At 37.7% G+C, this 144179-nt stretch overlaps 3 protein-coding genes across 3 annotated transcripts; all 3 read right to left on the bottom strand.

Moving 5' to 3' along the window:
* Positions 1-49704: 49704 nt before the first annotated feature.
* On the bottom strand, positions 49705-71597 carry LOC138311369 (uncharacterized). The gene is made up of 9 exons (XM_069252773.1): positions 71588-71597; positions 70562-70618; positions 68904-70173; positions 66936-67221; positions 63254-63449; positions 62824-62898; positions 61792-61875; positions 56086-56172; positions 49705-50661 (listed from the first exon to the last, which is right to left on the bottom strand). Exons 1-9 carry the CDS (start codon positions 71595-71597, stop codon positions 50426-50428), a joined length of 2301 nt encoding a protein of 766 aa, XP_069108874.1. The 3' UTR covers positions 49705-50425.
* An 8648-nt stretch (positions 71598-80245) lies between these two features.
* LOC138311373 (high mobility group nucleosome-binding domain-containing protein 5-like) lies at positions 80246-112078 on the bottom strand. The gene is made up of 6 exons (XM_069252775.1): positions 111709-112078; positions 98055-98906; positions 95038-95088; positions 94181-94243; positions 91817-91867; positions 80246-80442 (listed from the first exon to the last, which is right to left on the bottom strand). Exons 1-6 carry the CDS (start codon positions 112076-112078, stop codon positions 80246-80248), a joined length of 1584 nt encoding a protein of 527 aa, XP_069108876.1.
* On the bottom strand, positions 108314-138211 carry LOC138311374 (S-antigen protein-like). Its single transcript, XM_069252776.1, has 4 exons — positions 138175-138211; positions 127033-127509; positions 111709-112626; positions 108314-108392 (listed from the first exon to the last, which is right to left on the bottom strand). Exons 1-3 carry the CDS (start codon positions 138176-138178, stop codon positions 112082-112084), a joined length of 1026 nt encoding a protein of 341 aa, XP_069108877.1. The 5' UTR covers positions 138179-138211; the 3' UTR covers positions 108314-108392; positions 111709-112081.
* Between the last annotated feature and the right edge of the window lie 5968 nt (positions 138212-144179).

Genomic DNA, 144179 nt, shown 5'->3' with positions numbered 1-144179 from the left:
TATTAACATATATTGTATCTGTGATACATGTTTTCATGGAGAGCATTTAGAAAATTGTAATTTTTATATGTGATTGATGCAATAAAAATATTCAAAAAAAAGTACATCTCAGGCGGGGGGGGGGGGGTACCCTTAATGACGTCACATATACCAATGATGGGGAACCGCAGGTACCACATCTCACGTTATTCGTCTCATTGACTTGTAGCATAGTAAAACAATCTTCATTGAAACCAGAAAAATATGATATCACCGAAAGCATTGCTCCACTGACTGACATTTTAATAGTTAATCAGCCTTGATGATATAATTTAATACAAGGTTGTCATAATTTTTCAGATATAGAAAACGTAAAGCCATTATATATGTGTATCCATTTTTTTCATTATGATGCAAGTTTTAGATGAATTTCACATTAGACATTTGTCCTTTGAAATAACACACTTGAACAATAAAGAAGAAATTCAAATTATCTCATGAATTATGCAGTGTTTATGGTAATTTATGTCAGTGGGCGTGGTATGCTTCAGTGCCTCAATGCGTGGGATTTAGTTTTCTCGTCGATGGGTATCGAGCATAGCCACGTTGAATTCTTATGAATAGTGGCTTGGTACGAGATGTACACGCAACCTCAACTAAAATAAAGAAAATTACATCAATTTAAATTACTCAATCCTTATTAATTCAGGGGATTAGTGCACCTTCCTATACTGGGTTTGTACACTTGTTTATAATTTTTCGGTCCAATCATATTTTCGGTACTTAGTATCACTGATGAGTCCTAGATGGACGAAATAGAATTCTATATGGTGCAGTTGAATTTTTTTTTTGTTTTTTTTTTGGCGTAGTGTATCAATTTCCGAAATTATTTAAGGTGCCATTCACCTGTGTATATCTTTTGTTATATCTTATAGTAACGGTATCTGTAAGTACGGACGTCTACCATATATATGATGGGGCATGTACCAGATCTAGACTGTTACACAGGTTTGTGTATATAATAGAGGCCAAGTCATGGTTTTGAAACACAGACTTCAATCCTCTATGTCTCATACTGTTACACGGGTTTGTGTGTATGATAGAGGTCCAGTCCTCTGTAAACACAGACATCTACCCTATATATCAGATGTCACGTCTCAGACTATTGCACATGTTTGTGTGTATGATAGAGCTCCAGTCATCTGTAAACACAGACTTCTACCCTATATATCAGATGTCATGTCTCAGACTGTTACACATGTTTGTGTGTATGATAGAGGTCCAGTCATCTGTAAACACAGACTTCTACTTTATATATCAGATGTCACGTCTCAGACTGTTACACATGTTTGTGTGTATGATAGAGGTCCAGTCCTCTGTAAACACAGACTTCTACCCTCTATATCAAATGTCATGTCTCATACTGTTGTACAGGTTTGTGTGTAAGATAGAGGTCCAGTCCTCTGTAAACACAGACTTCTACCCTCTATATCAAATGTCATGTCTTATACTGTTGCACAGGTTTGTGTATGATAGAGGTCCAGTCCTCTGTAAACACAGACTTCTACCCTGTATCTCAAATATCATGTTTCATACTTTTACACAGGTTTGTGTGTATGATTGAGGTCCATTTTTCTGCACATACAGTCGTCTACCCAGTGTCTCATATGTCAAGTCTCAAACTGTTACACAGCTTTATATGTATGATAGAGGTCCAGTCCTCTGTAACCACAGACTTCTACCCTATATATCAGATGTCATGTCTCAGACTGTTACACATGTTTGTGTGTATGATAGAGGTCCAGTCCTCTGTAACCGCAGACTTCTACCCTATATATCAAATGCCACGTCTCAGACTGTTACACATGTTTGTGTGTAAGATAGAGCTCCAGTCCTCTGTCAACACAGACTTCTACCCTATATATCAGATGTCATGTCTCATACTGTTACACAGATTTGTGTGTATGATAGAGGTCCAGTCCTCTGATGTCATGTCTCAGACTGTTACACATGTTTGTGTGTATGATAGAGGTCCAGTCCTCTGTAAACACAGACTTCTACCCTATATATCAGATGTCACGTCTCAGATTGTTACACATGTTTGTGTGTGTGATAGAGGTCCAGTCCTCTGTAAAAACAGACTTCTACCCTATACATCAGATGTCATGTCTCAAACTATTACACATGTTTGTGTGTATGATAGAGGTCCAGTCCTCTGTAAACACAGACTTCTACCCTATATATCAAATGCCACGTCTCAGACTGTTACACATGTTTGTGTGTAAGATAGAGCTCCAGTCCTCTGTCAACACAGACTTCTACCCTATATATCAAATGTCATGTCTCATACTGTTACACAGATTTGTGTGTATGATAGAGCTCCAGTCATCTGTAACCGCAGACTTCTACCCTATATATCAGATGTCATGTCTCGGACTGTTACACATGTTTGTGTGTATGATAGAAGTCTGGTCCTCTGTAACCGCAGACTTCTACCCTATATATCAAATGCCACGTCTCAGACTGTTACACAGGTTTGTGTGTATGATAGAGGTCCAGTCCTCTGTCAACACAGACTTCTACCCTATATATCAAATGCCACGTCTCAGACTGTTACACATGTTTGTGTGTATGATAGACCTCCAGTCCTCTGTAACCACAGACTTCTACCCTATATATAGCTATATATCAGATGTCATGTCTCAGACTGTTACACAGATTTGTGTGTATGATAGAGGTCCAGTCCTCTGTAAACACAAACTTCTACCCTATATATCAGATATCATGTCTCAGACTGTTACACATGTTTGTGTGTATGATAGAGGTCCAGTCCTCTGTCAACACAGACTTCTACCCTATATATAGCTATATATCAGATGTCACGTCTCAGACTGTTACACATGTTTGTGTGTATGATAGAGGTCCAGTCCTCTGTAAACACAGACTTCTACCCTCTATATCAAATGTCATGTCTCATACTGTTGTACAGGTTTGTGTGTAAGATAGAGGTCCAGTCCTCTGTAAACACAGACTTCTACCCTCTATATCAAATGTCATGTCTTATACTGTTGCACAGGTTTGTGTATGATAGAGGTCCAGTCCTCTGTAAACACAGACTTCTACCCTGTATCTCAAATATCATGTTTCATACTTTTACACAGGTTTGTGTGTATGATTGAGGTCCATTTTTCTGCACATACAGTCGTCTACCCAGTGTCTCATATGTCAAGTCTCAAACTGTTACACAGCTTTATATGTATGATAGAGGTCCAGTCCTCTGTAACCACAGACTTCTACCCTATATATCAGATGTCATGTCTCAGACTGTTACACATGTTTGTGTGTATGATAGAGGTCCAGTCCTCTGTAACCGCAGACTTCTACCCTATATATCAAATGCCACGTCTCAGACTGTTACACATGTTTGTGTGTAAGATAGAGCTCCAGTCCTCTGTCAACACAGACTTCTACCCTATATATCAGATGTCATGTCTCATACTGTTACACAGATTTGTGTGTATGATAGAGGTCCAGTCCTCTGTAAACACAAACTTCTACCCTATATATCAGATGTCATGTCTCAGACTGTTACACATGTTTGTGTGTATGATAGAGGTCCAGTCCTCTGTAAACACAGACTTCTACCCTATATATCAGATGTCACGTCTCAGATTGTTACACATGTTTGTGTGTGTGATAGAGGTCCAGTCCTCTGTAAAAACAGACTTCTACCCTATACATCAGATGTCATGTCTCAAACTATTACACATGTTTGTGTGTATGATAGAGGTCCAGTCCTCTGTAAACACAGACTTCTACCCTATATATCAAATGCCACGTCTCAGACTGTTACACATGTTTGTGTGTAAGATAGAGCTCCAGTCCTCTGTCAACACAGACTTCTACCCTATATATCAAATGTCATGTCTCATACTGTTACACAGATTTGTGTGTATGATAGAGCTCCAGTCATCTGTAACCGCAGACTTCTACCCTATATATCAGATGTCATGTCTCGGACTGTTACACAGGTTTGTGTGTATGATAGAGGTCCAGTCCTCTGTCAACACAGACTTCTACCCTATATATCAAATGCCACGTCTCAGACTGTTACACATGTTTGTGTGTATGATAGACCTCCAGTCCTCTGTAACCACAGACTTCTACCCTATATATAGCTATATATCAGATGTCATGTCTCAGACTGTTACACAGATTTGTGTGTATGATAGAGGTCCAGTCCTCTGTAAACACAAACTTCTACCCTATATATCAGATGTCATGTCTCAGACTGTTACACATGTTTGTGTGTATGATAGAGGTCCAGTCCTCTGTAAACACAGACTTCTACTCTATATATCAGATGTCATGTCTCAGACTGTTACACATGTTTGTGTGTATGATAGAGGTCCAGTCCGCTGTAAACACAGACTTCTACTCTATATATCAGATGTCATGTCTCAGACTGTTACACAGATTTGTGTGTATGATAGAGGTCCAGTCCTCTGTAAACACAAACTTCTACCCTATATATCAGATGTCATGTCTCAGACTGTTACACATGTTTGTGTGTATGATAGAGGTCCAGTCCGCTGTAAACACAGACTTCTACTCTATATATCAGATGTCATGTCTCAGACTGTTACACATGTTTGTGTGTATGATAGAGGTCCAGTCCTCTGTAAACACAGACTTCTACCCTATATATCAGATGTCATGTCTCAGACTGTTACACATGTTTGTGTGTATGATAGAGGTCCAGTCCTCTGTAAACACAGACTTCTACCCTATATATCAGATGTCATGTCTCAGACTGTTACACATGTTTGTGTGTATGATAGAGGTCCAGTCCTCTGTCAACACAGACTTCTACCCTATATATAGCTATATATCAGATGTCACGTCTCAGACTGTTACACATGTTTGTGTGTATGATAGAGGTCCAGTCCTCTGTCAACACAGAAGTCTACCCTATATATCAGATGTCATGTCTCGGACTGTTACACATGTTTGTGTGTATGATAGAGGTCCAGTCCTCTGTCAACACAGACGTCTACCCTATATATCAGATGTCATGTCTCGGACTGTTACACATGTTTGTGTGTATGATAGAGCTCCAGTCCTCTGTCAACACAGACTTCTACCCTATATATCAGATGTCATGTCTCGGACTGTTACACATGTTTGTGTGTATGATAGAGGTCCAGTCCTCTGTCAACACAGACTTCTACCCTATATATCAGATGTCATGTCTCGGACTGTTACACATGTTTGTGTGTATGATAGAGGTCCAGTCCTCTGTCAACACAGACTTCTACCCTATATATCAGATGTCATGTCTCATACTGTTACACAGGTTTGTATTTATGACAAAGGTCCAGTCCTTTGTAAACACAGATTTCTACACTGTTTTTCAAAGTCATGTCTCATACTTTTACACAGGTTTGTATTTATTATAGAGGCCCAGTCCTCTGTAAACACAGACTTCTACCCTGTTTCTCAGTATGGGTTTACAAACCCTTTCTCCGATGTCCTTCAAGTTTTCCGTGGTCCAAACCGTGACCTCGGACTACCCCGTTACTTTAGCATTAGTTTAACCACCTCAAAATAGTTTTTTTGGTGTATTTAGTTCTTTAAAATGACACCACGTGGCGTATCGAAGATGAACAGAACACACACTTTAGTTTTTCAACCTATCCTGATTAGGTCCTCCTTCAAACACACTAGCGTACTATAGCGAGGACCATTTGTGTTCTAATGCGAGGACCACTTGTGTCCTAATGCGAGGACTATTTGTGTTATATTGCGAGGACCATTTGTGTCCTAATGCGAGGACTATTTGTGTTTTATTGCGAGGACCATTTGTGTCCTAATGCGAGGACTATTTGTGTTTTATTGCGAGGACCATTTGTGTTATATTGCGAGGACCACTTGTGTCCTAATGCGAGGACCATTTGTGTTATATTGCGCGGACCACTTGTGTTATATTGCGAGGACCATTTGTGTTATATGCGAGGACCATTTGTGTTATATTGCGAGGACCACTTGTGTTCTATTGCGAGGATTATTCGTGTTCTATTGCGAGGATCATTCGTGTTCTATTGCGAGGACCATTTGTAATATATTGCGAGGATCATTCGTGTTCTTTTGCGAGGATCATTCGTGTTTTATTGCGAGGATCATTCGTGTTCTATTGCTAGGGTCATTTGTGTTCTAATGTTAGGACCACTTGTAAACTTAAACTTTTTATTCTTGCTCCTTACCTGAAATATTCACAATATATAATAATCTTAGATGTATACTTTTTTTAATATTTAGATTTTTATTTATTTATTAATTATTATCATTTTTTTTGTTTTGCCGATATAATTTCCTATTTCTACCTATCTTCGCTTACTGTACGTGCCACTCTAAATACAATCTCTCTGTCTACCCCTCCCCTTTCTTTTTTCTCTCTCCGCTCTCTCTTTCTTTTCTGTTTTTTTTTTGTCTCTCTCTGTGTATATTTGATAGTATAATGTGTATGTGTGTGTATTTGAAGAGTGAAAGTGTCTCTGTGTGTCATGTCATATGTGTTTCAAAATTTGAAATAATAAAACAATTACAAAAAATATCATTTCTATTAGTACTGTTTATTTATATTATTATATGGTTTTTCTTCAACATATTTGAATTCAGATAGTTTCTAAAACTTTGTTATATATTTAAGCATTAAACTATCTTCCTATGGCATCTATGGTCTAAATTGATACCGGAGCTTTGCAGACAATCTTCATAATGCGCTCGTTTAAAAGTTGTCCAAGTTCAATTTACAACTATATAAGCAAACTTCAAAGAAACAACAGAGAAAGATTCATATTGTTTTAAAATATTTAATCTAATTTTATCAAGAGCATTAGTCAACTGTTAGAAGTTGTCCAGGCTTGGTACGTGGAACCTGCCCTAATGAGCCCAAAAGTCACACTTAGTGAACTAAAACATTTTTTTTTCTTCTCCAATTACAATTGATTTTTGAAATGAATGACTTTTTAAGATAGATCAAAACTAAATCGATGAATCATACATGGACGTTTTGTCGTTCTACTTAAAATAGAATTAGGTATAGATAATTAACTGTTAATTCAATATAAAATGTGATTAAAGTAGAACATTTTTGACATTCTTCTTACAATTAAACTAAGTATAGATAATTAAAAGGTAATTCAATATAAAACTAACTTAAAGTAGAGCATTTGTTACAAACATGTTACATACATAAACATGGATATTAAAAATTAAATCGAACTAATTACAGATATTTTATAAATTTGTTGAATTAAAAATGGACATATTGTTTTGGCATTCTACTTACAATTAAACTACGTACAGATACTTAAAGGGTAATTCAAAATAAAAATTAATTTGAGTAGAAGTTTTTTTTTATAAATATAGAACATACATAAACATGAAACAATCAGAACAGTCCTTGTCCTTCAATGACCACATGATAAACTCGAAAGTCTTATAATTGAATAAAGATGTAAATGTTAAAGTTTTCAATTTTGCACTGGATTTTTTTCAATCCGTTTTAAATGAATGAAAGTTTTTCTTTTCTATGCCCTTTTTGGGCAGTGCGTACGCGATCAGACAACTGCTTTGCTGTAGATTTATCCACCAAGGCAGTAGCCCAAAGACGAGCACAAATCGCTCTTCCCGTTATCGGTTCGTTGCCTTTTATTATATCCTTACTCCATCAACTGCGAGCTTTTTAATCTTGTGAATGCTCGCCGTGATGAGAAATTGGCTGGATAGGTACGGTCCTCCTGTTCTTCCTGTTGTGGTGGTACGTCTCTTTCCTCTGTGTCCGTGTGGTATTCCTGTTCATGCGTTACTTCTCCGTCCTCTCTCTTCTCTGTATCGATGTCTTTTTCCTTGGAGACTTCGTTTTTTGTGTGTCGTATTACTCTCATCTGTAGTGATGTCAGCTTCATCGTCTATTCCTAATTCTTTACTGCTTTCTATCCCGCTTTCCTCCGTACCTCTCCTTTCTAAGTCATCGACATTGCTGTCTTTTTTTTACTGTACACTTTTGCCTCTTTGTAGTCCATCTAGACTTTGTCGATTTTTTTCTGCAAAATGATAGTATTGTGAGATATTAAAGTGTGTATAAATTAGCTTTGCCCCTAAAGTTATGTTTATTATGCATAATGATGGAAAACAACGACTAAGGGGTATTGATGTTGCAAAAGTTACCTGAGCAAAAAGTACAGAGAGTTACAGTGAAAGGAGCACCCTCTGCTTGGTGTCCCTCGGGGGTCTGGTTTGGGCCCAAAAAAAAATCATATATTTATTAATGACCTGCCATCAGTTTTACAGTTTTCAATGTCGTTTTTATTTGCTGACGATGGCAAGTTTTGCAAACCCATAAATAACGTCCATGACTGTTTTCAACTTCAGTCCGATATTGACAGTCTATGATTGGTGTCAAACTTGGAAAATGTCAGTCAACGTCAAATGAGAAAAATACGATTGATTTTCCATATTGTGTGGGTCGACAAGCACTTAAAACGGAAAATTGTGTTAAAGATTTAGGTGTGTATTTCTTATTGTCCATTACTACATAGCCTAACCCTGGGTTTGAATAAGTTGCATTAGGATTTTTTTTATTGCCTATTACTACATAGTCTAACCCTGGAGTTAAGTTATGTTGCGATACATACTATCTCCATAATGCAACATAACCCAACCCCAGGGTTAGATCATGTGGCAATAGACCATAACAAACCCTAAAGCAACATAGTCTAACCCTGGGGTTAGGTTAGAAATTTGAATTCGTAGCATATTTGCAAATTCGCGGCTAGAAACAAAGAGGTAAAATTGTGCGAGTAACTATATATTCATTATTATTATGCACAAAAACAATTAAAACAACATTCAATTAGTTGATAATGCATTGTTTATGTCTAACCACAGTAATTTGCAATTCGTATCAAAACTGCAAATTATTTGCGGTTAGACACTCTTGATATTAAATTCACTACATTAACCATTTCGACGTAAACTGTGAAAATAAAACTTATGATAAGTTTCTTGTTGTTTTCTGTATCTAAACCTAATCGCGAAATTGCAAATATGCAACGAATTGAATTTGAAAAGTGTGTTTGTACAGGATGACTTGTGTTACAAAAAAGCCTTAAATATGTAATATACATGAAGTGTATAAATAATTACAAAGGGGATCGATAACTAATGTATATATTATCAGGGGAGGTGTATACATTACAGATGTAGTACACTTAGAGGAAAGGTCATAATGGGTGATGGGGTTCATTACATGTCTATACCGTTACCTAAGTACAGACCCTAGACTACAGGTAATATGAGTAAAACGCTGGTCCAGTGTTTTCGTACTGGACATGGGCCCAAATAAGGTAAAGAGTTTTTTGGGTCTTCTCAGAATCATAGAAAGTTGAGGATAAATAGAGGTGCGGGGGATAGGTGAGGAGAGTCCAGAGAATGATACTGAAATAGTGACTGGAGTTTTAGTACCAGTTAATACTGGTTCTGGATTATGAGATTTAGATAGAGACTCGGGCGGAACTAAGAAAGGATTCGGAATAACTGACAGACAAAGAGAGTGAAAGGGGCAATATGCGAACCACTATACGATCATGAAATGTGAATAAAACTTCGACCTTTAAAAAGACCTGGAGTATTTCATAACGCTTGTATTGGAATCAACTATGAGTGATTTTCCAGGTTATAATCACAATCACAATGGTCAATCACTGCCTAATCCACATAAAAACACAATTAAAAAACAAATAAAACATAATGATATAGAAACTGCTAACTATATACAAGCTAAACATAGCTTACACGAAACAACGATAGGTAATACATGGCAAAACGATGTTCCTATATATATCTATTTGTTGTAAATTGTTAGGTATACATGTACGTCAAACATAACAATTTGTAATGTTTCATTTAATTTTCTACATTCTACTTAGAGCTGAAATGTATTATTAGTGTTTTGTGCACTTTTTACGTCTAGGTAGGATTGAAATTTCATCGCTCGTACCTGGTCGAAGGCATCTAGTTTTCGACTAGGTACTGGTGAGGTGTATTTAAAAGACCCTTAACGCGCTTAACCATAAAATCACCATGGCAGACGCTATAGCATTTTTCCTTTACGACTCGTTTAGCGAATTCAATGAGGCAAACCTCTTTTGCTTCTACCAAGAACTCGACTATATGGATACCAGTATCCTTGGTTTTCACACCATAGTTCTCTACTCGTTGGCGACATAGACGACCTTGTAGAGTTTAATGATCACCGGCCACGGGGTCTCATGTACAGCCTGTACACTGTCCATGTAAATTACAATACATGCTGACAACCACTTGTAAAATGTTATTTGTCTATATGTTCTAGTTAGTTAATTTATTTAATTATGGCCCATAATTAGCCATGATGATTCCCTTCATTATACCCTACCAATCAGGTAGGGTTGAAATTCAATTTAAAGATAAGAACACAATACCAATCACACACACTACTCACATTTACCGTCTTCTGAGGCCCAGTTTGGGTTTACACACCCTTTCTCCGAGGTCCTTCAAGTTTTCCGAGGTCCAAACTGTGTCCTCGGACTACCCCGTTACTTGAGCATTGGTTTAACCACCTCAAAATACTTGATTCTGTGTGTTTTCGGTATATTTAATTCTTTAAAATGACATCACGTGGCGCATCGAAGATGAACAGTACACCAACTTTTTAGTTTTTCAACCAATCCCGATTAGGTCCTCCTTCAAACCCACAAGCGTACTATAGCGAGGGCAATTTGTGTTCTAATGCGAGGACCTTTTGTTTTAAGTTGCGATGATCATTTGTGTTCTATTGCGAGGATCATTCGTGTTCTATTGCGAGGATCATTTGTGTTACATAGCAAGGATCATTGTGGTTTGGTCTATAGCGGGGACCGTGTTTGGTCTATAGCAAGAATCATTTGGATATCCTATCAAGATCTTTGTTCATTTATTATAATGTTCTCTATTGCTTCCAAAATTCATAACCAGAACCCTATAATCTTAGAAACCCGAAAATCGACCTACATGAAAATCACTTGGGGTGTATATCTACCTACCCTTTCGGACCACCCAGAATCGATGCACGGGTCAAGTTTTTTTACAAAAAACGTTTCTAACTTTTTTTTATTTTCCGTTTGATTTCACAATCACAAAAACACATATGGGCAAAAAACCGCCGATTTTGACCAATATTTCAAACAGAGCTATAGAGAAAAGTAAACGGCACAGAAACATTTTCTACAAAGGGTTTGAAAATTTACGGTCTAACAATTATGGCAAAGGTTGATTTTTTATATAAAGCTGTTTTTTCGAGTTTTAATGTTTTAAAAATTATCTGTTGTTTTGCCACTTGCAACATAACTTTGAAATTTTGACACGTTTTCTTGCAATAACTTTTAAAGTTATGTTTTTTTGAACGTCCGTAATCGTCCTTAATGATGTGATTCGACAATATTTTGTTCACACTGTTAGAATTTGCCCTATATATATATACGTATATGAATACTTATGTCATAAAGGTGTTTTTTCCTTGATAATATATACATTATAGTAAGGTAGTCTATCGGTGTTATAGCTAGTTGTTTATTTACGATTTTGTATAACATGGTGAGTCTGGCTTTGGCCTTGCATTGTGAAAGTGGCTCCCAGTTTAGAGATTGAATCATACAATGTATATGTTACACAGCCAGGCTCCCTAGACCTGTAGTTGTTATGAGCAGAGTAGAGTGTGGGTCCAAACATGAAGAGGCATACTCGATATTAGGTCTTCCTAGGTTGCAGTATGTTTACACTTTGACCTGTTTGGAGAAAGATGACATGTTACGACGTAAGACGCCTAATGTATTGTTAGCATTACTTACAATGGAGCTGATGTGATTGCTCAAACTAAGGTCAGAGGAAATGGTGTCAAACAAGTATTTACTATCAGCTGCATTCGCTGGTACTTTAAAATGTAATTTTTAGTAATTTTGATTAGCTTGATTAGCTTTTTTGTGATGTTGATAATACAGCATTTGCTGGCATTAAATTTCATCTGCCATTTGTCTTCCCAAGTTTGGAGGTTGTCAAGGTAGGATTGTAATGCCTGGAAGTCTCCCAGTGATTTGATATTTTTGTAGAGGAGTTAACTATCTGCAAAAGGTTTAATGTCACATGACACAAAATCGACGATGGAGTAAGAGAGGTATGATCGCCTCTTAGGGTACCCCTGATAGAACTGGGGCCCCTGTAACATTGAAAATGGACCTCCGTTGAAAATTGACATATTGTTTTCTTCCATTTTCAATATTTGAATTGTGTGACAAAGCTTTATTTCTGTTAAACATCTTTTACATTCAGTGTCAATAGCATTTGTTAAATAAAATTGTAAACAAAAAGTGTCTACTAAATGTTTAAAAAGTATACCTCATGTTGTATTACTTCCATTGTTAATAACCTCTTGTCTCTATACTTCATTAATTCTATTCTCAACAATGTTATATGTATAACAGTCAGCGTAATTTTCATTCCAGAGGTATACTTATCCATTTTTTCTAGTTTTCTAGTTCATGTACATAATCCACTAATGATTAACTTCAATTATATTATCTAAACATACGTTTGAAATACAGTTAGAGGTACCGTTTAGTTATCCTATACTCCAAAATTCTTATTTTTCTGGGTACAAAGGTACCTTTCCTAATTCTAAATATACAAAATCATTACATGCTGATTTATTGATTCCAAGTACACTATTGCAATTCGAATGCACCTTTTCTACATCAGGAGCTGTATGATGTCTTCCAAACTTCACTTGCATATATATCCCAATATGCTATTAATATATGATTAAAGCATTGTGTCAACTTTTCCATTGTAATTAAATAACATTCCAAGATAAGTGAATTCGTCGACTGTATTGATATTAGAATAATTATATGTCCAGTGCTGATTATTTCTAAGTCTCCCTCCATTTCTAAAAATCATTATGTTTGTCTCCTTAATATTTAGAGTCAACTAACAATCCTTATTATATAAATATCTAACGTATCAATAATTTCTTGCAGAGACTAGGGCGACTCGGCAAGAAGAACTGTATCATCTGCATACATAATTAAAAACAAATTAATCAAACTAATTTCTTCTGATGGGGAGTTCTCTCTTTTAAAACAAATTTCACAATCATTAACTTATGAATTGTTACAGTACAAAATCGATGACAAAAGTTTTGGAATAGACTCTGAAAAAAATCCCAATCTAATTAAAATTAGATCTTCTATGTCGCTCTCCGTAGACCGTCCGCGGACCGTAATAAGACAAAGCAGTCTTTAGCAAGTTTTTGATTGATCGCTGGGGCACTAGCTTTTCTGTTTATGAGCTTATTGATATATTGAGTTTTTCAGGGTCCAGGTTCTATTCTGACTTTGTGTATAGCAGATCGTCTACCACTACAGATTCATCTGCCCCTGATGTCATTGGTTTTCAGTGCTTCAGTCTGAGAACTAATATTGCATTGAATGAATAGAGTACTTTGTGTAATGATCGGAAACATTATTAGCCTCTTTACTAAATTATGCGATATTTAATTTGCTATGGTGTTTATGCATTGTTACAGACTTCAACTTTACACTTAATTGCTTTTACATGTAGGTCACCTGAGACAAAGTTGATTTTGTTATGATCGAAATTTCCGATTGCATTTGAAAGCCTCATCGAATCACAAATTCTGGAAATATATTGACATAATTAGTTCTTAAATATTACATGGTAATAAATATCCAATAGTAGGTCTGTTTTGCATTAATATAATTCTGTTTTATTTACTGGCTCGCTGGTTGGCACGAAAGCATCAAAGTGTCTATAAAGGCAACCTGTCTATAGTGACCCCTTCAGTAGTCGTTATACACAGGTTTGACTGTAGTATGAATGTAATGTGCATTGTCTATAACTGCTTAATTAATGTTGTCTGTGATGTATATATATATATATATTCATATTTTTGTTTTTTTTGTAATTTGTTGATAATAAAAATTTTAACATGATATGAATGACAAAATGTGCATTTTTTTAAAGTGAATAGTCAGGCGAAATTCGGTAAAATGGAATAATTTCTTAGTAATAATAATAATTAATTTATATTACAGGAATCCTAAAACGTCCTCTCGGCTGGCTATGACAGCCTCGCTTTCAAAGCGTTAAAAATTCCTTTTTAGAATTGTGCTTAATTTACACGGGGCATTCCATAATTTCAATAATCAAAACTGGACAACGTAAGCAGAACTTGACTGTCGTTCTGATATGTAAGGACTTTTGGAAGACCAAGGAACACATGTTTTCTCTGCCCGACTATTCACTGAAATTTGAAATTTGTTCTTCAATAAAAGAACTCTCTGAATAAGGATGTCTGAGGGATTTACTTCCAGGTATCTTTGTTCATTGTTACTGACCAGATAAAAAAAACCCATAACTAGAGAACAAAGAATGCACAACATTAATTTTTTTTGTTTAGGGAACACAATATGCCTTAAATTATTGCTCGATTTATGAATTATAATGGTAATACAGAGATTACATAGAACTTTTAAGATGATAGATTCCTATTAGCATAAAGCATTCTTATGTCTTTCATATCTTTCTAAAATGGGAATTTGTGTCGCTTTTAGCTCCCAAATGGTAACATAAAATCACAAGAGTTTACGACACACAAGTCTCAATAGTTTAAAGAAGCACACGCTGCACCAAGTTATAAAGCTATATACTATACTACGTATATGAAAAAGCATACAGTATATTAAACATTCTTCGTTATATTAAAAATAAAGTAAATCGTCAGTCATTAATTAAAATTTACACAGCATTTATTAGGCCAATCTTAGAATATGCAGATATAATATGGGATAATTGCACTCAACAATCAAAAGACCTTTTAGAATCTGTCCAATTAGAAGCAGCCAGAATTATTACAGGACTTAGGTCTGGAACATCCCACAATAAACTTTATACAGTACTTGGATGGGAAACACTAACGGTAAGAAGACACAAACACAAACTAACAATGATGTACAAAATAATACATGGCCTATCACCACAATACTTACAAGATATCCTAAATCCTTTCATTAACAATCAAAACAATAATGGCTATGCTCTCAGACAAACAAGAATATTTAATCCACCAATATGCAGAACCAATAATAATTTTGATAGTTTCATCCCACTAATGTGTCGCACTATTAACACTTATGATAACAATCTCTTTAACTCTCCTTCTCTCTCAACCTTTAAACACCAACTTAATAAAGATGTCCCAGTTGAAATTGAATCAACCCAAATTTTTAAAACAGAAGGTGATAGAAGAGCTAATATTATTCTTTGTCAAGTCAGAAATTTGTGTAGTAATCTTAATTCCAACCCATATATTGACCATTTATCTGATGAAACATCTTGTGCTTGCTCTTTTGAAAATGAAACTGTATCCCACTACTTTCTCGAATGCCCTTTATATGACCAAAATAGACTTTCCCTGTTCACCTCCATTAGTAATTATGCAAACCATAACCATATTGATATCAATATTCTTCTTCAAGGCTGTCCTGACTGTGATGAAACTATAAACAGACAATTACTTCATGATGTTCACCTATATATTGGTAAATCAAGACGTTTTAATCTCTATATGATTTAAATTAGCCATGACATAAGCTTTTGAAAATAAGCTTTGGAAATTTAAAGAATTTTTTTTTTTTCAAAAAAAAAATTATGCAATGTTCACTATATAACATTTGAATAACACTGTATATATTCTACTCTAATTATCCTCTGAGAAAGATAAGTATTTTGTTGAGCATGGTTGTTCTAATAATGTTTCTTTGTTTTATTCTATATACATATTCTATTAAAAGTATATACATGTATATTTTTAAGAAAGTTAACAGTATTGAGAGCAATGACAAGTGTATATATATACACATGGACTGTTGGTCATTGTCTGTCAATAACTGAGTAACATGTGGTCTAATTAGTAATATAACATGTTCTTGTAATAAAATAATAGCTGTATTTATATTATGTGTGATGTGTGAATGGAGTATGCAAAAGAGTTATCTCCCTTTATTTGTTGTAAAATTTCATTTCAAAACTTAAATATAATATCTATAATTGATATAAGTTTAAACTATTACTTTTGCCACCATTGGAGAGAATTTATATAGGCTTTGCCTGTTATTTAATCCATTTGACTTGTAACATCTTTGTCAATAAAATTTGTTGAAATGAAATTGAAATGAACTATACCACTATCACCAACCACCTCACTTTGTCATCTTCACCATCTACTAATACGTGCAGCATTAGATTCACAAGCTGTTAAATCATCATAGAACAGTATACATCCATTCTGCATCATCACAGTGTGTTGCCTTTGTCATTATCAGACAGAAAAAGATATTCTGCAAATCTCAATTTTCCTCGAAAAGATTCAGTCTTGTATAACACAGGAAACTACAATTTCATACACAGGCGATCAATATTGCTTCTGTCATAACGGAGGGTGTTTTGTGGTCATCATAAATGCCCTGTTATCAGATCCTCTGGACTCGCATCAGTAGTGACTAGCATCAGGTGGTAGATTAGGAGCTTGTCAAACAATAGTTTCTGCACTAGCTGCAACATAGAAACCACAAATTTGACTTTAAAATTCAAAGCCGGATTGAATTCCAAGATTTGAACATTTCAGCTCACGTCCTTGTCGAATAGCAATACTTAACCATCAGCAATCAACACAGCATTTCCTCAAATGAAGCCATCAATTCTCACTTTATGCAACGGACCATCAAAAACAAAAAATGACAATAATTCAAACGAAATCACACAAACCGAAACAATTTCAGAAAGGGCTATTTATTACGGTGACTACATCGCTCCAACCATAATATATATAAGGCAACTACATTGTTAGACAACACTTACCGTTGTTTAAATCATCATCATTAAGGAGCATCGGCTCTGTCCCTTGCAACCGCTCCATTGTTTGATGATGGTGGACTAAAAAAGAAAAAAACAATCTACAAGTACCCATATGTGAATTAATATAAACCGACTATATTCTAACGATGCCTTCATTACATTACCACTGATGTCAACAAGATAAAAGAAGAGGCCCAGAGGTTTGTTTGTGTGCGTTTTACGGTTCATTGACAGCTATGGTCAGCCCAGGGATCCTTATCGCTCACCTGATTTATTTAGTAATTATCAAAAAAGTCTTATGATTTGAATCGGTCCCACCACATAGCATAGGAGTGTTACCCATCATAGGGATAATGAGTGTTAGCTAAGGCTTAATTTCAGAGAAGTTGTTTATCTGGTAATAGCCAGGTTGACCCCCTTTGGCCAAGCCCCTTAGGCCCATGGGGTACAGCCTTACTGTTTGCAAAATTTTTAATCCCTATCATATAATGATGCGACTGTTGGAATGTGTGTTTAAATATATATAAATGCTGTGTGAGTTCTCAGACTATCTGAAAACTTAACAGCTTACAATGCCTCAATTTAAAAATAGGCCTGGAATATTAAATACAGTATTTTGACGTTTCAATTTTTTTGTCATTAATTATTTTTCCTCTGTTTGAACCCTGCAATATACAACAATGTGCCTTTTAAATTTAAATATAAGGAAATACAGCACTGTTGATGTGCTTCATGAAATTTTGTTTATCTTTTTTTTTTTTTTTTTGTAATCAATATTAGAAAACAATAGAATGAATGACGTTTTATATTTTTATAAGAGTCATATATATAGTTATTTAAAAAATACTCCAATGGTTAATTAAGTATATATATAATTATTCATTTTTGAATGGATGTGAATGATTGGCATGTATAAAAATTCAAAAGCTGAATATAATAATATATTAGAGCGAGGTAAGTTGATGAAACTGGAGAAAAAAAAAGTAACACGGCATTTGTGTAACTGAATATTAGAATATGTGGAACTGAGTAGTCTCCCTTTTACTTATTTTACATGAGAGAAGTCTCCCCTGACATATTTACTGAAAATTAATTATACACTATTTAATGTAATTACATATATCAATTTATTTTGAAATGATATGAATGGATGAGATGTAATAACGAATAAATGATGAATATATCTTAAATTAATGTTAAAGTGGTGAAAGGTTGTGTTTCAAATTAATATAATTAATTTAAATATGGATAGTGGAGTGAGAATCCTTCTGTGAAAGGAAAACTTTCTTTCCCTTATATGGCTATTGTAATAACAAAAAAACTTTTTTAAACCGTGAAACAAATATGTGTGCTATCCAATGTTATATATTTGATATATAAGTTAGAAATCTTTGTTTAAAGAGGACTGGATCTCTATCATACAAACAAGCCTTTGTACCAGTCGGAGACATGACGTCTGATATATAGGGTAGAAGTCTGTGTTTACAGAGGACCGGACCTCTATCATACACACAAACATGTGTAACAGTCTGAGACATGACGTCTGATATATAGGGTAGAAGTCTGTGTTTACAGAGGACCGGACCTCTATCATACACACAAACATGTGTAACAGTCTGAGACATGACGTCTGATATATAGGGTAGAAGTCTGTGTTTACAGAGGACCGGACCTCTATCATACACACAAACATGTGTAACAGTCTGAGATATGACATCTAATATATAGGGTAGAAGTCTGTGTTTACAGAGGACTATTTCTGCTATCCAATGCTCATTTTCAGAGAAGTCGTTTGCATGAAAAACCAAAAGTGATCACTTATGACCCTACCATCAGGCCCCTGGGTTTATATGGATATAGCCAAATTGACTCAATGACAATTTATTCTTCCATACCACGGTACCATGACGAACTACAAAACGAAATTAATAATATCAATCTTACCTTCTGGCTTCAGGCAACGTTGATAAACAGCACTCAAAAGAAACACTAACGCAAACAAAAGATCAAAAGATAACGACGCATAAAACATAGTAAAACTTAAAGTATGAGACTGAAACACACAAAGAACACGTAATGAAAGCTGCAACAAAAAATACAAAACAAAAACAAAAACTTCGTATTTCTTCATGATATCTGAAAGAAGAAACATAAAGATCAATAGTAAAAATATAAAATTAGGCCAGTTAATGATCTCATTACTATCGTATACTAGATCACAGGAGTTTGACATTCTGTCAAAAGTTAATAGCATAATGTATTTATAAATACATTATATAAACCCAATCAAACCTCTTTAGCCAATAGAAAGTATTTATACATGTGATATATATTATTGACAGAATGGTTACATTCACATGTGTGTTAAACAAAATTTATGAAATGGCTTTATTAGACAGGGAAACACAGAGGTCATCTGATAAAAAAATGACACCTTTGAGTGAACCGGTTAATATACATGGGTTTATCAAGTTAATTAAATAGGGTAATAAATATATCCATGTAAAAATGTAAGTAGAATCATATGGGGATTAAAAGAATCATTCCCTAAAACCGGTGACAAAGCAGTAAGTGGTAGGAGATTGGTTGATGTTCTGTCAATATTTCACATGTTTGTTTGGGTTTGTTATTTTAACTTCCTATTAATTAACAGCCAGGGTCATCTAAGGACGTGCAAGGTTTGTTGGTGTAGGAAAGTCGTAGAATCAGGAAATCGTTTGCCAATATATTTACAATATTGCCAGTATTAACATTTGGACAAGTCTATTGCCAGATGATATTGCAAAAAGATCAAGATGAAAAATTTCGGTCAATATTTTCGAAAAAGTATTATGATTAGGAATGAAGTATTATTTTTTATCAAATGATTTGATCAATGGAAATAAATTCGTTTTTCTTTTAAGTTTTAAAGCACAAAACAGAAATATTCACAGTGAACTAAGACTAGCCGCTGAGGCTACTTACCGATTCTCAAAAATTCGTAAAATCTTTTGGATAATGTAATGATTATCCTAGAGAAATTTGAAAGTAAGTCTCGAGGGGTTCCGAATCAACTACAGTCATGGTCATTTCTATGTTTGAAATAAAAGCAAGGTCAAGGGGAAGAAACTTATGTCAGACAGAAACATTTTCATCAGACAAATATATCTTTGTGATATATAGGGTATGGCTGGACCTCTATCATAGAAGTCTGTTTTTACAGAGGCCTGGAGCTCTATCATACATACAAACATGTATAAGAGTCTGAGACATGACATCTGATATATAGGGTAGAAGTCTGTGTTTACAGAGGACGGGACCTCTATCATACACACAAACATGTGTAACAGTCTGAGACATGACATCTGATATATAGGGTAGAAGTCTGTGTTTACAGAGGACTGGACCTCTATCATACATACAAACATGTGTAACAGTCTGAGACGTGACATCTGATATATAGGGTAGAAGTCTGTGTTTACAGAGGCCTGGACCTCAATCATACACACAAACATGTGTAACAGTCTAAGACATGACATCTGATATATAGGGTAGAAGTCTGTGTTTACAAAGGACTGGACCTCTATCATACACACAAACATGTGTAACAGTCCGAGACATGACATCTGATATATAGGGTAGAAGTCTGTGTTTACAGCGGACTGGACCTCTATCATACACACAAACATGTGTAATAGTCTGAGACGTGACATCTGATATATAGGGTAGAAGTCTGTGTTTACAGAGGACTGGACCTCTATCATACACACAAACATGTGTAACAGTCCGAGACATGACATCTGATATATAGGGTAGAAGTCTGTGTTTACAGAGGACTGGACCTCTATCATACACACAAACCTTTGTAACAGTCTGAGACATGACATTTGATACATAGGTTAAAAGTCTGTGTTTTCACAGGACTTGACCTCAATCATACACACAAACCTGTGTAACAGTCTAAGACATGACATCTGATATATAGGGTAGAAGTCTGTTTTTACAGAGGCCTGGACCTCTATCATACACACAAACCTGTGTTACAGTCTGAGATATGACATCTGATATATAGGGTAGAAGTCTGTGTCGACAGAGACTGGACCCCTATCTTACACACAAACATGTGTAACAATCCGAGATGTGACAGCTGATATATAGGGTAAAAGTCTGTGTTTACAGCGGACTGGACCTCTATCATACACCCAAACATGTGTTACAGTCCGACACATGACATCTAATATATAGGGTAGAAGGCTTGTGTTTACAGAGGACTGGACCTCTATCATACACACAAACATGTGTAACAGTCTGAGACATAACATCTGATATGTAGGGTAGAAGTCTGTGTTTACAGAGGACTTGACCTCTATTATACACACAAACATGTATAACAGTCTGAGACATGACATCTGATATATAGGGTAGAAGTCTGTGTTTACAGCGGACTGGACCTTTATCATACACACAAATATGTGTAACAGTCTGAGACATGACATCTAATATGTAGGGTAGAAGTTTGTGTTTACAGAATACTGGACCTCTATCATTCACACGAAAATGTGTAACAGTCTGAGACATGACATCTAATATGTAGGGTAGAAGTCTGTGTTTACAGAATACTGGACCTCTATCATTCACACAAAAATGTGTAACAGTCTGAGACATGACATCTGATACATAGGGTAGAAGTGTATATAGGGTAGAAGTCTGTTTTTACAGAGGCCTGGAGCTCTATCATACACACAAACATGTGTAACAGTCTGAGACATGACACCTGATATATAGGGTAGAAGTCTGTTTTTACAGAGGCCTGGAGCTCTATCATACACACAAACATGTGCAACAGTCCGAGATATGACATCTGATATATAGGGTAGAAGTCTGTGTTTACAGAGGACTGGGCCTCTATTATACACACAAAAATGTGTAACAGTCTGAGACATAAAATCTGATATGTAGAGTAGAAGTCTGTGTTTACAGAAGACTGGACCTCTATCATACACTAACAAATGTGTATCAGTCTGAGACATGACATCTGATATATAGAGTAGAAGTCTGTGTTTACAGAGGACTGGACCTCTATCATACACACAAACACGTGTAACAGTCTGAGACATAACATCTGATATATTGGTAGAAGTATGTATTTACAGAGGACTGGACCTCTATCATACACACAAACATGTGTAACAGTCTGAGACGTGACATCTGTTATATAGGGTAGAAGTCTGTCTTTACAGCGGACTGGACCTCTATCATACACCCAAACATGTGTTACAGTCCGACACATGACATCTGATATATATAGGGTAGAAGGCTCGTGTTTACAGAGGACTGGAGGACCTCTATCATACACACAAATATGTGTTACAGTCCGAGACATGACATCTAATATGTAGGGTCGAAGTCTGTGTTTACAGAATACTGGACCTCTATCATACATACAAACATGTGTAACAGTCTGAAACATGACATCAGATATATAGGGTAGAAGTCTGTGTTGTCAGAGGACTAGATCTCTATCATACACACAAAAATGTGTAACAGTCTGAGACATAACATCTGATATATTGGTAGAAGTCTGTTTTTACAGCGGCCTGGAGCTCTATCATACACACAAACATGTGTAACAGTCAGAGACATGACATCTGATACATAGGGTAGAAGTCTGTATTTACAGAGGACTGGACCTCTATCATACACACAAACATGTGTAACAGTCAGAGACGTGACATCTGATATATAGGGTAGAAGTCTGGTTTTACAGCGGCCTGGAGCTCTATCATACACACAAACATGTGCAACAGTCCGAGACATGACATCTGTTATATAGGGTAGAAGTCTGTGTTTACAGAAGACTGGACCTCTATCATACACACAAAAATGTGTAACAGTCTGAACACATGACATCTGATATATAGGGTAGAAGTCTGTGTTTACAGAGGACGGAACCTCTATCACACACACAAACATTTGTACCAGTCTGAGACATGATATTTGATACATAGGTTAAAATTCTGTGTTTTCACAGGACTTGACCTCAATCATACACACAAACCTGTGTAACAGTCTGAGACATGACATCTGATATATAGGGTAGAAGTCTGTGTTTACAGTGGACTGGACCTCTATCATACACCCAAACATGTGTAACAGTCTGAGACATGACATCTGATATATAGGGTGGACCTCTATCATACACACAAACATGTGTTACAGTCCGACACATGACATCTGATATATAGGGTAGAAGGCTCGTGTTTACAGAGGACTGGAGGACCTCTATCATACACGCAAATATGTGTAACACTCTGAGACATGACATCTGATATATAGGGTAGAAGTCTGTGTTTACAGAGAACGGGACCTCTATCATATACACAAACCTTTGTAACAGTCTGAGACATGATATTTGATACATAGTTTAAAAGACTGTGTTTTCACAGGACTTGACCTCAATCATACACACAAACCTGTGTAACAATCTAACACATGACATCTGATATATAGGGTAGAAGTCTGTTATTACAGAGGCCTGGACCTCTATCATACACAAAAACCTGTGTTACAGTCTGAGATATGACTGGACCTCTATCTTACACACAAACATGTGTTACAGTCCGAGATATGACATCTGATATATAGGGTAGAAGTCTGTGTTGATAGAGGACTGGACCTCTATCATACACACAAACATGTGGAACAGTCTAAGACATGACACCTGATATATAGGGTAGAAGTCTGTTTTTACAGAGGACTGAACTTCCATTATACACACAAACCTGTGTTACAGTTTGAGATATGACTGGACCTCTATCATACACACAAACATGTGTAACAGTCTGAGACGTGACATCTGATATATAGGGTAGAAGTCTGTGTTGACAGAGGACTGGACCTCTATCATACACACAAACATGTGTAACAGTCTAGGACATGACACCTGATATATAGGGTAGAAGTCTGTTTTTACAGAGGACTGAACTTCCATTATACACACAAACATGTGTTACAGTCTGAGATATGACTGGACCTCTATCATACACACAAACATGTGTAACAGTCTGAGACGTGACATCTGATATATAGGGTAGAAGTCTGTGTTTACAGAGGACTGGACCTCTATCATACATACAAACACGTGTAATAGTCTGAGACATGATATTTCATCTATAGGGTAGAAGTCTGTGTTTACAGAGGACTGGCCCTCTATCATACACACAAACATGTGTAACAGTCTGAGACATGACATGTGATACAGGGTTGAAGTATGTGTTTACATGTGTTTACAAATGGCTTCATTAGACAGGGAAACACAGAGGTCATCTGATAAAAAATGACACATTTGAGTGAATCGGTTAATATAGATGGGTTTATCAAGTTTATCAACTAAATAGGATAATAAATATATATTCATGTAAAAATGTAAGTAGAATCATATGGGGATTAATAGAAGCATTCCCTAAAACCGATGACAAAGCAGTAAGTGGTAGGAGATTGGTTGATGTTCTGTCAATATTTCACATGTTTGTTTGGGTTTGTTATTTTAACTTCCTATTAATTAACAGCCAGGGTCATTTAAGGACGTGCAAGGTTTGTTGGTGTAGGAAAGTCGTAGAATCAGGAAATCGTTTGCCAATATATTTACAATATTGCCAGTATTAACATTTGGACAAGTCCATTGCTAGATGATATTGCAAAAAGATCAAGATGAAAAATTTCGGTCAATATTTTGGAAAGAGTATTATGTTTAGGAATTAAGTATTTTTTTTTTATCAAATGATTTGATCAATGGAAATTAATCCGGTTTTTTTTTTAAGTTTTAAAGCACAAAACAGAAATATTCACAGTGAACTAAGACTAGCCGCTGAGGCTACTTACCGATTCTCAAAAATTCGCAAAATCTTTTGGATATTGTAATGATTATCCTAGAGAAATTTGAAAGTAAGTCTCGAGGGGTTCCGAATCAACTACAGTCATGGTCATTTCTATGTTTGAAATAAAAGAAAGGTCAAGGGGAAGAAACTTATGTCAGACAGAAACATTTTCATCAGACAAATATATCTTTGTGATATATAGGGTATGACTGGACCTTTATCATACAAACATACCTGTGTAACAGTCTGTCTGAGACATGACATTTGATATATAGGGTAGAAGTCTGTGTTTACAGAGGACTGGACCTCTATCATACACACAAACCTGTGTAACAGTCTGAGACATGACATTTGATACATAGGGTAAAAGTCTGTGTTTTCACAGGCCTTGATCCTAATGATACACACAAACCTGTGTAACAGTCAAAGATATGACATCAAATATATAGGGTAGAAGTCTGTGTTTACAGAGGACTTGACCTCAATCATACACACAAACATGTGTAACAGTCTGAGACGTGACATCTGATATATAGGGTAGAAGTCTGTATTTACCGAGGGCTGGACCTCAATTATACACACAAACATGTGTAACAGTCTCAGACATGACATATGATATATAGGGTAGAAGTCAGTGTTTACAGATGACTGGACCTCTATCTTACACACACACATGTGTAACAGTCTGAGACATGACATCTGATATATAGGGTAGAAGTCAGTGTTTACAGATGACTGGACCTCTATCATACACATAAACATGTGTAACAGTCCGAGATATGACTGGACCTCTATCTTACACACAAACATGTGTAACAGTCCGAGATATGACTGGACCTCTATCTTACACACAAACATGTGTAACAGTCTGAGACATGACACCTGATATATAGGGTATAAGTCTGTTTTTACAGAGGACTGGACCTCTATCATACACACAAACATGTGTAACAGTCTGAGAAAAACATCTGAAATATAGGGTAGAAGTATGTATTTACAGAGGACTGAACCTCTATCATTCACACAAACATGTGTAACAGTCCGACACATGACATCTGATATATAGGGTAGAAATCTGTTTTTACAGAGGACTGGACCTCTATCATACACACAAACATGTGTAACAGTCTAGGACATGACACCTGATATATAGGGTAGAAGTCTGTTTTTACAGAGGACTAAACTTCCATTATACACACAAACCTGTGTTACAGTCTGAGATATGACTGGACCTCTATCATACACACAAACATGTGTAACAGTCTGAGACGTGACATCTGATATATAGGGTAGAAGTCTGTGTTTACAGAGGACTGGACCTCTATCATACACACAAACATGTGTAACAGTCTCAGACATGACATATGATATATAGGGTAGAAGTCTGTGTTTACAGAGGACTGGACCTCTATCATACATACAAACACGTGTAACAGTCTGAGACATGATATTTCATCTATAGGGTAGAAGTCTGTGTTTACAGAGGACTGGCCCTCTATCATACACACAAACATGTGTAACAGTCTGAGACATGACATGTGATACAGGGTTGAAGTATGTGTGTACATGTGTTTACAAATGGCTTCATTAGACAGGGAAACACAGAGGTCATCTGATAAAAAATGACACATTTGAGTGAATCGGTTAATATACATGGGTTTATCAAGTTAACTAAATAGGATAATAAATATATATTCATGTAAAAATGTAGGTAGAATCATATGGGGATTAATAGAATCATTCCCTAAAACCGGTGACAAAGCAGTAAGTGGTAGGAGATTGGTTGATGTTCTGTCAATATTTCACATGTTTGTTTGGGTTTGTTATTTTAACTTCCTATTAATTAACAGCCAGGGTCATTTAAGGACGTGCAAGGTTTGTTGGTGTAGGAAAGTCGTAGAATCAGGAAATCGTTTGCCAATATATTTACAATACTGCCAGTATTAACATTTGGACAAGTCCATTGCTAGATGATATTGCAAAAAGATCAAGATGAAAAATTTCGCTCAATATTTTGGAAAGAGTATTATGTTTAGGAATTAAGTATTATTTTTTATCAAATGATTTGATCAATGGAAATTAATCCGTTTTTTTTTAGTTTTAAAGCACAAAACAGAAATATTCACAGTGAACTAAGACTAGCCGCTGAGGCTACTTACCGATTCTCAAAAATTCGCAAAATCTTTTGGATATTGTAATGATTATCCTAGAGAAATTTGAAAGTAAGTCTCGAGGGGTTCCGAATCAACTACAGTCATGGTCATTTCTATGTTTGAAATAAAAGAAAGGTCAAGGGGAAGAAACTTATGTCAGACAGAAACATTTTCATCAGACAAATATATCTTTGTGATATATAGGGTATGACTGGACCTTTATCATACAAACATACCTGTGTAACAGTCTGTCTGAGACATGACATTTGATATATAGGGTAGAAGTCTGTGTTTACAGAGGACTGGACCTCTATCATACACACAAACCTGTGTAACAAACAGTCTGAGACATGACATTTGATACATAGGGTAAAAGTCTGTGTTTTCACAGGCCTTGATCCTAATGATACACACAAACCTGTGTAACAGTCTAAGATATGACATCAAATATATAGGGTAGAAGTCTGTGTTTACAGAGGACTTGACCTCAATCATACACACAAACATGTGTAACAGTCTGAGACGTGACATCTGATATATAGGGTAGAAGTCTGTGTTTACCGAGGGCTGGACCTCTATCATACACACAAACATGTGTAACAGTCTAAGACATCACACCTGATATATAGGGTAGAAGTCTGTGTTTACAGAGGACTGGACCTCTATCATACACACAAACATGTGTAACAGTCTGAGACATGACATCTGATATATAGGGTAGAAGGCTGTGTTTACAGACAACGGGACCTCTATCATACACACAAACCTGTGTAACAGTCTGAGACATGACATCTGATATATAGGGTAGAAGTCTGTTTTTACAGAGGACTGGACCTCTATCATACACACAAACATGTGTAACAGTCTGAGACATGACATCTGATATATAGGGTAGAAGTCTGTGTTTACAGAGGACTGGACCTCTATCACACACACAAACATGTGTAACAGTCTGAGACATGACATCTGATATATAGGGTAGAAGTCTGTGTTTACAGACGACGGGACCTCTATCATAAACACAAACCTGTGTAACAGTCTGAGACATGACATTTGATACATAGGGTAAAAGTCTGTGTTTTCACAGGCCTTGATCCTAATGATACACACAAACCTGTGTAACAGTCTATGATATGACATCAAATATATAGGGTAGAAGTCTGTGTTTACAGAGGACTTGACCTCAATTATACACACAAACATGTGTAACAGTCTGAGACGTGACATCTGATATATAGGGTAGAAGTCTGTGTTTACCGAGGGCTGGACCTCAATTATACACACAAACATGTGTAACAGTCTCAGACATGACATATGATATATAGGGTAGAAGTCTGTGTTTACAGAGGACTTGACCTCAATCATACACACAAACATGTGTAACAGTGAGACATGACATCTGATATATAGGGTAGAAGTCTATTATGACAGAGAACTAGATCTCTATCATACACACAAACCTGTGTAGCAGTCTCAGACATGACATATGATATATAGGGTAGAAGTCAGTGTTTACAGAGGACTGGACCTCTATCATACACACAACATGTGTAACAGTCTGAGACATGACATCTGATATATAGGGTAGAAGTCAGTGTTTACAGAGGACTGGACCTCTAACATATACACAAACATGTGGAACTGTCTGAGACATGACATCTGATGTATAGGGTAGAAGTCAGTGTTTACAGAGGACTGGACCTCTAACATATACACAAACATGTGGAACTGTCTGAGACATGACATCTGATGTATAGGGTAGAAGTCAGTGTTTACAGAGGACTGGACCTCTATCATATACACACAAACATGTGTGAACTGTCTGAGACATGACATCTGATGTATAGGGTAGAAGTCAGTGTTTACAGAGGACTGGACCTCTAACATATACACAAACATGTGGAACTGTCTGAGACATGACATCTGATGTATAGGGTAGAAGTCAGTGTTTACAGATGACTGGACCTCTATCTTACACACACACATGTGTAACAGTCTGAGACATGACATCTGATATATAGGGTAGAAGTCAGTGTTTACAGATGACTGGACCTCTATCATACACATAAACATGTGTAACAGTCCGAGATATGACTGGACCTCTATCATACACACAAACATGTGTAACAGTCTGAGACATGACATCTGATATATAGGGTATAAGTCTGTGTTTACAGAGGACTGGACCTCTATCATACACACAAACATGTGTAACAGTCTGAGACATGACATCTGATATATAGGGTAGAAGTCTGTGTTTTACAGAGGACTGAACCTCTATCATACACACAAACATGTGTAACAGTCTGAGACATGACATCTGATATATAGGGTAGAAATCTGTGTTTACAGAGGACTGGACCTCTATCATACACACAAACATGTGTAACAGTCTGAGACATGACATCTGATATATGGTAGAAGTCTGTGTTTACAGAGGACTGGACCTCTATCATACACACAAACATGTGTAACAGTCTGAGACATGACATCTGATATATAGGGTAGAAGTCTGTGTTTACAGAGGACTGGACCTCTATCATACACACAAACATGTGTAACAGTCTGAGACATGACATCTGATATATAGGGTAGAAGTCTGTGTTTACAGAGGACTGGACCTCTATCATACACACAAACATGTGTAACAGTCTGAGACATGACATCTGATATATAGGGTAGAAGTCTGTGTTTACAGAGGACTGGACCTCTATCATACACACAAACATGTGTAACAATCTGAGATGTGACATCTGATATATAGGGTAAAAGTCTGTGTTTACAGAGACATTGACCTCTATCATACACTCAAACATGTGTAACAGTCTGAGACATGACATCTGATATATAGGGTAGAAGTCTGTGTTTACAGAGGACTGGACCTCTATCATACACACAAACATGTGTAACAGTCTGAGACATGACATCTGATATATAGGGTAGAAGTCTGTGTTTACAGAGGACTGGACCTCTATCATACACACAAACATGTGTAACAGTCTGAGACATGACATCTGATATATAGGGTAGAAGTCTGTGTTTTCATAGGACTTGACCTCAATCATACACACAAACATGTGTAACAGTCTGAGACATGACATCTGATATATAGGGTAGAAGTCTGTGTTTTACAGAGGACGGACCTCTATCATACACACAAACATGTGTAACAGTCTGAGACATGACATCTGATATATAGGGTAGAAGTCTGTGTTTACAGAGGACTGGACCTCTATCATACACACAAACATGTGTAACAGTTTGAGACGTGACATCTGATATATAGGGTAGAAGTCTGTGTTTACAGAGGACTGGACCTCTATCATACACACAAACATGTGTAACAGTCTGAGATATGACATCTGATATATAGGGTAGAAGTCTGTGTTTAGCAAGGACTGGATCTCTATCATACACACAAACATGTGTATCATGATAATATAGGGTAGCAAATAATGTGTTTGGCAACAGGCACTGCCTATCATTACATCACAAATCCGGTATAGTAAATTATCAACAAATCTGATTTTAGGGAAACATTACATTATGAATGAATATTAGTTATTAGTGTACTCCCCAACATATGCATAGTAGAAAAATCTAAAAAAATCTTTTAGTTTCAGATATATATTCTGATATGCATTGCAATAAATATGTATTTTTTTCTTCATCACAATTGTCACAGCCATGCAGTAGAGTTTTTGTGTTAAAATGCGAGTGGGGGATATTAGAGTTATGTATTTTGGTTCTGAGTGATGATCTTTGTTCATTAAATAAAGGACATATGAAAAGATAGTGTTCGGCTGTTTCATTACCAAGGCCACAAGAACAAATTGGAGAATCTCTCAAATGATCGCGAAATAAGTCAGAATTTAGATTGCTAGAGGAATTTCTGAGCTGGCACAGAGTAATATTTATAATTCGAGAACCTTTGTTTATAAAGGTATTTGTTATATCAGGTTCCATTTTATTAATGTTAAAAAGGAGTGTTTTAAATTGTGCAACAGTATTAACATTCGATAAGTCAAAGTTTAAAGCGAAAGAATTAAATTCTCTAAAGGTACTTGGAAAAAAACTAGTATAGTAACTTGCAGTTCTGCACATAGGAATATTAAAATATCTTGTCATCCTTAGTGGATATCTCTCATTTTCAGGCTGATATAAAAATGGTTGTACAATTTCAATCAAATGCTGTGGAGCAAATCCACGGAGTATCTTAAACATAAGAATAAGTTTGTGTTTTTGACGCCGATCAGAGAGAGATTCCCAAGCTAGTTCTTTATAAAGTATATCATGGGAGGTACCTCTGCCTCTACCTCTGTTACAGTTTGAGACATGACATCTGATATATAGGGTAGAAGTCTGTTTTTACAAAGGCCTGGACCTCTATCATACACACAAACATGTGTAACAGTCTAAGACATGACATCCGATATATCGAGTAGTAGTCTATGTTGACAGATGACTGGACCTCTATCATACACACAAACATGTGGGACAGTGAGATATGACATCTGCTGTATAGGGCAGAAATCTGTGTTGACAGATGACTGGACCTATTTCTTACACACAAACATGTGTAACAATCTGAGATGTGACATCTGATATATAGGGTAGAAGTCTGTGTTTACAGAGGACTGGACCTCTATCATACACATAAACATGTATAACAGTTTGAGACATGACATCTGATATATAGAGTAGTAGTCTATGTTGACAGATGACTGGACCTCTATCATACACACAAACATGTGTAACAGTGAGATATGACATCTGCTACATAGGGCAGAAATCTTTGTTGACATATGACTGGACCTATTTCTTACACACAAACATGTTTAACAATCTGAGATGTGACATCTCATATATAGGGTAGAAGTCTGTTTTTACAGAGGACTAGACCTCTATCATACACACAAACATGTGTAACAGTCCGACACATGACACATGATATATAGGGTAGAAGTCTGTTTTTAGAGAGGACTAGACCTTTATCATACAAACAAACATGTGTTACACTTCGAGACATGACATCTGATATATAGGGTAGAAGTCTGTGTTTACAGAGCACTGGACCTCTATCATACACACAAACCTTTGTAACAGTCTGATACATGACATTTGATACAAAGGTTAAAAGTCTGTGTTTTCACAGGACTTGACGTCAATCAAACACACAAACATGTGTAACAGTCTGAGACATGACATCTGATATATAGGGTAGAAGTATGTGTTTACAGAGGACTGGACCTCTATCATACACATAAACATGTGTAACAGTCCGAGACATGACATCTGATATATAGGGTGGAAGTCTGTGTTTACAGAGGACTGGACCTCTATCATACACATAAACATGTGTAACAATCCGAGACATGATATCTGATATATAGGGTGGTAGTCTGTGTTTACAGAGGACTGGACCTCTATCATACACATAAACATGTGTAACAATCCGAGACATGATATTTGATATATAGGGCAGAAGTCTGTGTTTACAGATGACTGGACCTCTATCTTCCATACAAATATTTGTAACAATCTGAGATGTGACATCTGATATATAGGGTAGAAGTCTGTGTTTACAGAGGACTGGACCTCTATCATACACACAAACATGTTTAACAGTCTGAGACATGACATATGATGTATAGGGTATAAGTCTGTGTTTACAGATGACTGGACCTCTATCATACACACAAACATGTGTAACAGTCTGAGACATGACATCTGATATACAGGATAGAAGTCTGTGTTTACGGAGGACTGGAGCTATATCATACACACAAACATGTGTAATAGTTTGAGACGTGACATCTGATATATACGGTAGAAGTCTGTGTTTTCAGAGTTCTAGACTTCTTTAATACACACAAACATGTGTAACAATCTGAGACATGACATCTGATATATAGGGTAAAAGTCTTTGTTTACAGAGACATTGACCACTATCATACACACAAACATGTGTAACAGTTTGAGATATGACATCTGATATATAGGGTAGAAGTCTGTGTTTACAGAGGCCTGGATCTCTATCATACACACAAACATGTGTTACAGTTTGAGATATGACATCTGATATATAGGGTAGAAGTCTGTTTTTACAAAGGCCTGGACCTCTATCATACACACAAACATGTATAACAGTTTGAGACGTGACATCTGATATATCGAGTAGTAGTCTATGTTGACAGATGACTGGACCTATTTCTTACACACAAACATGTGTAACAATCTGAGATGTGACATCTGATATATAGAGTAGTAGTCTATGTTGACAGATGACTGGACCTCTATCATACACACAAACATGTGTAACAGTGAGATATGACATCTGCTATATAGGGCAGAAATCTTTGTTGACATATGACTGGACCTATTTCTTACACACAAACATGTGTAACAATCTGAGATGTGACATCTCATATATAGGGTAGAAGTCTGTTTTTACAGAGGACTAGACCTCTATCATACACACAAACATGTGTAACAGTCTAAGACATGACATCTGATATATAGGGTAGAAGTCTGTGTTTTCAGCGCTCTGGACCTCTATAATACACACAAACATGTGTAACAGTCTGAGACATGACATCTGATATATAGAGTAGACGTCTTTGTTTACAGAGGACTGAACTTCTATCATACATACAAACATGTGAAACAGTCTGAGACATGACATCTGATATATAGGGTAGAAGTCTGTGTTTACAGAGGACTGGACCTCTATCATACACACAGCCATGTGTAACTAGCTCTCCAGTTTCATATATTCTATAAAGCCTTTCAATCATTAAGGACAGTACATAAGTTTTAAAACGTGCAAACCTGGAATACCATTATTGTCATCATCAACAGTTTCATCTTCATCCGAATCACTGTCTCTGTCAGCCAAAATATTAGAGTCTTCCAGGTCTTTAAAAAACAACATTTTACCATCAATTAACAAGATGCCTATGTGTCCTACAGATTTGCTCACATTGATGTTTCAGCAACTACTAGTAAGACAATTGTATCTTTTGCCCTTTTGAGCTGAGCTCTGGTCCCAGGAGAGTTGGGGTTAATTACATTCATGCAAAATCTTGCTGTTCTCTTTCCCTCAAGATGTTTTAGATGTTTAAGCAATATATTTTAATGTAGAATAGTTAAAGGACTACATGTATATATGTATTATTAGGCATATATAGCTTCAAATCAACATATTCCATGTAGCAACCGGATTTATTTTTATTTAACACATGGATACATATGATGACAAAGTAGTGCCATACACCAAAATTGTGTATGACATCACACTTTTCTTCTTCTTCGGGGATAATGACAAACCTTCAAGATGAAGTTTATATGTCAAGCGCTGTTTGAATATGAATATATAGTTTTTTTTGTTTTTTGTTTTGTTTTTTTTCTTTCTAAAATTATGTACACAGTGTTATTTTTAGTTGTTTTGGTGGAATGTGAGTGCTATATTACGTGACCGGGATGGCAGATTTGAAGGAGTCCACAGTCTCTGAAGAGATGGTAGTTTGTGGTAGACAGTTCCAATTACAGATAGTTTGTGGAAAGAAGGAAAATATGAATCTTTTTTTGTTAGAATTTGCATGAAAGAGTTTGAGTTATGATGGCCAGAACGGGTCCTTGTTTGCCGTGGAGTCCGAATTTGTTGAGGGTATAGGGCTACATGATGATTTACTATCTTATAGAATAGGATAAGCCGGCTTTGAAGTCTACGGAGTTGTAGGGGTGGCCAGTTCAGGTTGTCAAGCATGTCTGAAACTGAACTGGTATTATGATAACGGTCGCATGTAAATCTTGCAGCACACCTTTGAACTTTCTCTATCTGATTTATCTGATTTGTAAGATATGGATCCCAGACTGATGAACAATACGTATACTCTAGTGTTGGACGAACTAAGGTTTTGTATGCGTGATCTTTAATTTGTTTTGATTTGATTTTCAGATTTCATTTCAAGAAGCCTAATGACTGGTTTGCTTTAAATGTAATAGAATTTATATGTTTGTCCCATGTTAGGTTGGATTAGACTGTTGGATTTGGCGAATCTGTGATTTCAAGTGTGTGGCCGTGGGGATGATAATAGGAGTTGAATTTTGCGTGTTTGTTTACTGTACATTTGTCTGGATAGAATTTCATGTGTCAATCGTTTTTTCATCTCGCTGCGGCATTAATGGCTTGTTGGAGTTTGTGTTCGTCGTCAATATAGTTTATTTGTTTATAGATCATACTGTCATCAGCAAAGAGGCGAAGGGTACTGTGTTTGTTGTATTCACTTAGGTTATTAATATAGATCAGAAAGAGAATTTGTCCGAGTACTGTTCTTTGAGGGACACCAGAGGTCACATGTAGAGTGCTGGATTTAATACCATTTAGGACGACAGTTTGAGTTCGGTTTGAGAGGAATGAATATTCAGTTTAGGGTTTGTGTATCGATGTCATAGTAGTTAATATTATAAAGAAGGTGAGGATGTGAAACTTAGTCAAATGCTTTCGCGAAATCCATTACTATTAAGTCAGCTTGTTTGTTTAGGTTTTGAGAATTTGAAAGGTCTTGAATGAGAGAAATGAGTTGGGTGTCGCATGATCTTTTTGCGCGGAAACCGTATTGAAAATCGTACAAAATGTTATTTGTCTCAAGGTGAGTCATGATGTTCTTGGAAATGATGTGTTCTAAGATTTTAATTAATGACATTGTGCTTATCCCCTTTTTGAACACAGGGCAGACATTTGCAGGTCTCCAGTCACGTGTTACTTCACCAAGGTTTAGTGATTTTTCAAAGATCAATTTAAGGATTTGAGAAATGGTAGTACTTGACTTAAGAGTTTTTCCATGGATTTCATCTTGGGCCAGAGGGTTTTCTAGGATTGATGCTATTTAGTAACTTGATGATGCCATTGTTTGAGATTGCTATTTTAGTCATGGTAGGATGATGACGTCATCAAAATGGGGGTTCTGCCATTTCATCCAAAAATCATGACAAAATGTGTGATTTTGGACAGGTTTTTTTTAAAAAATAAATATGAGCGCATGCATGTGCCATTATTAAATTTACGCAGAATGTGCTGATCACCATTACACACATTTGCACAAAATTTTATGATGGCACATGCATACTTTTCATGAAGCAATTATACTGAAAAAGTTGGCCAAATTAATAAAAAATGGTGGGAAATTGGAATTTGGCCATATACGTGTACAGAAATTTTACAACCCTTAAAATTTTGTTATTTCAGTCAAAAAGGCCCTGGCAAATAGTGCATATAGTCTAAAGTTTGCAAACATTTCTTGTTATATTTATAGCTTATAAAACCTTTTGTATCATGAAATAATACTTTTGTAATACTGCTTTCCAAATTATAATAGTTTTGGAAAACATTGCACCTTAAACGTTATACTTACCTTCTAATCATTTAGCTCAGACCACTTCATGAAGCGAATCTGAGCTAAAAAATTGGCAAGCATAAACCTTGCGGCACAATAACTCAAAAGACTTTATCATAAAAGTTCGATTGATTCACAATGAGAAAATCATATGATAAATTGATGTCAATTGAAATCAAATGTCATGTCACATACTTTTGCAGATTTATATGCATGATAGAGTTCCAGTAATCTGTAAACATTGACGTCGACGCTCTATATCAAATGTCATGTCTCACACTGATACACATGTTTGTGTGTATGATAGAGGTCAAGTCCTATGTAAACACAGACTTCTACCCTCTATATCAAATGTCATGTCTCAGACTGGTACACAGGTTTGTGTGTAAGATAGAGCTCCAGTCATCTGTAAACACAGACTTCTACCTTCTATATAAGATGTCCTGTCTCACACTGATACACATGTTTGTGTGTATGATAGAGGTCAAGTCCTATGTAAACACAGACTTCTACCCTCTATATCAAATGTCATGTCTCAGACTGGTACACAGGTTTGTGTGTATGATAGAGCTCCAGTCATCTGTAAACACAGACTTCTACCCTCTATATCAAATGTCATGTATCATACTGCTACACAGGTTTGTGTGTATGATAGAGGTCCAGTTCTCTGTACACACATACTTCTACCCTCTACATCAAATGTCATGTGTCATACTGTTACACAGGTTTGTGTGTGTAAGATAGATCTTCAGTCCTCTGACACCAAAGACTTCTTCCCTCTCTATCAAATGTCATGTCTCATACTGCTACACAAGTTTATGTGTAAGCTAGACCTCCAGTCCTCTGTAAACACAGACTTCTTTTCCCTTTACCTCAAATATTATATCTCATATTGTTAAACAGATTTGTGTGTATGATTGCGGTACAGTCCTCTGACAACACAGACTTCTACCCTCTATATCAAATGTCATGTCAGATACTAATACACAGGTTTTTTTGTGTATGATAGAGGTACAGTCCTCTATAAACACAGACATCTACTCTCTATATCAGATGTCATACCTCATATTGTTACACATGTTTGTGTGTATGATAGAGGTCCAGTCCTCTGTAACCAGAGACTTCTACCCTCTATATCAAATGTCATGTCTCACACTGGTACACATGTTTGTGTGTATGATAGAGGTCCAGTCCTCTGTAAACACAGACTTCTACCCTTTACCTCAAATGTGATGTCTCACACTGATACACAGCTTTGTATATATGATAGAGGTACAGTCCTCTATAAACACAGACATCTACTCTCTATATCAAATGTCGTGTCTCATACTGTAACACAGGTTAGTGTGTAAGATTGAGGTCCAGTCTTCTGTAAAAAGATGTCTTCACTTTATATCAAATGTCATGTCAGATACTGTAACACAGGTTTGTGTGTGTGATAGAGGTTCAGTCCTCTGTAAACACAGACGTCTACCCTCAATATCAAATGTCATGTCTCATACGGTAACACAGCTTTGTATATATGATAGAGGTCCAGTCCTCTGTAACCGCAGACTTCTACCCACTATATCAAATGCCATGTCTCATACGTATACTGTTACACAGGTTTGTGTGTATGATAGAGGTCCAGTCCTCTGTCAACACAGACGTCTACCCTATATATCAGATGTCATGTCTCATACTGATACACATGTTTGTGTGTATGATAGAGGTCCAGTCCCCTGTAAACACAAACTTTTACCTTCTGTATCAAAACTCATGTCTCATACTGGTACACAAGTTTGTGTGTTTGATAGAGGTCCAGTCTTCAGTAAATATAGACTTCTACCATATAAAATTGAACAGTTCGTAGGGCTGGCCCCCTGGGGCCAAACGGGGTCATTTTTGCAGTGCTGATATACATGTGATGGACTTTTTGTGAACTACTTGTCCGAATTCAATGACATTTCGCACAAAGAATCCTTACAACCATACATTGTAGGATATAAAATTGCACAAATGGTGGGGCCGTACCTCATGGGTCTGAGGGGTGGGGTTATAAGGGGCTAATTTTGCAATATTGAAATGATCGATTTCCTGTGAAGCACTGATCTGAATTCTATCAAATTTCCCCATAGAGCATCCTTACCGATATAGGATTGATTCATTTGAATAAAACTGATTGTCCTTACCCTTGCATATTATAGGCCAGATATCAGATGACCCTCTGGTAAAGTTCTTTCAATTTCTTTTGCCTTAATTGTAGGTTAAGATCATTCATCTTAAAAAACTTCTGAGTAGTACATCCCGACTGTGTGTATCAACCTGAATTCAATATTTATATATATATATAGAGGTTACACAATGAGTGGTTGTTGAATATTGAATTTATTCCACACGAGTGAGTTATTTTTTAAAAGTTACAAAAGACACAAGCTTTAGCGAGTGTCTTTTGTAATTTTTAAAAAATAACTTACGAGTGTTACCTGTTTCCACTACAATCATATTCGTATGAACACGGCGGATATTCGGCGGGGATACGGTAACGTGTATTTACCGAAATATGCAAATAAGGTGTAGTAATATTTTCATCAGCAAAAAAGACACTAATTAGTATTCAAAAGTCATCGTCTGATAAAGAATCCATATCGATATCAAATTCTTCTAATTGGGAACATCTTTGCGGTTAAATAATACTCATTTAACGTCTTATTGAGTTCAAATCTTCATAGTTGCTTCCAGAAAATAAAACTTAATGTCGGACTACATGTATAAATGTAATTTAGCATTCGCACGACACGGCATCGTCTATTTCCTGCCAGATAATCATCAAGCCATTACCATCAAGATAAAGTTCGTTTCATAGACGTTAAATCTACGAAACTCCTCAGTGAAATTCTTGTCCGTCAAGATGTATTATTGGTATAAGGTCACTTTAACCTGTATGAAAACGTCACGTATTTTGACACAACGACCACGACGCATACGTTTTCCAACACCAAAAATCATTTAAAATCCAAACAACACAACTAGATCCCACGGGGAACACTTCTGTCAAGTTTGGTAAAATTCCATTCATGACTTTTCAAGAAATAGCGATAACATATATCGTCAGTCAAATTCAAGATGGCCGCCTATCGGCCATATTAGATTTCAGGTAAGACTCAAAATTCATACTGCACAACTAGGTCCCATGAACTTTACCTTAAACAGCACTTTTAGGCGTCATATTGGGAGCAAGCCCTTGTGTATCTCATTAACTGTGACATGAAAACACTGTAAGTCAGAGATGTCGGAATATTGTTATCCATGAATGGGAAATTAACTATATCAAAGTTGAAATCATTACGACTGTGATAGAGCTTGGTTATCAGATATCCATGTTGGTCGTGTTGTAGTAATAGATCGAGCTGAGCAGATGAAGAAGACAAATCTGTAGTGTCGTTGTTACTAGTTCAGACGGATAAATATGATGGTCAATGAAAGGTTTATTGCTCAGTGACAAAACATGATCGATATATCTGAAAGACAAGAGATCCCAGAGGGATCTTGGCGCCCACCAAAGAATGATCTATGTCTGACAATGGAAAGAGGGATCTTTTCCCTGCTTTTCAAACTTTTTCAAACACACTACATATAAAATTTGAGACAGATCGCTATAGTACTTTCTAAGAAATAGTGGTAACAAACTTCAACAATGAAATCCAAGATGGCGGCAGTGCCACCATCTTCTTGACCTATCAGTTACAAAATGCAATATGCACAACTAGGGCCTTAGGGGGACCTACATATAAAATTAGAGAAGAATCCCTTCAGTACTTTCTGAGAAATAGCGGTAACAAACTTTAACTATCAAAATCCAAGATGGCCGCCTGTCGGCCATCTTGTTGACCGATCGGTCCCAAAATGCAATGTGCACAACTAGGGTCCTAGGGGAACCTACATTTGAAATTTGAGAAAGATCCCTTCAGTACTTTCTGAGAAATAGCGGTCACAAACTTTAACTATCAAAATCCAAGATGGCCGCCTGTCGGCCATCTTGTTGACCGATTGGTCCCAAAATGCAATATGCACAACTACAGTCCTAGGGAAACCTACATATGAAATTTGAGAAAGATCCCTTCAGTACTTTTTGAGAAATAGCGGTAACAAACTTTAACTATCAAAATCCAAGATGGCCGCCTGTCGGCCATCTTGTTGACCGATCGGTCCCAAAATGCAATATGCACAACTACGGTCCTAGGGGAACCTACATATGAAATTTGAGAAAGATCCCTTCAGCACTTTCTGAGGAATAGCGGTAACAAACTTTAACTATCAAAATCCAAGATGGCCGCCTGTCGGCCATCTTGTTGACCGATCGGTCCCAAAATGCAATGTGCACAACAACTGTCCTAGGGGAACCTACATATGAAATTTGAGAAAGATCCCTTCAGTACTTTCTGAGAAATAGCGGTAACAAACTTTAACTATCAAAATCCAAGATGGCCGCCTGTCAGCCATCTTGTTGACCGATCGGTCCCAAAATGCAATATGCACAACAAGGGTCCTAGGGGAACCTACATATGAAATTTGAGAAAGATCCCTTCAGTACTTTTTGAGAAATAGCGGTAACAAACTTTAACTATCAAAATCCAAGATGGCCGCCTGTCGGCCATCTTGTTGACCGATCAGTCCCAAAATGCAATATGCACAACTAGGGCCCTAGGGGAACCTACATATGAAATTTGAAAAAGATCCTTTTAGCACTTTCTGAGAAATAGCGGTAACAAGAATTGTTAACGGACGGACGGACGGACGGAAGGACGGACGGACGGACGGAAGGACGGACGGACGACGGACCACGGACGAAAGGCGATTTGAATAGCCCACCATCTGATGATGGTGGGCTAAAAAGTTAAAGGATTTAGCAAGGTCTTTACGGCCATTTGTGACTAGACCTTCCATGAATTCAGCTTCATATGAAAGCAAACACAAGTCGGCTAGAAGAGGGGCACAGTTGGTACCCATTGGTATACCTATAGTGTACTGGAAAATCTTGCCCCCGACTCTATACCAATTTAAGTCTCAAATAAAGGTGGACACGGAAAAGGCTTGTATTGCACAAATATTGATGGAAATCCCGGCCCGATCTTAAATCGTCAAATAGTCAACGTAATATGCAAATGAGGTTCACATGTCAGCCGTACATTTACTTCGAACGGATGTGTTTGCATAAGGAACTGTAGCATTATTAACAGTAGAAATAGTAGGTAACAGTCAATATTAAAAACTGTTACCGAATATCCGTCCAGTTAAAGAATTATCATTAAAGAATGGAATGTAAAGACTCGAAATATCTTCGTCCTCAGTTCACTATAATCGGTCAACATTGCGCTGCGTAAACTTGTAGGCTATCGCCAAACCCGCACCTAATCGCTATTCCCGGATTAAGCATAATTTCTGTTTTAACCACAAATCAATCCAAAAAAAACTATACTAACTTAGAATTCATAATACTAATCAAGAATGTTGTTTTGATCAGAAACTGTCACTCGAATACATTGTACAAGTCTGTTTTTACACAGCTATTGAGTGGGGCTCGTTCTCGAAGTTGCCATGTCAACATCACTACTGTGTCGATATATATCACGTACTCTGCTATTTTTATCGGTAAAACTTTGGTGTTAACGCAATTCCGGAAGTTCGCTGAAATCATTCTGTAAGTTTATTCAGCAGTAATTATCATCAATAAGTAGATTGAGAAGAAAATAACAACGGCTGGCGAATTATGTCCCAAAGATTTTGTATCGTCTTCAGTGGCGTCGCGGTAAGTCCTGAGATGAAGACGGCCGGCCGGGGTTTATTATCGGTAAAACCATTGCTTTTACCGGATTTTACCGAATTAAGTTAACGCATTTCCGGAAGTTCGCTTGAACTAGCTTTTTACCCCCCCCCCCCCCCCCCCCCGGGCTGGTGTTTTTAAGAATAACCACACATTTGCGGTACCTTTAGAAGTAGTTTACACCCAGATACAATATAAAGTAGTTAAGAATCATTCTGTAAGCTTATTCAGTAGCATTGATATCATTTGAAGTTAATTGAGAAGAAAATAACATTTTAGAGTGAACTGTATTTCATTATTAAACAAGTGTTAGTCGCCTTATAGGTAAGTCCTGTGTAATATCGTGGTAAGTGCCAATCTCTCTACTCTGCCGGCCGGGGTTCAATTCTCACCGTCGACACTAGATTCTTATTTCATTTTATAGATTTCATTTTCATTTTTATGTTTTTTTTTATTCCATCATGTTGGAGAATGTTTTTGGCTTTACGAATTTTCCTAACTTTATCCAAACATATACATGAATAGCATAAACAAGAGGCCCAGAGGGCCTGAATCGCTCACCTGGTTTGTAATGCCAAGTAATGTTCTGAATACAGGTTCATCGTTTCCTTTCTGAAGGAATTTGAATATTTACCTCTAATTCCCCTATTGGGCCCCACTCTTTCTGCTCCAGGGGGTCAAAGCCAAAATTTATAAGAATTCTGTTAACCCCAAGAATGTTTCTGGGCCAAATTTGGTTTAAATCCAAGCAGAACTATATGATTAATAGCGATTTATAAGATATACCGCTATTTCCTCTATTGGGCCCCGCCCCTCCTGCCCCCGGGGGGTCAGGGCCAAAATTTATACAAGTTCTGTTCCCCTTCCCCCAAGGATGTTTGTGGCCAAATTTGGTTACAATCCATTAAAGTTATATGTGCCGTATTTTTCATACTCACGAATCAAGACGTGCTTTTAATATGTTATTCATCGCCAACAATTACCAACCTTTTGAAAATTACAGTGCTTTCAATGCATAGGTTTTAATTTTACATGTACAAATAAGAGCTGAAAATGATTTTTGGCAGTACTGCCAAAAATCATTTATTTACATCAATAGTGAAGTGAAATGAGCACATACGGTGAGACCATGAAGCCAAATTGTGGTGTACAATTTCATTACACATTTTTACAATGTTATTAGTAATTATAAAGTGATTTTTGCAGGTATGTTTTCATTTAAACATATCTAAGGCATAAAAACAACAATTTTTCAGTACAAAATTTCTGTGTTATAACTAACGTTTATAAGTAATCTGAAGCCATTTGAATGGTTCTTACAGCTTTATTCATCAAACCTTATGGTTTTTAATAAATTAATGATGAAAAAATAGCATGTCAAAATTATCGCCCAGTTACGGCACATATAACTTTAAGAACTCTTGGACAAGTAGCGATTTATAGGATTTACCTTTATTTCCCCTATTGGGCCCGCCCCTCCTGCCCCCGGGGGGTCAGAGCCAAAATTTATACAAGTTCTGTTCCCCTTTTCCCAAGGATGCTTGTGGCCAAATTTGGTTACAATCCATGCAGAACTCTAGGACAAGTAGCGATTTATAGGATTTACCTCTATTTCCTCTATTGGGCCCCGCCCCTCCTGCCCCCGGGGGCGTCAGGGCCAAAATTTATACAAGTTCTGTTCCCCTTCCCCCAAGGATGTTTGTGGCCTAATTCGGTTACAATCCATGCAGAACTTTATGACTAGTAGCGATTTAAAGGAAATGTTGGCGGACAGACAGACGGACGACGGACGCCGCGCCATGACATAAGCTCACCAGCCCTTCGGGCCAGGTGAGCTAAAAATACTGTAATACACAATTTCAACACATGTTCTGCACTATATGTTTCTGATTATAGTGTAAAATGTGTATAGAGCCAGAATAATAAATAACTTAATTTATATACCTTTTTTAAAACATTAGTAATTTCCACAATTAATTTAACATTATTCTCATACATATTTGCAGATTAACACACACAAACTCATACCACGATAAGACATATACATTGTATAAATACACATATATAGAAACCAAGGATTTATAAGTTAGATATATACATTTTGTACTTGATAGAAACACACCCACATCTTCATTTTCATTTACAGCTGGTGCTAGGAGCAGTAAGGGGCTGGGTTAGCGAGAGAAAGATTTCAAAGATTATAGATCAATAGGTAACCACACGTGCACCCATATTAAGGAGTGTGCGGCGATGCGCGAAGGTGTCATACGCTGATCTACTGTAGGATTGGCTGTTCTATTGTTTAGAGGATTAAGTGCCACTTTATAACGACATCTTAACGTTTGGTAGTTTACAGAGATTAAATGAGCAAATCATGAGATGTTTAAAAAACATTTATAAAATATGATTTTAATACGTAATATTTACAAGATCTAATGTACTAGTACCAGAAACATATATACGTTACATAGAATATATATGTTTCTGCTAGTACGTATACTTATACAATTTGTATTTTTATAAATGCATAGGTATATTAATCAATTATAAGGGTCAATATACTTTTCTGGAACATATGGAATTGCTCTAAATAATTATACACACTGTACATATGAGAAACGTATACATTTTTTGTATTTCTATAGAAATGTACTAGTTTATATGTACACTGTATATACATTCATATTTATACTTTTATCAATGTTATTGGGCGACGTATCATGCATGCATTCACTTATATTAAAAGATTAATTACTAATATTATGAATAATGAATAAACAAATTATCTAAATAATTATTAAAAAAATATACATTGTCAATAAGCCAAGGACATCATTAATACAATTCAACTATACTATTTTATCAGTTGTTTGAAATAGTCTTATTTTCAGAAATGATTTTTTTAAACAGGCTTATTTTCATGGCGGTTTTAACCGTAGGTAGTTGCAAGCTTATTTTTCGAGTACGGTTGATTTTTAAAGCAGCCTTGTTTTCAAGTCCTATTGTAAAGATCATAAGAAATATTTAATGTTAGTAGAAATAAAAGGATATTCAATCGGACATTTTTTCAGATTCAGCTTCATTCAGGTATTCTCTGGTAGCAGATAATAAATCACGATATTCTACAATATTAGTATTAATCTGATAAATTTGACCGAATCCATAAAAGCTGCAAAAAGTAAGCACGTCACTATCTCTCATTAAATCATTTACTACAGTCATGTTGTCTTGAACCAAACCTTATGAAAACGGTTTTGTCACCAATAGCCCAATTTCAATTTGAAAGTTAATTATCATGCCAAAGTAAAATTGCTGACTGAATCTGCGACCCGAATTTCGGTCCTAATCTTGCTGAAAATTTTGCTGAATATCTTTTCATTGTGTATAATGAGAAGATATTCACAATTTGCATAAAGAAACTTGATAAACCATATAAACAGCTGAATATATGACTCTTTCATATGTAAATTATGTAGGATAGAACTATTCCACCCGAGGGTACAGAATTTCGGGTCAGAACCGCGGCTTGCATATGAAAGAGTTATTTTCTCACATTGCTTGTCGAGTTACTTGCACGAAAGGTGAGGCAGCCATTTTGTGACAAAATCTTAACTTCTTAAAAAAATGATCGATTTGAAAAATAAGAACGCCATTCGAAAGAGCTCATAAAGTTTGGTTTATATTAGTAAATATAAACAAGAAATCTTAAGTAAAACGGTTTGAAATGCAAATTAAACAAATGAAATGGTAAATAAATCCGGCAAATCAATCGAAACAGAGGAAAAATGACGTCAACTTTGGCTGATATGACGTCATCTGATTGTTTGGCAATTGTGACGTCACAGCTATGTAAGATAGATTTATCTTACATTATCTTACATAGCTGTCTTTCATGGGACAACTCTATCTTACATGCTAAGCTATGTGAGAAAACTAGATCTCGATCTCTCTCTCTCTCTTTCTTTTAATATTAATGTGATCTGTTTTCAAAGTTGTATGCTTGAAGTTATGGGAAGCACGGACATCCTTTATGACAATACGTTAGTTATATATGTTACACAGTCTTACTCTTTATTTTTGTAGTTATAGATAGTATGGTGTTCTTAAACTTGGTAGATACAGAAGACAACATTGCGAAACTTGATTTTGTTTTAAAAAGTAAATCCTTGATGAGAATTGCATGTCATTTATATAATCATTATGTTATTTATACATTTAACCAGTAAGTTCTTTCTTGATAGATGAAGGAACTTTGATGACGAGACCATCTTTTTATGATACTATTATGTAATACCATGACATATCGCTCATATATTTGTTTATGTACTTAAAATATATTCTCGATTGTTGCAATTATTTTGACAAATGTGTATTTGTAGAACATGCAGTATAAACTAAACAGGCATATCTGTTAAAGATGCTCCACCGCTGACAAATGGTATTTTTTCACTATCCAAAACAGGAGCAGACGATTAAGTATTTTTCTTCAGTTACAAAAGTTACTTACTTTACACCATTACCACCATTGAAAAGTTTGAGCTTCTAATTTTACTTCAAGTTAAAAATATGAAAAATAATTAATTGCATCCCGAAAAAATTCTGTGGCACTATATCCTATGTGGAATGAAGTACTGATTGAGCATGCATCAAAGGCGAAATAAATCATTTTATATAATTGTCTGTGTTAATTTAGGCATATATGAATATCATTTATGCTCTGTCGGCGGTGGAGCATCTTTAAATCATACTTTGTTAGGTTACATGATGTGAAGTATCATGTGATCTGAGTTAAAATTTTCTTGTATTAAACTTTTTTTCTCATATAGATTTTTGGAAAAAGGAGTTCATACCACAAAAGAAAATGGAAGAAAAAACATATGTCCGTGCGCTCGTTTTTGAGCTTTTGTCACCCAAAGACACCTAGTTGACAAAATATTGGATTTTATGGGAATTTTGCCGTTTTGACCATATAAGATAGAGATTAAAGCCATAATTTCCTAATGAGGTGTTTGATTTGTATGAATGTTTGTAGAATTCATTTTCTAGTAGTCTTCTTACAAACTTTACCAGTTTTGATCAATTAGACTAATTTTTTTTCTCAGAATTACAACATATGCTACCCCTACCCCTTAATTTTGAGCTACAAAATGAACCATTTTCAGCCATTTTTGCCAAATTTAACCCTTTATAGAAAAAGTTCTGGTATTAAACTTTTGTTATTATTTTGCATATCAATAGGGAGACGGTTGTTCTTTCTATATCAGGAAGAAAAATTGGGGGTCCGTGTGCTTACTTTTTTGCCCCATTTGAAGTTGTTATTTTTCAGTATTTTAGAGTAAAAAATAAAAGTGCCCAAATTACCATTAAATGTAAAAATATAGTCACAAGAGTGTATCGTTTCACATATTAATGCTCAATATTTTAATTACTACGAACCTAGTAACGATTTGCAGCAAAAATTAGCTAAATACAGCTAAAAATGCTGGCGCAGTGATGATTTAAATAAAAACAATTTCAGTAAAAAATGGTAAAACTGTGGCTCTACTTGAAGCGAAAAAAGACACAATTTCAAAATGGCCGCCAAATGGGCCATTTCTTAAAATCCTCGTATAAAAAAATCTACTGAAAATAGAAATGTAATTTTTTGACAAAATTTGCATCTGGCAACTTGCTACAGATACTGATAAATTATATATGAAAATCTCATAACTTCTTTGATCTATATTAAAACGAGACTTCAACGGGACTGAAACCTCAGAAGAATACATCCTTAAGCAAATCAAAAGTGTGAAGTGTGTTTATGGTCACATTACCATGGACCGTGGGAGAGGCCAGAAGGGATGAATTTGACTCAATACGCAACATCTTCTTCTCAACTCACAGATAATATTTTTATAAATTGAAGGGTTACAGCTCTTTGCAAAAATTGTTATTTTCATGACCCTGGGGTCTTGCATTTTCCTCTGGAGAGGTGATCAAGTTTACTATATTAGTTTATATCTGAAAGCACATTATTGAGCATTATTATTTCAATATAAATGCATTCAAATTCATATGTTTACCTGTATGCTAAATATTAATATCTTAAAATGTTTTCTATTATAAAATACACTTGCATTCCATTTCAATGAAAAAATTACCCTTTGCCGTGCTTTATTTCATTGCAAAGTCAGCTGTTCTTATATCATTGTTTTCTACTAACTCATTCTGTGAAATATTGTTAGCAAATCTTTCACTAAAATTCTGTATTAGAACTCAAGTGACCGTTAAGGCCCAATGACCTCTTTGTGTGCGATTTAGATATTATTTTCATCAATAATAAATAGATACATGTATCATTAAAATTTCTTTTTTCACTTCATTCTGTTTGGTTTCGCTTACCTGTATGCTAAATATTAATATCTTAAAATGTTTTCTATTATAAAATACACTTGCATTCCATTTCTCTGAAAAAATTACCCCCTGCCGTGCTTTATTTCATTGCAAAGTCAGCTGTTCTTAAATCATTGTTTTCTACTAACTCATTCTGTGAAATATTCCAAACATTACTAAATGCTTGACAAATCATTAACGTTGACAACGCAAACCCTCCTTGTGTAACTTTCTTAGGTCACCAATAATGTTGAGAATTTTATTAATAAGTACTTAAATAATTAAAACATTCATGTTTTATTAAAATAATGGAACTTTTCTTTAAAGCATGCATTAAATATGTGTATTTTTTTTTTTTTTTTTTTTTTTTTTTGCAATCAAACATTCTGTAACCCATGAATAATTCTTGTTCTTTAATTTTACATTACTAGTGCTTCAGTTGTTTAACCCACCATATATATAGTGCATAAAACTGGTTTTATATAAACTTCACTTAGGCAACATTAATATTTCATCTTGGATTGAAGGTTCTGCACTGAAATGCACCATGTGTACGTACATATAATAACTGGAGCTGTTCGACATGTGTGAAAATAAATCAATGTGTTAAAATCCTATGCTGAAAAACAACTTACTTGTATTAATATTTTCTTTTATTTTAGGCATAGTTTATGTCATGTCTTCTTTGGGTCGTTTTCTAATTTGCAGTTTTACTAATACTACAGCCATTTACTTATCAATCTGTAACACTCGAATCAACTCCTATCACCCAGCAGTTTTACCGATTCAGTACTTTCAGTACTTTGATTAGGAAAAAGTTTTCCTGGTCAAGCTGGTCAGTGCAATGTTGAATAATTCTGTTGAATAATTCTGATAAAGGTATGAAAGGATATCTGAAGACACAAGCTAAATGTCTGCAAAATTCAGCAAAAGCTTTTTGTGGACGATAACCACCTTTAAGGAGCACGCCTCTAGTGTAAGCAGTAATTAGGTGAAATTAAATCTTCAGAAAAGTGCATTTTGTTTTTTTCAAATGAAAGTATTGAAAATAGTCACCAAATTCAAAATAACTAATCAAGCTTAAAATTATCATATGGATAAAAATGACTTAGACATATACAGAACATTTACTTCTTTATTCTACATTGCACATTGATGAGAAACATCATCATACAAAGCAACACATTGAAACACTTAATGAATTAAACAATAAGTAAATTTCACTGATAATAGCATTTGAACCTCTCAGCAATACACTCTAAATGGTTGGCAACCTGGGAAAATACATCAATATCCTATCAAACCATTATTATCTGACCAGAGACCTTCCCAGTAATACACTAAAGTTACTCTATCAATATACTTATCAAAACTATCTGACCTTCCTGGTAATACACCCCAACTGTGTGTCGACCTTATACACTAAACTGTTAATATATCGATATATTGATCAAAACTATCAGACATCCAAGTAATACACAACAACTGGAGATATTTAACTGTTAATATCTCAGTCTATCAAAATAATCAAACAAAAAGACCTCTCAGTAATACATGCTAACTTCGACACTTAACTGTTCACATTGGCAGTATTTAACAATTTTCAAACAACATAATCTCTTGAGTAATACACTCCAACTGTGTGTCAACCTGAGGCACTTAACTGTTAATCTTATCAATACATCACAATTATCAGACAATAGGCCTCTGATTAATACACCTCAACTGTGTGTGTATAAGCTTTAGATCATTAAACGTTTAATCTATCAACTAAATTCTCCTAAAGTGTGTGTCAACATAAGTCAAGTTAGTGTGAGAATGAGACTGCACAAAGTTTGATATTCAGCACTAGATATTATAGTGTCTGTTTTCCTCTTTTACATTTTTTGATATAAGGTTTTTCACACAGGATTTGATTTGTATCCATGTCCTTTTTTCCAACAGATTTTTGGATTTCACTTTCACTTCCTCACACCTTTTTTTCCCAATGCCTGTTACAGTTTTTCTGATGATGTTGCTCCGGAACTCTTCTAAGATAAATCGTTTTTCTTCTTGACTCCATGGACGATGCTCACATTTTTTCCCTACAAAACAGTTAAAAAATGACAACTTTTTATCTGGTCATGTAACAAGCAGAGATAGGTGGAATTACATGGTAATGTCACTAATTAAATAACAGTTTTTTGTTCAATTTAACCACAGTACATTCTAGCTCGGTTAACAGAGTAAATTAAATTAAAGTAATCATGACAAATAAAAGAGGCTCATGGGCCTTAACGATAATCTGACTATATTGGCACAATACAACTGAATAGAAGTATACAATAGTGGAGTATCATGGGCCTTTCGGTTATGTAGGATAAACTGTTAAATTTTCACATATTTGAATGAAGGTAGAGGTCATTCATTTGAAAAAAACTTGGTAGCCCAGGACCAATATCAGTTCCCTTGCCTTTTTATTGTTGAGAAGAAGTCCTTTGAAGATTTACCCATATTTGACTCCTGTGACATTGACTAAAGGTCAAAGTCATTCATTGGAACAAACTTGGTAGATCTTCATCTCAGTATGCTACAGGCTTAATATCAGTACCATGGACCGTTTGGTTGTTGTGAAGAAGTTGTTTCAATATATTTACATATTTGACCGATGTGACCTTGAATGAAGATCAAGGTCATTCATATGAACAACTTGGTAGTCTGTCACCCCTGCATGCTACAGGTCTAATATCAGTACCCTGGGCCTTTTGGTTGTGGAGAAGCAGTCATTTGAAGATTTTCACAAATGTAACCCGTCTCTTTAAATGAAGGTCAAGGTCATTTATTTGATTTGTTTCTGTTTAACGTCATATCGACAGCCAGGGTCATTTCAGGACATGTCAGGTTTTGTTGGTGGAGGAAAGCTGGAGTACCCGGAGAAAAACCACCGACCTACGGCCAGTACCTGACAACTGCACCACGTGTCAGTAAGTACCCCAGAGGAGGAAGGCTGGTGGTCTTAGTGTCGAGACACCTTAACCACTCGGCCACCGCGGCCCCCCATTTATTTGAACAATATTAGTAGCCCTTCATCCCAGAATGCTACAAGCCGAATATCAGTACCCTGAGCCTTTTGGTTATTGAGAAGAAGTCGTTTGAAGATTTTTACATATTTGACCCCTATGACCTTTGATGAAGGTGAAGGTAATTCAATTGAACAATCTTGGTAGCCCTTCATCCCAGCATGCTACAGGCCCAATATCAGTACACTGGGCCTTTTGTTTGTTGAGAAGTTGTTTGAAGATTTCCACATATATGACTCCTGTGACTTTGTCACAGGTCAAGGTCATCTAATTGAACAAACTTGGTAGTCCTTCATCCCAGCATGCCACATAAGAAATTGCACAGGAGCTGGATACATATACCCTTGTTCTGACACATTTTTCATTCTGCTCCTGACCAATGATAACACACTGATATATCACATCGTGCATCCATGTTGGTAAACTATCTATGAAAGGACTGTGAAGGTGGGTGACTAAAGAGTAGATTCAGTATGGAATCTGTACAGACCATGTGCACCAGGGAATAAAATACTTTAGTCACACCAAAAACAATTAAAAACACACAAAAAAAAAAAAAAAAAAAAAAAAAGATTTTGAAAGACTGACAGTAAATTCTCCTTTGCAATCTATAAATCATAATCAAAAGTTTAACTGTTACGGCCAGTAAACTATAACAAGAGGCCCATGGGCCTTAACGATCACCTGAGTTCAGATACAGAATGAAACAAAGACATATAAACACTATATATTTGCCCATCAGGCCCTTGAAGTCAGTCAGTTAATTTATAACTTTGACTTTTTAATCTATGAAGAGTATTAGGTTCCATCAAATCTGTGAATTCAGGAGAAAGATTTTTGAAATGTTATCCATTTTGACCCCTTTTGGCCCCGCCCCTCTGGCCCCTGGGGGACGGCCAGGACTAATATGGATATGACGTTAAAATGCTATCTCAGGCTAATAATTCTAACCCAGTTTGACTAATTTTCTATGAAAACTAAGCAAATAATGTTCATAAATGTGTTTTTCCTGTATAAACTATTGTAAACTTGACCCCCTCCCCAGGGGGTAACACGAGACCATTTCCAGAATTTCAGATGAAGATAGTCTATTTGACCCATTTTGGCCCCACCCCTCTGGCCCCTGGTGGGTCAGTCATGGAAAATTTGTTAATAGGATTCAATGGCCATCTCATAGGGATAATTCTGACAACATTTGACTAATTTCCTATTATAAATGACCAAATAATGCTGCTGAGAAATGTGTTTTCCCTAAATAAACTATAGTAATATTAACCCTCTCCCCAGGGGGAAACCTGAGACCCCAGGGTCATATAATTCACAATTTTTGTAGAGGGCCTTAAGACCTTCAAATCTATGAAGAATATCTGGTTCCATGAAGTCTGTGAATTCAGAAGAAGATTTTTGAAATTTTAACCATTTTGACCCCTTTTGGCCCTGCCCCTCTGGCCCCTGGGGGTCGGCCAAGACCAATAAGGATATGCTGTTAAAATGCTATTTCAGGCTAATAATTCTAAACCAGTTTGACCTATTTCCTATGAAAATTGAGCAACAAATGCTCATAAACTATAGTAAACTTAACCCCCTCCCCGGGGGAAACACGAGACCCCAGGGTCATATAATTCACAATTTTGTAAAGGACCTTAAGACCTTTCTATCTATGAAGAGTATTTGATTCTACCATTTCCATAATTTCAGAAGAAGATTTTTGAAGTTTTAGCCTATTTGACCCCTTTTGACCTCGCCCCTAAGGCCCTTGGGGGTCAGTCATGGAAAATTTGTTAATAGGATTCAATGACCATCTTATACTGATAATTCTGACAATATTTGACTCATTTCCTATTACAAATAACCAAATAATGCTCAAAAATATAATTCATGTAATTCACAATTTTTGTAAAGGGCCTCAAGACCTTTCTATCTATGAAGAGTATTTGATTCCACCACATCTGTGAGTGGAGAAGAAGATTTTTGAAATTTTAGTCAATTTTACACCTTTTGGCCCCTCCCACAGCCCCCTGGGGGGTGGGGACCATATAATTCACAATTTTGATTGAAGAAGGATTGTGCAAAATTTCATTGAAATTGCTTCAGCAGTTTTGGAGAAGAAGTCGAAAATGTAAATTGTTTTCGGACATACGCAGACGACGGACGACACATGACAGATGACGACGGACAAAAGGCGATTAGAATCAGGTGTCAGGTGACCTAAAAACTGTTTCTCTTTGACTAGGAAAATAGATTTATTAACCTAATAGTGCAGTATGAAAATATCTGATGTTGTATAGCATTGAGTCAAAAATATTCAATACACACTTTACTTCCCCACAATCCTTACTTCCCCACAATCGTTAAAATGTAAATATGAGCTTTTAATATGTTTAAATGATCTTGAGTGACATTACTCAAAAACATACAGAATGATCACTATCTCTTATATAAACAACCCCTAGTAATCATTTGGGTTATAAATAGGAAGCCACTGGGTCTTAATGGTTATTTGATCAAAATATATACACAAAGGGTTGATCCAATTTTCTGAATTTCAGATATAACTGCGCATCTAGTAAATTTTCAGACAAAATTTGAAAGTAGTTGATATAAACATTAAAGAAGAGTAGTGTTATAAGCAAATTACAACTTAATTTCTCCCTCAGATTTGGATACACCTAACGTGTTAAATGATAATTTTTAAAATAGATTTACCCCATCTGACTTAGGTTGAATAAATTTGGTCAAATGGCTGAGAATATTGAAAGCACTTTATATGAAAACATGTTTATAGTGACTAGTGACCATGGTAACCAAAAATTGTTTTTTTTTTTAAATTTAAAGTAGTACATGCATATCTATATAATTATGGTCCTTTATGCTCTTCTGAAAATTCATCAAAATCAGGGGCAGCGGTAGCCGAGTTGTTAAGGTGTCTCGACACTAAGACCGCCAGCCTTCCACCTCTGGGGAGCCGAGTTCAACTCCCACTTGGGGAAGTTGTAAAGTACTAGCAGTAGGTCGGTGGTTTTTCCCATGGTATTCCTCCACCAACAAAACCTGACACGTCCTTAAATGACCCTGGCTGTTGATAGGACGTAAAACACAAACAAACAAACAAACATCAAAATCATCCACCAGACTTTACACACAAAATTAATGTAATCACAAAATGAAGCCTTTTGACAACCAGAAATACAGCTGCATTTATCTCGGTAGTAGCTGTTGTACCATCTGCCTACACCTCACTCTTGAGGCACTGAGTATGACTCTAAAAACTATCCTTCTAATGGGAAGCCAGTCATGAAGTGATGCAGAGTAAAATTATAAAGGCTTAGTTCTACAATATTGGTCTATTGATAAAATGATCGATGTAGAAAAATTTGATCAAATTTGATGGGGAGAAAGTGGTTTGACAGAAACAATTACAAATATGGTCTCTAACTCTGCCATATATATAATATTTCATTCATAAAATATTTAATTCATATTGAAAGCATTAAATTTTGTTCATATTAAATATTTAAGCTATTCTATGGAAACAAAGTGTGCAAAAGAATAGATACAGACAGGCCAAAAACTAGAATTCCCCTTGAACAAATTCAATCTCTTGAACATGAAAATCTTTAAATTGGTCACATATATACCCAAACCAGGATAGATTGTTAATGTAATACTTAATGCTGCAATTGTGTAACATACCACAATCCATTTAGCTCGGAAAATAATTTGCAGGACTACAGATCCATCAATGTAAAGAACACTTTACCCACAAATCAAAATGTGTTGGGATGATAATGCTTTTTTGTGCCATGAAAACATTCATTTGAACAAATTTTGTAGCCCTTTATCCTTGCAAAATACAGACAAAAGTCCAGTACCATTGGTCTTTGAGTATCAAGAGATAGTTTTTGGAAGATCAAAAAAAGACCAGTGTGACCTTGAAAGTGGGTCGAAGACATTCATCTGAACAAACCTTGCAGCCCTATAGCTGCAGGCTAAATATCATTACCTCATTTGAAGATATTTTAACAAACTTGACCCCTGGGTTACACTGAAAATTAGTAAAGATCATTTCTCTTTTTAACTGAATCCTAAGGCAACCATTCAGTCAAATATCACGCCTATAGGCATTTTGTTTAGATACAAGAAGTCACGTAAAGGTGTCAACAAAATTGAGTCATGTGGTCTTGAATATGGGTCATGGTAATTTCTTTTCCTACACTTTGCTAGGCCTCATCCAGGAAACCTTTCATTCAAATATCATTGGCTCTTTAAAAATCAATGAAATGGAAATGTTGATAAGGCCAGATGAACATCAAATGACTGACAGAAAGGTGGATGGACAAAAATCCACCATAACATAGTTAGGGCCAATCGAGATAAAATTTCAAGAGTAGACATTTTAAGGCAGGCACATAAAAGATGGATAAATAAAAGGTTGGCAAAATAACATACCGCCTTTTGACAGCTTTGCCCTGGCTTCAGTGCTGGAACTAGTACCAGCTTCAACTACATCTTCACTGCTCTTGTCTCTCGGAGTACCTGAAAATGAAAAAAAATATATATAATGTTTGTATTTAATTGTTAATTGTTGTTGAAAACTATTCAAAATATCAAAACAATTATTGACCAAACATATGGAAACAATATTTGGAATTGACATCTGACCCACCAGCCTTAGTCCTTGTTCAGTGACTTCCTGTGTGATTTAAAATGTTGTTATCAATACAGTTATTTCAGCTATAACTTTTCAACTTTTTATACACATACAACAGTAGAGCTTATTATTTCATGGTGCTGTACACATGTCTGTCAACAGACTGTCTAGTTATCCAGCCACTTATTTTTTAACACTTTATCTTTGTGCATCTCCTTGAAGGAGAAACTCTTACTAAACAAGTGCACTCTGACCCTTGAATTGCCCACCTGCTATTAAAGGATCATTTTTAGTCATTTAAATAATTTATAACAAGAGGCCCAGAGGGCCTGTATCGCTCACCTGGTGTAACCCTATAGAGGTAGGCAGGCTGGTAGCCTTGCTTAAGCCCCAGTAATATTATTGGTGATAGATGATTGTAACCCAATAGAGATAGACAGGCTAGTAGCCCTGCTTAAGTCCCCATGAATATCATTAATAGATATGATATTTGAATATTCCCGCTAGGTAAACAGGAAGTGGGGTACCTGTTGAACCTTGACAGAAGTTGTCATGTTAGCCGTGTATAATTGTGGATCGCGGGGCTGAGTTAAATTATAGTGTATTTTATAAGAGTACAGGTATTAGTTATTTAATAACAACCATGTATATATTTATTAGGCTGTGTTTAATTTCATAGTGCATTATTGTGGTGTATATAATGTTGCTTATTTAAAGGTCAGTAGCGGGATTGTTTACTCATGTTTGCAGCCAGAGTTAGGTTGTTGTTTTAAGGCATGGCCAAACTAGGTGACCGAAATATCAGTAAATTGTTACGGCACCTACTTAGTAGCGACTACGTGGGATGTTCTGGAAAGCATGACAGGACATCGCACGGTCTATGCACGTGTTAAACTAGGTGACCAACTTATTAGTTAATTGTTACCGAATAGGTATGGGTATGGTAGGGACTACGTGGAATGTTCTGGAAGGAATAACAGGACATCACGTAGTCCACACACCTGTTTAACTGCGCAGTATAGTTTGTGCCAAATGTGCATATTACAGGCGGTTCTGTCCAGCCTCAACCAAGTCCAGTCAGAAAATCAAAACATTTATATTTTGTTAAGCCTGCATCAGGCGCCGGTAAGGCTGTATTCTGAATTAAAATTAGTAAATTTTGACAGTTTATGATGAGCTGGGTAACCTTTGGGGCAAGCATTGTCCCAACGGCACGTGCACCAGTCACGTACCCAATCATTATAAATAGAGGGCCGCAATAGGCCCCAGTCAGACGGAGACAGAAACGAGACTGACATCAGACGGATATCAGACGGGAATAAGACTGAGACTGGGTACTTCCGCCTCACATACACTTACGTCACCGCCTCCTCTAGGGCCACACACATGAGAGAGAGAAAGTGAGAACTCTTATCTACACTTTGAATAAATTAAGCCGTCAACAAGCTTCTACCCTACTCCTTGTCGTCATTTCGACCAACACAGCCATCCATAGGACGACACTGGTTTTTGTTTTTGTTTTTTGTAATTTATCACAAAGACTCGTACAATTAGAAAAATTAGTAAAATTGACTCCAAAATTTGTTTAATTTTGAAACACAACCATATAATGATGCTATAGATACCATACAAATATGCTATCGAATAAAAAGGTTCAGAGAGGAAGTAATTTCTATGAAAAAAATAGCCTTAATTAACCTTTTTTGGCCCCGCGTCTAAGGCCAGGGACCGGACATCAGCCTTATACTTGTACACATTTTTGAAATTGGCGTACTCCCCATCCTTCAATACATCTATTGATGGTGGCTACTTGCATGCATTATGAGTGAATATAGCTCTTCATGTCTGATGAGTTGATTGACAGAGAATGCTGGAAGTTTGCAGAGTCGTTTAACACAAAAATTGCTCCCTTTCGACCCCGCCCCCTCAGCCCCCGGGGGGATCAGTCCTATCATTTGTACAATTTTTAATCCCCACCCTATAAGGATGCTACCATTGCATTATGAGTGCTCTTCCATGCTTAGTTACAGAGAAGAAGTCGTTTAAATGGAAATAGCCAAATTGACCCCTTTTGACCCCACCCCTCAGCCCCCGGGGGGATCAGTCCTATCATTTGTACAATTTTGAATCCCCACCCTATAAGGATGCTACCATTGCATTATGAGTGCTCTTCCATGCTTAGTTACAGAGAAGAAGTCGTTTAAATGGAAATAGCCAAATTGACCCCTTTTGACCCCACCTCTCAGGCCCCGGGGGATCAGCCCCATCATTTGCACAATTTTGAATCCCCACCTTATAAAGATGCTACCACTGCATTATGAGCGTAATCCCATGTTTAGTTACAGAGAAGAAGTCGTTTATACAGAAATAGTCATATTGACCACTTTTGACCCCACCCCTCAGGCCCCCGGGGGGTCAGCCCTATCATTTGCACAATTTTGAATCCTCACCCTATAAGGATGCTACCATTGCATTATGGGTGCTATATATATATATCCGGTGCTTAGTTGCACAGAAGAAGTCATTTATATGGAAATAGCCAAATTGACCCCTTTTGACCTGGCCCCTCAGGCCCCTAGGGGGTCAGCCCCATCATTTGTACAATTTTGAATCCCCACCCTATAAGGATGCTACCATTGCATTATGAGTGCTCTTCCATGCTTAGTTACAGAGAAGAAGTCGTTTAAATGGAAATAGCCAAATTGACCCCTTTTGACCCCACCTCTCAGGCCCCGGGGGATCAGCCCCATCATTTGCACAATTTTGAATCCCCACCTTATAAGGATGCTACCACTGCATTATGAGCGTAATCCCATGTTTAGTTACAGAGAAGAAGTCGTTTATACAGAAATAGTCATATTGACCACTTTTGACCCCACCCCTCAGGCCCCCGGGGGGTCAGCCCTATCATTTGCACAATTTTGAATCCTCACCCTATAAGGATGCTACCATTGCATTATGGGTGCTATATATATATATCCGGTGCTTAGTTGCACAGAAGAAGTCATTTATATGGAAATAGCCAAATTGACCACTTTTGACCTGGCCCCTCAGGCCCCTAGGGGGTCAGCCCCATCATTTGTACAATTTTGAATCCCAACCCTATAACGATGCTACCATTGCATAATGAGTGCTATCCCATGCTTAGTTTCAGAGAAGAAGTCGTTTATATGGAAAAGCCAAATTGACCCCTTTTGACCCCGCCCCTCAGGCCCCCGGGGGGTCAGCCCCATCATTTGTACAATTTTGAATCCCCACCTTATAAAGATCCTATAATTGCATTATGGATGCTATTCCATGCTTAGTTTCAGAGAAGTCGTTTATATGGAAAAAGCCAAATTGACCCTTTTTGACCCCGCCCCTCAGGCCCCCAGGGGGTTAGCCCCATCATTTGTACAATTTTGAATCCCCACCCTATAAGGATGCTACCATTGCATTATGAGTGCTATCCCATGCTTAGTTTCAGAGAAGAAGTCGTTTAAATGGAAAAAGCCAAATTGACCTCTTTTGACCTCGCCCCTCAGGCCCCTGGGGGGTCAGCCCCATCATTTGTACAATTTTGAATCCCCACCTTATAAAGATGCTACAATTGCATTATGGATGCTATTCCATGCTTAGTTTCAGAGAAGAAGTCGTTTATATGGAAATAGCCAAATTGACCCCTTTTGACCCCCCTCCAGGCCCCCAGGGGGTTAGCCCCATCATTTGTACAATTTTGAATCCCCATCCTATAAGGATGCTACCATTGCATTATGAGTGCTATCCCATGCTCAGTTTCAGAGAAGAAGTCATTTAAATGGAAATAGCCAAATTGACCCCTTTTGACCCCGCCCCTCAGGCCCCTGGGGGGTCAGCCCCATCATTTGTACAATTTTGAATCCCCACCTTATAAAGATGCTACAATTGCATTATGGATGCTATTCCATGCTTAGTTTCAGAGAAGAAGTCGTTTATATGGAAATAGCCAAATTGACCCCTTTTGACCCCGCCCATCAGGCCCCCAGGGGGTCAGCCCCATCATTTGTACAATTTTGAATCCCCACCACATAAGGATGCTACCATTGCATTTTGGGTGCTATCCCATGCTTAGTTTCAGAGAAGAAGTCGTTTAAATGGAAATAGCCAAATTGACCCCTTTTGGCCCCGCCCCTCAGGCCCCTGGGGGGTCAGCCCAATCATATGTACAATTTTCAGTTAGTAGCCCATAAGGATGCTACCAGTCAAATTTTGTTGAAATCCGACCAGCGGTTATGGAGAAGAAGTTGATTGTTGACGGACGGACGGACGGACGCCGGACGCCGGACGTCACGGTATGGCATAAGCTCACCTTGGTCCTTCGGACCAGGTGAGCTAAAAAGCAAGTCGAAGACCAGATATAAGATATCTGGTGATCATGGTTTACTTATTCAGTATGTTGAATTCCTATGACCTTAAGAAGGTCAAGATTATTGAATTGGGCAAAGGTTGTTAAGTCTTTGGGACTCTTCCTTACAGAGGTAAAACTCTTCCTTACAGAGGTAAAACTATCTCAAGATTTAGCTTTATATGACTCATTTGACCTTAAATATATACCAAGGTCATTCATTTGAACAATCTTTGTAGCCCTTTATCTCATTATGTTACAGGCCCAATATCAAGTCCAGGGGCCTAATTAGTTATTGAAGAGTTGTTTAAATTTAAGATTCAAGCCTATTTGACCCCTGTGACTTTAAATGTAGGTCAAGATTATCTCTTTGACTAAAATAGATAGACCTTCATCTTACCATGCTACTGACCCCATATCAAGCCTCTGTACAATTTGTAATTCTTGGTTTCTGGGATCTAACTCTTTTCACCCCTGTGCTCATGAATGTACTTCAGTGAAGTTATTCATTTTAACAAGTTTAATGTCCCTTTATCCCAGCATGTTACAGGGTCAATATTAGGTCAATGGGACTCTTGCTTACTGAAAAATCATTTAAAGATTTCAGCCTTTTTGACCCCAGTGACCTTGAATGTTGGTCAAGGTCATTTATTTGAATAAACTTGGTGTCCCTTCATCTCATCATGCTTCCTACCACATATCTGGCTTCTAGACCTCTTTGTTCTAGATAAGATGTTTAATGATTTTAGCTTATTTAACCCCTGTGACCTTGATTGTATTCAAGCTATTCAAACCAGAGATGTTACAGGCCCACTATTAGGTATATGGGCTCTTGCTTATTGAGTAATCACCTATTTGACCCCTGTGACCTTGAATGGAGGTTGATGTCACTCATCTAGACCTACTTTGTAATCCTTCATTCCAGTATGATACAGGCCCAATATCAGGACTCTGGGCCTCCTGAATTGGTTAACAAGAAGTTTTTTAAATGGAAAAGTTGACACTACCCGGACAAATGCTATGCCATTTGGGTTAGGTAGGTAAGCTAAACATTAAATTACAGATAAACAGGCTAGACTGTCTGAAGCTGGAAACTAAGTTGAAAGACAAAATAAAGGGTTGGCAAAGACATGTAACATACCGTCTTTTGACAGCTTTGCCCTGGCATCAGTGCTGAAACTAGTACCTTCAACTACATCTTCACTTCTCTCATCTCTCTGAGTGTCTGAATATGAAAAATTATCATGTTTGTAAATTTAACTGTTAATTGTTGTTGGAAACCCAAACAAAATGTCAGAAAAAAATGTTGTCTATGGAAGAAGCAAAATTTGAATATGACCGTTGGACTGATGGTAATGAACTTTGACCAGTTGGATTATTGATTCCAGCAAATTATTGACCAAACATATGGAAACAATATTTGGAATTGACATCTGACCCACCAGCCTTAATTCTTGTTCAGTGACTCCTTTTTGATGCAAACTATGTCTCCATAATGTTTGTTACCAATTTAGTTATCTCAGCTATGTTCACTTTTCAACTTTTCAAGCAATTTCTTGAATTTTTTATACACATACAACAGTAGAGCTTATTATTTCATGGTGCTGTACACATGTCTGTCAACAGACTGTCTAGTTATCCAGCCATGACTTATTTTTTAACACTTTGTCTTTATGCATCTTCGGGAAGGAGGAACGGGCCAACAACGGACCCACTGGCATAAATCTTTGTTTAGTGACTCCTTATTTTTATCAAACTATATACCTTCATAATGTTTGTAACAATATATTTATTTCAGCAATAATGACAAACTTTGACTGCGAATTTTTTGGCAAAATCTTGAGAGTTTTTAATATTACCAACAACAGCAGAGTGCATTATGTCATGGTGCTGTACACAGTCGAACAGATTGTCTATATGTCTCAGATTATCATTTTCTCTGCTATACACACAATGTTGTGACCACATGTACAGCTTTTCTAATTTTAACCAAATCTTTCAGATTTTACATGTACCATGGCCATAATTATGCACAAGTGAGTTCATTTTAAGCTCTATTATGATATATCTTACATGAGAAATTTGAATAAAAACAATAAGTTCAGGATGTTGACAATACACAAGCAACAAATACAGTATTGGACCATACATCCATAATTTTTTTTAATATTACCTGAAGTAACACTTTCATCAACTTCATCATCTGATTCCTCCCTATCTTCATTCTCAATTTCAACATCATCTAAATCTACAATAAGGAAAAATATTCTTCAACAAGATACAATAAAAGCCATTACAGTATTACAGCCATTATTTTGTTAATCAATTTGTTTGTTTGTTTGTTTAAATTAGCTTAACTCCCTATCGACAGCCAGGGACATTTAAGGACGGCCTTCCTTGTATGTAAGATGCATGTGTGTCTGAAGGTGCGTGTGTGTTGCGAGAGGCAGCGGTATGTTGGTGTTTTGTCTCCTTGTGATAGCGCAGAACTGTAAATGTCTTGTATTCTGATATAGTAGGCTGAAAGTTGCAAAACCAACAGACTTTGACAACAGCTGAGGATGGATGCTCGCAGAATGAACAAACCAATAATATTATCATACCTGCAATTTCCATGTTCTCAATAGTCTTTCCAGCAAATCTGTGTGCATTTCCACTGTCTACAGCGATCAAAAGCTTGGCAACTTTGGCAAGTTCTACATGTTCAGATTGCAATCTGTAGAAGTGTCTATGGACTCTGATGTCATGACCCAGGTGGCTTGCTAGCCAGTCCATTTCATTTTCATTCATGTTGAGTACCTGCAAATTTTAGATACAGCAATTCAAAGGTAAAATCAATATAAGCCGAATAGAGTACTTCAATAAATGAAGCAATATGAGCTGTTGTTCTTTAAAACAGCATTTTCCTCTTAGCAAGACACACTTCAATGTGTAAGAAATGAAATTAATATTTTATATGTCATTACAGCATAGAGTGATACAACAGTAAGATGTCCCCCTTGTTGTCAATTTCAATGGTTTTAAAGATTACAGTGAAATCTTATTTGAAATTTAAACCATCTTCAAAGACAGTATCATGTATTCACTCGGGTTAGTTATTTTTAAAATGTTACAAAACAAAAGACATGAGCTTCAGGGAGTGTCTTTTGTAACTTTTGATACAATAATTATAACCAACGAGAGTGAAATAAATATCAAATCTAACAGTGGCAAGTTTGTTTACCACATTTTTTCTTAAAGGCTTTAAGTTAGGAGTAAAATTGTTTCTAAATGTTTGCAAACATAGCACGGTGATATCTTCAAAACGTGAAAAGTTGCTAATCAATATTCAAAGTACGTACTGTATTATGAGTTTGTTCTTAATTTCAAGTATGTTTCATTCCGTCATCAGATCTTTGTACCGTTCTACTATTATCAAATTGAGTGTCCTACATAATGGCCAATATTCACATTTTTTAAACACTGGTTCGGGGCATCTTTCAGGTGGACGTTATCTCATCACCATCCTACTCAATGGTATGGAATAATGTGACTTAGTAGTGCTATATCTACACCTACAAAACTACAAGAGTAAATAAATACTTTTTTCCTTATGTATGCCAATGACATGGTTCTTTTTCTGAAATCATAAGATCATGAGATACTCTTGCAAATTATATTGACAAATGGTTACTCACTGTAAATGTTTCTAAAACAAAAAGTTTTGTAGAATGTTAATTAGGTAGAAAGTTAAGAAAAAAAATGGTACTACAAGGGTGATTCTGCTGCTATTGTTTATTTTATTATGGTAACTTCAATCTTGTTTTAAACTTCAACCAAAAATCACATGTTAATTAGAAGAAGATTGCTGAACAATGTCTTTAGTTCTGTTTGCTCTAAAGAAAATGTTGCTACATTTAGTTCCTTATCTGATAGTGTTTCAAACTATGAATGTGATGTATGGTGTCTCCATGCTGCACCTGATGTCGTAATGGTTATTGGTATCTATATATCATGTCAAAACCAACATATAATTGGTTTGCTTTCCTCAAAAATGATTGGTGTTCTCTTGAAATGTCTGACCATGCAGTTGCTGAATATGTAAATGTTAGCTATTAACTATTGCTAAACAATGGATTTTGGACCAGTGTCAACAAGTTAAGATTATTGTTAGTACACCATCTGAATGCATTTTCTACAGGATTTGCAATAACTTATAACTTATTTTATAATAATTGTAGGAAGCTCATCACCAAATTGCAAAACAGGCTACAAGGTACAAACAAGAGGCCCATGGACCTTAACTGTCAGCTAACTATTTGTACTAAACAATAAAACAATGCAGACTCTCACATACTTGACTCCAGTGACCTTGAAAGTTAGTCAAGGTCACACATTTAAACAAACTTGGTAGCCCTAGGCCTTCATCCCAGCATCCCACAGGAGTATTATCAAGACCTTGGGCCTTTCGGTTATAATGAAGTCGTTTCAAGATTATTATATAATTCACCCCTTTGACCTTGAAAGTGGGTCAAGGTCATTCATTTGAACAAAGTTGGCAGTCCTTTATCTCAGCATGCTACCAGCTAATATCAATACCCTTTGTCTTTTGGTTATTGAGAAGTCGTTTAAAGATGCTCCACCTCCGACAGAGTAAAAATGATATTCATCATTTGAAGAATAACTGGTGTTTAATCGTGTAAACATATGTCTAATTAACACAAAAAATAATACAAAATAACTTAGTTTGCCTTTGGTGCGTGCGCAATCAGTACTTCATTCAATATAGGATATAGTGCCACTGAATTTTTTCGGGATGCAAGTATTTTTTTTTCATATTTTTAACTTGAAATAAAATTAGAAGCTCAAACTTTTCGATGGTGGTAATGGTGTAAAGTAAGTAACTTTTGTAACTGAAGAAAAATACTAAATCGTCTGCACCTGTTTTTGATAGTAAAAAAATACCGTTTGTCAGCGGTGGAGCATCTTTAAATGTTTTCATATAGTTGACTCATGTGACCTTGAAATTTAGTCAAGGTCATTCATTTGACCAAACTTGGTAGTCCTGTATCCATCCCAGCATGCTACAGGCCAAATATCAGTACCCTAGGCCTTTCGGTTTTTGAGAAGAAGTTGTTTGCATGAAAAGTTTATGCACAGCACATGACGACAGACAGACAGCATGATTACAATAGGTCATCCTGACTCTTCGGGTCAGATGATCTTAAAACAGAATCCTTGTTGAGCATTACATGTGTCAACCCACAATTTATACAAAATTGAATCCTCTTTTTAAGTTCATAAAAGGGCACTTCTGACAAAATTTGTACAATGACAGTCATCAGAAGAATCAGTTAAATTTCTCCTATTGAGGCCCACCCCACAAGCCCTCAGAGATCCAGTCCTGCCATTTATAAAACCTGTGTTAAACAGACACCTGTGGGACCAGACAAAATGTCCGTGATAGGCAGGTGTCCGTTGAATCAAGAATGGCCAATGACCAAAGAATTCATCCGTAGCGACCAGGAAGTTGAAAGCGTAAATTCTAATGGATTTGAAAATGAAATATGTAAAATTATTTACATGTACGTGTACTTAATTGTTATTTATTAATCCATGAGGTCTAAAAATAGGTGTGACGGTAAGGGTGCATCACATACACAATGCCTTGTAAGGGTGTTACTCAAAACATCACACATCAAGAGACATTAAGCCATGGGCGGTTTCAGTATGTTTTCTCGGCACACTGTCTGCTTTAATTCAAGGTCATACAAACAGTAAAAGTACAAATCGGGACTTCAGTGTGTGTCCGTTGTCCGGAAATGGGAGGTGTTCGTTAATTTAAGGGTGACATCAGTAGTGTTATTTAGTAATGTAAATCGGAACCAAGAAAAAGTGTCTGTTACATGCAGGTGTCTGCTGAAATAAAGTGTCGGTTAGGAGAGGTTTTACTGTACTACATTACATCTCAAATTCAGCAAATAAAATCTTTGATAATTCTTTCCTAACAACCTATCATTTGGATGAAAAAGGAGAGGAAAGATAGTTATATTTCTTTTTTTCTGATATTTTTTGTAATTGTCTCATGGTCAATGGAGTAACAATTAGTGCAAAAGAAAGTCACTTTGGCATCCTCCTCCATTTTTTAAGAAAGAAGAGAAGTAATCATAATTGCAATAATTAGTTATTCTGTAAATTTAAACTAGATTGCATGTTCTGTTCTATTTGCTAACAAAAATATTTCAAATTTGAGAAAAACATAAAGATATGGAACTCCATTTTACAACAAAAAGCATAGAAACTAACCTGAGATACAGTTGCAACATATTTCCTCAAAGCTGTACTCTTAAAGGCTTTTGGTTCTGTTAGATCTGCTTTACACACCATATCATTTAAAGCAGCATATCCTCTTATGTGTTCATGGCTTCCTCGAGCTCCATTCATGGGGAAAGCAAACATGTTTGCTGGTGAGATACCTGCTTTCATTCTTTGCCTTTTGTCTGTTAGCTCTGCTAATGCTTCCGTTTGCTCTTTTGTAAGAATAACAGGGACACTTCTTCCCCTTTTTCCTATGATAGTCATCAATTCCAGTCTACAAAATTTCAGTTTTTAAGATTATTAATTTCCACCATATACCAGTATTACGTGTAATCATATCTATTAGGAGAAAATTGTATTTCAATCATCATTTCCATATTTTCTTGTATTGCATAAAAGAACTTAATATTCTATTTATATATGCATTTCCCTTAGTGATTCTAATATAGAAAGGTGGGGCTTTCAGACCCACTGCATTATAAAACAAAAGAATACACTTCACCAGAAGATAAAAAGAAAGAATGTTCAACATGTTTTGGTTGAAACGAAAAAAAATGTGAACTATTTTGTTTCCCATGTTGCCTGCATTTTCTCTCCCCAAGAAGTATGAGATTCTCAAATCTACATTAAGGTTTACCTCTACTTTTACTATTCAACCTTCCAATTTTATTCACTCCCCTACATGCCAGAATGCCTTGGTCAACATGTCAAAATCTCTTTACAAGATTTAGAACAGAAGAAGCTTTTGATAAGTGGCATTTTTGAAAGAATTTTCCAAAATCTGTTTCAATTCCCCTAGGGATGTTTGTGACCAAATTTGGATAAAATCCATCCACAACATTTTGCCAAATAGTGTTTTGAACAAAAAGTTTACGCACAGTGCAGTGCAAATGGCACACGGCAGACGACAGACGGGGCGCAATGGCAATTGGTCATCTTGACCCTTCAGGTCAGTTGACCTAAAAACTATTTAACAACCTTAGAAACTTAACTGAACATCTATCAATGAAAAAATTTTTCCTGACCAGTGAAACTGTGAGTAAAAAAACAAAAACAATTTTACCCAAAACACTAATGTATACATGTAATGAAATCTAAGTATATTATTATTGTAAACATGTACATGCAAGATCAAATGTGCAACTGAATCATTTACAGAACAGAAACACTAAAAACAAGGACATAGTCATTCAGATCCCCCGCCAATGGAGATATCAAAGCTGAAGTAAGTTTGATTGTGGAGACTTATGTGTATGAAAAAAACCCAGGAAAAAGTGCAAAAAATGAAAACCTAAAAATAGCAAAAGGTACTACTAGACCATAAAATGAATGTGTCTATGAAGTGGAAATATCTCTGCTGGTTTTAGAGTTATGCTCCGGAAATGAACCTGCTACAAAAATATGATATTTTCAGCAATGTTTCTATGGTTACAGAAAAAAGCACAAAAAGTGAAAACCTAAAAATAGCAAAAGGCACTACTAGACCATAAGAACAATGTGTCTATAAAGTTTCATGGAAATATCTCTGCTGGTTTTAGAGTTGTGCTCCGGAAACGATTCTTACACAAAAATCTGCCATTTTCAGCAATGTTTCCATGGTTACAGAAAAAAGTACAAAAAGTGAAAACCTTAAAATAGCAAAAGGCACTACTAGACCATAAGACTAATGTGCCTATGGAGTTCCGTGTATATATCTCAACCGGTTTTCCAGTTATGCTGCGGAAACGAACCTGGTACAAAAATATGATATTTTCAGCAATGTTTCCATGGTTACGGAAAAAGTGCAAAAAATGAAAACCTAAAAATAGCAAAAGGCACTACTAGACCATAAGACCACTGTGTGTATGAAGTTTCGTGGAAATATCTCTACGGACGGACGGAACCCATTTGTATATCCCCTGCCAACTTCGTTGGGTGGGGGATAATAAGTCTTCATACTCGTGCTCTGACACTCACCTTGACATTAGCTTCTGCTCTGATGGACAAAGCATTTCACTTATATCTTGGATTCCATTTCCTTCCTTTTGCCGTTCTGTGAAATCTGATATAAGCATTCTGGCCACTTCTCCAGATCTCCGCTTATTGAATGTGATGACTCGAGCTAAAGTTGCTTTAGCAAGACTCTGAAATTTTAAGCTGAAATCACAGCAGCCTTCAGTATTACACACATCCTTTATTAGGGAGCTAACTTCATTCTGAACAAAGCTCTGAAACTTCATGACATCTTCAGTCAAGGGTAAACAAGGACAGGTTTTCCTTTTGTTTGTAGAGAGTGTCTGTAGAGCAATAGAACTTACTCTGTCTGTATACTCCATAGTCAATAACTTCAAAAATTTCTCACACTCATTTTCGCCACCTTCATCTCTTTCCTTAATACACAACCCTATCTTCATATATGCGCATTTCCGTAAGGAATGTCCAATCTTCAAAGCCAGACTTGGTACTTCAAATTTTGGGATCTTATTGTTTACTGAGTACTTGCACTCAATTCCAATTGCATCGATGATTGTATCAAACATTTCTGGTTTGAGTATGTCTTTCATGTTCAAGCTTTGGTTTTTGGAAACTTCCCTCACACGCAATAACAGTCTTGCAATTTCTCTCATTTTGGCCCTGATATAATTTTGGGTCTCTGAACTATTCCCTTTCTTCTGACTGAGTTGGCATCCTAGAGACGTGATGATTTTGTCCGATTTGCAAACTTCTGACACTTCATCACTTTTCATCACTGCAAACAGTGCAGGATTCTCTTTAATAGAAGAGATTGTTGTTTCGCCAAGAATTCGGCTTGCTTTGAGTGTTCCAACACTTTGGATCTTTTTGCACTCATCATCATCTGTGGTCAAATGGTCTTTGAAATTGCATTCCCTATAATGGCGCCAAATTTCTATTCCCATATAATAACCTTTACAATGTACACATGGAACATAGTCTTTAAAAGTTACCACTTTTTCTTTTGTAGGCCGTTTTACTACAAGGAAAGTTCCTTCTCCTAGTTCTCGTACTTTTGCATTGTGATAAAAGTTGCCTAAATTTCTTATTTTTTCTAGTCCATTGGCTCTTTCTTTTGATTTACTTGGCTTGCTTAGAATTTTTGCGATATCCATTTCGCCTGAATGTTTTCGGAATAGGTGGCGTCTCAGGTTTGTCTGTAGCTGTTCACAATACAGGCAGGAATTCTGTTTATCCCATATTCTCTTTTCAGGGCCATTCTGTGATGCAGCAACTGTAATAAATAGATTCATTCTCTTTTTAGTTTGAATGTGATATTCCACTTAAAACATTAGTATCTCCGCAAGCGATATTACCGTCAAGGAACAGCAAGCATAAAATTTATATTTGCCGCCATTGTTAAAGGTTATGAATTGTTCAAAAATGCTTTTCTCACCTTCTTTTGGAAGAGTTCCACTAATAGTGATACTGTCTATTATTCAACCCCTAACAATTAACAAATCAATGATCGGTAATTCTAGAGCTTCAGTGTTAAATATTTGAATTGTTTGTTTCTAAGTTTCAATGATGCAAGTGTTGATTCTATCAATTGTGTACAGAAAGATTCCTTGAAGCAATTAATCTGTTACAATTGCAATATTGCCTGGTATTGCAATACATACCTCTAATTCTGTTACAGGTATTGGCTATTTCAGAATCTTTTTCAGAATTTTTGACACCTGAAAATGATTAACAGTGGGTAAATGCATGATATCTATTTTGTGAAATGATCTCTAATTTTTGATAGGACCTGGAATATTCCGATTTCCTCAATTCTATGCATTTAGTTTGCCTTAACTTTTAGGAGGAGTTTTCCAGACAAATATTTTCTACGGACAGACAGACAAGCTGATTCCAGTATACCCCCCTAACTTCGTTGCAGGGGGGGTATAACTACTTTTGCTGTTCCAATTTAACCACTGATACCATTTATACACCATGAATGTATATCAATATCAATATCTCTTTGTTTTGTACATTACCTATAGTTTAAATAATGTGTTATTATGCAAAATTTTGCAATCACAATAATTTCATAACATTAACCAATCATAAATGAGATTTGTTACTGATATAACTAAATAACCAAAACAGTTGCTCATATCAATAAAGATCCATCATATTCACTTTTAATTTGATTACCAAACATATCAACAATTGAAAAAGTCATCTTCAACTGGCAACTTCATTATATTTCATATTCTACCATGTCATGATCATATGGTTTTGCAGCCACTTGACTGGTCGATAATCATTCATTATTGGACACTATAACGCATTTGCATGCCGTTAGAACATGTCTGCATTTGTTTGTGTGTTCCATAAGCTTCCCAAACCATCGAGCCTTTTTGACAACAGCTTTAGTTGATCTTATACCTTAATGGCTATTTAAAAGTGTTAAAGGGACAATTAATTTAAATTTCATAATTGAAAACAAATGTCAAGCGTTATGGAACTTATATCCTGAAACTTATACTTTCTCTGAATTATGGAATATAAAAGTACCTGCAGGCAATTTATGTAGCAGTTTCTTAATTGGTAATTTCATTTCAGTAATACGTTACCATAACTTTAGTATGCAAATACGCTACCTACACCCATCTTTGTAGCCCCAACAAACATAAGATTTGAGAATCCCGTCTCCCTACCGTACCTCATCTCGTACTCGACGAGAGTAACATAGAGTGGTCTCCCTTCCTCTTTCCTTTATGGCGCTACACAGCTTGGACAGCAATTGAATTGTGTCAATTTTCTTTCACTGTTTAGGTCCATTTATTTGACGTTTTTGGTCAAATTTTTTCGCACATTCATTTGTGTGTATACCCATCTGCCCTGCGTTGTTATCTTTTTATACTGTCATTCGTTTTTTGTGCCTTTTTCGGCCGTTTTTTGACTGCTGCACGTGCTCGCCGGTGTTCCGTGCGATCCGTCATTTCTGGTGACGTCTCGCTGTTTCCGGTTGTTGACGTTTTGTTTTTTGTTTGGTTTCTCGTTGCTGAGGCTTCATTGCCGTTTTTCTTAGGTAAGATTAGTGTCACCTAACACTGTTGTTACGTGCTTAGCATGTTTTTCTTATATTTACATATGCCCCTATATAGTCAACGGGAGGGGAGTTGCGTTCAAATTAGCGTAAACGCAACGACGTATGAATACAAACCCAGAGTAGGATCGGACTACTTCTAGTTCACGCTTCGGTAAGATTTTGCGTCATATGATAATCTAAATAAACTTTAATTACTTAATTTACATTTTACCTTTTCACAGATGACAGATTTGCTTTGAATTAATAATAAACTAAAAAACGATTTCGGTCTTCTATTTGTCTCAAGACTGATCCTTAGGCGGCACAGACAATATCATGCTCGTCATTAGCCTACTCGGTTGGCCTACTGTTTGAAGTGTAAACAATGTTTCCTCGTTGTCGGATTCAAAATAATAATAAAGAGTTGTTATTAGATCCAATTAAAATGTATTTGACATCAAAACAGAATATGTGTTCAAGCATTGTAACGGTAATAAACAACAAAAAGAATCGCTGGTCGAGGCTACAACCGGGGGCTTTCCTCAGGAATGTTCGAGGAATTCCATAGTTACGTCAGTCACACACCATGCAAACACTTGTCTATCATCCGTACAATAAAATAAAAGTCGTGGCTATGAAGAATTTAGTCTATATAGCGTATGTAGACCGATACATACATTACAAACATTCAGCAGCTCAACAGCCATACCATTTGATCAACAGGCTATTCATAGTTACTTTCCTCGGTTGAAAATCAAATATGGCGGCTCGCTCCACTTCGGACCGCATCACTACCCTGACAACGATAATATACCGGTAGTCGTTCCGCCTCGGTTATCTCAATTTTTATTCGAAATGGACATTATTGATACATAATCAAATTGAAAAAAACAAAAACAAAAAAAAAATTTAAAAATAATTTAAAGGTGTCATTGTTATATTTCAAATCAAACTGCAGCTATAACATTCAACAATCGGAACTATATCTTCGGTCATCATGGCTACCGTAGTTACCCAACTTAGCAACCATCACCGTTTTAAATTTGACGTAAACGTAGACTTATTTATGTAAATATAAAGATTGAACAGTGTTTTGATTGCGTTAAAGGTGGTATGAACGCAATGGGATACAGACATATTCTACATGTAGCGCTAACGCGCTACATTGAATATGTCTTTAGACCTTCCAGATCGTGCGAAACCCAACTGGCCACGTTCATACACGACCTCACACAAAACCACAACAACAACACGCAGACAGACATCATAATCATGGACTTTGCAAAAGCCTTTGACAAAGTACCACACAAACGCCTTCAGTACAAACTCAAATACTACGGCATCACAGGTAGCACACATGCATGGATAACAGATTTTCTTTCACATCGCACCCAGACAGTAATACTTGAGGGCAAACACTCACACAAAATACCAGTAACATCCGGAGTCCCGCAAGGAACCTGTCTGGGCCCCATACTTTTCTTAATATATATCAACGACCTACACGAATACATGAAACACAGCACCCTTAGACTTTTCGCAGACGATAGTATCATTTACAAGACCATACACAAACAAGAAGACACACAGAAACTACAACACGACCTTGACAATGCAGGACAATGGGAACACGACTGGCTAATGCAATTTCACCCCGACAAGTGCAACGTCATCTCCACTACCACCAAACGCAACAAAATCCACCACAACTACACTCTCCATAACCACTCACTTGAACACGTCAAACACAGCAAATACTTAGGCCTCACACTGCAAAACAACCTCCAATGGGACAAACACATAAACAACATCACCGCAAATGCAAACAGAACACTAGGTTTCCTAAAACGAAACCTCACAATCAATTCACCACACATTAAAGAACAAGCATATAAAGCATATAAATTGTTAGACCCAAACTTGAGTACTGCTCCTCTATCTGGGACCCTCACAATACTGGCCAAATACAACAAATAGAAAAAACTCAACGCAGAGCAGCAAGATATGTACAAAACAGATATCATAACACTTCTTCAGTCTCAGACATGTTATACACACTCCAATGGCCAACACTACAAACACGCCGCCTACAATCACGACTCATCCTCCTATATAAAATCACACACCATCTCGTTGCCATCAACCCAGAACAATACCTAACACCTGTAGACACCCGCACTAGACACACACATCCCTATGCATACAGACACATCGCCGCCACAAAGGATACATTTAAGTACTCCTTTTTCCCACACACCATCACATACTGGAATCTCCTCCCTGTGGCAACAGTACAAAACACTACACTGGAGGGCTTCAAGGCAAACATAAACAACGTAGCCCTTGAAGCCCCCACTCACAAATAAACACCTCATTTTTTATCATGTTTTTAACCTATCCACTTTTATCTATTCCAGCACCTGCTAAGAAAAAAAAAAAAAAAAATAAATGCACTGTATATAACCCCTTCCCCCACGCCACTGAGCCGACCACTCACCTAAAATCGTCAGTATTGACGGCTGGTGATCAACCAAAGAAGAAGAAGAAGTCTGTATCCCATTGCGTTCATACCACCTTTAACGCAATCAAAACACTGTTCAATCTCTATATATTTTACGTTTTTAATTGTCGTTGTAATGCCTGGTATATCCCGCTCGGGTCAGCGTCAGGGGTCTGCTCATGGGTGTTCCCATTTCTATGAGGAACGGGACCGACCCACATGATGCATGTCCCCTATGTCGCCCTTGTCATGAGTCCTCTCCATGTGAACTTTGTCCAGTTGCTGAGGCTCATGGCCAGGCCAGCATTACACCAAGGCGATCTTCATCCTCTCGTAAGAGGGATTCGTCCTCATCTTACGGGAGGAGAAGGAAGCAGGCTACTAGTTCTGTTTCTGTTCCTGTCTCGGTAGTTCCTGTCTCTACAGGTTCTTCTCGAGATCAGGGGGTGGTCCCTCCTGTCCAGGATGTTCCTAGAGTAGGGGAGGGGCAGCCTGACCCCGACGTATCTCGGTCTAGGGTCGAATTGGCTGGGAATGCTCGTAGGCTTCCATGCTTGCCTTCGGGTAGGGACTACCAGCTGCCGGTCTCTGACGTTGTCAGCGGCTCCGGCATTCCAGGTGGTGTTGCTGTTGGGGGCAGTCTTGATGCCGGACCTATTCGTTCGAGTCTGGGTTCAGGGACTACAGACTTCCTTTCTGGTTTGTCCGTTTCAACTGGGATTAGTGATGCGCAGCTCTCTAATCCCGGCATCAATTCTGGTCCAACTTTCCCTCCCGTCCAGTTACCTGGTCCCGGTCCTGTTAGGTCCGCTCCTGAGTGTGCTGGCTCGGTTTTCCCTGGGGGTAATCCTCAGGGTCCTGGGTTTGTTGGTCAGGTGTCCGATTTTCGGCCTCCTTTTCCCCCTGGCTTAGGGTATACGGGTGCCTGCGGGCAACCATCCTTGGGCCGCCCAAACAAGCCTGCGGATGGTTTTGGGTTTCAGCAGCATCCCGGCAGTTATGGGCATAGCCCATACATGTCCGGGTTTCCACTTGGAGGGAGTGGTGGTCCAACCTCGTCCTTTGGGCAGGTTGGCCAGCCCCAGTCTCAGGCAGGCCAGTTTGGCTAGTGCTGGGGTCACTCCCAACCCACGGGACCTTTTCCATATTTTCAGGGATATGGTTTTAACCCCATGGCTATTCCTTCTTGGAACCCTTGGGGTTTGGTCTCTCCCTCGCAGAGACCTGTCAGCTGTTCGGTTGCCCCCCCCCCAACCTACTGCTGCTTCGGGGGCCGTTTCGGCCAGTCCTAGGAAGGTTCGCCGGACCTTTAGGACTTCTGCTTCTCGTGCAGTCCCGTTTGTCTCCGAGTCCAAGGATTGAGCTTCGTACGTAAGGTCAAAGTCCTCAGCTTCTGTGGTTAGGAGTTCGGCTCTTAAACGCCACTTGTTGGAGCATGCTCAGGAGAGTTTTCCTGAGTCTGTCTCTTTTGCTGGCCCTATTCTCCCTGTTGGGACCTTGGGTCCAGGCAACGAGGAGGATATGGACTGTGAGGTCGTGGGTTCAGCAGAGGATGATGATGTTGTTCATCTCTCCCCTGGCTGCTCTGATATTGATCATTCCGGTTTGTCGGATGCAGATCCTCAGGTTGAGGATTTCCAGGAGGAGGGTGACCTCGAGGCTGCTGAGGTGGATGCCCAGCAGGTTTTGTCTGGGATGCGGCCCTTAGGGCCGATGTATCTCGGATTCTCGGGGCGGAGGTTTGCCCACCACCTTCCGCATCATCCATCCCAGAGTCCACCACCCTTTTGGGTTCTTTGGTGGCTCCACGGGCATCTGCTCAGTCAGATCGCTCACTGCCAGAAGGCACTATTGTGTCTTCAGCTCTGGCCACTGCCCAGTCTCGAGTTATGGAGAAGAATTCTTCTTCATCTCGCACGCCTTGGTTTGCCGGGATGCAGCTAAGTGTTGGTGATTGATCAGAGGTTCAGGCCTCTGATTCTGCCATTCACGATGGACTGCTGTCCTCTCAGCCAGCTAAGCTGGAGTCTAGAGAATTGGCAGCTTGGTCCGGCAAGTCAGTGGACCAGGTGGTGTTCGGCTCCAAGGAGCACCACAAGTTGGAGAGGCTGCTGCGCCTTTCCATTCAAATTCTGTCTTGTATAGACTTTCTGACGGTTAGTCTATATAGGGTATCCGATGTGTCTGAGGGTCGGATATCTGAGACAGAGCAGGCCGACATTCAGGACAGAGTTACCTCTGCCTTGAACAGGGCATTGAGAGCCTTGGCGTCTTTACAGGTGTCATTGCTCGCCAATGTCTTGTTGGCTAGGCGTTTTTCTATGTTGAAAAACCGACCAGTCGAAGAGCCTTACCGGTCCCGATTGTTGACTGCCCCCTTCTCTGGGTCCACTCTTTTTGGAGGGACTCTTCCTTCTGTTCAGAAGGATTTGAAGGAGGACTCGGTCGCTTCTGCCCTTCTTTTGAAGAGATTGCAGACCGTGAAGGCCAGTACCTCGCAGGGGTCCGTGCCTCCCAAGAAGAAGGCTAGAACTTCAGCTCCGCAATCTACTGCTCAGCCGAAGTCGAAGCCTTACTTCAAGGGCAACAAGGGGAAGGGTAAGAAGGGCAAAAACCCTCCTGGGGGCAAGAAGAACAGTTCCTGACTCTTTTTCCCCCTCCTTAGCCATTCCAGACAAGGGGTCTGTTCTGGAGGACTCCGCTCCTCCAGTTTTAGATTCCGGTCCTTCTCCCGCAGGATTCAGTTTCGGGTTAGGAAGCGATTCTCCCGCCTGGGAGGGTCTCGATCTTCCTCGTCCCGATCTTCCTGTAGGAGGTCGTCTGTCCTCCTTCCTCCCAGAGTGGAAGGAAATCACAGAGGACACATGGGCCCTGTCGGTCAAGGAGGGGTTGGGCATTCCCCTCTTGCAGGATCCACCCTTGGCATCAAGACCTATCTTCTTCCCTCCTCCGGGGGATCCAGAAAAGGCACTTGCCATCCAGGAGGAAGTAAGGACCATGCTTTTAAAGGGCGCGGTCGAGGAGGTGCCTATGGCGGAATGCACTCCGGGCTTTTATTCCAGAATGTTTCTGGTTCGAAAAAAGTACGGAGCTTGGCGTCCCATCATAGATCTAAGTGTCTTCAACAGGCACGTAGATTCTCCTCACTTCAAGATGGAGACTCCACGGAGCATCATAGCTTCGGTGAGAGAGGGGATGTGGGCTACTTCAGTAGATCTGAAGGATGCCTACTTCCACATTCCCATCAAGAAGTCGGCACGGAAATTCCTCCGTTTCACTTGCAACGGGAAGGTTTTTCAGTTCCGGGCCATGCCTTTCGGGCTCACGACAGCTCCTTTGGTTTTCACCAAGCTGCTGCAGGTTGTCGTGGGGTTTCTGCACTCAAGGGGAATAGATGTTCACATCTATTTCGACAATTCCCTCATGCTCCACCTAGTGCGGGAATCTTTGGTGCAGAACACCCGTCTGGTCCTGAAACTTTTGCTCAAAGTCGGCTTCATTCCTTCCAGAGAGAAGTACGAGGTCTCCCCTTCTCGAGACTTTGTCTTCCTTGGAAACCGTTTCAACACGGTTCAGGGCATTGCCCTTCCACCTTTGGAGAAGTTCGAGAAGGCCAGAAATCTTGCTCTGACTTTCATCGGTTGGTCACACGTCCAGGTGCATTGGTTTCTCAGTTTTCTGGGTTATCTCAACTCCCTGGCAGATGTAGTCCCCCTTGGGAGACTTCACATCAGACCTCTCCAGATGTTTCTCCTCGCGAACTGGGTTCCTGCCAGCAGGGAATGGGAAGCTTGGCTTCCTCTCAACCAGTCCGTGAAGGAGTTTGCACGGTGGTGGACTCTCAAAGACAATGTTCTACAAGGGGTTCCGTTGTCCAAGCCAGCTCCCACCATGACCTTGTTCACGGACGCGTCCATGACAGGTTGGGGGGCTTACCTCAATGGCCATTGCCAGTCGGCGGAATGGTCTGGGGATCAGCTCTCCGAGCACATCAATGTGCTGGAGATGAGGGCTGTTCTGTTGGCTTTGCAGGCTTTTCGAAAGATTCTGCATTCCAAGGTGGTTTGTGTGGCTACGGACAACTCGACAGTTGTCGCGTATCTGGAGAGACAGGGGGGAACAAGGTCCCACGTCTTTTGTGCCCTTGCTATCCGTGTTCTTCTTCTCTGTCAGGAAATGCAGTTGACTATTTTAGTCAAGCATCTTCCAGGCAGGTTGAATGTTCTGGCGGATACTCTCTCCAGGCGCCGCCAGCCGGTTCTGACAGAATGGCAACTAAATCCCTCGATCTTCGAGGGCATTTGTCAGGTGTGGGACAGGCTTCATATAGACCTTTTCGCCACTTCCCTGAACAACCAGTTGCATACCTTTGTCTCTCTGGTGCCAGACCAATTGGCTTGGGCTGTGGACGCGCTATCTCTGGATTGGGAGGGGATGCAGGCTTATGCATTCCCTCCATTCAACCTGGTGGGCAGGGTTCTACAGAAGTTTCGGACGCATCATTGCTCCCTCCTTCTGATAGCGCCCCTGTGGCCGAGACAACCCTGGTTTCCGGAGCTCTTGTCGTTTCTGGTGGATGTTCCTCTGGTTCTTCCACCCAGATTCAATCTCCTGCGCCAGCCTCGGTCACGGACGATGCATTCACGTCCCGAGATCCTCCACCTTCACGCGTGGAAGCTATCTCAAGAGGCCTCGCTCAAGCAGGTTTTTCTTCAGACGTGTCAACCCGCATCGCCCGATCAATTAGGTCTTCCTCTTCTGCCGTCTACCAGTCACGCTGGAAGATCTTCTGTGATTGGTGTAACGGCAGGAAGATTGATCCGATCAAGGCTTCTGTCCAGCTGATTGCAGATTTCCTTCTCTATTTATTTAGGGAACGGAATCTTGCCTCTGGTACTATTGCGGGATACTGCACGGCTATTGCCAGTGTACTTTCTTTTCATGATAGACCAGAGGTAGGGTCTTCCACCTCATTGTCTGCTTTGATTAGGGGCTTCAGTCTGGACAGGCCTAGGGTACGGCAGTTAGCTCCACAGTGGAACCTAGCACTTGTGTTAGAATCACTTAAGGGGGCTCCTTATGAGCCTTTGGGGTCTGTCTCCCTAAAGTTTTTAACTTTTAAGACTGTCTTCCTGCTTGCCCTTGCCTCAGGCCGTAGGAGGAGTGATATCCATGCTTTGTCTGTTCACTCTTCGTGCCTTCGTTGGGCTAGAGATAGCTCTGCCGTTACCCTTCTCACTGATCCTGCCTTTTTGGCAAAGAATCAGGTTCCTGGTTTCTCGCCCGATCCCATTAGGATTCCTTCCTTGACAGTCTCTGTTGAGTCTGAGGAGAATGATAAGTTGCTGTGTCCCTGTCGAGCACTTAGGTTTTACCTTGATAAAACTAGGGGAGGGAGGTACTCGATCTCGTCTATTCTTGCCCATTAAACAGGGTAAGCAGGATATCTCCTCCCAGTCCATTTCCAGATGGATATGTCAGGTGATCAAGATTGCTTATGAGCAGTCTAATGATCTATCTCTGGCGAAATGCAAGGTGAGGGCTCATGAGGTTAGAGCCCTTGCAGCTTCTTTGGCTCTCCTAAATGGGTCCTCATTCCAGGACATAATGTCTGCTGCCTTTTGGCGTGGTCAGTCTACTTTCACTGACTTTTACCTCCGGTCCCTGTCCTCTCATTCTGAGGGACTGTTTTCCTTGGGTCCAGTTGTGGCGGCTCAGTCTGTGACTGTCCCTCCTCCCTAGACATGGTATTTATTTTTGGTTTTAACTGTATGCGGGCAGGCATCATGATGGAACTCCTCTTTTCTCTGAAAGGTATTCATTTTTTATCCCTTTCCTTCGGGGGTTCCTGCATGGAACCACTTTTTTATTCTCCCTACTGGGGCTTGTCTCCTGGATTTGCCGTTTGATTGGGCTGCCTGGCCTCGGACTCTCCACTACGGTAAGACGAATTTGCATACTAAAGTTATGGTAACGTATTACTGAAATGAAATTGGGGTTTTTCAATGTAAAACCAATTTTCATGATGTAATACTTACCATAACTTTATGGAGTCCCACCCATCTGTTTCCTCCCCTTTCCTCCTCAGCCATTTTGCCCCTGTGGCTCCATAAAGGGTTTTTGAGGAAGGGAGACCACTCTATGTTACTCTCGTTGAGTATGAGATGAGGTACGGTAGGGAGACGGGATTCTCAAATCTTATGTTTGTTGGGGCTACAAAGATGGGTGTAGGTAGCGTATTTGCATACTAAAGTGATGGTAAGTATTACATCATGAAAATTGGTTTTACATTGAAAATTCCCAAAACTGTTTATTATCTACCGAGAAAGCCTAAGGTATCACGTGAACAGTATTGATAGTACTAGTGCTTGATACACTGGGGCTCTTTAGGGGTAATTTATGAAATTACGGGAAATTATTGTGGAAGAGTAGGACTATTGTAGTAGCGTGACATATACTGATGAATGATTTCGTTAAAACTCAGAATGAAACATATATTTCAATCTAGTTGAAATCCAGACGATTACGGATGGTCTGTGAGTTCTCCCTTGGTTTTTTTTTCAACTGAGAATTTGCCATGGTCACATGATGGTGTTTCGGATTTTCCTCGTGATATATGCGCAGTTTCTACTTACGAGCAATAATTTATGTATTTTAGGTGAGACCGGCACAAAAATAGTTTTGCAGTTTTTCGTGTATTATTTTAAATTGCTTGTGGGTACTTTTAAATTTAATAATTAAAAGAAATTTTAAGTTTTATGATATATAATAAGTTCCATAACGCTTGGCGTTAGTTTCGAATGATGAAATCTAAATTGTTAGTCACTTTAAGTTATTTGAGCATTCATATTGTATTTTCCGTTTTTTTTTCATTTGTGGGGCATTTCTGCTCTCAGAAAAGTCATGTAACCTGCCAGTAAAATTGTTCTAACAAAATAAGAGATCCCAGAAGGATCTTAGCACCCACCATCAATGAATCTACATTAGATCTTTGGAAGATAGATCTTTTTATCTTCTTTTCTCTTCTAAACTCTGACCTTAACAGTATTTACTAAGGAACCTTAGCTTATCACTTGTCAAAACGAAATTCAAGATGGACACCTTTTGGTAAGATTGGATAAAAGATCAGGCTCTAAATTAAGATACAACACCAGACACGACCAAGGGGGACCTGTTGGTCAAGTTTGACGAAAATTCATCCACAACTCCTTGTCAAAGTCATATTCAAGATGGCCACCTGCTGGCCATATTAGATTGCAGATTGTTACAAACCCATACAGCATAACTAGGTCCCAAGGGGAATCTTTCTGTCAAGTTTTGTGAAAATCCATTAGACACTTTTGAAGAAATTGCAATAAAAAATTTCATAAGTCAAATTCATGATAGCCACCCGTTAGCCATACTGGTTTTCAGATCATCACAACTTGAACATTTCTGTCAAGTTTGGTAAAAATCCATTTGATACTTTTCAAGAAATGGCGAAAACAGATTCCAAATGTCAAATTCAAGATCAGATGGCCACTTGTCAGCAATATTGGATTTCAGAACCGGCTCTTAATCCATAGAGCACAACTAGGTCCTATGGGGAACATTTATGTGAAGATTGGTGAAATTCTTTTCAACAATTTTCAAGAAAGAGCGATAACAGATTTCGGAAATCAAACTCACGATGGCAATCTGTTGGACATATTAGATTTCAGATCAGGCTGAAAATCAATACAGCACAATTAGGTCCCACTTGGAACATTTCTGTGGACTATGGTGAATATCCATTCATTATTTTTCAAGAAAATAGAGATAACAGAACTCAGATGTCAAATTCAAGATGGCTGCCTGTCAGCCATATTGGATTTCAGAAAAGACAACACAACTATATAGCTAAAGGTCCCATGAGGAACCTTTCTGTCAAGTTTGGTAAAAATCCATTCAGTGCTTTTCAAGAAATAGCAATAACAGACTTCACATGTCAAATACAAGATGGCCGCCATATTGGATTTCAGATCATGCTCAAAATCAATACAGCACAACAAGGTTCCATGGGGAACCTTTCCGTCAAGTTTGGTGAATATCCATTGAACACTTTTTAAGAAATAGCGATAACAGACTTCATATGTCAAATTACTTACTATTCGCAAAAATCTAGTCATTGATTACATGTACTATTATTGGAAACGATATGTCTGTGTTTCGCCCACCCTGTCCCGGTCACAGTGCATTGTTCATTGAACAAAGTCCTAGATTAACACATTTTAGCAGGGGATATAATACATATATTGTATATGGTACTGGAAATTAATAATTGTAAAATAAGTATTAAATCTAGTCATTTATGTAATAGAGTCATAGTCCGACATCGGCGTACATGTTTGCCTATTTTTACATGAAAACTAAGCCATTTCTGATACATATTTTAATATATCATGTATCACTGCACCAATCCTTCAAGTTCATGAGAAACAGTTGTTTAAGTGTTTTATCAAATTTGATCCCTGTGACCTTGAATCTAGGTCAAGGTCATTTTCTTTTCACAAAAACTTTGTTGGATTTCATCTTAGGAACATTCTTCCAAGTTATGCCCTAAGCCCTTTAACTCCTGAGAAGTCATTTCAAACTTTTAACATATATGAACCCTAGTGAGCTTACATCTATATCAAGGTCATCAATTTTTGTAGACTTTGTTGGGTTTCATCCAAGGAACATACTAGCCAAATACCATACCTCTAGGCCTCTTAATTTATGAAATAAACTTAATTCTGGTGACCTTGTATAAAATTGTAAAAGTCAAGGTCACGTTTTGTTAATAATTTATGTCAGGCTTCCTCTTAGAAACATTCCAGCCAAGCAGTATTGACCCCTGTGACCTTGAATGAAGGTCAAGGTCATTCATTTGAACAAACTTGGTAGCCCTTCATCCCAGCATGTCAGAGGCCTAATATCAGTACCCTGGGCCTTATGGTTCTTAAGAAGAAGTCGTTTAAAGATTTTAGCCTATTTGACCCCTGTGACCTTGAATGAAGGTCAAGGTCATTTACTTGAACAAACTTGGTAGCCCTTTATCACAGCATCCTACAGGCCCAATATGAGTACCCTGGGCCTTCCGGTTATTGAGAAGAAGTCGTTTGAATGAAAAGTTTATGCACGGCGCATGACGGATGGTGCATGATGACAATTGGTCATCCTGACCCTTCGGGTCAGATGACCTAAAAACGGTGATTACCCAGGTGGTGAGAAGGAATAGGGGAAGGGGAAAGAATGTGAGAAGTAACTGTAAGCCAGACACATTACTCTTATCAGGTCAACTTTGAGGTCCCAGGATTTAATAAAATAGCCAGAGGGCATGGTGAAGCCAGAGGGCATGGTGAACTAAAAAGATGCCTAACATAATTATATCTAACAATTCAAATTTCAGATTATCCCTTAATATTAGGATATACAAAGCGATATATTGTATATCAATTTATAGCCTATAACTTTTTCACATGTTATATATTACTTTCATATAAGATATGTTAAGGCTAGTAATAGAGTAGATAATGAAATTATTATCATTATAAAACAGTATATTTATAGAGTGAGATGTTTACATAATTCACTTAGTATTAACTCTCTCATAAACATTATTAAAGACAACTACATAATCCAGAAATTTGTTTCTACATGTAAGGATGAAAACGCTAAACTTAAATTTGAAGGGGAATGGAAAAAATGGGACAAATTAGTTACGCTCTAGGCATTGGGATAAATAATACCTCATTGATTATCACTATTATTATAACATATATGATTAAGTAAAATATTTTGAGATTTATTAAATATATGTTATATGATTTATTTAGTATTTATTCTCATATATATATATATATATATGTGTGTGTGTGTGTGTGTGTGTTTTCCCCCTTCTCTAATTAAATACATATTCCTCAGATTTGAGTGAATTATCTCCCCTGATAACTGTGTATTCTGGTATATAGCCCTTCACAAAGCCAATATACTGTTTCCAGTTTTATAAAAGAATGTTTTTGCATGTACATGTTTACTTTATGTTTTACCATCCTACCCAATATGTTCTAAGATAACATTCTCCTTTTTTTCTCTCTCTCTCTCTTCTGCTCCTTTTTCCCCTTTAATTTCTTTTCTTATCTTTCTATCAATCATAATTTCTCCCTTTCCTATAATCAATACATAGTACTGTTACACATCTTATTGACCAAACTTCTCCTTTTTAATTCCCCTTTAATTTCTTTTCTTATCTTTCTATCAATCATAATTTCTCCCTTTCCTATAATCAATGCATAGTACTGTTACACATCTTATTGACCACATTATAAACTGTAATTAAAGCAAATGAAAACAAAGATTTTTTCTTTTCTTTTATACAATATTTGCTGTTTTTAATATATACATGTTTATCGTACCCCTACAAAATAACATCACTTGTATACTGTATATACACTGTATATATCTGTAACAAATATGAATTTGGTGGAAAAAAATACAATAACACTTAAGCTTTATGCAACCTTATCAATTAAAAAAGTAATGTGTGTGAATGCAAGTTTTGAAATTTAGAAAGCATTCTGCGGGAATGTAAGTGCAAAGTGATATGTGAATTTAAGTGTATGGATGAATAAAAATTAGATATTTACTATAGTAAGAAAGTGCTATATGTTAATGTAAGTATGGATAGATAAAATGTTATACTTAAAAATTTAGAAAGTACTGTGGGTATGTGAATGCAAGTTTAATGACCAGGAAAGAATCTAAGCAAGTAAGAAGAGTGTTTTGTATATGTATATTGATCATCTATACAGCATGAGAAAAAGCTATGCACGAGTGTAAGGGTGCATGTATGATTACACACGTGAGAAAGAGTAAATATGTATGAAGTATGTATGATGATTTTTGATCACAGTTATCTTGTGTACATTACATGTATTGATGAAAAAACTGAATAAACTGTAAATTATAAAAAAAAAAAAGATATGTTAAGGCCACAATCAACCATGCATTATACATACATAATCATACAAACCCAGAAACAACAAAATCAATTGAGAAGTAAATCCCAGAGTGAAGGCTCCATCACCAAACATGTTAGTATGTTACACATATAATTCACTTTCAGTTGTTTCAAAATACGGTGATTGGTTCCACAATACTTATAGTGAACAATTCATCAATAGAAATTCACTTCAAAATATCACAAAACAATAGATACAAATGTAGAACACTATCATCATTTCCTAAAAACTTCAGCAGTTGTAGGCAATTCCATTTTCTTGTCTCAAACAAAACAGCTTTTCTTGAAGTGAACAATTTTAGAACCTGTTCACAGAAAAATATGGTGGAGATGAAAACTATCCCATACATCATGTACAAGCAGCCACGCCAAACTATAACATTCAAAATGAGAGGAAGATGCTTTCCATTGGACAATATGTTAGATTGAGGCTCAAAGTTGCCCCCCACTTAATCCCCTCCCATATCCCCCACACCTTTCACATTATTGGTGTGGGCTTGACCTATGCCCTGCTGTGGCTATATATGTACACAAGTACTGCTGATGGTAGCATTTGATAACTGGTTACAGAGCAGGGATATCAGAAACGGTTATTGACAAGAACTGCTTCAGAATAAAACTGTGAAATAACTGGTATTTTGATACAGTGAAATTCCAGTTATTTAAAAACTGCATTTTGAATGGAAATTTTTCAGCAGTCAAAATAAGGTTTTCAGAAAACTGTCTTTAAACTGCACGCTCGAAACTGGTATGAAGAAATGTGAGGAGAGAAAACCATAAAATGAATGGCAAATGAATGGAAACTGTGTTTTAACTGGAATTTAACCTGAATATCACTGGTAAATTCACAGTTATTTTTGCTAAGGGATATGAGACATGGCATTTGATATATAGGGTAGAAGTCTGTGTTTACAGAGGACTGGACCTCTCTATCTTGCACACAAACCTGTGTAACAGTCTGAGACATGGCATTTGATACATATATCTACATGAGTAATCTGGTTTTTCCGGTTATTGAGAAATTTCAGCCAATCAGAGTTACTGTTAACAAACAGATAGGTGATCACTGGACACCACACAATATAGCTTAATGTCTTTGAGCTGATAAAAAATGCATGGTTACCTTTATCTAGTTTAGTTCCCTTTCTAGTTGTATCTTGAGTTGTAACCATTGCTATAGAAAGAATAGATAATCGTAACCTAACACAGTTATACAATTAAAGTAGCAAATTAATGTATATTTCTGTCAAATCAACATCATAAACAAGGGCCCAATTGGCCCGAATTGTTCACCAGCTGTGGAAATGATCATAATGCATTTGTTGTCATATGTTACACAAGAGGCCCAATGGGCCTGTATCGCTCACCTGGTTGGTTTTTTTTAACTAATTATCACAAAAACTCTTACAATCAGAAATAGCTATCATAGACCAGACGATTAGTTTAATTTTGAATCTCAACCATATAATGGTGCTATCAATATTATATGACTATGAGTGTTAGTCAATGCTAAGTTTCAGAGAAGAAGTTTGTTTACATTGGACCTTAGATAATCCGGACACCTTCGTTCCCATCGTAAACCGTCCGGATTACAAGTTTTCCGGACTGCCGAATTTCGTGTTCTTAGTCAATTCAATTGTCACGTACGAGTTACTCCCCTTTACCTTGTAATCGATGATAGGCTTTTATGTAATATACGTGTATTATAATAAATACTTCGTTTGATATGTTTTATAGGTGTTTTTCTATATTGTTACGTTAAGAATATTAAATAAACGTACTTCTTTTTAAAAATACAAAACCAAACGCCATCGTTAATTGTGTACTATGTATGCATATAGCGACGTACGTATCCCACTCTTGATCTGTCATATGGCAAATTATGTTTCAAAATGCCTAACCAAGGATCTGAATATCATCTACCTTCTGGCATAAAAAAACTATGATAACAAATAGCTGTGAACATTTAAAGAACTAATATAATTGTTATTTTGTGTATTGTGTGTTTTTATTGAACATTTCCACAAGTCTTTACTTTCTGACTTACAGACGTGTGTAACAACCATGCACGCGCCCATTCACGTCTAAATGGCATGTGCCATAGCCTTTATATTTTATACCATGATAGACGATGAATTCAAATAGATTCACGTACATTTAAGATACTTAATAATTTTGCGAGTATTACTGTATCTCACTTTATTGTATCCGAAACTCAGAGCGATATATTCTGCATGCGAAACCAGTAAGGTATCTACAGCATCAAACTGCATATTTCAAAGCGTGTGGCTAAAAATATATTGCGTATCTCAATTACAACACTAAAGTTTGATCTCCTATAGAAAACCAATGAACCGTTACATGACTGCATGTACCCGTGTGAAAGGTGTTCAGGTAAACGCCCGTGGCTATGACCTAGCAGCCACCGTTATGACAACACACACTATAGCTAGTGTGTAGTGGTAGTGTGTATAATTTACACATGACTGTAGCTGGCCTTGGATTTTCTCTGCACATGGCGACAACAAATTGTCCGGATAATTGCGGGAATTTATTAACGAACATTACATTCCGTTCCCAAAATGGAGTTCCGGATTCGGAATACGAATTTCCGGTTTAGTGAGTATAAATAATGTTACGGAAATCAGTTCCCTGACATTTCCGTCCGGATTGTGAGTTTTCCGGACTATCGGCGTCCGGATTATCGCGGGTCCATTGTATATGAAAGTCGCCATATTTAATTGATCCCTTTTGGCCCTGCACTTCAGGCCCCTGGGGGATTATCCCAATCATTTGCACAATTTTGAATCCCCACCCTATAAGAATGCTACCATTGCATTATGAGTGCTATCCTATGCTTAGTTTCAGATAAGAATTCGTTTACCGGGTATATGAAAATAGCCAAACTGACCCTTTAGGCCCCTCCCCCTCAGGCCGCCGGGGGGTCAACCCAATCATTTGCACAATTTTGAATCCCCACACTGTAAGAATGCTACCATTTTTGCATTATGAGTGCTATCCCGATGCTTAATTTCAGAGAAGAATATGTTTATATGAAAACAAGAGGCCCATGGGCCTTAACGGTCACCTGATATCAGATACAGAATGAAACAAAGACATGCATATAAACACTATATATTTGCCCATCAGGCCCTTGAAGTCAGTCAGTGATTTTATAAATTTGACTTTTTAATCTATGAAGATTATTTGGTTACATCATATCTGTGAATTCAGAAGTAAGATTTTTTAAATGTTATCCATTTTGACCCCTTTTGGCCCCACCCCTCTGGCCCCTGGGGGTCGGCCAGGACCAATTTGGATATGATGTTAAAATGCTATCTCAGGCTAATAATTCTAACCCAGATTGACTAATTTCCTATGAAAACTAAGCAAATAATGTTCCTAAATGTGTTTTTCCTATATAAACTAGTAAATTTGACCCCCTCCCCAGGGGAAAATCTGAGATCCCAGGGCCATGACATTCACAAATTTTTGTAAAGGGCCTTAAGTAACCTTCCAATCTATCAGGAGTATATGGTTCCATCAAATCTGTGAATTCAAAAAGAAGGTTTTTGAAATTACCATTTTGACCCCTTTTGGCTCCGCCCCTCTGGCCCCTGGGGGTCGGCCATGACCAATATGGATATGATGTTAAAATGCTATTTCAGACTAATAATTCTAACCCAGTTTGACTAATTTCCTATGAAAAATAGGCAAATAATGTTCATAAATGTGTTTTTCCTATATAAATAAAGTAAACTTGACCCCCTCCCCAGAAGGGAAACATGAGACCCCAGGGTAATATTATTCACAATTTTTGTAAAGGACTTTAAGACCTTTCCATCTATGCAGAGTATTTGATTCTACCAGTTCCAGAATTTCAGAAGAAGATTTTTGAAGTTTTAGCCTATTTGACCTGTTTTGGCCCCGCCCCTAAGGCCCCTGGGGATCAGTCATGGAAAATTTGGTAATAAGATTCAATGGCCATCACATAGGGATAATTCTGACTACAATTGACTAATTTCCTATCATAATGACTAAATAATGCTCAAAAATGTGTTTTCCCTATATAAACTACAGTAAACTTAACCCCCTCCCCAGGGGGAAACCTGAGACCCAAGGGTCATATAATTCACAATTTTCATAAAACACCTTAAGACCTGTCCATCTATGAAGAGTATTTGATTCTACCATTTCCAGTATTTAAGAAGAAGATTTTTAAAGTTTTAGCCTATTTGCCCCTTTTGGCCCCGCCCCTCTGCCCCGAGGGGGTTGACCAGGACCAATATAGATATAATATTAAAATGTTATCTCAGGCTAATAATTCTAAACAAGTTTGACTCATTTCCTATGAAAATTGAGCAAAAAATGCTCATAAATGTGTTTTCCCTATATAAACTATAGTAAACTTGACCCCCTCCCCAGGGGGAAACGTGAGACCCCAGGGTCATATAATTCACAATTTTCATAAAACACCTCAAGACCTTTCCATCTATGAAGAGTATGTGATTCTATCATTTCCAGAATTTCAGAAGAAGATTTTTGAAGTTATAGCCTATTTGACCCCTTTTGACCCCGCCCCTGGGGGTCAGTCATGGAAAATTTGTTAATAGGATTCAATGGTCATCTCATACTGATAGTTCTGACAATATTTGACTCATTTCCTATTACAAATGATCAAATAATACTCAAAAATGTGTTTTCCCTATATAAACTATAGTAAACTTAACCCCCTCCCCAGGGGGAAACCTGAGACCCCAGGGTCATATAATTCACAATTTTTGTAAAGGACCTTAGGACCTTTCTATCTATGAAGAGTATTTAATTCCATCACATCTGTGAGTGGAGAAGAAGATTTTTGAAATTTTAGTAAATTTTACCCCTTTTGGCCCCTCCCATAGCTCCCTGGGGGGTGGGGACCATATAATTCACAATTTTGATTGGCCTTATGCCTTAGAAGGTTTGTGCAAAATTTCATTGAAATTGCTTCAGCGGTTTTGGAGAAGAAGTCGAAAATGTAAATTGTTTACGGACATACGACGGACGACGCACAACGACGGACAAAAGGCGATTAGAATAGGTCACTTGAGACTTCGTCTCAGGTGACCTAATAATCAATTTGACCCCTTTTGGCCCGCCCCTCAGGCCCTCGAGGGGTTAACCCCATCATTTGTACAATTTTTAATCCCTACCCTTTAATGATACTGCCATTGCATTATGGGTACTATCCCATGCAGTTTCAGAGAAGACGTTTAAATATGAAAATAGCCAATTTGACCCCTTTTGCCCCCCCCCCCCCCCCCCACCTCAGGCGGTCAGCCTGATCCTTTGTACAATTTTGAATCCTCACCCTATAAGGATGCTTGACCATTGTATTATAAGTGCTCAGAGAAGAATTAAGTCATTTTTATGAAAATAATCAATTTGACCCCTTTATGACCCGCCCCTCAGGCCCCCGAGGGTGCTATGACATGCTTAGTTTCTGAGATGTCCTTCATATGAATATAGCCTATTTGACCCCTTTTGGCCCCTCAGGCGGTTAGCCTGATCCTTTGTACAATTTTTGAATCCCCAACTCATAAGGATGCTACCATTGTATTATGAGTGCTATCACATGCTTAGATTAGCTAATTTGACCACTTTTGGCCAAAATGCAATATGCGCAACTACGGCCCTAGGGGAACCTACAAATGAAATTTGAGAACGATTCCTTCAGTACTTTCTAAGAAATAGCTGTAACAATCTTAAACTATCAAAATTCAAGATGGCTGCCCGGCAGCCATCTTGTTTACCGATCGGTCCCAAAATGCAATATGCGCAAGGCCCTCGGAGAACCTACAAATGAAATTTGAGAATGATCCCTTCAGTACTTTCTCAGAAATAGCTGTAACAAACTTTAACTATCAAAATCCAAGATAGCGGCCGGCGGCCATCTTGTTTTCCGATTGGTCACAAAATGCAATATGCACAACTAGGTCTCTGATGATGGTGGGCTAAAAACTTGGTAGCCCTTTACTCTGGCATGACACAGTCTCAATATCAAGACTCTTGGCCTCTTTGTTATTTACAAGAAGTTGTATAAAAATTTAAGCCCTTTTTACCCTTGTGATCTGAAAGAAGGTCAAGGTCATTTAGTTGAACAAATTTGGTAGCTGACTTCATTCAAGCATGCTTAATATATCTTACAACATGAGTAATCTGGTTTTTCCAGTTATTGAGAAATTTCAACCAATCAGAGTTGACCATTTCATGACTGTTAACAAACAGATAGGTGATCACTGGACACCACACAATATAGCTTAATGTCTTTGAACTGATAAAAAGCGCATGGTTACCTTTTTCTGATTTAGTTTTCTTTCTAGTTGTATCTTGAGGTGTCACCTTTCCTATAAATACAAATATGCATTCTTATTATAGTTATATATACATTATAATTTTATCTTGAATATTAAAGGCCTGAAGTAGCCATCATGAGGCTTCTTGGTTATTGACAAGATGTCATTCAAATATTTCAGCCTATTTGACCTCTGTGACCATGAATGAAGTTGAGGTGATTTATTTGAGCAGTCTAATTAGCTATTTTAAAGAAATTGTTCCAAGATTTTAGCTATTTAGACCACTGTGAACTTGAATGAAGTTCAAGATCATTCTTTTTAAAAAATAAGTAGCTTTTCATCCCAGCATGTTACAGGCCAAAAAGCAAGTCTCAAGGCATCTTGGCTATTAAAAAGTTGTTTTCAAAAATACTTTAATTTATTTGACACTTGTATCAGGACCATTTATTTGAACAAACTTGGTAACCCTTCATCCAATTTAAAATCTCTAGACCTCTCAATCATTGGCAATAATTGTTTAAAGATTTTGGCCTATCTGACCCTTCTGATCTTAGATGAAGTTCAAGGTCATTTCCTTGAAGACACTTTGAAGACTTTCATTCCAACATTGTACAGGCCCAATATGAGATCTCCTGGTTTCTTAGTTATTGAAAAAAGTTGTTTAAAGATCTTAAGCTTATTTGACCACTGTGACCTTGAATGAAGATCAAGGTCATACATTTGAACCAACTTGGTAGCCCTTCTACCTACATTGAAGTTTAAGGTCTCTTACAAACATGTGTAACAGTCTGAGACATGATATCTGATATATAGGGTAGAAGTTTGTGTTTACAGAGGACTGGACTTCTATCATACACACAAACATGTGTAACAGTCTGAGACATGACATCTGATATATAGGGTAGAAGTTTGTGTTTACAGAGGACTGGACTTCTATCATACACACAAACATGTGTAACAGTCTGAGACATGACATCTAATATATTGGGTAGAAGTCTGTGTTTACAGAGGACCAGACTTCTATCATACACACAAACATGTGTAACAGTCTGAGTCATGACATCTGATATATACATGTAGGGTAGAAGTTTGTGTTTACAGAGGACTGGACTTCTATCATACACACAAACATGTGTAACAGTCTGAGACATGACATCTGATATATACATGTAGGGTAGAAGTCTGTGTTTACAGAGGACTGGACCTCTATCATACACACAAACATGTGTAACAGTCTGAGACATGACATCTGATATATTGGGTAGAAGTCTGTGTTTACAGAGGACCAGACTTCTATCATACACACAAACATGTGTAACAGTCTGAGACATGACATCTGATATATAGGGTAGAAGTCTGTGTTTACAGAGGACTGGACCTCTATCATACACACAAACATGTGTAACAGTCCAAGACATGACATCTGATATATAGGGTAGAAGTCTGTGTTTACAGACAACTGGCCCTCTATCATACACACAAACATGTGTAACAGTCTGAGACATGACATCTGATATATAGGGTAGAAGTTTGTGTTACAGAGGCCTGGACCTCTATCATACACACAAACATGTGTAACAGTCTGAGACATGACATCTGATATATAGGGTAGAAGTTTGTGTTTACAGAGGACTGGACCTCTATCATACACACAAACATGTGTAACAGTCTGAGACATGACATTTGAATTATAGGGTAGAAGTCTGTGTTTACAGAGGCCTGGACCTCTATCATACATACAAACATGTGTAACAGTTTGAGACATGACATCTGATATATAGGGTAGAAGTCTGTGTTTACAGAGGACTGGACCTCTATCATACACACAAACATGTGTAACAGTCTGAGACATGACATTTGATATATAGGGTAGAAGTCTGTGTTTACAGAGGACTGGACCTCTATCATACACACAAACATGTGTAACAGTCCGAGACATGACATCTGATATATAGGGTAGAAGTCTGTGTTTACAGAGGACTGGACTTCTATCATACACACAAACATGTGTAATAGTCTGAGACATGACATTTGATATATAGGGTAGAAGTCTGTGTTTACAGAGGACTGGACCTCTATCATACACACAAACATGTGTAACAGTCCGAGACATGACATCTGATATATAGGGTAGAAGTCTGTGTTTACAGAGGACTGGACCTCTATCATACACACAAACATGTGCAACAGTCTGTTAAATTGTTGAAATGTTTCAGAGAATTAGACCATTGTGATTATGAATTAAGTTAAGATAATTGATTGGAAATATCAATGGAAATTTTAGTCATTGAGAGAATTTTTTTTAAGCTTAGCCATTGGTCAAGTATTCTCAAAGTAATTCTTCATACAATATATGCCACTTACTAAATTGGGTAACAGGATATTCCTCTGGCAAATTAGAGGCATCAGATTCATCACCACTGGTTTCTGAATAAAAAAGAATATTAATTATAATTGTAATCTATAACAAGAGACCAATGGGCCTTAACGGTCATCTGACTATTGGTACAACACCTCAAAGAGTATAGTAGTGGCAAACAATTAAGGCAATACAAAACGAACTCGTTTAATAGAAGAAGTTCAGGTTCTAATATATTTGATTAATTAGACCATGGATGAAGGTCACCACCAAGCTAGAAATCCAATATCCAGTCTCTGATAGGCTATATGCCTTAGAAGGTTTGTGCTAAATTTCATTGAAATTGCTTCAGCAGTTTTGGAAAAGAAGTCGAAAATGTAAATTGTTTACAGACATACGATGGACGACGCATGACGGCAGACATAAGGCTATGAGAATAGATCACCTGTGACCTAATAATATTAATTAAGTTTAGGTGTGAGCTAAATATTTACACAATTGTATTCCCGGACACCCCATAGAGATTCTACATAATTCAAAGAAGTCGTTTATAGCAACATGACCCATTTTGGGCCTGCTCATCAGGCCCCTGGAGAGTCAGCTTTCCAAATCTGGTCATCTTCCAAGAAGTGGTTATCAGGAAGAAGTCAGATTAATTAAGAGACAAATAAATCATATCTTTTCAATAATTTTCCAAATTTATCATACATAAATATATGGAGCATGGAAAAGCACCATATCCAAAATGAGAAAGATCAATTATGTAATTTTGTGACATAGCATTATCAAGATTGTAAAGACAATGTAAAAAAGAAGAAAGCAATTTGAACAACTCACAAGCTAATTGTGGCGAGTTAAATACCTGATTCTGGGAGGTAATCTTTATCTTCAGAATTGGCATCACTGCTCATGCCTAATGATTGAAATGCAAATTAATGGAGTAATTAAGCATATTTTTAGTGAACATAATCTCTTCAAATAGATGCATCAAGACAATTAAATGCTGTATGGTGATAATATAATTTTAGGGCATTTATGCGGTAGACTTTTATGCTGAAATATTTATACCAATCATTCATCATTTCAATCTTGTTTTTAACACAACCCAGAAGGCCTGAATCGCTCACCTGGTCAATAAAGTGAATACATTGTATGTTAAATAATACAAAAAGAAATGCAGGCCTATCTTTTGAACAATTTCATTCCCAACCCCATAGAGATGCTCTATGCCAAATGTAAGCCATATTTACTATTTAGTTTCGGCCTTAACAGTCATCTGATTATTGGCACAAAACTACACATCAAAGAAATTGAATATAGTAGTGGCAAACAATTAAGGCAATACAAAATAACTCATTCAATAGAAGAAGTTCAGGTTCTGATATATTTGATGAATTAGACAATGAATGATGGTCTCTTGATCCCCACCATACTACAAAGCCAATATCCAGTCTTCAGGCCTCGTTTAAAGATTTTAGCCTATTTGACCCCTCTGACCTTGAATGAAGGTCAAGGTCATTCACTTGAACAAACTTGGTAATCATTCATCCCAGCATGTCACAGGCTCAATATCAGGTCTCTAGGCCTATTAGTTATTCACAAGAAATCGTTTAAAGATTTTCGCCTATTTGATCCCTGTGACCTGGAATGAAGGTCATGGTCATTCATTTGAACACACTTATTAGCCATTTGTCCAAGCATGTCACAGGCTCAATATCAGGTCTCTAGACCTATTAGTTATATTCATAAGACGTCATTTAAAGATTTTAGCCTATTTGACCCCAGTGACCTTTAATGAAGGTCAAGGTCATTCATTTGAACAAACTTGGTAGCCATTCATCCCAGCATGTCACAGGCCCAATATCAGGGGTCTGTTTTACTATTAAGCTTCCTAAGTTACAAATTTATCGTAACCTTATCTTAAGTTAAGATTAAAGTGAAATTTCCGTCTTACTAAACTTTGTATCTTAAGTTACGAATAAAATCATGTCGTAACTATGACAGGTCAGGGGCTAACATATGGATTTTCTTTCATGTCAAAATTTAACTTGCGGTAATTCAACATACTTTAGTTCATTTACATAATGGCATCGTGTAATTGATCATATAACATATTGATGAATAAAATCGCGGGGAAAATATAAGGCGCTAGCAACATTAACTAAGCCTACCTAATCGTTTTCTACTGTATATTCCATGCACAGACTTATTTGGAGATGTACATGTAGTTCTGAAGACGATTACTCTGTACCTTTGTAGATTGATGACTTTGGAAAAGATAACAAACAACGAAATTCAAATATTTACGTAGTTTCCAAGTTATCTATCTACAAAAATGTTCAATTCTGCAACCGGAAAAAGGTATCATGACAACTCAAACTGCACACGTCATATCCGTATTTGTGTCATACTAATTACAGCCCGATGGATCCATTGACTGCCATACACCATCTGGATTACGTCAACGACCACTTAACCCAGTAATTATATAATGAATGATTGAAACTCATTTCCTTGATACATTGGCCCGAGTATGTTTTTTTTTTTTTTACATTTTGACACGTAATCCACTGCAGATCTACATTTCCGTGTTTCGTTCACCGAAAAACACATTCAGTTTTTACAAATTTATTTCTTCATTTTTTTTTAGTTGTTTCAATTCTGATTTTTGTGATATATAACAAACATATATAAACTTGTAAGTTAGCAAAGGAGAATCATACATAATTACGAAAACCATGACAAATAATTCAAACGGTTGTAACCCAATTAATATATTATACCCACATTTGCCTCGGTGTGTCAAATTGAGCATAATACTTTATTTGGAAGAAACAAGAAACCCCCAAATTACCACGTGATGAAGAGAGACCCAGCTAAAATATCATTATGTTTTGTATTCGAAACTGTACGTTTCATTAAGCTTTGTGCATATTTACTCAAGTTATTGCGTTCAACAGAAAATGTTAACAAACGTAGCACGACGCACGACAGGAGTGCTTCTCGATTTTGCCAATCGTAAATGCATTGTCAAATTATGAAGTAATGCGCGGGTCAGTAGAATCTAGAGGCGTTCCAAAGAATAAAATGAACATGGCATTTCTGGTTAAAGTAAGTGAGCATAATGATGTTAAAATGGAGTTTCTACATATATATAGTACGGGACATGACACCTCCAAAGGATAATGTGAGTGAACACAATTATGGGTTTACGTACTGTGTACCACCACAAGCGTAGATTTTATGATTTTGGCTTGGTAATTGAGGTACCCATTAATTGAGGCAAGCGAACATGCAATATCTAAATGCCTAGTTTTCATATATTTCCCGGCTCACCCGGCCAGAACTTGGTCAATACTTGGCCAATTTTGTTCATCAAGCACTCATTGGAAAGATAGATCATTTCTCTTACAGGTAAGTTATGTGTCACTGATATCTAGAGCCTGTTTATTAAAAACATTTCCCTGGTTAAATAATATGTCCGTTTTTCTCTACAGAAGAGTTCATACCCTTGATACCATATTACATATCTATATTGACTGTTGGTTGAAAAATCATGCCAAGTCCCTGTGTTAGTAGTTCTAACGAAATAGCCACAACAATCTTCAACTGCCAAAATCCAAGATGGCTGCCTGGTGGCCATGTTGTTTTCCCTATCAGTTTCAAAATCTGCATGGCACAACTAGGGACCAAGGGGACACTTCATGTGAATTTTGAACAAAATCCCTTCCGTAGTTCTCAAGGAATAGCAATAACAAGCATTGTTTATGGACGAACTGACGGACCATGGACGAAAGGTGATTTAAAAAGCCCACCATCATCAGATGGTGAGCTAAAAATTAATAAAGAAAACTAAGAAATGAACCAATATATGCCTACCATCAATTGATTCCATTTCATAATCTTCAATCCCCTTTCCATTATCATTCATTTTCATCCCATCATCATTCATTTTAGTCCCAATATCTGTCATCTTGTCACCATCATCTGTCATCTCTTCGCCACCATCATCTGTCATCTCCTTGCCATCCTCTGTCATCTCCTTGCCACCATCATCTGTCATCTCCTTGCCATCCTCTGTCATCTCCTTGCCACCATCATCTGTCATCTCTTTGCCACCATCATCTGTCATCTCTTTGCCACTATCCTCTGTCATCTCTTTGCAACCATCATCTGTCATCTCCTTGCCATCATCTGTCATCTCCTTGCCACCATCATCTGACATCTCCTTGCCATCCTCTGTCATCTCCTCGCCATCATCTGTCATCTCTTTGCCACCATCATCTGTCATCTCCTTGCCATCATCTGTCATCTCCTTGCCACCATCATCTGTTATCTCCTTGCCATCCTCTGTCATCTCCTTGCCACCATCATCTGTCATCTCCTTGCCATCATCTGTCATCTCCTTGCCACCATCATCTGTTATCTCCTTGCCATCCTCTGTCATCTCCTTGCCACCATCATCTGTCATCTCCTTGCCATCCTCTGTCATCTCCTTGCCACCATCATCTGTCATCTCCTTGCCATCCTCTGTCATCTCCTTGCCATCCTCTGTCATCTCCTTGCCATCATCTGTCATCTCTTTGCCACCATCATCTGTCATCTCCTTGCCATCATCTGTCATTTCCTTGCCACCATCATCTGTTATCTCCTTGCTATAATTCTTAATCTCATCTTTATCATCTGTCATTGTCTTTTCATCATTTGGTAGGAACCCAAGTTTTGGATATTCTATATAAAATAAAGTATTTATCTGATATTATATTTACAGCAAAAACATATGGTCATTATTGAAAGCAAAGCTTAAAATGTTTAATCATTTACCATACAAATATGCTGGATATAACAAAGAATGTCAGTTTCACAATTTGTTCCATTATATTTACATATGCCCCTATATCATTAAGGCAACAGGAGGGGAGTTGCCTTCAAATTAGCGTAATCACAATGAAGTATGAATACAAACTCAGTGCAAGATCTGACTACTTCTAGTTCTTGCTTTGGTAAGATTTTGCGTCATATAATCTAAATAAACTTTCATTACTTAATTTACATTTTACTTTTTCACAGATGACTGATGACAGATTTGCTTTGAATTCAAAATAAACTAAAAGACGATTTCGGTCTTTTAATGGTTTCAAGACTGATCCTTAGGCGGCCGCAGAGACAATACTATAATGTTCGTCAGTACTCAGTTGACAGTAGGAAATGTTACAATAAAATATAAACAAATTTTCCTCATCATAAGTTGACAGATTTCAAAATAACAATAAAGAATAATATTGTTATTAGATCCAATTAAAACAACAAAATGAATCAATGGTCGGGGCTACAACCACAGGGCTTTCCTCAGGAATGTTTGAGGAATTCCACAGTTACATCACTACATCAGTATGTGTGTACGGTCACTCCTCTCACCTAAATATACAGAACATCTGATTGGAGAACAATTCTGGGAGCTTCTAAGCGAACAATAGGTTAACAGATCATATAGGCCTATGGTTTCCAGAAAAAAAAAACATTACAGGTATCCGAAACAGTATCATCAGCTTTATTCTCCGTCTTTGCATTCAAAATAGGCCTACACACACCATGCAAACACCATCCAGTCCGTACAATAAATTGAAAGTTATGACTATGAAGAATTTAGTCTATATCGTGTTCGAAGCTCGATACATACATGGCAAACATTCAGCAGCTCAACGGTCATACCATTGATAGGCTATATCACAGTAACTTTCCTCAGTTGATAATCAAATATGGGGGCTCACTCCACTTCGGACTGCATCACTACCCTGACAATGATACATACCAGTAGTCGTTCCGCCTCGGTTATCTCAATTTTTAATCGAAATGGACATTATTGCTGATGTATGATCAAATTGAAAAAAATATGTTTAAACAATTGAAAGGTGTCATTGTTACATTTCAAATCAAACCGCAGCTATAACCTTCAACAATCGGAACTATATCTTCTGTCATCCTGACTACCGTAGTTACCCAACTAAGCAACCAACACAGTTTCAAATTTGACGACAAACATGTAAAAGTAGATATATTTATGTAAATATATAGATTGATCAGTGTTTTGATTGCATTAAAGGTGGTATGAAAGCTATCGCGCTAAATTGAATATGTCTGTTAAATAAATTGCGTACATACCGCCTGCAAAGGGACAATTCAGTGAGGCTAATTCTGTTACATAACCACGAAGCAAAATATGACATAGATGTATTGTTCTACATTCCTTATGAAACATTTAGCAAGAAATATTGACAAATTTCATTTGTTAAGTATTTTGATTGATACCGTTGAAATTCCAAATCGTTGATAAAAAACAAGAGGCCCATGGGCCTTAACGGTCACCTGAGTTCAGATACAGAATGAAACAAAGACATATAAACACTATATATTGGCCCATCAGGCCCTTGAAGTCAGTCAGTTATTTTATAAATTTGACTTTTTAATCTATGAAGAGTATTTGGTTCCATCAAATCTGTGAATTCAGGAGAAAAATTTTTGAAATGTTATCCATTTTGACACCTTTTGGCCCCACCCCTCTGGCCCCTGGGGGATGGCCAGGACCAATATGGATATGACGTTAAAATGCTATCTCGGGCTAATAATTCTAACCCAGTTTGACTAATTTTCGATGAAAACTAAGCAAATAATGTTCATAAAGGTGTTTTCCCTATATAAACTATAGTAAACTTAACCCTCTCCCCAGGGGGAAACCTGAGACCCCAGGGTCATATAATTCACAATTTTTGCAATAAATGGCCTTAAGACCTTCCAATCTATGAAGAATATCTGGTTCCATCAAGTCTGTGAATTCAGAAGAAGATTTTTGAAATTTTAACCATTTTGACTCCTTTTGGCCCCGCCCCTAAGGCCCCTGGGAGTTGGCCAGGACCAATATGGATATGCTGTTAAAATGCTATTTCAGGCTAATAATTCTAACCCAGTTTGACTTATTTCCTATGAAAATTGAGCAACAAATGCTCATAAATGTATTTTTCCAATATAAACTATAGTAAACTTAACCCCCTCCCCAGGGGGAAACACGCGACCCCAGGGTCATATAATTCACAATTTTTGTAAAGGACCTTAAGACCTTTCCATCTATGAAGAGTATTTGATTCTACCATTTCCATAATTTCTGAAGAAGATTTTTGAAGTTTTAGTCTATTTGACCCCTTTTGACCCCGCCCCTAAGGCCACTGGGGGTCGGCCAGGACCAATATGGATATGCTGTTAAAATGCTATTTCAGGCTAATAATTCTAAGCCAGTTTGACTTATTTCCTATGAAAATTGAGCAACAAATGCTCATAAATGTGTTTTTCCTATATAAACTATAGTAAACTTAACCCTCTCCCCAGGGGGAAACACGAGACCCCAGGGTCATATAATTCACATTTTTTGTAAAGGACCTTAAGACCTTTCAATCTATGAAGAGTATTTGATTCTACCATTTCCATAATTTCAGAAGAAGATTTTTGAAGTTTTAGCCTATTTGACCTATTTTGGCCCCGCCCCTAAGGCCCCTGGGGGTCAGTCATGGAAAATTTGTTAATAGGATTCAATGACCATCTTATACTGATAATTCTGACAATATTTGACTCATTTCCTATTACAAATAACCAAATAATGCTCAAAAATGTGTTTTCCCTATATAAACTATAGTAAAATTAACCCCCTCCCCAGGGGGAAATGAGAGACCCCAGGGTCATATAATTCACCATTTTTGTAAAGGGCCTCAAGACCTTTCTATACCTTTCTATCTATGAAGAGTATTTGATTCTACCACATCTGTGAGTGGAGAAGAAGATTTTTTAAATTTTAGCCAATTTAACCCCTTTTGGCCCCTCCCACAGCCCCCTGGGGGGTGGGGGCCATATAATTCACAATTGTGATTGGCCTTTTGCCTAAGAAGGTTTGGACAAAATTTCATTGAATTTGCTTCAGCAGTTTTGGAGAAGAAGTCGAAAATGCAAATTGTTTACGGACATACGACGCACGACGACTGACAAAAAGCGATCAGAATAGGTCACTTGAGACTTTGTCTCAGGTGACCTAAAAATACGATGAAGCAGGTACAACATGTACGTTGTACCCATACCCCCGAGCTAAAGTCACGTACATTAAACAAATGCAATACATAACCACTGAGGAATTGATGAAATCATTTTTAGACATTGTCAAGAACATGCACCTAATAACATAAACAATAACATAGTTCTAGACAAAAAAATCTTTACTACACTGGCAAGGGCCAGGGTTCAGCATACAAGCCATCCGACCACTATGTGTAATGGCAGACAGTAAGCGAGTTTGAACATTTAACTACAGAGGGCTTTTCTGGCATATTACAGTAAAACCAACTAATCTAATTTCTATTAGAACTGGTTTGTTTCTGAAATATGTGCAAATTTTAATGTACTCTTAGACTGAATTGTCCCTTTAATGCAATCAAAACACTGTTCAATATCTATTTGAATCTCCATCCCAACAATGCTACAAATGTAATATGTTTTCCAGAATGCTTAGTTTCGGAGAAGAAATAGCCAAATTGATCCTATATGATGCCACCGCTAAGGTCTTAGCAGATATGCTAAGAGAGCCTGTATAGTGCTTTTCAGTAATTATCACAAAACCCAAATTACCAAATAACAATTAGAAATACAGTCGAAACTCGTTATCTCGAAATTCAACGGACCAACGAAAATAATTTGACTCATCCGGAATTCGACTCAAACGTAATGTTATTAGGTTTGATCAGAACGTGGTTTTTAACAGTCCTTATCTTATGACTATTACGACCGAGCACATGCCTATTACCTTGATCAGCATATTATCGTGATTTTCCAACTTATAAGGTTTGTATTAAATCATTTTAATTGTATGTTTTCAAATGTTTTTTCTTTTTTTAAACACGGAGCCCAGAGGGCCTGTATCGCTCACCTGGTTATTGTAATGCCAAGTAATGTTCTGAATATTAACCTCTAATTTCCCTATTAGGACTCATTCTTTCTGCTCCACGGGGTCAGAGCCAAAATTTATACAAACTATGTTCCCTTTCCCCAAGGGTGTTTCGGGCCAAATTTGGTTACAATCCATGCAGAACTCTATGACTATAGTAGCGATTTAAAGGATTTACCTCTATTTCCCCTATTGGGCCCCGCCCCTCCTCCCCCCCGCGGGGTCAGAGCCAAAATTTATACAGGTTCTGTTTCCCTTCACCCAAGGATGTTTCTGGCCAAATTTGGTTACAATCCATGCAGAACTCTAGGACAAGTAGCGATTTATAGGATTTACCTCTATTTCCCCTATTGGGCCCCGCCCCTCCTGCCCCCGGGGGGTCAGAGCCAAAATTTATACAGGTTCTGTTTCCCTTCACCCAAGGATGTTTCTGGCCAAATTTGGTTACAATCCATGCAGAACTCTAGGACAAGTAGCGATTTATAGGATTTACCTCTATTACCCCTATTGGGCCCCGCCCCTCCTGCCCCCGGGGGGTCAGAGCCAAAATTTATACAAGTTCTGTTCCCCTTCCCCCAAGGATGTTTCTGGCCAAATTTGGTTACAATCCATGCAGAACTCTTGGAAAAGTAGGGATTTATAGGATCTATCTCTATTACCCCTATTGAGCCCCGCCCCTCCTGCCCCTGGGGGGGTCAGAGCCAAAATTTATACAAGTTCTGTTCTCCTTCCCCCAAGGATGTTTCTGGCCAAATTTGGTTACAATCCATGCAGAACTCTAGGACAAGTAGCGATTTATATGTTTTACCTCTATTACCCCTATTGGGCCCCGCCCCTCCTGCCCCCGGGGGGTCAGAGCCAAAATTTATACAAGTTCCGTTCCCCTTCCCCCAAGGATGTTTCTGGCTAAATTTGGTTACAATCCATGCAGAACTCTAGGACAAGTAGCGATTTATAGGATCTATCTCTATTACCCCTATTGGGCCCCGCCCCTCCTGCCCCGGGGGGTCAGAGCCAAAATTTATACAGGTTCTGTTTCCCTTCACCCAAGGATGTTTCTGGCCAAATTTGGTTACAATCCATGCAGAGCTCTAGGACAAGTAGCGATTTATAGGATTTACCTCTATTACCCCTATTGAGCCCCACCCATCCTGCCCCCGAGGGGTCAGAGCCAAAATTTATACAAGTTCTGTTCCCCTTCCCCCAAGGATATTTCTGGCCAAATTTGGTTACAATCCATGCAGAACTCTAGGACAAGTAGCGATTTATATGTTTTACCTCTATTACCCTTATTGGGCCCTGCCTCTCCTGCCCCCGGGGGGTCAGAGCCAAAACTTATACAAGTTCCGTTCCCCTTTCCCCAAGGGTGTTTCCGGCCAAATTTGGTTACAATCCATCCAGAACTCTATGACTAGTAGCGATTTAAAGGAAATGTTGACGGAGGACGACGGACGGACGGACTAACATATGAGAATTAAGTGGTTTTGGAATTAGGAGTTTTTTTTCTCCCTAAGCTCCTAAGTTTGGACCAAATAAAAAGTTGTTCCAACGTTTTAGAATAAAGAGCTTTCCAAGTCCATATTATTTAGGAGTTTATTAATGCAATAAAGTACAGACAGGCAATTAATCATTGTCTTTTTACCTTCCATAATTTGGGATTCATCAATTTATTTTTAATTAGCAAAATTGTACATTGTACATATTCCTACTTTCAGCTAACATAAAATTTCTTTGTGGTGACTATAAAACTGTTTACCAAATTATAATATTAAAGGATTTGTGCAGTAAACATTGAAGAAAACATCAATACATAGTTTTCTTCAATATTTAAAAAAAAATCTGGGAAATTATTATTGAAAAATTCAATGATCTGGCCAAAATTAGGAACTGATCTAAGTGTCAGAGTTTCAGTGTTCAAGAATTGGGAGCTTTGATTGATTTTTTTTTTTGGTAGTGGTATCAAACCTTTTTTCTTTAGGTTCAAATCAAATTTTATTAAAAATAAATCATAATATTACATAACATGTAGTGTCCTCACACAGGAGGTGATTCATTCAACACAAAACCATATATATTTTTTTCACTTAACCTTATCTACTTTATATACTATTTTAACCTTACTTTTTTTTACCATTTTAATATAATCCTTGTACTCAACTATTGACGGACGGACGACGTACGGACGGACGCCGCGCCATGACATAAGCTCACACAAGCTCAATATCAGGTCTCTAGGCCTCTAAGCTATTCACAAGAGGTCAAGGTCATTCACTTGAACAAACTTGGAAGCCCTTTATCCCAGCATGCCACAGGCCCAATATCATGTTTCTACGCCTTTTAGTTATTCACAAGAAGGCCTTTAAAAAATTTAGCCTATTTGACCCCTGTGATCTTGAATGAAGGTCAAGGTCACTTATTTAAACAAACTTGGTAGCTCTTTATCCAAGAATGCTGCAGGCCCAATATCAGTACCCTGGACCTTTTGGTTCTTGAGAAGAAGTCGTTTAAAGATTTTAGCCTTTTTGACCCCTGTGACCTTGAATGAAGGTCAAGGTCTTTCATTTGAACAAACTTGATAGCGCTTCATCCCAGAATGCTACCGACCAAATATCAGTACCCTGGGCCTTTCGGTTATCGTGAAGAGGTTGTTTGAATGAAAAGTTTACGCACGACGACAGATGCATGATGACAATAGGTCATTCTGACTCTTTCGGTCAGATGACCTAATTATACAAGAGCTGTTGGAGAACAGCAAAGCTCGCCTATTCAGAAGAAGTTGATGTTCAAGTATTTACTATTTAAACATGGAAATATGACAAATTAACAGACTCAAAAACCCCCTAAAGGGCCCCATATTGGTTGTATTATCACGTTCAGCATCCATACACATTAGGAAAATAAAATCATAAACATTTATGATGACTTAAGCTTAAACAATAGACAAAATAGAAACTTGCTCAAAAACTTTAACATGGAAATATGACAAATTAACAGACTCAAATAACCCCTAAAGGGCCCCAAATTGGTTGTATTAATTATCACGTTCAGCATCCATACACATTAGGAAAATAAAATCATAAACATTTATGATGACTTAAGCTTAAACAATTGACGAAACAGAAACTTGCTCAAAAACTTTAACGTGAAATGGGAAGCCAACGCTGACGCCGACGCCGACGCCGACGCCGACGCCGGTGTGACAACATTAGCTCCCCCTATTCTTCGAATAGGCGAGCTAATAAATGAATCAAAAAGAAAAGTTACCTGAATGACAGGATTCCATGTGTATCTGAAGGTTTTTTTCTTGTCGGTATTCATTGCCACAAAAAATGCATCTATGTCCTACAAAAGATACATGACATTTCATACATAGGGTAGAAGTCTGTGTTTACAGAGGACTGAACATCTATCATACATACAAACATGTGTAACAGTCTGAGACATGACATCTGATATATAGGGTAGAAGTCTGTGTTTACATAGGACTGGATCTCTATCATACACACAAACATGTGTAACAGTCTGAGACATGACATCCGATATATAGGGTAGAAGTCTGTGTTTACAGAGGACTGGATCTCTATCATACACACAAACATATGTAACAGTCTGAGACATGACATCCGATATATAGGGTAGAAGTCTGTGTTTACAGAGGACTGGACCTCTAACATACACACAAACATGTGTAACAGTCTGAGACATGACATCTGATATATAGGGTAGAAGTCTGTGTTTACAGAGGACTGGACCTCTAACATACACACAAACATGTGTAACAGTCTGAGACGCGACATCTGATATATAGGGTAGAAGTCTGTGTTTACAGAGGACTGGACCTCTAACATACACACAAACATGTGTAACAGTCTGAGACGCGACATCTGATATATAGGGTAGAAGTCTGTGTTTACAGAGGACTGGACCTCTAACATACACACAAACATGTGTAACAGTCTGAGACGCGACATCTGATATATAGGGTAGAAGTCTGTGTTTACAGAGGACTGGACCTCTATCATACACACAAACATGTGTAACAGTCTGAGACGCGACATCTGATATATAGGGTAGAAGTCTGTGTTTACAGAGGACTGGACCTCTATCATACACACAAACATGTGTAACAGTCTGAGACGCGACATCTGATATATAGGGTAGAAGTCTGTGTTTACAGAGGACTGGACCTCTATCATACACACAAACATGTGTAACAGTCTGAGACGCGACATCTGATATATAGGGTAGAAGTCTGTGTTGACAGAGGACTGGACCTCTAACATACACACAAACATGTGTAACAGTCTGAGACATGACATCTGATATATAGGGTAGAAGTCTGTGTTTACAGAGGACTGGACCTCTATCATACACACAAACATGTGTAACAGTCTGAGAGGCGACATCTGATATATAGGGTAGAAGTCTGTTTTTACAGAGGACTGGACCTCTATCATACACACAAACATGTGTAACAGTCTGAGACGTGACATCTGATATATAGGGTAGAAGTCTGTCTTTACAGAGGACTGGACCTCTATCATACACACAAACATGTGTAACAGTCTGAGACATGACATCTGATATATAGGGTAGAAGTTCTTGAGAAGAAGTCGTTTAAAGATTTTAGCCTTTTTGACCCATGTGACCTTGAAAGAATGTCAAGGTCATTCATTTGAACAAAATTGGTAGCCTTTCTTCCCTGCATGCCACAAGTCAAATATCAGGTCTCTAGGCCTTTTAGTCATTCACAAGAAGGCCTTTAAACAAGAGGCCCAGAGGACCCCTGTGACCTTGAATGAAGGTCAAGGTCATTTATTTAAACAAACTTGGTAGCCCTTTATCCCAGAATGCTGCAGGCCCAATATCAGTACCCTGGACCTTTTAGTTCTTGAGAAGAAGTCGTTTAAAGATTTTAGCCTTTTTGACCCCTGTGACCTTGAATCAAGGTCATGGTCTTTCATTTCAACAAACTTAATAGTGCTTCATCCCAGAATGCTACCGACCAAATATCAGTACCCTGGGCCTTTCGGTTATCGAGAAGAGGTCGTTTGAATGAAAAGTTTACGCACGACGACAGATGCATGATGACAATAGGTCATTTTGACCCTTTCAGTCAGATGACCTAATTATATAAATGAATCAAAAAGAAAAATTACCTGAATGACAGGATTCCATGTGTATCTGAAGGTTTTTTTCTTGTCGGTATTCATTGCCACAAAAAATGCATCTATGTCCTACAAAACATACATGACAAAGGGTAGAAGTCTGTGTTTACAGAGGACTGAACCTCTATCATACACACAAACATGTGTAACAGTCTGAGACATGACATCTGATATATAGGGTAGAAGTCTGTGTTTACAGAGGACTGGACCTCTATCATACACACAAACATGTGTAACAGTCCGAGACATGACATCTGATATATAGGGTAGAAGTCTGTGTTTACAGAGGACTGGACCTCTATCATACACACAAACATGTGTAACAGTCTGAGACATGACATCTGATATATAGGGTAGAAGTTTGTGTTACAGAGGCCTGGACCTCTATCATACACACAAACATGTGTAACAGTCCATGACATGAAATCTGATATATAGAGTAGAAGTCTGTGTTTACAGAGGACTGGCCCTCTATCATACACACAAACATGTGTAACAGTCTGAGACATGACATCTGATATATAGGGTAGAAGTTTGTGTTACAGAGGACTGGACCTCTATCATACACACAAACATGTGTAACAGTCTGAGACATGGCATTTGATATATAGGGTAGAAGTTTGTGTTTACAGAGGCCTGGACCTCTATCATCCACACAAACATGTGTAACAGTCTGAGACATGACATCTGATGTAGGGTAGAAGTCTGTGTTTACAGAGGACTGGACCTCTATCATACACACAAACATGTATAACAGTCTGAGACATGACATCTGATATATAGGGTAGAAGTTTGTGTTACAGAGGCCTGGACCTCTATCATACACACAAACATGTGTAACAGTCTGAGACGTGACATCTGATATATAGGGTAGAAGTCTGTGTTTACAGAGGCCTGGACCTCTATCATACACACAAACATGTGTAACAGTCCGAGACATGACATCTGATATATAGGGTAGAAGTCTGTGTTTACAGAGGCCTGGACCTCTATCATACACACAAACATGTGTAACAGTCCGAGACATGACATCTGATATATAGGGTAGAAGTCTGTGTTTACAGAGGCATGGACCTCTATCTTACACACAAACATGTGTAACAGTCTGAGACATGACATCTGATATATAGGGTAGAAGTTTGTGTTACAGAGGACGGAACCTCTATCATACACACAAACATGTGTAACAGTCCGAGACATGACATCTGATATATAGGGTAGAAGTTTGTGTTACAGAGGACTGGACCTCTATCTTACACACAAACATGTGTAACAGTCTGAGACATGACATCTGATATATAGGGTAGAAGTCTGTGTTTACAGAGGACTGGACCTCTATCATACACACAAACATGTGTAACAGTCCGAGACATGACATCTGATATATAGGGTAGAAGTCTGTGTTTACAGAGGACTGGACCTCTATCATACACACAAACATGTGTAACAGTCTGAGACATGACATCTGATATATAGGGTAGAAGTGTGTGATTACAGAGGACTGGACCTCTATCATACACACAAACATGTGTAACAGTCCGAGACATGACATCTGATATATAGAGTAGAAGTCTGTGTTTACAGAGGATTGGACCTCTATCATACACACAAACATGTGTAACAGTCTGAGACATGACACCTGATATATAGCGGGTAGAAGTCTGTGTTTACAGAGGCCTGGACCTCAATCATACATACAAACATGTGTAACAGTCTGAGACGTGAAATCTGATATATAGAGTAGAAGTCTGTGTTTACAGAGGACTGGACCTCTATCATACACACAAACATGTGTAACTATCTGAGACATGACATCTGATATATAGGGTAGAAGTCTGTGTTTACAGAGGACTGGACCTCTATCATACACACAAACATGTGTAACAGTCTGAGACATGACATCTGATATATAGGGTAGAAGTCTGTGTTAATAGAGGCCTGGACCTCTATCTTACACACAAACATGTGTAACAGTCTGAGACGTGACATCTGATGTAGGGTATAAGTCTGTGTTTACAGAGGACTGGACCTCTATCATACACACAAACATGTGTAACAGTCTGAGACGTGACATCTGATATATAGGGTAGAAGTCTGTGTTTACAGAGGACTGGACCTCTATCATACACACAAACATGTGTAACAGTCTGAGACGAGACATCTGATATGTAGGGTAGAAGTCTGTTTTTACAGAGGACTGGACCTCTATCATACACACAAACCTGTGTAACAGTCTGAGATTTGACATCTGATATGTAGGGTAGAAGTCTGTTTTTACAGAGGACTGGACCTCTATCATACACACAAACCTGTGTAACAGTCTGAGATTTGACATCTGATATGTAGGGTAGAAGTCTGTTTTTACAGAGGACTGGACCTCTATCATACACACAAACCTGTGTAACAGTCTGAGACATGACATCTAATATATTGGGAGAAGTCTGTGTTTATATAGGACTGGACCTCTATCATACACACAAACATGTGTAACAGTCTGAGACATGACATCTGATATACAGGGTAGAAGACTTGTGTTTACAGAGGACTGGACCTCAGTCATACATTTGTGACACAAACATGTGTTACAGTCTGTTAAATTGTTGAAATGATGAATTAGACCATGGATGAAGGTCACTTGATCCCCACCAAGCTAGAAATCCAATACCCAGTCTCTGATAGGCCATATGCCTTAGAAGGTTTGTGCTAAATTTCATTGAAATTGTTTCAGCAGTTTTGGAGAAGCAGTCGAAAATGTAAATTGTTTACAGACATACGATGGACGACGCATGACGGCAGACATAAGGCGATTAGAATAGATCACCTGTGACCTAATAATATTAATTAAGTTTAGGTGTGAGCCAAATATTTACACAATTGTATTCCCGGACACCCCATAGAGATTCTACATAATTCAAAGAAGTCGTTTATAGCAACATGACCCATTTTGGGCCTGCTCATTTATTATACATAAATATATGGAGCATGGAAAAGCACCATATCCAAATTGAGAAAGATCAATTATGTAATTTTGAATGTTCAACACATCATGGTTACAAAAAAGCTCTTTACAATAGTTACATGCAGCACTATTTTAAATGATTTTTTAAATGGATAACAATAATTTCCAGCATCAAAGATTCACACAAAAATAACCCTGACCTTCTGACACAATAATCTAGAACTCTTAGTAAGTTTACTCCAAGTTTTGTTCTGTTGCTCAGTTTGCCAGTTACTGACCATAGGTTGGAAATGGTTTCTCTTAGTAATCCAGTTTTCCTTTTAAAAGTATAAAAATCCTGACATGTAATTAAATGATCCAAACTGTTAACAAGAAATATGTATCAGAAAAATCAATAAAGAGATAAATGAACCAAAGTATGCTTACCATCAATCGATTCCATTTCATTATCTTCAATCCCCTTTCCATCATCATTCATTTTCATCCCAATGTCTGTCATCTTATTGCCATCATCGTATATCATCTCCTTGGCATCATCATCTGTCATCTCATTGCCATCATTATTCATCTTAATCATGACTGCCATCTCCTTGTCATCATCTGTCATCTCTTTGCCACCATCATCTGTCATCTCCTTGCCACCATCATCTGTCATCTCTTTGCCACCATCATCTGTCATCTCTTTGCCACCATCATCTGTCATCTCCTTGTCATCATCTGTCATCTCTTTGCCACCATCATCTGTCATCTCTTTGCCACCATCATAAGTCATCTCCTTGCCACCATCATCTGTCATCTCTTATCTCCCATCATCTGTCATCTCTTTGCCACCATCATCTGTCATCTCCTTGCCATCATCTGTCATCTCCTTGTCATCATCTGTCATCTCTTTGCCACCATCATCTGTCATCTCTTTGCCATCATCATCTGTCATCTCTTTGCCACCATCATCTGTCATCTCCTTGCCACCATCATCTGTCATCTCCTTGCCATCATCTGTCATCTCCTTGCCATCCTCTGTCATCTCCTTGCCACCATCATCTGTCATCTCCTTGCCACCATCATCTGTCATCTCTTTGCCACCATCATCTGTCATCTCTTTGCCACCATCATCTGTCATCTCCTTGTCATCATCTGTCAGCTCCTTGCCACCATCATCTGTCATCCCTTTGCCACCATCATCTGTCATCTCCTTGCCACCATCATCTGTCTTACCTTTTACATCATTGATAAACCTCACATCAAATCCTTTTGGATCTTTATTTAATTGCTTGAAGTGTTTTGCTGTTTCTTCTGACGAGGAGGATGCATTCTTTGATCTTAATCTTTCTGATGACCTAGAAGCTGAAAAAAGGAAGTTTATATGATTCATGAGTTACATATCTGCATATAGCTACCACCAAGCTAGAAATCCAATATCCAGTCTCTGATAGGCCATATGCCTTAGAAGGTTTGTGCTAAATTTCATTGAAATTGTTCCAGCAGTTTTGGAGAAGAAGTCAAAAATGTAAATTGTTTACAGACATACGATGGACGACGCATGACGGCAGACATAAGGCGATTAGAATAGATCACCTGTGACCTAATAATATTAATTAAGTTTAGGTGTGAGCCAAATATTTACACAATTGTATTCCCGGACACCCCATAGAGATTCTATACAGTTGTTCCGGTAGTAGCGGATCACTTTGAAGAAAAGTCCGTTTCATATCAACAAATGCAAAAAAATCTCTCCAAAGTTATGTTTTTCTGGAAAATTAGATGGTATCTCTTCAGTTTATACTCACAAAAGGGTTTATCAAGACTTCAGTAAATATAAATTCTGTTATGAACAAGAGATCCCAGAGGGATCTTGGCGCCCACCAAGAAATGATCTATGTCTGACAATGGAAAGATGGATCTTTTCTCTGCTTTTCAAACTTTTACTACATACTACATATGAAATTTGAGAAAGATCCTTTCCTTACTTTCTGAGATATATCGCAGTAACAAACTTCAACTATCAAATTCCAAGATGGCTACCTGTAGGCCATCTTGTTAACCGATTGATCCCAAAATGTATGATGCACAACGAAGGTCCAAGGGGAACCTACAAATGAAATTTGAAACAGATCCCTTCAGTACTTTCTGAGAAATAGCGGTAACAAACTTCAATTATCAAAATCCAAGATGGCGGCCTGTCTGCCATCTTGTTCACCGATGGGTCCAAAATGCAATAGGCACAACTGGGACCTAGGGGAACCTGTGCATGAAATTTGAGACAGATCCCTTCATTACTTTCTGAGAAATAGGGGTAACAAACTTTAACTATCAAAATCCAAGATGGCTGCCGTTCAGCCATCATGTTGACCGATCAGTCCCAAAATGCAATATGCACAATAAGAATCCTATGGGAACCTACATATGAAATTTGAGACAGATCCCTTCAGTAATTTCCGAGAAATAATGGTAACAGACTTTAACTATCAAAATACAAGATGGCGGCCGGTCGGCCATCTTGTTGATCGATCAGTCCCAAAATGAAATATGCACAACTAGGGTCTTAGGGGAACCTACATATGAAATTTGAGAAAGATCCCTTCCGTACTTTCTGAGAAATAGCGGTAACAAACTTCATCTATCAAAATCCAAGATGGCTGCCTGGCGGCCATCTTGATGACTGATCGGTCCCAAAATGAAATATGCACAACTAGGTTCCTAGGGGAACCTACGTATGAAATTTGAGAAAGATCCCTTCAGTACTTTCTGAGAAATAGCGGTAACAAACTTTAACTATCAAAATCCAAGATGGCTGCCTGGCGGCCATCTTGTTGAGCCATCAGTCCCAAAATGCAATATGCACAACTAGGGGCCTAGGGGAACCTACATATGAAATTTGAGAAAGATCCCCTCAGTACTTTCTGAGAAATAGCGGTAACAAACTTTAACTATCAAAATCCAAGATGGCTGCCTGGCGGCCATCTTGTTGACCCATCAGTCCCAAAATGCAATATGCACAACTAGGAGCCTAGGGGAACCTACACATGAAATTTGAAAAAGATCCCTTTAGTGCTTTCTGAGAAATAGCGGTAACAAGAATTGTTAACTGACGGACGGACGGAAGGACGGACGGACGACGGACCACGGACGAAAAGCGATTTGAATAGCCCACCATCTGATGATGGTGGGCTAAAAATGCAATTTTTTTCGGCAGTAGCGGATCTCTTCGGGTGTAACGGATCACTCATCGTTATCGAATGTACGTTTGACATATTTCATGTTATTCACTCTAAAACGCTTAAAACTAACAAGAGAAATAATGTACAGTGCATAAACAAATAAAAAATACTTTGACAATTTATCGCCATGGCGAAAATAAGGCGAAACATCAAAGTATTATTTTCCTAAACAACAGCAATATTACGTTGGGATCCTCCTAACGTCAGGAATGGGCCTGAACGGGGAAGCAATCGATCACGTCATGCATCTCCAGATGTGTTGTGATAATCACGCCATCACATTTATATGTTCTTCTATGGCCTATTTGAAGAGACGTATATTGTATTTATACATACATATATATACAGTCAAACCTCGATGATTCAAAATTCGATGAATCAAATTTCTCGCTGTATCAAACTTTTTGCTTGGTCCCGAATACATTCACTATATAACATTACTAACAAACCCATGTATGAATCAAAGTTTTATGAATCAAAGTTCTCCATGTATCGAACTTTTTTCATGGGCCATTTGATATAGAATCATAGGTAACTGACACTTGATGATTCGAATGAAAATTTACCTGTACGGATAAGGTGTTCGCCGATGCCCCGCGGCGTGCTGTCACACCTGTCTCGCAATGGCCCTTCGCAGGACAATAGGGATTATGACAGCTTGTGTTGCTTGCTTGATTTCATCAATATAATTAATATCACTGATCAAGCCGATACCCGGTGCTTTGTTTTTACAAGCTACGTTATTAAATCATTAGTATGGCAAAGATATGGTTAGTTGTTTTTGATGATCGCCGCCGCCATTGGTAGCGGTTTGTAGAATTTACGGAATGGTAAATAGAGAGCCACATAATATAGTAACTCATACTCAAAATTGTTACATTCCAAAACTTCGGCATAAATACTGGAGCAAATTGATCATTCTAAATCGAAGTATTTTTGTAGGTGTTGTAGCGCTTTCAGTTCCTCCTTTTTAGTTTCGTTTTTACAACATGTTTTCGTATTTATATTCATTCCGTAATATTAACCATCGCTTCAATAGTCACCACATGTATACATGTACATGGGTTAGGCCTAGTACACGTAAGTCTTGTTTATAATATATTGCTAACGATAGCAATACACGTGATTTTTTTGGGGTTTTTTTTGTTTGTGGTAAATACAATGATTATAAAGTTTACGGAACGGAGACGACATGTACACAACTACCACAGTTGGTCATGGTAAAAAAACATTGGTTTAATTTCAACCATGAATAATTCGAAGTCTCGATGTTTCGAAGTTTTTCTGTCGGTCCCTTGAACTTCGATACATCAAGGTTTGACTGTATTTATTTTTACCATTACAGTATGTCATGGTATTCTCAATTATAAAATATCATGACTACCGTAATGAGTAAACTGTACATTGTACTAGAAAGTACGTAAATATAAAAGTATGGAAGCGATTGGAGTAATGACTTACATGTATTATGATTTTTTTTATATATATGCAAAGAAAATCTTATCATAATTTATAAAGTCTGTTAAAGTGTTCAAATATTAAAACCATGCAAATACATGTATGCCTTTATTTGATCAAACAAATTTCCACCGTGGAAGATCCTCACCGCGGGATGCTAAAAATTAGTCCGCTAAACCTGCCTATATTATTAGGTTTTTTTAAAAAAAAAATTTATTTGTTTGCCTAATATATTAGGCAAAAAATTTTTTTTTAAAAAGCCTAATAATATAGGCAGGTTTAGCGGACTAGCTAAAAATGTGAGCACCGTACGCATGGTGTATAAGTTTTACCCTTCAACTGTGGTCAGGTAAGAAAATGTGTTTATATTGTTGATATTCATTTCAATGCAATTCTTTTATTACTTTCAGCCTATCAGTCATACAATATTGAACATAAATTTCAGCATGACATATACAATAGTAATATCATATACATGTAGATATTGAAAATTATACGTATTCAAAGAGGAGCGACCATTATTCATAAGACATTCCATATTTTGTATCTTGCATCTATATTATTCATATGTTATATAACGCATTATACTTCTCTCCTCTTCTGATCTCATAACATAAATCAGCCGCTGTACAATGAAACACACTTATAACGTTAACCGTATAATCCTATCAGTTATTCAGGTATCACACAGTTCACACTGTGACACAGATATGTACACGGCAGCCACGCAATCAGGCAATGATGGTGCGTATTTGAGCAGGTAACCTTCCAGTGATAACCCTATTTATACGTACATCAAGGAAGCCATAATTTATAGTGCTTTGTGAACTACATTGTATGTCTCCAAAAGCAAAAGGCATAAATACGGCCGCTGACGGAAAGTTTTTATTGTGTAGTTGAATAAGTTGAGTCGAACAGTTTTGAGTTGTAGCCTGGAAAAGCATCTCGAATGACGAACAGAACCAAAAACAACATCCACCGCAAACGTGTTTAGCGGATAGAAAATGGGACATCTATATAGAAATGCTCACCATAAGTACATTTGTATGGTTATTTTAAGTTATTTCTTCAGAAGTCTCTGTAAGGTTTATACACTCGGAGTTACGATTACTTACGATCTCGACACATCGGAAGTGATCGTAACCACTGGAAATCGAGGATGATATAGGTGTAACAGACGGTCTTTGACGGATGTTTATACCGATTCCTATTTTAGTCAGTCACCATATCACCAACCCAGAACAATATATTACTGTATTTGAACCCAGAATATCTGTGTCAGTGTATTTGGTAAGACCAATAATTAAGGATACACATGAAGTGGTTAGAAAAACGGTAAGAGCCGCGAACGTTTTTTAGTTTGAGCAACATACCTCTACATTCAATTTACTTACCTTTTTTCACAACTTTATGGTTCACGTTATTACACATTATAGAAACCTTTCTGATACAGGGTACCAACTTAAGTATCTGTATCTGTATGTTGTACATAGATCCCTAATTAGGTATTTATACAACGGATGAGAGAGAGCGCTGATTATTGGCGCATATTCCGTAGGGCGGTCTTGGATGCCTCCACAGATTTTGATTGTACAACTGTTTTTGGTAGGTGCTTCCAGTTGATTGTAGTCTCCACGAAGAATGAGTGCTGGTATATTGTGGTGTTTTGCTGGATGGTATTACTAAGCACTTGGTGTTGTTTCGTACTTGTTTTTCAACGATGTTCTTTGAGACGTGTATGATTAAATATAACTTTCACATGTAAAATTCACTAGCTTAAATATTTAAGTGTTTTGACAACGTAATGGTGGGATACATGCATGTATATGTATAATTACAATACTTATTGAACTTGAAGAACGATGACAAAAGAAATTGTGTACACGTATGTAATTATTTCTATTGTTTGCCCATTTGAATACGCCTTCATTATTTACACATTTCCTTCTCAAAAAAACTATCAATGCAAATAAGCGCCGATATGACATATTTTACTTGAGATTTGGAAAAAAAACCTTTTTAAAGATGACGATCCACACCATCCAAAGCGATATACATGTATAACAAGAGGCCCATGGGCCATAGCGGTTACCTGAGTTCGGATACAGAATGAAACAAGGACACAACAAGAGGCCCAAGGGCCTTAACGGTCACCTGACTACCTCGGCAATAGTCAAATTAATCATATATGGTGTCATGGTAGCCACCTTCGATTTGGGATCAACCAGATCATATCAGAATCATTTCATGCACGTTTCAGCTAAATTGCACTTGTAGAACTTGAGAAGAAGTTCAAAATGTGTTTTCAAGATGGAGGCCATGGCAGCCATCTTGGATTTCAGATTGACCCGAAAAATAACAACACTTTGTCGGGACCATGTCAGGATCATTTCATGCAAGTTTCAGCCAAGTGAGGTAGAACTTGAGAAGAAGTTCAAAATGTGTTTTCAAGATGGCGGCTGTAGCGGCCATCTTGGATTTCGGATCGACCCAAAAAATAAGAACACTTCTACACTAAATTGTAATTCTATGCACGACGGACGACGCACGACAACTGACAAAAGGCGATTAGAATAGGTCACTTGAGACTTCGTCTCAGGTGACCTAATAAAAATAATACATTTTATGTACAAAACATAAAAGGACGAGTGTAAATGTAAACTATTATTGGTGACCGATCATACCTTGTCTTCACTCTGAGTTTCTCAACATGAGCACCTGACATTTGTTTGATTAATGTGGAAAACCAAATCGAAACCAAACCAAACAAGGACATAGTCATTCAGATCCCCCGCCAATGGAGACATCAAAGCTGAAGTAAGTTTGATTGTGGAGACTTATGTGTATGAAAAAAAACAGGAAAAAGTGCAAAAAATGAAAACCTAAAAATAGCAAAAGGTACTACTAGACCATAAAATGAATGTGTCTATGAAGTGGAAATATCTCTGCTGGTTTTAGAGTTATGCTCCGGAAATGAACCTGCTACAAAAATATGATATTTTCAGCAATGTTTCTATGGTTACAGAAAAAAGCACAAAAAGTGAAAACCTAAAAATAGCAAAAGGCACTACTAGACCATAAGAACAATGTGTCTATGAAGTCTCATGGAAATATCTCTGCTGGTTTTAGAGTTGTGCTCCGGAAACGATTCTTACACAAAAATCTGCCAGTTTCAGCAATGTTTCCATGGTTACAGAAAAAAGTACAAAAAGTGAAAACCTTAAAATAGCAAAAGGCACTACTAGACCATAAGACTAATGTGCCTATGGAGTTCCGTGCATATATCTCAACCGGTTTTCCAGTTATGCTCCGGAAATGAACCTGCTACAAAAATATGATATTTTCAGCAATGTTTCTATGGTTACAGAAAAAAGCACAAAAAGTGAAAACCTAAAAATAGCAAAAGGCACTACTAGACCATAAGAACAATGTGTCTATGAAGTCTCATGGAAATATCTCTGCTGGTTTTAGAGTTGTGCTCCGGAAACGATTCTTACACAAAAATCTGCCAGTTTCAGCAATGTTTCCATGGTTACAGAAAAAAGTACAAAAAGTGAAAACCTTAAAATAGCAAAAGGCACTACTAGACCATAAGACTAATGTGCCTATGGAGTTCCGTGCATATATCTCAACCGGTTTTCCAGTTATGCTGCGGAAACGAACCTGGTACAAAAAATATGATATTTTCAGCAATGTTTCCATGGTTATGGAAAAAGTGCAAAAAATGAAAACCTAAAAATAGCAAAAGGCACTACCAGACCATAAGAACAATGTGTCTATGAAGTTTCATGGAAATATCTCTGCTGGTTTTATTTAGAGTTGTGCTCCGGAAACGATTCTTACACAAAAATCTGCCATTTTCAGCAATGTTTCCATGGTTACGGAAAAAATGCAAAAAATGAAAACCTAAAAATAGCAAAAGGCACTACTAGACCATAAGACCAATGTGTCTATGAAGTTTCGTGGAAATATCTCTTCTGGTTTTAGAGTTATGCTCCGGAAACAAACCTGGTACAAAAATATGATATTTTCAGCAATGTTTCCATGGTTATGGAAAAAGTGCAAAAAATGAAAACCTAAAAATAGCAAAAGGCACTACTAGACCATAAGACCAATGTGTGTATGAAGTTTCGTGGAAATATCTCTACTGGTTTTAGAGTTATGTTCCGGAAAACATTCGTACGGACGGACGGACGGACGGACGGACGGACGGACGGACGGACGGAACCCATTTGTATATCCCCCGCCAACTTCGTTGGGCGGGGGATAATAATTGTATCTGGTCATGTGTCCACTCCTATTTATACAAATATTATGAGCTGAAAATCGAGATAATTTTCTACAAGTACGTCAGATTTGGGTAATATTCATCAATAAAATCAATCAGGAAAATTAAAAAAAGGGGGGAAAATCATGGTAGCCTTTATGTTAATATACAGGGAAAAAATAACAATTACGAATACTTTTGGCATGGCACTACATTTATGTATGATCGTGTACATATCTAACTGCTTAAAATGCCTGTAAAAATAGTTTTCTTTTAAAGAATAAAATATCAGTCTCAAATAAATTCATACACCACGAAATATTTACATTTTAAGTGTTACTGACAGTAGTCGTTCTGTGCTCATGATACTGACACGTTATTACCGTTCCATAACGTCAGTTGTACAGTACTAGAGTCTAAGTCACGTCATCCGCTATATATACTGCCGAAAATTTAGACAACTTATAATGAGTAAATTTTCGTGTAAAACGACATGCTAACTCAGAATTAAAATCATATATTAATTTAAGTGTCCCATTGTGTCGTTTTCACTTCTTTTGCAAACACAGTTTAAGATTCTGGTTAAATAAATCAGATATTTATCCGCGGTTCGTTTCCCGAGAGTTGTCTCTTCAGACATCCGGGTCGCAAAAGCGCTTAATGCACCAACCATAAATATCTCTCGGAAGGCACTAAAACAGAATAACAAGACGAAATATGGTGGAAAACATAAAATAATTCAATCTTCTATTGATTCTTTTAAGTTCATTCGATATATTTATCTGAGAACTACAATAATTGTAATTTTCTTTTTGACTGATCCACTACTGCCGATGATCCGCTACTACCGAAACAACTGTATAATTCAAAGAAGACGTTTATAGCAACAAGACCCATTTTGGGCCTGCTCATCAGGCCCCTGGAGAGTCAGCTCTCCAAATCTGGTCATCTTCCAAGAAGTGGTTATCAGGAAGAAGTCAGATTAATTAAGAGACAAATAAATCATATCTTTTCAATCATTTTCCAAAGGACTAGATATGATACTGGCTCTTTTTGGCCCCTAAATCTACCAAATTTCAAATAAAGTATTTAGAAATTAATTTGCTGCGTTTGAAATATTGAATATGCCCCTGATAAAAACTTAATGATATTTTTGTTGACAGAAAGTATGTTTTTGCTATATAACCATGGTAACTTTGCATAAATTATGCAAATTTGAAAATTTGGTCAATTTTGGCATATTTTTGATAGTTTTTCCTTTAGATTCAATAGAGCGCAACCTAGAACACACTTTATATTTTAAGTGAATTAGCAGACACGAAGAATACATCATTTTGAGAAATATAAAGTTTGTTCTAAAATGCGCTCTATGTTAACTAGATGAAAAACTGCATAAAAAGGGTCAATTTTGATGAAATTTTCACATTTTGCATAATTTATGTATAATAAAAATGGTTGCCATGGCAACTAGAACTGCTATATTACCTAATAGCACTATCAAATATGTCAAGTATGTAGTTAATATTTGAAATGCAAGGTTAACATCTTAAAATAACAAGCTTTGAAAAATAGCGGATTTGGGGGCCAAAAAATACCCTTACCATACCTAGTCCTTTATCATACATAAATATATGGAGCATGGAAAAGCACCATATCCAAATTGAGAAAGATCAATTATGTAATTTTGAATGTTCAACACATCATGGTTACAAAAAAGCTCTTTACAATATACATGCAGCACTATTTTAAATGATTTTTTAAATGGATAACAATAATTTCCAGCATCAAAGATTCACACAAAAATAACCCTGACCTTCTGACACAATAATCTAGAACTCTTAGTAAGTTTACTCCAAGTTTTGTTCTGTTGCTCAGTTTGCCAGTTACTGACCATAGGTTGGAAATGGTTTCTCTTAGTAATCCAGTTTTCCTTTTAAAAGTATAACAAGAGGCCCATGGGCCTTAACCGTCACCTGAGTTCAGATACAGAATGAAACAAAGACATATAAACACTATATATTGGCCCATCAGGCCCTTGAAGTCAGTCAGTTATTTTATAAATTTGACTTTTTAATCTATTAAGAGTATTTGGTTCCATCAAATCTGTGAATTCAGGAGAAAAAATTTTGAAATGATATCTATTTTGACCCCTCTGGCCCCTGGGGGACGGCCAGGACCAATATGGATATGACATTAAAATGCTATCTCAGGCTAATAATTCTAACCCAGTTTGACTAATTTTCTATGAAAACTAAGCAAATAATGTTCATAAAGGTGTTTTTCTTATATAAGCTATAGTAATTTGACCCCCCAGGGGAAAATCTGAGATCCCAGGGACATGAAATTTACAATTTTTGTAAAGGGCCTTAAGACCTTACAATCAATGAAAAGTATCTGGTTCCATCAAATCTGTGAATTCAGAAGATTTTTGCAATTTTAACCATTTTGTCCCTTTTTGGCCCCGCTCCTCTGGCCCCTGGGGGTCGACCAGGACCAATATGGATATGCTGTTAAAATGCTATTTCAGGCTTATAATTCTAACCCTGTTTGACTCATTTCCTATGAAAAATAAGCAAATAATGTTCATAAATGTGTTTTTCCTGTATAAACTATTGTAAACTTGACCCCCTCCCCAGGGGAAACACAAGACCCCAGGGTCATATAATTCACAATTTTTGTAAAGGACCTGAAGACCTTTCCATCTATGAAGAGTGTTTGATTCTACCAGTTCCAGAATTTCAGAAGAAGATTTTTGAAGTTTTAGTCTATTTGATCCATTTTGGCCCCGCCCCTCTGGCCCCTGGGGGTCAGTCATTGAAAATTTGTTAATACGATTCAATGGCCATCTCATAGGGATAATTCTGACAACATTTGACTAATTTCCTATTATAAATGACCAAATAATGCTGAAAAATGTGTTTTCCCTATATAAACTATAGTAAACTTAACCCTCTCCCCAGGGGGACACAAGAGACCCCAGGGTCATATAATTCACAAATTTTGTAAAGGACCTTAATGACCTTTCCATCTATGAAGATTATTTGATTCTACCATTTCCATAATTTCAGAAGAAGATTTTTGAAGTTTTAGCAAATTTGACCCCTTTTGACCCCACCCCTAAGGCCCCTGGGGGTCAGTCATAGAAAATTTGTTAATAGGATTCAATGACCATCTTATACTGATAATTCGGACAATATTTGACTCATTTCCTATTACAAATAACCAAATATTGCTCAAAAATGTGTTTTCCGTATATAAACTATAGTAAAATTAACCCCCTCCCCCAGGGGGAAACGAGAGACCCCAGGATCATATAATTCACAATTTTTGTAAAGGGCCGTTCTATCTATGAAGAGTATTTGATTCCACCACATCTGTGAGTGGAGAAGATTTTTGAAATTTTAGTCAATTTTACCCCTTTTGGCTCCTTCCACAGCCCCCTGGGGGGTGGGGACCATATAATTCACAACTTTGATTGGCCTTATGCCTTAGAAGGTTTGTGCAAAATTTCATTGAAATTGCTTCAGCAGTTTTGGAGAAGAAGTCGAAAACGACGCACAACGCATGACGACGGACAAAAGGCGATTAGAATAAGTCACTTGAGACTTCAACCTAACAAGAGGCCCATGGGCCTTAACGGTCATCTGACTATTAGCACAATACAACAGAGTCGTTTAAAGATTTTAGCCTATTTGACCCCTGTGACCTTGATTGAAGATCGAGGTCATTCATTTGAACAAACGTGGTAGCCCTTCATCCCTGCATGTCACAGGCCCAATATCAGGTCTCTAAGGCCTCTTAGTTATTCACAAGAAGTCATTTAAAGATTGTAGCCTATTTGACCCCTGTGAATGAAGGTCAAGGTCATTTATTTGATTAAATTTGGTAGCCCTTCATCCTAGCATGCTGCAGGCCAAGTATGAGTACCCTGAGCCTTTCTGTTCTTGAGAAGAAGTCGTTTAAAGATTTTATCCTATTTCACCCCTGTGACCTTGAATTAATATCAAGCTTGGTAACTTTTCATCCTAGCATGTTGCAGGCCAAGTATGAGTACCCTGGGCCTTCTAGTTCTTGAGAATAAGTTGTTTAAAGGTTTTAGCCAATTTGACCCCTGTGACCTTAAATGAAGACCAGGGTCATTCATTTGAACAAACTTGGTAGCTTTTCATCCTAGCATGTTGCAGGCCAAGTATGAGTACCCTGGGCCTTCTAGTTCTTGAGAAAAAGTTGTTCACAGATTTTAGCCTATTTGACCCCTGTGACCTTGAATGAAGATCAAGGTCAATTATTTGAACAAAATTGGTAGCCCTTCATCCCAGCATGCCGCAGGCCCAATATGAGTATCCTCGGCCTTTCGGTTCTTGAGAAGAAGTTGTTTAAAGATTTTAGCCTATTTGACTCCTGTGACCTTGAATGAAGATCAATGTCATTAATTTGAACAAACTTGATAGCCATTCATCCCAGCATGCTGCAGGCCCAATATGAGTATCCTGGGCCTTTGGTTCTTGAGAAGATGTTGTTTAAAGATTTTAGCCTTTTTGACCACCGTGACCTTGAATGGAGGTCAAGGTCATTCACTTGAACAAACTTGATAGCCCTTTATTCCAGCAACCTACAGGCCAAATATGAGTATCCTGGGCCTTCCGGTTATTGAGAAGAAGTCGTTTGAATGAAAAGTTTACGCACGGCGGACGGTGCATGATGACATTAGGTCATCCTGACCCTTCGGTCAGATGACCTAAAAAGCCTGACATGTTATTAAATGATCCAAACTGTTAACAAGAAATATGTATCAGAACAAGAGGCCCATGGGCCTTAACGGTCACCTGAGTTAGAATATATAATGAAACAAATAATGAAAAAAATTAAAGACATATAAACACTATATGCTGGGCCTTGAAGTTGGTCAGTGATTTATAAATTTGACTTTTTAGACAATGAAGAGTAAACCTGTGAACTTAGAGGTATTTTTTTTTATTTTAATCATTTTGACCCTGTTTGGTCCTGTCCCTCTGGTCCCCCCAGGGGGTCATCAAGGACGGATATAGATGTTAAAATGCTATATCTTAGGCTAATAATTCTAATCAAGTTTGACTAATTTCCTACGAAAATTGGGCAAATAATGCTCACAAATATGTTTTTCCTATATAAACTAAAGTCAACTTGACCCCTCCCCAGGGTCATATAATTCACAATTTTTATAAAACCCCTTAAGACCTTTCCATCTATAATTATTTGATTCTACTATATCCAGAATTTTAGAAGATTTTTGAAGCTTAAGCCTATTTGACCCTTTTTTAGCCCCACTCCTCTGCCCCCAGGGGGTCGGCCAGTACCAATGTGGATATGATATTACAATGCTATCTCAGGCTAATAATTCTAACCAAGTTTGACTCATTTCCTATGAAAATTGAGCAAAAAATGTTCATTAATGTGTTTTTCCTATATAAACTGTAGTAAACTTGACCCCCTCCCAAAGGAGAAACGTGAGACCCCAGGGTCATATAATTTACAATTTTTATAAACAAACTTTAAGACCTTTTCATCTATAAAGTGTATTTGATTGTACCATTTCCAGAATTTTAAAAGAATATTTTTGAAGTTTTAGCCTATTTGACCTTTTTTGGCCCCGCCCCTCTGTCCCCATGGGCTCGGCCTGGACCAATATGGATATGATATTAAAATGTTATCTCAGGCTAATAATTCTAACCAAGTTTGACTCGTTTCCAATGATAATTGAGCAACAAATGCTCATAAATGTGTTTTCTCTATATAAACTGTAGTAAACTTGACCCCCTCCCCAGGGGGAAACGTGAGACCCCAGGGTCATATAATTCACAATTTTTGTAAAGGATCTTAAGACCTTTCTATTTATGAAAAGTATTTGATTCTACCATTTCCAGAATTTCAGAAGAAGATTTTTGAAGTTTTAGCCTATTTGACCCTTTTTTAGCCCCGCCCCTCTGCCCCCAGGGGGTCAGCCAGGACAAATGTGGATATGATATTAAAATACTATCTCAGGCTAATAATTCTAACCAAGTTTGACTCGTTTCCAATGAAAATTGAGCAAAACATGCTCATAAATGTGTTTTCCCTATATAAACTATAGTAAACTTGACCCCCTCCCCAGGGGGAAACGTGAGACCCCAGGGTCATATAATTCACAATTTTTGTAAAGGACCTTAAGACCTTTCTATTTATGAAAAGTATTTGATTCTACCATTTCCAGAATTTCAGAAGAAGATTTTTGAAGTTTTAGCCTATTTGACCCCTTTTGACCCCGCCCTTAAGGCCCCTGGGGGTCAGTCATAGAAAATTTGTTAATAGGATTAAATGGCCATGTCATACTGATAATTCTGACAACATTTGACTCATTTCCTATTACAAATGACCAAATAATGCGCAAAAATGTGTTTTCCCAATATAAACTATAGTAAACTTAACCCCCTCCCCAGGGGGAAACTGGAGACCCCAGGGTCATATAATTCACAATTTTTGTAAAGGACCTTAAGACCTTTCTATCTATCAAGAGTATTTGATTCCACCACATCTGTGAGTAGAGGTGAAGATTTTTGAAATTTTACTCAATTTTACCCCTTTTGGCCCCTCCCACAGCCCCCTGGGGGGTGGGGACCATATAATTCACAATTTTGATTGGCCTTATGCCTTAGAAGGTTTGTGCAAAATTTCATTGAAATTGCTTGAGCAGTTTTGGAGAAGAAGTCGAAAATGTAAATTGTAAATTGAAACTTCGTCTCAGGTGACCTAAAAATCAATAAAGAGATAAATGAACCAAAGTATGCTTACCATCAATTGATTCCATTTCATCATCTTCAATCCCCTTTCCATCATCATTCATTTTCATCCCAATGTCTGTCATCTTATTGCCATCATCGTATATCATCTCCTTGGCATCATCATCTGTCATCTCATTGCCATCATTATTCATCTTAATCATGACTGTCATCTCCTTGTCATCATCTGTCATCTCCTTGTCACCATCATCTGTCATCTCCTTGCCATCCTCTGTCATCTCTTTGCCACCATCATCTGTCATCTCTTTGCCACCATCATCTGTCATCTCCTTGCCACCATCATCTGTCATCTCTTTGCCACCATCATCTGTCATCTCCTTACCACCATCATCTGTCTTACCTTTTACATCATTGATAAACCTCACATCAAATCCTTTTGGATCTTTATTTAATTGCATTAAGTGTTTTGCTGTTTCTTCTGACGAGGAGGATATATTCTTTAATCTTAATCTTTCTGATGACCTAGAAGCTGAAAAAAGGAAGTTTATATGATTCATGAGTTACATATCTGCATCATGTATATATAACCATTCTCATTTTGTGTCATAAATCATAACAAAGAACTGGTAATTAAATTATGTTCTACTTCCATATACAGTATATGTCAAAGACAAGAGACCCAAGGGCCTTAACGGTCATCTGACTACCTTGGCAATAGCTGTTTAGGAAATTAATGAGATATGGTGTCATGGTTAAAAAATAAAAACACTTGGTCATGACCATGTAAGGATCATTTAATGCAAGTTTCAGTCAAACTGCATGGGTAGAACTTCAAGAAGTTAAAATGTGTTTTCAAGATGGCGGCTTTGGTGGCCATCTTGGTTTTCGGGTCAACCCGACAAATAACAACACTTTGTTGGGACAATGTCAGTATCCTTAAAATTATTCAGACAAGTTCCAGCAAAATCGCACTGGTAGAACTTGAGAATAAGTTCAAACTATATTTTCAAGATGGCGGGAGTGGTGTCCATCTTGGATTTCAGATCAACATAAGATATAAAAACACTTGGTCACGACCATGACAAGGATCATTTCATGCAAGTATCAGCTAAATCACACTGGCAGAATTTGAGAAGAAGTTCAAAATTCAAGATTTTAGAATATTTTACCCCCCTGAACTTGATAGTTGGTCGGTGTCATTCATTTCAATAACTTTGGTAACTCTTCATCCCAGCATGCCACACCCCAAATATGAGTACCCTGGACCTTTTGGTTATTTAGAAGAAGTCATTCAAAGATTTCAGCCTATTTGACCCTTGTGACCTTGACAGTAGGTCAAGGTCATTTATTTTCACAACTTTGATAGCCTTTCATCCCCGCATGCTACAGGCCAAATATGAGTACTCTGGGCCTTATGGTTATTGAGAAGAAGTCGTTAAAAGATTTTAGCCTATTTGACCCCTGTGACCTTGAAAGTAGGTCAAGGTCATTCATTTTCACAACTTTGGTAGATCTTCATCCCAGCATGCTACAGGCCAAATATGAGTACTCTGGGCCTTATGGTTATTGAGAAGAAGTCGTTCAAAGATTTCAGCCTATTTGACCCTTGTGACCTTGACAGCAGGTCAAGGTCATTTATTTTCACAACTTTGATAGCCTTTCATCCCCGCATGCTACAGGCCAAATATGAGTACTCTGGGCCTTATGGTTATTGAGAAGAAGTCGTTCAAAGATTTTAGCCTATTTGACCCCTGTGACCTTGAAAGTAGGTCAAGGTCATTCATTTTCACAACTTTGGTAGCCCTTCATCCCAGCATGCTACAGGCCAAATATGAGTACTCTGGGCCTTATGGTTATTGAGAAGAAGTCGTTCAAAGATTTCAGCCTATTTGACCCTTGTGACCTTGACAGCAGGTCAAGGTCATTTATTTTCACAACTTTGGTAGCCTTTCATCCCCGCATGCTACAGGCCAAATATGAGTACTCTGGGCCTTATGGTTATTGAGAAGAAGTCGTTCAAAGATTTTAGCCTATTTGTCCCCTGTGACCTTGAAAGTAGGTCAAGGTCATTTATTTTCACAACTTTGGTAGCCCTTCATTCCCGCATGCTACAGGCCAAATATGAGTACTCTGGGCCTTATGGTTATTGAGAAGAAGTCGTTCAAAGATTTCAGCCTATTTGACCACTGTGACCTTGAAAGTAGGTCAAGGTCATTAATTTTCACAACTTTGGTAGCCCTTCATCCTAGCATGCTACAGGCCAAATATGAGTACTCTCGTCCTTATGGTTATTGAGAAGAAGTCGTTCAAAGATTTCAGCCTATTTTACCACTGTGACCCTGAAAGTAGGTCAAGGTTATTAATTTTCACAACTTTGGTAGATCTTCATTCCAGCATGCTACATGCCATATATGAGTACTCTGGGCTTTATGGTTATTGAAAAGAAGTTGTTCAAAGATTTCAGCCTTTTTGACCCCTGTGACCTTGAAAGTAGGTCAAGGTCATTTATTTTCACAACTTTGGTAGCTCTTCATCTCAGCATGCTACATGCCAAATATGAGTATTCTGGGCTTGATGGTTATTGAGAAGAAGTCTTTCAAATATTTCAGCCTATTTGACCAGTGACCTTCAAAGTAGGTCAAGGTCATTTATTTTCACAACTTTGGTAGCTCTTCATCCTAGCATGCTACAGGTCAAATATGAGTACTCTGGGCTTTATGGTTATTGAGAAGAAGTCGTTCAAAGATTTCAGCCTATTTGACCCCTGTGGCCTTGAAAGTAGGTCAAGGTCATTCATTTTCACAACTTTGGTTGCCCTTTATCCCAGCATGCTACAGGCCAAATATGAGTACTCTGGGCTTTATGGTTATTGAGAAGAAGTCGTTCAAAGATTTCAGCCTATTTGACCCCTGTGACCTTGAAAGTAGGTCAAGGTCATTAATTTTCACAACTTTGGTAGCCCTTCATCCTAGCATGCTACAGGCCAAATATGAGTACTCTGGTCCTTATGGTTATTGAGAAGAAGTCGTTCAAAGATTTCAGCCTATTTTACCACTGTGACCCTGAAAGTAGGTCAAGGTTATTAATTTTCACAACTTTGGTAGATCTTCATTCCAGCATGCTACAGGCCATATATGAGTACTCTGGGCCTTATGGTTATTGAAAAGAAGTTGTTCAAAGATTTCAGCCTTTTTGACCCCTGTGACCTTGAAAGTAGGTCAAGGTCATTTATTTTCACAACTTCGGTAGCTCTTCATCTCAGCATGCTACAGGCCAAATATGAGTATTCTGGGCTTGATGGTTATTGAGAAGAAGTCGTTCAAATATTTCAGCCTATTTGACCCCTGTGGCCTTGAAAGTAGGTCAAGGTCATTCATTTTCACAACTTTGGTTGCCCTTCATCCCAGCATGCTACAGGCCAAATATGAGTACTCTGGGCTTTATGGTTATTGAGAAGAAGTCGTTCAAAGATTTCAGCCTATTTGACCCTTGTGACCTTGAAAGTAGGTCAAGGTCATTAATTTTCACAACTTTGGTTGCCCTTCATCCCAGTATGCTACAGGCCAAATATGAGTACTCTGGGCCTTATGGTTATTGAGAAGAAGTTGTTTTAATGAAAAGTTTACGCACGGTGCACGGCGCACGGCTGACGGCAGACGGCGGACGCCGACGGACGGTGCATGATGACTATAGGTCATCCTGACCCTTCGGGTCAGATGACCTAAAAAATGTTCCCCCTTCTAGCATATCCCCTAAAGTCCTTTAAGTTGGTAGTGGGTGATGTGCGCTTTGGTTGTTTTTTCAGCTATATGTAATATATAAAATTTTGAATTTCTACCACCTAGGGGTGCTTTTAGTCAAAATTGTTTCAATTCAGCTCAGTATTTTTGGAGAAGCCGACTGCAGTTGACAGATAGATCATTACAAGTATGTCAGTGGAAACCAGTTGTTTTATTTCGACTTTCACTTATGGTGGAAAGACCTTACCCTGACCCTAACTCTTCTCTAAAATGAAATAAGATTAAACTAAAGAAGATTGTCTATATCCCGATGCATAAATCTCCAAATATTGAACTAAAGGTTAACATATGATTTAAGTTTGATGACCTGCAGCAAAACCTTCCTAAAATATCTGCACCAATACAGATCAAAACTGCTTCTTAAGAATTATAAATGCACATTTTAAAATTATTATGTTTTAAAATAATTCCTTACCTATTATTGAAGTAATTAAATGGTCTGAAACATTCACAATAATATCTCTGCAATTGTGTAAAATACTGCAGCAAAGGCATTTAGTTCACAGAAAGCTTTACATGTCTCAAGATCTTCATAGGTTGAGAATACAACTGTGCATAACTCATGCAAGTCTATAATATTCATATAGTTATCCTCACAAAAGCAAACAATTTGACTACACTCAAAGTCATGAAAGAAATATGCAAATCCAGCTGGAAATTCAATTTCTGGCATCATGCTGGTATAGTCAGCTACATGTGCATATTCAATATGTTTCTTCTTTAATTAGGTCATCAATTCAAACATTTATATGATTCTGATCAAGTAATATGTAACAATGAGAGGTCCCTTTATTTACTTAGCTGTGTGACATTCTGAGACAGAGACACTTTTTTCAATTGTTAATTACAAATCAGACACAAAAATTATATGTGTGAAAGCTTATGATATCATTTAGGAGTTTTCTTTGATTTTGACTAAATGACAGAAGGAATGTACTATTTAGGAGTAATGTCGCTGACAATCCAACTCTCTACAAACCACCCGAATTATATGGTCTCAATGGAGTCTGGTTTAGACAGAGTCCACTGTAAAATGATATAACATGGTATACAAAAGTTATGTAGTAGAAGTACAAGAAACGTATTCATAGAGATTGAATACTCATTTGTCTGTTGATGGCAGAGGAACCTCTAGGTAATAGGCACATCTCTACATGTACAATGTATACAGTCAAATAACTATCTTAGAAGTCTGAAGAGTTTTAATCAAAACACAAAACAATTCCAATATGCATGCCTCCAGTAATCTCAAAGAGTTAAACATCATTTTCAGGAGTCAAAAAATACAAATTTAAGAAGCCCTAAAGGAAATGACAACATGAGTTGTACATTGCAACAACAATGCATATTTGAAGTGATAAAGAGTTACCTTCAGGGGGAAATAACTAATGTTTTTGAAATAAGTACAATCAGTACATATACCTCCATATATGTACATGTACATACAATTTCTCCTTTTTTGGCCACTTAAAAGTGACCCCTCAGTCTAACCTATCTATCTAAATTCATTCTTTTATCAGCCTGTGGCGATATTCATCCAAACCGGGTCCCAATTACAATACCCAATTACAAAATTTATCATTATGTCACATTAACATCTGTTCTTCACGAAACAAACTTGAAATACTTGAAGCAGAATTTTCTGATTATGATTTACTTTGCGTATCCGAGCTCGAGACACACTTGAATGAGTCTATTACCGACAGCAACATTTCATTGGAAAATTTTAGTAACGTATTTAGAAAAGACCGAAATTTAAATGGTGGTGGGGTACTTATTTATGCTAAAGGCAATATTAACATTAAACGTAGATCGGATCTTGAATCAAATAATCTTGAACTGGTATGGACTGAAATAAATGCTAATAACAGATTAATTCTTGTCGGATGCATATACAGACCTCCTAATTCCCTTGTAAATTACTGGGATATACTTGACAACAACCTTAATAATGTAATAGATCTGCAAAAGGAAGTTATCTTGGTAGGTGATATAAATCAAGATTTGATTAATATTAATCCAAATTCTCATTTTCATAGAATTCTAGTAAAATATGGATTAGAAAATTCTGTTTCAGAACCTACTAGAGTTACCTCAACTTCTTCTAAGCTTTTAGATGTAATAATTACCAATAAACCTAATCTCATCTCTAACACCACAGTTCATAGTCCATCTTGTAGCGACCTGACTGCCCCGTAACCACTGAGCTTAACTTCAAATCTCTGAAAAAGCATGCTTATAAAAAGACCCTCCTTTATTTCAATAATACAGATTTTGACAGTGCTAACAACTATCTAAATTCTATTGATTGGGGTGAACGTCTTCAAGGTGATATTAATAACATGAATTCTATTCTTACATGCAGATATAATTCTTGCTGCTATTGACCAATATGTCCCCAAAAAAACCATAACAATAAGGCCTAATGATAAAGTCTGGATGACAAATGAAATAAGATTGAAAATATGACAAAGAAATCGTCAGCATTCCAAAGCTAAATTATTAAACACTCCTGCCTCTTGGAACAAATTTAGAACCATTCGAAACCAAGTTATTTCTTCTATCCGAGAGGCAAAAGAAAAATATATTACCAAATTACAATCATCATTAGTTGATAAATCTATCGATCCCGCCCGGTAAATGGTGGGGGATTGCCAAATCAGTCATGAACCTAAAAAACAAAAACGAGACAGATGCTCTTCTGGTCATTAATGATGAATTAAAATTACATCCCATTGATAAAGCTGAATCTTTCAACAATTACTTCACATCAATCTCAGTCACAGAAAAGAATACTAATGATTTACCTCCTGAATGTCCCCAACCTGAAAATACCTTTTCCTCGATTAATATTACTCGCCAAGATATTTCTGACCAATTTCATCTTTTAAATACTAATAAACCTGCCGGTCCAGACTCTATTCCACCAAATTTTCTTAAAGGTATTTCTGATTCACTTATTACGCCTTAAATTTACATAAAATTTTCAACAAATCTATCTCTTGTGGTATTCTTCCTACTGTATGGAAACACTCCAATGTTACACCCATATATAAAGGTAAAGGTTTAAAATCAGGTCCATCAAACTATCGACCAATTTCTGTAACCCCTGTCTTCAGCAAAATATTAGAGAAAATTGTATTTAAATATATGTATAATTTCATATCGGAGAATAATAACATTTCTAAAAAACAATCGGGGTTCTTGCCAAAAGATTCAACATCATTTCAATTATTAAACATCTATGATACAATTGTTAAACATTTAGATAAAAGTAAAGAAGTACGAATGGTTTTCTGTGATATTAGTAAAGCGTTTGACCAAGTTTAACATGACGGTCTTATTTATAAATTGAAAAAATATGGTATTAGCGGAAACATGATTAAATGGTTTACTTCGTATCTAAATGATATGAGTCAGAGAGTGGTCATTGCTGGTTTTCGATCCTCTTGGAAAACCATACTGGCACTGGTGTACCGCAAGGTTCAGTTCTTGGTCCTTATCTTTTTTTATTATATATAAATGATATAAGTGATAACTTAACTTCCAACGTAAAATTGTTTGCTGACGATACGTCACTATATACTCTTATAGAGGGAGACAGACAAGAATCTGCTAACATATTAAATTCTGATCTTAGGAAAACCTCTTCTTGGGCGGATACATGGGGGATAATTTTTAATCCCAAAAAAACTGTAGCTCTTTTTTTTTCAAGAAGGATCGACTCCATGGCGTTGCATCCCAACTTGATATTTAATAATCGCATTATAAAGAATGTAACTAATCATAAACATTTAGGTGTCTTTTTTAATTCTATGGCTAATTGGTCTAACCATATTATTTTTATTTATGAAAAAGCATACAAAAGGATTAATATATTAAGAATGCTAAAGTACAAACTTGATAGAAGATCTCTCACTAATATATACACATCATTCATTCGACCTATTTTAGAGTACGCCAGTATTGTATGGTCAAATTGTACACAGACAGAGTGCAACCTCTTGGAGTCGATCCAACTTGAAGCAATACGAATAATAACTGGATTGAGAAGAGGAACTAGTCATTCAATATTATATAGTACCCTTGAGTGAGAGAAGATCTTTACATAAAAACATCGCCTTTTATAACATTTTTAGCAACAATTGCCCAAACCACATTAATGACTTACTCCAACCTTTTATTAACACAGGTAATGTATACAATTTAAGAAATACAAGATTATTCGATTTGCCAGCATCAAGAACTCAATTATACAATAATAGCTTTTTCCCATCTGTAATGTCAGAATGGAACCGTCCATCCTGTCTGTTTCCCTCTATGTCATCTGTAAGATTAATAAACAAGAGGCCCAGAGGGCCTGTATCGCTCACCTGTTTTGTTTTTTTTTGAGTAATTCTGTAATTTAGTAATTAGTGATTAAAAAATCACAAAGACAAATTGATCCCTCGATTTTTTAAATTTTGAATCCCACACATATAATGATGCTATAGATACCATACGAATATGCTATCCAAAAAAAAAATACATAGTTTCAGAGAGGTAAGTAATTTATGTGAAAATAGTAGCCTAATTAACCTTTTTGGCCCTGCGTCGCCCCCGGAGGTCAGCTCTATCATTTTTAAGATTTTAATCCCCACCCTATAAGGATGCTACCATTGCATTATGAGTGCTATCCCATGCTTAGTTTCACAGTTGCAGAGAAGAAATCGTTTGTATAGAAATAGCCAAATTGACCCTTTTTGACCCGCCCCTCCGGCCCCCGGAGGGGTCAGCCCCATCATTTGTACAATTTTGAATCCCCACCCTACAAGGATTCTACCATTGCATTATGGGTACTATCCCATGCAGTTTCAGAGAAGAAGTCGTTAATATGGAAATAGCCAAATTGACCCCTTTTGACCCTGCCTCTCAGGTCCCTGGGGGATCAGCCCCATCATTTGTACAATTTTGAATCCCCACCCTATAAGGATGCTACGATTGTATTATGAGAGCTATCCCATGCATAGTTTCAGAGAAGAAGTTGTTAATATTGAAATAGCCAAATTGCCCTCTTTTGACCCCGCCCCTCCGGCCCCCGGGGGGGGGGGGGGGGTCAGCCCCATCATTTGTACAATTTTGAATCCCCACCCTACAAGGATTCTACCATTGCATTATGGGTACTATCCCATGCAGTTTCCGAGAAGAAGTCGTTAATATGGAAATAGCCAAATTGACCCCTTTTGACCCTGCCTCTCAGGTCCCTGGGGGATCAGCCCCATCATTTGTACAATTTTGAATCCCCACCCTATAAGGATGCTACGATTGCATTATGAGAGCTATCCCATGCATAGTTTCAGAGAAGAAGTTGTTTATATTGAAATAGCCAAATTGCCCTCTTTTGACCCCGCCCCTCCGGCCCCCGGGGGGGGGTCAGCCCCATCATTTGTACAATTTTGAATCCCCACCCTACAAGGATTCTACCATTGCATTATGGGTACTATCCCATGCTCAGTTTCAGAGAAGAAGTCATTTATATGGAAATAGCCAAATTGATCCCTTTTGGCCCCGCCCCTCAGGCCCCTGGGGGGGTCAGCCCCATCATCTGTACAATTTTGAATCCCCACCCTATAAGGATGCTACCATTGCATTATGAATGTTCTCCCATGCTCAGTTGCAGAGAAGAAATGGTTTATATAAAAATAGCCAAATTGACCCCTTTTGACCCCGCCCCTCAGGCCCCCGAGGGATCAGCCCCATCATTTGTACAATTTAGAATCCCCACCCTATAAGGATGCTACCATTGCATTATGAGTGCTATCCCATACATAGTTTCAGAGAAGAAGTTGTTTATATTGAAATAGCCAAATTGACCTCTTTTGACCCCGCCCCTCAGGCCGTTGGGGGGTCAGCCCCATCATTTGTACAATTTTGAATCCCCACCTTATAAGGATGCTACCATTGCATTATGGGTACTATCCCATGCTCAGTTTCAGAGAAGAAGTCGTTTATATAGAAATAGCCAAATTGACCCCTTTTGGCCCCGCCCCTCAGGCCCCTGGGGGGTCAGCCCCATCATTTGTACAATTTTCAGTCAGCAACCCATAAGGATGCTACCAGTCAAATTTTGTTGAATTCCGACCAGCGGTTATGGAGAAGAAGCCGATTGTTGACGGACGGACGGACGGACGGACGGACGGACGACGGACGGACGGACGGACGGACGACGGACGACGGACGCAGGACGCCAATGGCATAAGCTCACCTTAGTCCTTCGGACCAGGTGAGCTAAAAATGAATGTTTACGTGCTAGTAATATAGATAATTCTAAACAGTGCACCGACGCTTTTAGATATTCCGGAGAAAGAAAAATTAATATTATCTTATGTCAGCTTAGAAATTCTAGTAGCAATCTGCATTCTGATTTATTTAACTCCCATTTAATAGACAGTCCTGCCTGCCAGTATGGTTTCCCTATAGAAAACTCTCATCACTATTTCCTTTTTTGTCCTCTCTTTATTAATCAAAGACATCGTCTTTATAATTCAATCGTTGAATGCGCTTAATGTAAACATTCCCCACACCATTGAAACTTACCTTTATGGATGTAATTTACAACATTTTAAATCAAATGATATATTACTGAAGATTGTGCATGAATACATAAGGGATACTAGACGCTTTAACTAATGTTTAATTATATATTTACTACATTTGTACATCTACTATGTTACGTTATCCTTTGAATACCCAATGAACTCTTTTCTTTTCAAGATATTTTCTACATTTGAAAGTTGAGGCTAAATTTTTGAAATATATATATATTATAAATGATTTATGGATTACATGTATACTGTATATTCATTGTAGAATTATGGGAGAGGGCTAATATAGACTTTGCCTGTTGCCCAATTCCCTTTGTAAATGCCATCTTACAATAAAATATTCTGAAACGAAACCCCTCAGTCAGGCTATAACCAGCATGTACAAAATGTACTCTCCTGCTGATAGTGATAACCATTAGCAAAATTGAACTCCAACAGAAACCAAATAAATGATAGGCAATAATTAGAATTCAGGTGTGTGGTTTATACCTTATTGAAAGATTGAGATACCAATTCAACAAGAACTTACAAATCATATTTGCAAACTTTGATCTTGGCAGCCTGAAACATAGATTAGTTCCTTTTAATAAGTATATTCATACTTAATATGTAAAAGGAGCGGGTCGGTGTGGCTTGTACATATATATAGTGTTAAATACGGTCTCTGTCACTCAGCTGATGGAGCATGCTTCTTTGGCTCAGTCGGTAGAGCCGTAGATTTCCACGCCAGAGACCAGGTTGGATTCCTGGTCAGGCACTTGACAGGAATGTGTATTTTCCCTGTTTTTCTACAAATATACTAATACTTACGCATTGTTTTCAACTTCTTTGCTTGGATGACATCTTCCTAATAAAATAAAAAGTTACTTTTATAAAAAAAAAAAAAAAAGCAACTGGCAAATCCACACAACAGAAGCATGCCATATTTTTAGGTAAGCACTAAAATGGATGATAATCAATTGTATATTAAAATTTAATGTTACCTTATATTAATATCTATCGATCATTCCAGTTGGTAAACAGTTCATTCCACCTGTTAAAACATCTTGAAATCAATACCAGAACAGCCACCGAAATGAATAAAATTAACAGAAGAACAAAAAGAATACTAGACAAAAACAATACTATGGTACTGTCTGCCATGTTTATATCACGGGTCACATGACTAAACCATATATGAATCACATGACATGTTTAATTTGTCTCAGATAGTTACACGTTTGAGTGTATGATAGAGGTTTATAAAATAACTTCACATACCTTCATACAAATCACCTGAGTTACTGTACACGTAATATATCCTAATTTATTACTTTTAACAAAGGCATGGAATTAAAACTTAAAACGAAAATTTAGCTATAAGCTTACAGCAAACAGATAGGCTAACCTGAGAAAAGAGATACTTGTACTTTCCCAAAACATGCTAAGCTTATATATCGTAGGCCTAGTTTTATTTCATCTTACCTTAAGTTTCTTGCGCTTCATCTTTGTGCAGCAAGTGAAGAAATGTAACCGCACCAAGATGGCGCTGCTGTCGTATTGCGTTACGGACAATAGGCTACATATTAAAAAATACCCTGTTAAAAGCTTAAAAAAAATAATCACCTTATTTACCTAACGAATTTGTACATTGTGCATAAGTTTGAACAAATTCATCAAATTAATTAGAATCTAGGCCTAGTTATTTTTTCAATGTACATTATTGGTATAATTCCGATGATGATGTGGTTTAAATTTCGCTTCATTGATACCCGCGCGCGCCTTTTTTAGCCTTGACCCGAAACATTAAAAGTTTAAAACAGAAAGCAAATTACACCTGCCTATTATTATTATGACTATTAAATTTTCAATATACTGTATACATGGTATATATACATTTACTAAGTCTAACTACTATAAGATCAATACTTAATTAGGGGCACGCTCTTTTGGGAAAAAAACAACTTTTTTTTTTTATTTCTCTTTCAATTTGCTTGAGAAACATTTCAATGTGTCATATTTGGTATATAAGTAGTGTGCTAAATTTTAGATCTCAACTCCCTCTTTTCGATTCATAATCTTATAATTAATTTTTATTTGTGTTCATGCTTAAAGGGCCACTACCTTTCCGAAACTGCTTTTAATTTTTAAAATAGGAATGTAAAACGAGATCGATAATTTTGTAGAGTCGCAAAAGTTATTAACTTACCGTTAATACTACACGTATCATCACCTTCTGAACAATTTGATTAAAATAATAAAATGTTATTTTTTATAACGCGGGTCGTCTTATGTTTCCCGCCGTCGTCCTAAATACTGCGCGGTAGTTGACTATCACTGTGTCGGACGGCAAAACAGACTATCACAGTGTCGGACGGCAAATCATATATTACACAGGATATATATCGTGCATATGTTTGGTGTTTTAACCTCATCTTAGGCCATCGGTATATATTTTCTGAAGTTATTAATGTTTTTAAGAAACCTTTATGGTTTGCTCGGGATAGGTAGTGGGCCTTTAAAAAAAGTTTAGGTAAAAGAGCTAATATTTCAAACGTTAAAGTTAATAAGAAAATTTAAACTTTTTGTAAAGTGTTTGAAACTCGCATATAACTGTTATGTTTTTGGGGGTTTTTTTTTTGGAATAAACCTCTTTTTTTTTAGTTATTATATTTTCATTTTCCCCAAAAAACTAACTTTTGCAACGTACATATTTATCTAGTTTCTGGAGTTTAGCACAGTATACGTAAATTGAAACTTAATAGTTCAATCGGCTCAAAATTGGCTCCCTAATTGGCAGAGAACTGGTTAATAGATTATTAAATATTGCGAGTCAATCACAGCCGGAATTCGCCTATTAATAATTTGCTTACATTACTAGTAAAATTCTCGTGATAAAGTTAAATTAGTTATATGTCATGTAAGATAATTATACCACTGTGACACAACTTTTGCAAACCACAGTTTTCTTCGTGTTCTGACTTCGTGACTTCGTTAATCGTCTTAAAGTTTTGTTATCTTTGCATCAGTTATTTCGCCATTAAAAAAGATGATGATACAGTACATGGAATCAAACTTTTGCTGTATATGATTATCTTATCTTAATTTTTTGAAATTAATTATAAGCTGATCTCTTTGATTATGAACTCCACCTGCATTAAAACCACACTGGGCAGAAAACATCATTAAATGTCTAGATCGAATCAGAAAGTTTCAGCATTAACATTCAAACATATGAACAAAATGATACAAACTGCAGGATACAGGGTACAAGATACAGAGAAGGGGTAGAGGGTACAAGGTACAATGTATGGGGCACAGGGTATATACGTATACGTATTAGGTATACATGTACAGTTTATATACGGAGTACATTGTCAGGGTATTAGGAACAGAGTAGTACCTATAGGGTACATGATAGGGGGTACAAGGTACAGAGTAGGTGCTGAGGATATTTGATTAAAATTAGGGGATATTATTAGGTTCAGCAGGTATAGGGTACATGTATGTGGTACAAGATACACATTACACGATACAGAATAGAAGTACAGTGTATTAAATACAGTGTTGGGTGTAAAAGTACACCTAGGGTTACAGGGTAGGAAGTAGGGAATGCAAGATAAAATTATGGATACAGGATACAGGGTATTAGGTACACGATAGGGGTACAGGGTAGGGGTGCGGTGCAGTGTACAAAATTCAAGGATAAAGGGTACGGTGTATGGATAGGGATACAGGGTAGGATATTTGGGGTAGAGGGTAGAGAATACACGGTAGACTCTACATGGTACATGGTAATTGGTAGGGGATACAGGACACACATTAGGGGATATAGGGTGCAAGGTACATATATTTTTTTAGATACGTGGTAGGGGTACATTGTACAAATTAGAGGATACGGGATATAGGACAGGGTTACAGGTTTGGGATCGGTGGTAGATGGTAGAGAATACAAGGTACATGATAATGTTTAGGGGGTATAGGATAGAAGTTAATGGGTACATGTATTAGATACAGGGTAGAGGGTATACAGGGTAGAGGGTATACAGGGTAGAGGGTATACAGGGTAGGGGTATACAGGGTAGAGGGTATACAGGGTAGGGGTATACAGGGGTATAGGAGGGTATACAGGGTAGGGGTATACAGGGTAGGGGTATACAGGAGTAGGGGATATACAGGTAGGGGTATACAGGGTAAGGTATACAGGGTAGGGGTATACAGGGTAGGGGTATACAGGGTAGGGGTATACAGGGTAGGGTTATACAAGGTAGGGCTATACAGGGTAGGGGATATACAGGGTAGGGTAGGGAGGGGTATACAGGGTAGGGGATATACAGGGTAGGGTATATACAGGGTAGAGGTATACAGGGTAGGGATATACAGGGTAGGGTATACAAATGTACAGGGTAGGGTATATACAGGGTAGGGTATACAAGGTAGGGGTATACAGGGTAGGGGTATACAGGATAGGGGTATACAGGGTAGAGGTATACAAGGTAGGGCATATACAGGGTAGGGGATATAACAAAATGTACAGGGTAGGGGTATACAGGTAGGGGATATACAGGGTAGGGGTATACAGGATAGGGGTATACAGGGTAGAGGTATACAGGGTAGGGGTATACAGGATAGGGGTATACAGGGTAGAGGTATACAGGGTAGGGGTATACAGGGTAGGGGTATACAGGTAGAGGGTATACAAGGTAGGGGTATACAGGGTAGGGGTATACAGGGTAGGGGTATACAGGGTAGAGGGTATACAGGGTAGGGGTATACAGGGTAGGGGTATACAGGGTAGGGGTATACAGGGTAGGGGTATACAGGGTAGAGGTATACAGGGTAGAGGGTATACAGGGTAGGGGTATACAGGGTAGGGGATATACAGGGTAGAGGGTATACAGGGTAGGGGTATACAGGGTAGGGGTATACAGGGTAGGGGTATACAGGGTAGGGGTATACAGGGTAGGGGTATACAGGGTAGGGGTATACAGGGTAGGGTATACAGGGTAGGGGTATACAGGGTAGTAGGGTATACAGGGTAGGGGATATACAAGGTAGGGGTATACAGGGTAGGGGATATACAGGGTAGGGGTATACAGGGTAGGGGATATACAGGGTAGGGGTATACAGGGTAGGGGATATACAGGGTAGGGGTATACAGGGTAGGGGATATACAGGGTAGGGGATATACAGGGTAGGGGTATACAGGGTAGGGGTATACAGGGGTAGGGGTATACAGGGTAGGGGTATACAGGGTAGGGGTATACAGGGTAGGGGTATACAGGGTAGGGGTATACAGGGTAGGGGTATACAGGGTAGGGTATACAGGGTAGGGGTATACAGGGTAGAGGTATACAGGGTAGGGGATATACAGGGTAGGGGATATACAGGGTAGGGGTATACAGGGTAGGGGTATACAGGGTAGGGGTATACAGGGTAGGGGTATACAGGGTAGGGGTATACAGGGTAGGGGGTATACAGGGTAGGGGTATACAGGGTAGGGGTATACAGGGTAGGGGGTATACAGGGTAGGGGTATACAGGGTAGGGGATATACAGGGTAGGGGATATACAGGGTAGGGGATATACAGGGTAGGGGTATACAGGGTAGGGGATATACAGGGTAGGGGATATACAGGGTAGGGGTATACAGGGTAGGGGTATACAGGGTAGGGGGTATACAGGGTAGGGGTATACAGGGTAGGGGTATACAGGGTAGGGGTATACAGGGTAGGGGTATACAAGGTAGGGGGGATATACAGGGTAGGGTATACAGGGTAGGGGTATACAGGGTAGAGGGTATACAGGGTAGGGGTATACAGGGTAGGGGATATACAGGGTAGGGGTATACAGGGTAGGGGTATACAGGGTAGGGGTATACAGGGTAGGGGTATACAGGGTAGGGGATATACAGGGTAGGGGATATACAGGGTAGGGGATATACAGGGTAGGGGGTATACAGGGTAGGGGTATACAGGGTAGGGGTATACAGGGTAGGGGTATACAGGGTAGAGGGTATACAGGGTAGGGGATATACAGGGTAGGGGATATACAGGGTAGGGGTATACAGGGTAGGGGTATACAGGGTAGGGGATATACAGGGTAGGGGTATACAGGATAGGGGTATACAGGGTAGGGGATATACAGGGTAGGGGATATACAGGGTAGGGGATATACAGGGTAGGGGTATACAGGGTAGGGGTATACAGGGTAGGGGTATACAGGGTAGGGGTATACAGGGTAGGGGTATACAGGGTAGGGGATATACAGGGTAGGGGTATACAGGGTAGGGGTATACAGGGTAGGGGTATACAGGGTAGGGTATACAGGGTAGGGGTATACAGGGTAGGGGTATATACAGGGTAGGGTATACAGGGTAGGGGTATACAGGGGGGTATACAGGGTAGGGTATACAGGGTAGGGTAGGGGTATACAGGGTAGGGGTATAACAGGGTAGGGGTATACAGGGTAGGGGTATACAGGGTAGGGGGTATACAGGGTAGGGTATACAGGGTAGGGGTATATACAGGGTAGGGTATACAGGGTAGGGGTATACAGGGTAGGGTAGGTATACAGGGTAGGGGTATACAGGGTAGGGGTATATACAGGGTAGGGGATATACAGGGTAGGGGTATACAGGGTAGGGGTATACAGGGTAGGGGATATACAGGGTAGGGTATACAGGGTAGGGGTATACAGGGTAGGGGTATACAGGGTAGGGGTATACAGGGAGGGTATACAGGGTAGGGGTATACAGGGTAGGGGTATACAGGGTAGGGGTATATACAGGGTAGGGGTATACAGGGATAGGGGTATACAGGGTAGGGGTATACAGGG

The sequence above is a fragment of the Argopecten irradians genome, unplaced genomic scaffold (assembly GCF_041381155.1).
Source record: "Argopecten irradians isolate NY unplaced genomic scaffold, Ai_NY scaffold_0019, whole genome shotgun sequence".
Lineage (NCBI taxonomy): Eukaryota > Metazoa > Mollusca > Bivalvia > Pectinida > Pectinidae > Argopecten > Argopecten irradians.
This window is presented reverse-complemented; position numbering and strand designations above follow the sequence as displayed.

Excerpts from the sequence above, each read along its gene's own strand:
- LOC138311369 (XM_069252773.1), bottom strand. Across the intron at positions 67,222-68,903 it reads GAGCAGAAGCTAATGTCAAG|ACTGGAATTGATGACTATCA; the intron begins GTGAGTGTCAGA and ends GAAATTTTGTAG. Across the intron at positions 63,450-66,935 it reads ATGTTGCAACTGTATCTCAG|GTACTCAACATGAATGAAAA; the intron begins GTTAGTTTCTAT and ends TAAAATTTGCAG.
- LOC138311373 (XM_069252775.1), bottom strand. The coding sequence starts at position 112,078 with ATGACAGATGATGGTGGCAAGGAGATGACTTATGATGGTGGCAAAGAG. Across the intron at positions 98,907-111,708 it reads TGAAATGGAATCGATTGATG|AATATCCAAAACTTGGGTTC; the intron begins GTAAGCATACTT and ends TATTTTATATAG. Across the intron at positions 80,443-91,816 it reads GAAAACTAAATCAGAAAAAG|TAATACGTTACCATAACTTT; the intron begins GTAACCATGCGC and ends ATTTCATTTCAG.
- LOC138311374 (XM_069252776.1), bottom strand. Across the intron at positions 112,627-127,032 it reads TGAAATGGAATCAATTGATG|CTTCTAGGTCATCAGAAAGA; the intron begins GTAAGCATACTT and ends TCCTTTTTTCAG.